At 38.5% G+C, this 104,244-nt stretch overlaps 7 protein-coding genes across 9 annotated transcripts; 3 read left to right on the top strand and 4 right to left on the bottom strand.

Annotated features, from left to right (window-relative positions):
• Positions 1-3,207: 3,207 nt before the first annotated feature.
• LOC130913682 (gastrula zinc finger protein xFG20-1-like) lies at positions 3,208-11,139 on the top strand. Its single transcript, XM_057832471.1, has 3 exons — positions 3,208-3,470; positions 7,553-7,870; positions 10,317-11,139. The coding sequence occupies exons 1-3, from the start codon at positions 3,293-3,295 to the stop codon at positions 11,132-11,134; spliced, it is 1,314 nt and encodes a 437-aa protein (XP_057688454.1). The 5' UTR covers positions 3,208-3,292; the 3' UTR covers positions 11,135-11,139.
• Positions 11,140-14,184: 3,045 nt separating this feature from the next.
• LOC130913683 (zinc finger protein 567-like) lies at positions 14,185-26,877 on the top strand. 2 transcript variants are annotated; one of them, XM_057832473.1, is made up of 4 exons: positions 14,185-14,335; positions 18,034-18,141; positions 19,666-19,798; positions 25,690-26,877. In XM_057832473.1, the coding sequence occupies exons 1-4, from the start codon at positions 14,282-14,284 to the stop codon at positions 26,607-26,609; spliced, it is 1,215 nt and encodes a 404-aa protein (XP_057688456.1). In that variant the 5' UTR covers positions 14,185-14,281; the 3' UTR covers positions 26,610-26,877. The 2 variants fall into 2 exon arrangements, with proteins under 2 accessions (XP_057688456.1, XP_057688455.1); XM_057832472.1 differs by having other exon boundaries at positions 14,187-14,335; positions 18,031-18,141; positions 25,690-26,876.
• A 2,756-nt stretch (positions 26,878-29,633) lies between these two features.
• On the bottom strand, positions 29,634-46,433 carry LOC130913681 (uncharacterized). Its single transcript, XM_057832469.1, has 4 exons — positions 46,289-46,433; positions 42,670-43,161; positions 35,192-35,285; positions 29,634-32,197 (listed from the first exon to the last, which is right to left on the bottom strand). Exons 2-4 carry the CDS (start codon positions 43,098-43,100, stop codon positions 30,317-30,319), a joined length of 2,406 nt encoding a protein of 801 aa, XP_057688452.1. The 5' UTR covers positions 43,101-43,161; positions 46,289-46,433; the 3' UTR covers positions 29,634-30,316.
• Positions 46,434-48,347: 1,914 nt separating this feature from the next.
• Positions 48,348-55,073, bottom strand: LOC130913502 (gastrula zinc finger protein XlCGF8.2DB-like). 2 transcript variants are annotated; one of them, XM_057832171.1, is made up of 3 exons: positions 54,964-55,073; positions 54,731-54,896; positions 48,348-51,746 (listed from the first exon to the last, which is right to left on the bottom strand). In XM_057832171.1, exon 3 carries the CDS (start codon positions 51,730-51,732, stop codon positions 50,638-50,640), a length of 1,095 nt encoding a protein of 364 aa, XP_057688154.1. In that variant the 5' UTR covers positions 51,733-51,746; positions 54,731-54,896; positions 54,964-55,073; the 3' UTR covers positions 48,348-50,637. The 2 variants fall into 2 exon arrangements, with proteins under 2 accessions (XP_057688154.1, XP_057688153.1); XM_057832170.1 differs by having other exon boundaries at positions 54,731-55,023.
• Positions 55,074-55,795: 722 nt separating this feature from the next.
• On the top strand, positions 55,796-63,227 carry fxn (frataxin). Its single transcript, XM_057830902.1, has 6 exons — positions 55,796-55,920; positions 56,008-56,088; positions 56,387-56,478; positions 56,565-56,685; positions 56,818-56,915; positions 62,904-63,227. The coding sequence occupies exons 1-6, from the start codon at positions 55,882-55,884 to the stop codon at positions 63,040-63,042; spliced, it is 570 nt and encodes a 189-aa protein (XP_057686885.1). The 5' UTR covers positions 55,796-55,881; the 3' UTR covers positions 63,043-63,227.
• Positions 63,228-66,238: 3,011 nt separating this feature from the next.
• apba1a (amyloid beta (A4) precursor protein-binding, family A, member 1a) lies at positions 66,239-84,693 on the bottom strand. The gene is made up of 13 exons (XM_057830783.1): positions 84,546-84,693; positions 79,470-81,033; positions 76,000-76,095; positions 75,863-75,902; positions 74,434-74,579; positions 74,306-74,338; positions 74,125-74,211; positions 72,958-73,143; positions 71,790-71,969; positions 71,501-71,713; positions 71,253-71,372; positions 71,038-71,178; positions 66,239-68,444 (listed from the first exon to the last, which is right to left on the bottom strand). Exons 2-13 carry the CDS (start codon positions 80,805-80,807, stop codon positions 68,373-68,375), a joined length of 2,652 nt encoding a protein of 883 aa, XP_057686766.1. The 5' UTR covers positions 80,808-81,033; positions 84,546-84,693; the 3' UTR covers positions 66,239-68,372.
• Positions 84,694-89,440: 4,747 nt separating this feature from the next.
• Positions 89,441-103,845, bottom strand: ptar1 (protein prenyltransferase alpha subunit repeat containing 1). Its single transcript, XM_057832940.1, has 7 exons — positions 103,722-103,845; positions 101,210-101,379; positions 100,955-101,021; positions 98,975-99,079; positions 98,645-98,888; positions 97,180-97,532; positions 89,441-93,950 (listed from the first exon to the last, which is right to left on the bottom strand). Exons 1-7 carry the CDS (start codon positions 103,805-103,807, stop codon positions 93,605-93,607), a joined length of 1,371 nt encoding a protein of 456 aa, XP_057688923.1. The 5' UTR covers positions 103,808-103,845; the 3' UTR covers positions 89,441-93,604.
• Between the last annotated feature and the right edge of the window lie 399 nt (positions 103,846-104,244).

The following is a 104,244-nucleotide window of genomic DNA, read 5'->3' as shown; positions in this document are numbered from 1 at the left end:
AGGCATTTCATGGGGGGGGGGGGCACTTTTCGGCACAACACCGGCCCCAGCAAAAAGTGCACATGCAGGTTATGCTGTTATATCATCCCGCAGGGGTGCCGTATAGGGGTGAAAAGTTATACTGATTCTAAGGACCCATTCCCTCATGGGACCCACAAAGAAAATTAGAAGATTACATAATTGTTTGCAAATTTAAATATTAATCATTACAATTTTAAGAGCAATAAAACGAAGGGTTTCTTTTTCTTGTTTTGTTTTTTCGCACAAAGTAAACACCCAGAGAGCATATGTATTGCCAGCCACCCCTCCAAACCCCTTGTATTTTCATTAAATGGTTTGGTCCGCCCTCCCTTCGATCAGACCAGGAGCAGCAGTGCGCATTTACACTAGTCAATGACTCGGAGTGTGCGTAGTGCAGAAATGTTTTCAAAACAAAAATTGGGTTATCAAAAGAGGAAAGAAAAGAAAGCAAAACAGGAGAGGGGTAGAAAAGGCGAACAGGATGTGACAAAGTACTTCAAAAAGGAAGGTTGGTGTTAGTGTAGTGCTGAAAATTAACCTGTTATCTTAGCCCACTCCAGCCCCATCTGGAACCTCGCGATATGTATTACAAAGCTCCGATGCGAGGTCCCAGCTCACTCCGTAAGAAATACAGGATTTTCCTGGCCTCAATGAGCGATATTCACCTATTCAAAAACATGAATTCCAAATAATGACGGCTTTTTTTGGTATCCTACAGATGTTGAAAGTTGGTGTGCAAATTTTCTTTTTTAAAATCGGCTTGAATCCAGTTTGTCAAGAATTTATTGAATTTAGTTTGTTAACAAGGGACCTCGCTTTGGAGCTGTAGCCTATAGTGGAGATCGCGAGTTTCCAAATGGGGCTAAGCCTACTCCATAATGAAATACTGTAATTGTTTGCTCCACTTTTAGCTTACATTTAATCAGTACAGCAGGCAAACTCCTAGCAAGCTCTTCATACTAAAACAGCTGTCTCTGCCCTTGCCTGTTGTAACAGGCACAACTCCTCTTACTGCGTCTTAGACCACAGTTTGAAAATGAAGTAAGACACCTGAACACTGTGTATACTCCTACTTTCCACCCTAACTTGTCCTCTCTTTGTCTCTTGAATGCAATGTGTAAGATGCAGCTGCAAAGCATTTTTGGAGAAGTGTGCATTGCTTTACGTATATTTTGCACACTCCCTGTAACGGTTGCAGGTGGCGAGAGAGCTTTCAGTAAGCTAAAACTCAGAAGTATTTGAGGTCCACTATATGTCAGGACAGGCTTTCTAGCCTTGCCATGCTGTCTATTGAAAGTCAGTTGGCTAGGAAGCTAGACATATGTGATTTGATCAGTGACTTTGCTAGCAAGAAGGTTCGGCGCTGGGCTCTTGGTGAGTTAGGCTGAGCAAGGGACCATGGATCATGCAGTGACCGCTGTTAAATGTATGGCTACATTAGATCAATACACTTGCTACAGTATGTATTAGAGCTGGGAATCTTTGGGCACCTAACGATTCGATTACGATTCAGAGGCTCCGATTCGATTATAAAACGATTATTGATGCACCCCCCCCTCCTTTATTTATTTATTTATTTATTTTAATGTTTTGTACATTAGTTCCAAAATTGTTCAAAAATCCTCTCAGGCTAAAGCAAACTACTATTTCAGTATCAAGTTAACATATAACAGTAAACAAATATACAAAAATAATAGTAAATAAAAAAACTCCAGTCCCCATTCTGTATCAGCAGCTTTAAACTACATTCAATTAATTTAATGTTGTGAATCAACTGTTACAGTTGTTAAAATTGCTCCCGTTATTCCATAATTTCCCTTCTGTCTACTTTTGTCAAAGTTTTAACACTGTTTCATCATTTAAAGATAGATTCAAGACAAGATTCCGCTAGGAGTATTTAGATAAAAAGTTAATTTGGTACGCTACAACAGAGCCTTCTAGAGAGGTCTACTGCTTTAAGATGGCGGCTGTTTACTTACGCTGTTTACTTACGCCGGAAAGTCTGTCATTTCGCATCTCTGTTCAATAATACATGTTCTAACACCGACGTCGTCTGTCATTTTGCATCTAGTTCTACATGTATATGATATCTACTGTAGCCGTATGTTTGTAGCAACTAGCAACTGGGCGTTGTTTGTTGCGGCTGTCAGCCGCAGTCAGGTGTGATTGTTTTTTTTTCTAGCGGCATGAGTTGAACATGATATTTACTCTCGGTCCGTTCCTCATTGTGTCCCAAAGACCGCTCTGACCGTTTTACTTCCGCTTTACCTGGTATAATTCAATAATCGGAATTTGGATTTTTGTGAATCGTTCTCGAATCTTCCACGGCCGAATCGCGAATAATCTAAGAATCGGAAATTTCGCACGCATCTAGTATGTATACAAGGTCAAAAAAAATCTTCTGTTCGCTTTGTTATATCTTTCTAAAGATGATGTTATTTGAATTGTGGTTAATGTATACTGTAGTATAATTAAAAAAAAACAATTTATTCTAAGTCATATATTATGGTATTTGCTTTGAGAATATTTCTAATAAAAATATATTTATATTGTAAAAGATGGCCTTCAATACATTTCTTATAGATGATATCAGTCTGTTCATTGTTGCTCTATACACTGTATGTTTACATAAATATATTTTCATCTTAATGCAGAAAATATACAAATTAGAGTGTAAACATTTACCAAAATGCAGGAAATTACGTAGTTGATACTCTACATGTGTGTGTGTGGCCCGGCACTGGTGGTGGGGCCCAAAGTGGTATCTTTTCATGGGGCCCAAAATCCCTGGCAGCGCCCCTGCCTACCAATGTTGAGACATGACGTTGACCGCCACCATTTTGCGGCTGGTGGGACCATAACAATCAGCATGAACTTAGAAATAGCAATAAATTGCTCAAGTTTCAACCGAATTTCAAAGGCTTGGTTTTTAATAGGCGTTGGAGATGCAGTAAATTACTGCATAATAATTTTATATTTTTCCTCAACATCCAGCCTGAATCATAGCCACGTTAATAGGTTTGTTATAGAGTTCCAGCATCTCACTCAAAAAGCAATAAATGACTAATTTTATTATTATTTTACATCTTTGTTTAGTTTCCGTTAGTCACTACATACACTGACCCACACTCCAGTGCAGTAGATGGCAGTAATGCTCCCTAAGAAAGAACGATGTGCAACAACGTCTGGAGTTAGCATAGCAGTGCATCTTTTGACAGACGACAGAGAATTTGTGCTCTTGTGTGCTCGTCCAACTCCCCACAGCATCAACATGTTGAAAGAGTTGGTAAGGGAGCGACTCGTTGCCGCTGCCGACGAAATCTTTGGACTGTTCGCTGATACGATAGCGTCGTACGAAGAGAAACTTTGTCGAGCGAGAGAGGAGAGCGAGCGACACCGACGACGACTCGAAGCTGTTTGCAAGGCTCAAGTTGTCATACGCGTCGAAGGTAGTTTTACTAAACATTTGCAAAAATGTATCATTAAAGGACGTCGGCAGTACACAAATGTTGTCTTTTACCAAAAATGCTATCCGAAAGTAGTAGAATTTCTTTTATATCAAGGTTTATTCAGCACATTCTTTGCCCATGCAAGGCAAAGAAACCTCGACGCATGCTGAATGCTTGTACATGTAATTTCAATATTCTATATGTAAATATTATTTTTATCATATAAGTTAGAACTGTCAATCATAACAAACAGACGCCAGCCATTTTGGACGATTCCTACCAACCAATAGGAACGCTGCTTTGACGTCACGTGGATGCAATCTAAGTCTTTTTATGGGTCATTTTCATGTAATTTGACAAATAACAGTTAAAAACTGGTTAATATATTGCCCCGAATTTAGCAATTCGTTTGCTGCCCTAAATTAATATGCTTAAATCATACCTGTCAACCCGAGGCCGTTGGAAATCTTACAAATAGTGACGTATGCCCTTACAAATTGATGACTAATCTTACGTATTATTTAGCGTGCAATATGAAACGAAAATAAAACCCAAATTTTGAAATAATATGAATTTATTGGTAATATTGTCACATATAACCTGGTGCAATCAAAGAACAATATCTTCAGCTACATCATGATTACTAAAATTTAAGTGACTTGTTATAATTGTATGTCTTTTGATGGCTGCACTTCATGGCACTTCAGCTCGCAATTCAGTTTGACTTGAAGGTAGTTGGTTAGTGTGTCCAATTATAAATTAAGTCAATTGATAAAATTAACTTACCGATGCAATTGTTGAGTCAGGGAACATTTCTTTTGCTAATTCTGAGAAGTGATCAGCTATAGTTGCAGGCAAATTTTGTTCGGCAACAAATTTGCAGAATTAAATCTCCGCTTTCGTCACTTTTCATTCTTCAGACTTCATTTTTATGACCAGCATTGTTAATCTTACTTTAAAAAAGTAAATAATTACAGTTACACATTACTTCTCCCAAAAAGTAATTGAGTTAATAACTCAGTTACCTGAATGTAAGAGTAATTAGTTACTCGGCAAAGTAACTAGTGTTACCTTTTATGTTTTTTTTCTTTTCATTTTTTCAAAAAAGAAAAAAAAAATGGTAAACTTTGCTATGTTTGGAAGTCATTTAATATCGTGAATCAACTTTTAACAACAAGTTGTTAAAATTGTTCCCGTTTTTCCACTAGTTCCCTTCTGTCTACTGTCGACATATGAAAGTTTTAAAACTGTTTCATCATATAAAGATAGGTTCAAGTAGAGATTTTGCCGATTTAGGAGTATTTTACATAAAAAGTTACATAGGTTCGATAGGAAGGTTCACTACAACAGAGTCTTTCTGGGAAGTCTATTGCTTTGAAAAGGTGGCTGTTTACTAATGCCGCTGAGTCTGTCATTTCGCATGTAGTTCTACAGTGGGGAGAACAAGTATTTGATACACTGCCGTTTTTGCTGGTTTTCCCACTTGCAAGCCATGTAGAGGTCTGTAATTTGTATCATAAGTTCTCTTTAACTGTGAGGGACGGAATCTAATACAAAAATCCAGAAAATCTTATTGTATAATTTTTAAATCATAAATTTGTATTTAACTGCACTAAATAAGTATTTGATACATTACCAACTAGTAAATATTTCGGCTCTTAGTTCTTTTTTAAGAACCCCCTCCTGTTCTCCACTCATTACCGGAAGTAACTGCACCTGTTTGAACTTGTTACCTGTATAAAAGAAACCTGTTCACATGCTCAAACAAACAAACTCCAACTTCTTCACAATGGCCAAGACCAAAGAGCTGTGTAAGGACATCAGGGATAAAATAAGAGACCTGCACAAGGCTGGGATGGGCTACAGGAGAATAAGCAAGCAGCTCGGTGAGAAGGTAACAACTGTTGGAGCGATTATTAGAAAATGGAAGAAGTTCAAGTTGACGGTCAATCTGCCTCGTTCTGGGGCTCCATGCAAGATCCCACCTCGTGGGGCGTCACTGATCATGAGGAAGGTGAGGGATCAGCCCAGAACTACACGGCAGGACCTGGTCAATGACCTGAAGAGAGCTGGAAACACAGTCTCAAAGAAAACCATCGGAAACACATTATGCCGTCATGGATTAAAATCCTACAGCGCACGCAAGGTCCCGCTGCTGAAGCCAGTGCATGTCCAGACACGTCTGAAGTTTGTCACTGACCATCTGGATGATCCAGAGGAGCAATGGGAGAAGGTCATGTGGTTGGATGAGACCAGAATTGAACTTTTTGGTCTAAACTCTACTCGTCGTGTTTGGGGGGGAAAAAGAAGGATGAGTACAACCCCAAGAACACCATCCCAACAGTGAAACATGGAGGAGGAAACATCATTTTTTGGGGCTGCTTCTCTGCCAAGGGTACAGGACGACTGCACCGTATTGAGGGGAGGATGGATAGGGCTATGTATTGCCAGATCTTGGCTGACAACCTCCTTCCTTTAGTGAGAGCCCTAAAGATGGGTCGTGGCTGGGTCTTCCAGCATGACAACGCCCCAAAGCACACAGCCAAGGCAACTAAAGAGTGGCTCCGTAAGAAAGGTCCTGGAGTGGCCTAGCCAGTCACCAGATCTGAACCCGACAGAAAATCTATGGAGGGAGCTGAAAGTCTGTGTTGCCCGGCAGCAGCCCCGAAACCTGAAGGTTCTGGAGAAGATCTGCATGGAGGAGTGGGCCAAAATCCCTGCTACAGTGTGTGCAAACCTTGTCAAGGACTACAGGAAACGTTTGGTATCTGTAATAGCAAAGAAAGGTTTCTGTACCAAATATTAAGTTCGATTTTTGTGATGTATCATGTATCAAATACTTATTTCATGCAATTAAATGCAAATTTCTTATTTAAAAATCATGCAACGTGATTTTCTGTTTTTTTTTTGTATTAGAGTCCGTCCCTCACAGTTGAAGAGAACTTATGATACAAATTACAGACCTCTACATGCTTTGGAAGTGGGAAAACCAGCAAAATCGGCAGTGTATCAAATACTTACTCTCCCCACTGTATATGCATGAGATATCTAGTGTAGCATCAAGTGGGCATAGATTGTAGGCTATTGGCTACAATCAGGAAATGTTGGAGCCACCTAGCATCGCGTTTGCACTTTGCAACAGCGTCACAACACTCTTCCCTCCTTCCCACTCCTGTTCTTCTCTCTCCGTGTCTCTGACTTGTCTTGCGTCATTCAACCAACGTAGTAACGCATAGTAGCGCACATTGTCTGGTTGCAGAAACGGTGGCAAAATCCGAACGGAGAAAAAAAAAATGTAATGCACGAAAAACGTACAGATTTTGAACGTATGGCGTACACATTCAAAAATCAGTGCTCACTTGAACAAATTACGCCGAAACCGTACAACATGACAGGTATGTCAAATGTCGCTCTTGCTGAAAGCCATGTCGACAGTTGTAGTAGCATTTCGTGGCAGTCCAGTGTGAGTGTAATGCATTCGAGTAGGGATGTCCAGATGACATATTTTTGCAAGTGAGTCCGATTTCCCTGATTTTGAGCATCTGCTGATACGGAGTCCCAATTCGATAACTTTTAAAGTTTTAAAGACTCCCCCACCCCCAATTTGAATAACTCTAATCCATCATTACAGCCTTAAAACAGGGCAAATCAATTGTGCAGCACAAAATAAGGATACAAACAAATTACGTTTAAATATTTTGTTTCACATAAATTTTTGTGAAAAAAATAAAACAACGTGATAAAATTGGACTAACATGGTTGTGATCTAACGATCGCTGTGCCAACTCTCCCAGTCAAAATGGGTTGGATGTCTATTGTCAATAATGGCACCCACTGATTTAATACTTTAAATAAAAAGGTAAATACATTTTTCTTAGACTATCTTTTTCGTCCTATTCCGATCCCCTGAAAATGACGTGATCCAGCCCGATTTCTGATCAGGGACATTCCTACATTGGACTATGACAGGTTACACATCCTGCTAGAGTATGTGAATGCAACAGTATTGCATATCTTAAAAACACTACTTTCATCTGTCTTATTTTCTGCATAGGAGCTAATCTGTGTTTTTTGTCCTGCAGATGTTGAGCACCTGATCGGTCGTCAGGAAGATCTTGCCCCTCAGCCGCAGTGGAGTAGCCCATCTTTAAAGCAGGACCATCCACAGCCACGGCGTGTTAAAGTGGAAGAGGAAGAAGCTGGAGTCTGCAACTTGCCACTGAATGGTTTCTCCGTAGAGAGTAAAGTTAACCAACATGAACCATCAAATTGGTCACAGCGTAATCGTCGTAGTCCAAACGGTGACACTTTTGGAGGACCGCCACCTAACAACTTCTTACCTATGCTGCCAAACAGTGATGACACAGAAGAGCCTTTGAGGAGTGACACAGACTGTGGAGGTAATGACAAACAGTTGAAATGCTCTTAAAAAGAGAGAACCAGACACCCGCCTAAACACTTACCCTCAAACGAAACAGAATTTCTATAGTGGACTTCCAAGTTATTCTTTAGCCTAACTACGCAGTTTGGTTGCCATGATCAAACATAATTGCTATATACCGAAAGCCCTCAGTAACACAGAAGCGTGATAAACTTTGTTGCCATTTTTTGAGTATCAAGTAAGGTTTGAAGACAATAGACTCAATCTGCTTGAATAGAATAATCGCCCTCAGTCCCTGGTGTCATACCGTGCACCCCTCCTGGCCCGGGGGTGGTTTGGAGGGGGGTGCGCTTCCATCCTCTTGGTCTGTCTCCAGCCCCGTCCGCCTCTTTTGACCGCGGCGACTGCCCTCCTGCCGGTGGGGTCGTCGACGGGGCCTGGGGCCTTGGGTGGGGCTTGCTGTCCCTTGCCGGTGGGGTGGACGTCCCCTGGTCTCTGGCGCTTGGCGTAGCGCCTGCTCGGGGTGCGGGGTGGGTGCTCGGGCAGTGTGGGGAGTGGTGGGCGGTTGCGGGTGCGCCGTGGGTGGTCTGGGGTTGATCGGGGCCCTGGTCCTTCTCCCGCCCTGCGGCCAGTGGTTTCGGTGGACGGGCCACGCCCGCAGGAGCCTGCCTCTTCTGAAGACTACACAAGAAAGCCCGCAAACAGTTTGCTGAAGACATGTCAACAAAGCCTATGGATTACTGCAACCATGTCCTATGGTCTGATGAGGCGGGCGGGCTTTCTTGTGTACCGTCGTCAGAAGATTCTTCCTCCTGGGGTGACAGCCATGCACACCAATTTGATGTAGAGTGTGGCGTATGGTCTGAACAGTAACAGGCTGACCCCCCACCTCATCTCTGCAGCAATGCTGACAGCATTCCTGTAACGAGTCACATGACATTTTGGAGGGAAATTGACGAGCAGTACTCAATTTGGACATTTAGGGATGTACATAGTTTCTAAGGGGTGTATTCACTTTTGTTGCCAGGGTTGAGATAATAATGGCTATATTTTGAGTTATTTTGAGGGGAAAATAAATCTATAAATAAATAACTCTATTATATAAGCTGCACACAGACTACTTTTCATTGTGTCAGTGTTGTCCCATGAAAAGATATACTTAAATATCTGCAGAAATGCGAGGTGTGTTGATTAGCAACATTATTTAATGATTTTATTAAATTTTGTCAGTATTAGTATCAAATGGTCAAAAAATGTACCTTGAGTGTATTTTTATTTTTTTTAATTCTTGCGAATGGATGCGCTTTCTTTTCTGTTACAAACAAAACAATATTAATAAACTTAATTAACTACTTAATTGTAAGTTGATCTATATTACTTGTTTTCTTATTTACGTTACAGAAAGTAATTGAGAAGCATTACATTTGTGCGACCTTTTTACTGGTGCACGATAATTATTGGTCCGATAATTATCGGTCCGATAATAGGAATTATGACGTCATCCCGATAAATCCAATAACATTTATAATAGGACCGATAATATGTACTGTTCTGGCTTTACAGTTTACACACGAGTATGGGAAATCAGTTGACCATTTACGGGGCATTGCTCCCACCTGCCGGTCAGAATAATTCACTGCATCTATTTTTTGTTACAGTAGTTTGGTTCAATCACTTACACATTGCGATGTCTAGCGGTAGCATTGACAGTTGTGAATGCTTTCTGTTACGTTTCCGCCTCGGAAATATATGTAAGTATTTTATGTTTACTATTATATATGGATGTGCAATATATGTTTACTTCTGTGGTGAAGGGTCATATGTACAGAATTTCATAAGTTGTGTTATAGAAGCCAGCCAGTGCTTTAGTAGCTCAAGCTAGTGTGCTATGCTATACATATAATAGTTGTGTATATAAGTGTATTGTGCAGTTTGTTGTATATTGAGTATTGAATATGTGTATTTTTCTGTTCTACTTTCACAATATTAAGACGAGTGTCCTCCCATAAAAGCAAGAAAAGACCAAGCCTTGTTTATGGAAGTGCATTCATTCTTAGCTGGCTGTCGGGCAGTGCAGAGGTGAAACGCACTGTTTTGTTCATGTCATTATGAAAAATATGGTGAGATCAAAGGCAAATTTATGTTGAATTCACCAGTTTTTTTTGTTATTTTTTAAAACCTCCAGGTGTTCAAAAACTCAGGTTATACATTTAAAAAATTATATATTTATTATCGGTTATTGATATCGGTATCGGCTTTGAGGAGCAGGAAGTTATCGATATCGGAATGGGTTTAAAAAAATGGATATCGTGCACCCCTAGACCTTTTAAACTTATTTTCCGAATAGCCGCTTACTGTTTTTACTTTGTTGAAAGATGAATGCTTTAGAACAACACAAACCAATCTAAATTGATATCATATTTGACCTGTGTAATCGGAACTGTTTACGTTTCTTCTTCTCTCAGACTTGCAGAAGCTGATTGGTCATCCCGAAGAACTTTCTTCTCAGCAGCTGTGTGGCAGCTCCCATTTTGAGGTGGAAGATCTAAAGCACCCCATCTTTGAAACGGAAGAGGAGACCGATGTCAGTATGTTGCCACAGGCTGGCGTCTCAGTGAAGAGTGAGCATGACCCAGACAAAGTAGCCGATTGGTCGCAGGTTGATCATGGTAGTCCAAGTGGAGGAACACAACAAGCCAACTTCTTAGCTCCACTGTCAGACAGCGACGACATTGTAGAACCTTCGGGAAGCGAAACAGACTGCGAAGGTGGCGACAGTCTGTCAAAACACTCCCGAAAAGATGCAACTCTTAAAAAGAAAACTTCTAAAAAACACAGGAAATTTCCCACACTTAAAGAAAATTTTCGATGCTCAGTTTGTGGGAAATGTTTGACTTCTAAGTCTCATTGGAAGAGACACACGAGAACACACACTGGAGAAAAGTCCTTTTGTTGCTCAGTTTGTGGGAAGACATTCTCTCGAAAGGAACATATGGAATTGCACATGAGAACACACACGGGAGAAAAGCCCTTCTGTTGCACGCTTTGCCGAGCAGCATTTTCTAGGAAAGAAAGTCTTGATAAACACATGAGAGTTCACACCGGAGAAAAACCCTTCAGTTGCTCTTTTTGCCGAGTAACATTCTCTAGGAAAGAAAGTCTTGATAATCACATGAGAGTTCACACAGGAGAAAAACCATTTAGCTGTTCAGTTTGTGGTGGAAGTTTTGCTCAAAGGTCCAATATGGTTAGACACATGCAGATACACAAAAAGTCAGAATAAATGATTTCTCGCAATACACATTATATACAACAGGTGTCAAATTTTTGAGCCCGCATGCCAGATTATGTCCTCAGTGTTAGTTTACATGGCCTGCTTAGGTTTGACGCAATTATTCCAGGACTTCTGTTTGAAACTGTGTTGCCCTCCATAGTAGTGTAAGTACCGGTATAAATTGTTTTTTTTTTTTTTTTTAAATCGGTTATGCGGTGGCAGTAAAGTATTGCTTCTCTTTGAGATGTTGTGTACTTCAGCTAAACATAAAGCAATGGATTTATTTATTGACATTTTGTACTTTAGATCAGGGGTCCCCAACCTTTTTTGCACCATGGACCGGTATGATTTGGGTCTTTTTTTTTTTTTTTTTACATGGACCGGTGTACTGTCAAATTTTACACCCTTATAAAATTTTGCTCCCAAAGCTTTTGTGGCGGTGAAAAAGCCCTCTTTTATATTCAGTTGGACTCTGAATGTTATCCAACGGTGCTCAAAAACTATGTACATCATAGACATACACTCACCGGCCACTTTATTATGTACACCTGTCCAACTGCTCGTTAACACTTAATTTCTAATCAGCCAATCACATGGCGAAAACTCAGTGCATTTAGGCATGTAGACATGGTTTAAGACAATCTCCTGCAGTTCAGACCGAGCATCAGTATGGGGAAGAAAGGTGATTTGAGTGACTTTGAACATGGTATGGTTGTTGGTGCCAGAAGGGCTGGTCTGAGTATTTCAGAAACTGCTGATCTACTGGGATTTTCACGCACAACCATCTCTAGGGTTTACAGAGAATGGTCAGAAAAAGAAAAAATATGCAGTGAGCGGCAGTTCTGTGAGCAGAAATGCCTTGTTGATGCCAGAGGTCAGAGGAGAATGGCCAGACTGGTTCGAGCTGATAGAAAGGCAACAGTGACTCAAATAACCACCCGTTACAACCAAGGTAGGCAGAAGAGCATCTCTGAACGCACAGCACGTCAAACTTTGAGGCAGATGGGCTACAGCAGCAGAAGACCACGCCGGGTGCCACTTCTTTCAGGCAAGAACAGGAAACTGAGGCTACAATTTGCACAAGCTCATCGAAATTGGACAATAGAAGATTGGAAAAACGTTGCCTGGTCTGATAAGTCTCGATTTCTGCTGCGACATTCGGATGGTAAGATCAGAATTTGGTGTCAACAACATGAAAGCATGGATCCATCCTGCCTTGTATCAACGGTACAGGCTGGTGGTGGTGGTGTAATGGTGTTGGAAATATTTTCTTGGCACTCTTTTGGCTCCTTGGTACCAGTTGAGCATCGTTGAAACGCCACAGCCTACCTGAGCATTGTTGCTGACCGTGTCCATCCCATTTATGACCACAATGTACCCAACTTCTGATGGCTACTTTCAGCAGGATAATGCGCCATGTCACAAAGCTGGAATCATCTCAGACTGGTTTCTTGACCATGACGATGAGTTCACTGTACTCAAATGGCCTCCACAGTCACCAGATCTCAATCCAACAGAGCATCTTTTGGATGTGGTGGAACGGGAGATTCGCATCATGGATGTGCAGCCGACAAATCTGCACCAATTGTGTGATGCCATCATGTCAATATGGACCAAACTCTCTGAGGAATGCTTCCAGCGCCTTGTTGAATCTATGCCACTAAGAATTGAGGCAGTTCTGAAGGCAAAAGGGGGTCCAACCCTTTACGAGCACGGTGTACCTAATAAAGTGGCCGGTGAGTGTATATGTGCAACATGAAAATGGCGTAAACTAATGCTTAACGACACGGCAAAGTCATTAAATGAGAGCGCTGCGTGCAGTTGTTGTGTGCAGCTAACACGGCAAATGTAAGTTAATATTCTTTCTTTAAAGAAAGTTTGTAATGTTTACTTTGGAATCGCTGCATTCATGGGCATTTTTAACGTTACACGCATGCAAAATTTGTCAGAACACCGGGAATGTGTGGCAGAAAAATACAGCAAATATAAAATAACATTTGTTTTGAGCCCCGTCGTTTTAAGTGCAGGGGAAATATAACTCACCCGCTGAATCAGTGGGAGGCCTGAGCTTGTTTCGTTGAGACCCGATAGTCCCATCTAGGTGTGATGGGAGAGTGAGAGAAGACCGCTTCACAAATATACGATGTTGGAAATTGTAGCACGGTTTTCAGTGCTCTCCTAGCGATGTCAGGATATTCCGGAATGACTTTAATCCAGAGCCTCGGTAGAGTTGTCTCAAATGTACGTTTAAGGTCGTCGTGATTTGCGATCTCTACAAGCTGATACTCCTGTTGCAGAGACATGCTCGAATCACTGGGTTTATTCACATACGGGTCACAAATCCACTCTTTCGCAGTTCGTGGGTCTTTAGTGATTGGGAAGTAGCATAGATTTGTTTTTTTTCGAGGTTGTAGGCTCATCTTCTGGCTTGATAGATGCCCTTTTCCCCTTAAAAAATCTGTCCAAATATGTCTGTTTTTCAGTAATTCTACAGTAGTGTGGGGGCTAATTATTTACTGGAACAAATGTGATCCGCCCTACATCATACGTTATTATCGAGGACAGGCGCACATACCAGTAGATATACAAAACAAGATGGACTGCTAGCAGTCCAATCAATGGATTTCTATGACGACATTTATCCTGTAGTAGTATATCTAGAGTAGACAGGGATATAGGTGTAAAGTTAATTTGGCCAGAATGTAGTCATTCATTATTATTTCTGTGCGGCCCGGTAGCAAATCCATCGGTTGGGGACCCCTGCTTTAGATCAGTGGTCTCCAACCCGGTCCTCAAAGGCCCGCTGTGGGTCGAGGTTTTTGTTCCTGCCGATCCAGTACAGATAGTTGAACTAATGAGGTTTCTGCTAAAACAAGCAGCACCTGACTGCAACCAACTGATTGCACTCGTAAAACAACAGATGGGTTAAAAAGTGTAGTTATCTTGTTTGGTTGGAATGAAATCCAACACCCACAGTGGGCCTTTGAGGACCGGGTTGGACACCACTGCCTTAGATAGTTTGCTCCTATTAAGTATTAATAGTCAGTTAGCTTTGTGGTTTAATGATACAAAATAACCAGTGGATGGTAGCAATTAACTTTTTCAGATCTGACTTCACACCAGTAACCGACCTAATGGAAGAGGCAAAAAAGAAAAATGGCATACTCACCTGCTGGAAATTTGGAAAAGTTTGACGCCGGACCAGAACATGTATGTGTTTAAATTAAGTATTTTTTGTTTCAATTAGCAGAAATAATAATAATAATAGAAAAATAAAAACGTCCCATGAATTTGACAATATACAGCTAAGATTTAGGATTGTGACAAGGGTCATGCGATTATGCATTGTGAGCAGCATGACTGATGTGCACATGAAAAATACGTGATTATTTTGGGGTCAAACATCACTCACAATTGTTGTGTCACAAAAGCAAAAATGTCAGCATACAAGTCACCGGCTTGATATGTTTTGTTTCACAAAAAGCACATTCTCTCCATTTTGGCAGAGACGCACCTACGGTTTACCCACTAGTGTTAGTGTTTTAATGCTGATGACAATAATGGAGGAAAAAAATGTAGAATCAAAAAGGAGTAGGTTTTATCATTTGATAAATTTGGTCTATATGTAGTAGAACACAATATTGTGGTTTTATTTTTTTTTTAATGGCTGGCATTAAATGTGTTCGTGTTCTCGTGTTAGTGTGTAGTGAGTTTGAACAATTTACTGTAATCAGAAGTCATGTAATTGTTTTTAATCTATATAGTATATTGTATGTAGATCAGAAGTTCTGAAATGTAAATCCTTGAAAAAAAATGCATTTGTCATGAAACCAAATTTATCAAGGTTGATCAAGTCACATAATACTTGGGGGGAAAACCTTTTAAAAACAAAAATATTAACAAATATAATGTCCTTTCCATAAAATTTTAAATGAGTTGAACAACTGTCATGAATCCAAAACACACCCAGAGGGGGTTTGTATTTTCCTTGTATTAATTATTTGTGACTGCAATAAATTGTGGAAAACACTTTCTGGCACATATTTTTTCTAAATAATGTTTGTCATTTTTGTATGTATACAGCTATCTATGTCATGTTGTTCCTGACCCCCTTTCCCTTCTGTGGCCATTCACAGCTGTGTCTTGACACGGTGATACATGCTACATTTTTTGGATCGAAAAGAGTCTAGTACGCGATATCTCGTTAAAATCATGCCGTCTGTAATTCTGCTCTCGCGTGCTCTCACCTCCAGATAGGGTTTTGCTGTTTAATTTTTTTTAAAATGCCCTCTTGTTCAAAAAATTTCTTCCCCCAGAAAATTGAGATTTTAAGCTTTCCAATGATGTATCACACATGCATATTAAATTTGACTTGAAGTTCTGGTCTGAGACCCCCAATTTGGCCAACTTTCAAAATTGTCCGATATGCATGCACTTACCTTGTTTCGATCCAAAAACTCCATGTAGCATGTATCACTGAGTGTCAAAACCCAGCTGTGAATGGCCACAGCTGGAATTTGGGGGATTTTATGGGTGAAACATGGTAATATAACAAGGGTCACGATGCAGAAATCGCAGACATCAAGGAGTGGTTGAGGTTTTCTTTTTCATTTACCCTTTTAAACTTTTTTTTTTTTTTTCAAATTTTGTTTGGATTGATCATTTATCATCTAACATATCGGAGAAAATACGACAGTAACAAAAAAATACAACTAAGCGATGGTTATGAGGTAGATATCCGTGACTTTACAGACGCCCTCTTAATTTTTTGTTTTTAAAAAAATATAACGTAATTTTAAAAATTGTGACGTAATTTTATTTTTCATTTTGACGAATAATTAATTTTTTTTACAAAATATTAGACATCAATTATTATTTTAAGCTAAAAATGACAGACATTTTGAATAATAAATAACCTTTGTTATATGGCTGGTTTGAAACAAGCGGTTGCGCGACGTCTGTAAATGGGGGTTTCCAGGGTAAAACGGACAAATTAAAAATAGTTCGGGGGCTTAATACGCCATGAACCTGCTATGACAGCATGTAGGCATATTGTTCTATCAAAAACAACAGTTGTTTTGGCTTGAAATACAGCAGTTTCAGAGTGCAAGAGCAGAAATGGCTTTTTCAGTCTTGTCTGTGTTTTCCACCATATGTGTAATATATATATATATATGTTAGGGCTGTCAAAATTATCGCGTTAACGGGCGGTAATTAATTTTTTAATCACGTTAAAATATTTGACGCAATTAATGCACATGCCCCGCTCAGATTAAAATGACAGAAATGTAATGTCCGCTTGTTACTTGTTTTTTGTTATTTGGCGCCCTCTGCTGGCGCTTGGGTCTAAATGATTTTATGGGTTGTGGGAGTGAGCATGGTGTAATGACATCAACAATGGCGAGCTACTAGTTTATTTTTTGATTGAAATTTTTACAAATTAAAAAAAAACAAAAACATTAAGAGGGGTTTTAATATAAAATTTCTATAACTTGTAGTAACATTTATCTTTTAAGAACTACAAGTTTTTCTGTTCATGGATTGCTTTAAGAGAATTTTAATGATTATGCCTTTTTGTTTATTTATTGTTATAATAAACAAATACAGTACGTATGTACAGTATGTTGAATGTATATATCCGTCTTGTGTATTTTCATTCCAACAATAATTTACAGGAAAAATACGGCATATTTTATAGATGGTTTGAATTGTGATTAATTACGATTAATTAATTTTTAAGCTGTAGTTAACTCGATTAAAAATTTTAATCGTATATGTATATATATATATATATATATTAGGGCTGTCAAAATTATCGTGTTAACGCACGGTAATTAATTTTTTAATTTAATCACGTTAAAATATTTGACGCAATTAACGCACATGTCCCGCACTGTCCCATGTCAGACAGTATTCTGCCTTTTGGTAAGTTTTCGCAAGGTTTTTTGTGCTGTCTAACAGCGAACTCTTGTGGTCGCTTTGCGACATGGTTTATTGCTTTCTTGCCAGTTCAATATGGCTGCATGACGTCTCGAGCTGACGCCTACGTTGTAATGTTGTGCTTATATGATCCTTGGACAAGATTTGTTCGTAAGTATGGTTGTTGTAAAGAATGTACATATTATGTTAGTAAGCGAAATGTTATATTTTTTGTATGAGATGCTTTTTGTTTATGTTTAGTGAACCTGTATAGCGTGCTAAGCTAACGTTGTTGCTAATGCAATGCTTGTGTACTTTTTTTTTGTCGTTTCACTACGGTCTAAAGAGGACAATAGTTTGAGGCCATTTTATTAATAAATCAGATGAAAAAGGAAGAAGTCTGATTATTAAGGCATCGTTCACTAGCTGTCTAGTGAAAAAGTAGACGCTTCGGAGTGAGGACAGCATAGACAGATTTAAATGACAGTAGAGTGAAATGCCCACTACAGTCCTTATGTACTGTATGTTGAATGTATATATCCATCTTGTGTCTTATCTTTCCATTCCAACAATTTATTTTACAGAATATACATATAATTTACAGAAAAATATGGCATATTTTATAGATGGTTTGAATTGCGATTAATTAATTTTTAAGCTGTAATTAACTCGATTAAAAATTTTAATCGTTTGCCAGCGCTAATATATATATATATATATGTATATAGTATATACTATATGAGATACATGTTGATTCAAAAACAATGTGCCAAAATCCTCACGCATTTATTCATTTTAAAATAACTGAAATATTCTAAATGATTAATTATTTAATTAAATGAATTTGCAGTCTGAGACCCCTTAAAAGGGGGGCCGGGTGGGGTCATAATTTGTGCGCGAAATGGTTAAGATCGGGCGACTTTTTGGGGGTTGCCGATCGACTGGGAACACAGAGGATAAAAACAATACTGTACTGTCCCTTTAAGAAGACTACGGGATCCCAACCGACACTGACTGCCGACGATGCCCAGCAGTCAGACAGCACGGACGGGCAGAATATAACCTCTCACCTTTCCGACAGACCTCAAGACCGCCAGGTAATCACCGCTTGTTGGTTATTTAAAAAGCTTATACGTGATCACACTATAGCAGTTTTTTTGTGAGTTGCAAATCTTTAAATCCGTTTTGAACGCCGCACAAGGCTAGCTACATGCCAACAGGGTCTGTGTAAACATTTTACATTGACAGTTGGATTTAGAATATTTCTAATCATCCATCGGACAGGTGTCTTCTTCTCCTGGTGTTATTATTTACGTTTGCTGTTCGGACTAGAAGAGGTAATCGTTTGGATGTATTGGGCCTACACAAAACCGTAGCAGTCTGGACAAGTGATATGTGAGGGCGCCATATTGTCACCCACCATGACAAAGTTTGTATTTCAACGCAATGATTTCCAAAATGACCTTGTATTAGGTATGTTTCCAGAGAAAACTCACAGTATATATAAGATGACTAATGAAAAGTTCAAACTGAAAAAAAAAAAGTAGCATTTTAAGGGAAAGATGTTGATATTAAAATTCACGATGTCAAAAAAGTTTGGAGAGGTAGCAATAAGAGGCCAGGAAAAGTCATTAGATCCGCTGGCAACAAGATTGAGAATCTGTGTGACAGTGATATATTTTTCCCAGCACAATGTCATCTATAAGAACTGTTATACTGTACTAACCTATATCCTAACATGACTATATTGTGCCCCAAAAAATGCACAAACGATCAAAATGCTGACTAGAAATATCTACAGAAATGAAACACTAATGAGTAGTCACTAAACAATGAAAGTAGATTTGTGTCTTCATTATTCAAATAAATAAAATTCAATATTCATAATATCAATATTAAATTAGAAAAGTCAAAGAACCCTTTTTACATCAATTAAAAAAATATAGTTCAGACTCAAAAAACATTGGAACACCATTTCTCTTTGAAAATCTTCGATAAAGTGAAGGTTTTTTGTTTGAAATACCTTTTTGTGCTTGGGCCAAATTACGAGTAGGGCATTTTTGCCTTAATAATTCAATCAAATAAAGAAGTTGCTTCAAAAAAAACCAAAACAAAACAAAACTTTACCCTAAAAACATAAATTAAAAAAAAAAAAGAAATTCCAGCATAGAAAAGTTTTTGAGTGCAAAAAATGAGTCCAAAAAACTGCATTCTAACCTTTTTTTTAATATGATTATTTAAATGAATGAAGTACAGTAATCTTTTCTCTGCTTGGGCCATATTTGGGGTAGAACATTTGTGTATAAATTATTAAATCACAAAAAGTTGCTTCCATCAAAAATTATTTTCAATCCAAGAAAAAAAACTTGAATTAAAAAAATAACATTTTGAATTGAAGTAAAGGTTATTTTTAATTGAAAATGTATATTTTGATTGAATAATAAAGACACAAATCTATATATAAAGCATGCTAAAGCTCAGCAAATGGATACATGGATTTGTCATTTGAAATGTTGACTTTCTGTATGGTAGATAGCAGCTAACAAATGTTTTCTCAGAAACATGTAAATGATTATCACAGTAGAAATAAAAAATATAATTGGCTTGATACTGCCCTTCAGACATCCAGTGTCCAATTGATCGTCAAGAAGAACTTACCCATCAGTCACGCAGGAGGCCCCAGGCCCTCGTCTCCTTGTTGGTCAGTCAATAACACCATGGAAGAACTTTTGAGGAGCAATGCACAGTGTGAAGGTAAAAACAAAAATTGCAATACAGATTTCTTCTCGAGTTGATTTCTATGTTACTTTCTTACACACTGTTCTCAAATTGTCACTATCATGAAGGGGGGGGATTGGATATAAGAACAATTTAGCTATGATTTCATTTTGGCTAGTAGGAAGAAAAAAAGATTGCAGCAATTTTAATTTTAACAGTCAACCAACTGGAACATGAAGGAAAAAGTCGATTTTTTTTTTTTTTTTTTTTCCTTTTTACAGGTTAATTCTCTTAACGAACAGGAGATTACGACATACAATTCAGGAACAAAAAGAAAATACCGAGTGTACATTTAGAGAGGAAAGAAAAAGAAACCGGCTGGCAGGGACACACGAGGGCCCCAAAGAAGATGTGTCTCCATCTTTAGGCGGAGTTTGACTTTTGGGGCGGGGGGGGGCACAACATGTTGGTGACCCGAAATGCAGTGTCAGCAATAAATATTCTATGTTACTGGTAATTTTATCATAATAAGTTGAAAATTAGCATGAGGGGGGCATTCTAAATCAGGCTGCTTAGGACAGCTTTACTCGTCTCTAAGATCGTCATCAATTGAATATCGTACGCCTGCCGGTGTCGTGCCAGTGTAGTTACTAAGGGTGTAACGGTACATTTATTTGTATTGAACAGTTTCGGTACGTGGTGCTCGGTTCGGAACGGAGGCGTACCTTACGAGTTTCTGACGTAATGTAACCCTTACTTTTCGAGGCTGTGAGTCGATCGGGTTATAGTTTTTTTGTGTAGATTATATTTACTCCGTCTTTGCTACTATAATGTGGACCAACACGGTAGGACAGTATAACCCAGAAACGTCATCGGCGTGACAACATGGCCGGCGCGAGAACGCAGTGAAACGCGGGGCTTAAAGTCAATCAGCCAATGCGCACTAGTCGCAGTGCGGCCACGTGTTAGACGCGTCCCAGAAGCAGCTCAACACGACGCACGCGAAAAGAACGGCAGAGGTTATTATTTGACGCGAGACGCGACCCTCCTGCGTCAGTACTACTACTGGTAGCTAGGATCGGGCAGACCGGAAGTCACTCGTGTAAAAATACGGCGGGTCCGGTCGATTTTCAAACCAATATGCAATCGTAACCCACTTTTTGAGTCCATTAGATCTCTTGAGTGGTAGATTAGGGCACAGTTGACTTGTCTTTGTTGATTTACTGCTGTCTTCTCTGCTATAATAATAACCAACACTGCCCCGTGTTCAATACAAAACCCTCCTACCACAACAAAACAAGTAGGAACTAATATTCACATAGGAACTAAAGTTATACAACATAAAATATACAATATAAATAAATACATCACATTTGTAAAATATAAACACATAATAAAATAAATAATAGCCCATTTAAATAAAATAAATTGAAATGAGCTAAAACACCTGTAATTAAATAATAAGAATGATACACAGATCCTGCTTACACAATTAAATATACTAATTTCTGTGTAGCGCTTTAACTTGAGAAAATCCACCAATAAAGCTTTTGAAAACCGTTCATAAGAGAAAAAAAAAAGATTCATTGAGGCTTTTTATTTGTAAAATACATGTTCAAATCTTTGTCATTGGGATTGCTTTTCTCTTTAGCTAAGAACTTTTTTTCTTCTTTCTTTCAGAAAGAAAGCTAATACACGGGGTCTGAAAGGCAAATTGTTGCTGGATTATCTTTAAATACTCGCTATTCTTTGAGCAGAATTCTAGCTTTGTATAGGCTAATGTTCCTATTGTTGAAAGCACAAAGGTGTGTAATAAACAACTAGCGCATTTATATTTTGCATTTTGTTTTCTTACTGTACTGAAAATGAACCGAACCGTGACCTCAAAACTGAGGTACGTACCGAACTGAGATTTTTGTGTACCGTTACACCCCTAATAGTTACCCCTGTTAAAAATTGTATCCCCTGGGCCGAGCCACTGCGCTGCACTGATTTGCTTGATTTCCGTGTTTTGGTGATGTAGTTATCTACGAGGTTTTAAAACATGGCCCATCCACCAAACAAAAACTATATTTCTTTCTGTCGTATAACATGACATACGTACTAAATGTAAAAAAAAAAAAAAGTCAACGTTTTACTGTTTTACTCATAGGATGACCTATAACTTCAAGTCCTGTATGGAGTTTCTCCAGTTTAATAAACGTTGATGTCCAAAATGTATTACTGCGGTTCTTTTCTGGCTTTAATTAATTGTTGAAGTCGACATAAGTCATAACTAATGTGTGTGTGTGTGCGCGCTCCCGAGGCCAGGGGATAAAATTTTTGACGGGGGTAACTACATTGGCAAGACACCAGTGGTGGCTCTGTTGTACAATTAGCGTCTTTAGTGGGGCAAATTGAAACTCCGCTCACCATTTTAGTGGTGCTCTCTGGTGTTTCATGGTCCACATTTTTAATCCTTGGTTCTTGCTCAGTAGTTGTTGTCGCTTTTGAAAGCTTAGGTTGGAAAAGGCTACTTTTCAAATTACTTGCCTCTTCAGTCCTCGGGTGGTTTTGGCTAAGCAAAGCAAATGACTGTTTCAAGTGCTAGTCACATGATCGGTTTGAAAAATAATTTTGACCCTTAATAAAAATATTTTTGTTGTATTATTGGTTTACAACTTCTATATACAATATTTTATCGGAAAACTCTTAATTTTAAAATCATATATAGCAAAGTCCATTACCAGCAATGACATTTTTCGGCCACCAGCCCCCCCCCCCCCCACGGCCCCTCCTTAAACTCCGTATGGCTTTAGGTCATACTGTTTATATTAGTGTATTTCTCAAACGGTAGCCTAGCGTCAACCCCTTTGATTTAAAAAAAAAAAAAAAAAAAAAAAAAGTGGAAAGCCTTATCAGACCAACCTAGGAAGAGGAGAACTCTCTGCTCACAACCTTGAGCAAGAGTTCTTGTCCTGATAGCAGAAGTTCAAATAAACACACAGTTACAGACAGTGTTGTCACAGATTACTTAAAAAAGTAATTTACTGATTACACCTCAAAAAAATAATCTAGTTACTTTACCGATTACTTTATTATCAAACTAAGTTACTTTAAAAGTAACATACTTTTTACCAAATTTTCTCCTTTTGCGGCCTCAACATAAAAATGACAACAAAAAATGTCATCGCATGTACGTAATTGAATTTTTCACATTAATCTTTGAGTTAGCGGGGGTTTAATTAGTCGAACCACCATTGAGTCGCGCTAGCTTAGCCACCCCGGAGCCTTGAAACTAACAAGTAACTGACAAACTGCACGGAATTTGTTCAAATCAACTCCAACGACTAAATAAACTCCCGCTAACTCCAAGATAAAGCCTAATGTCAAAAATTCTGAACTTCCCCTAAAAATAAAGACCTAGCTGTTAAAATATTGCCTATAAGAGTTGTAAAGCAATAAAACAAAAATTATTGAAATGAGCAAGAATCCTACAACGTATTTCATAATAGGTCAAAATCATTTTTCGAGCAGATCATGTGACTAGCGCCTAAGACACTAGCTTTTGCTTTGCTAAGCCAAAACTACACCTGTGGCGGCAAGATGGGTATTTAGAATTTCTGTAAACCTAAGCTTTCAAACGCAACCAACAACAACTGAACTTGAACTGTTTTATATATATATATATATATATATATATATATATATATATATATATATATATATATATGTATGTATAGTCAGTATTGGCCAAAAGTGGACACTTTGAAGAATGTAGAATATAAAACCTGTTTTCAGTTCACTTTTTTTTTTTGCCATTCCACATGTTCGTTCATAGTTTTGATGTATTCAGAGAGGATTTACAATAGTAGGAAAAATATATAAAACGTAAAAATGTTTAGGTGTGATTTTTTCAGTCATCAACATGCTTTGCCCCCAGCCCTACAAAAGTAAAACTCCGCCTATGGTTACAAACACTGACAATAAAATGTGCCTAAAGGCTGGTTACAAACTGTAGAACTGCTGGCTGTCTTATTACCTGTAGGCTTTTTCGAGTTTTGTCGTGTTGTCCTGTAATTCCAAGTGCTTCCTTGTTGAATTGGATGTAGAGTTTTTAGCAGCCGACAGTCTTTTTCAGCCAGCGTAAAGATATTTTTGTCATCTTTACTGGACAGAAATGTGAAGTAATGGCTGTATTTCCAGTGAGCAAAGGCATCCATTTGCGATATATATCCTGCCTTTCACTGTTAGCCTCGCTGCCTCGTCAGAATGCTATGTTGTTGACCGCCGTGGCAGACAGCCTCAAACAGCATCGTAATACACGTGACTCGTTTTTGTTTTTCCCCGATGAGAAATGCTTTTTGTACAGGACTACAGTACAGTGGTACCTCTACATACGATCACTTCGACACACGATCTTTTCGACATCCGACGTAAAATTTGAGCCGCCATTTGTTTCTACATCCGACGAGTTGCTCGAAATACGACGACATGACAGCACTGCAAACGAACGCACGGTGGATTTTCTTGTGTGAGAAATCAACACAGTTTTCAAAAAAAGTTGATACAGTTGGAGAAACAAGGAAAAAAGTGATGCTTACCTTTGAAATGAAGATGCAAGTTATAGAAAAATATGAGCTTGGGGTGCGTGTCCCTGAACTGGCTCAACAATACAGCTCCGTGGTCCTCTTCCGACCACCGTTCGCCACTATTTATAAGTTAAGGTGAAAATTATCATTGTGGTAACATTGCCAAGGAAATCGCCAGCTTCGTCACGTTTTTATCATTTATTTAAGAACTTATCCAACACAAAACGCCCATTAAGCAGTTGACTGCTCTCAAGAAAACGAAAGTATTATCTCTACCGCACCGACCTATCTCACTTCGCGGTGCGTTTAGGGACAGTAAAAAGCCTGAACTGGCTCAACAATACAGCTCCGTGGTCCTCTTCCGACCACCGTTCGCCACTATTTATAAGTTAAGGTGAAAATTATCATTGTGGTAACATTGCCAAGGAAATCGCCAGCTTCGTCACGTTTTTATCATTAATTTAAGAACTTATCCAACACAAAACGCCCATTGTCTTAAGCAGTTGACTGCTCTCAAGAAAACGAAAGTATTATCTCTACCGCACCGACCTATCTCACTTCGCGGTGCGTTCAGGGACAGTAAAAAGTGTCCGCCATATTAGAATCCGATTCGTTACATTATTTACAGGAATAATTATTAATTATTCTTCTTATTATTATATTATTCTGAATTATTTATTTATAACTTATTTGTTTTTCTATGTTTAATTGCCATTTGTAACAGTGCCAGCAGTATTTATTAAGAATTTAGTATATGTTTTTAGGCTTTGGAACGAATTAATGGAATTATAATGTATTCCTATGGGAAAATCCTGCTCGACATACGACCATTTCGACTTACAAACAAGGTCCTGGAACGAATTAAATTCGTATGTAGAGGTACCACTGTATTCTTCATTCTACATACATTATGAGGCAAAAACAAAATAGTAACGCACAGGCACTAGGGAAACTAACTTTAATCGGATTACTGGCTTGGAAAAATGAACGCGTTAGATTACTCGTTACTGAAAAAAGTAATCAGATTACAGTACCGGGTTACTGACAACACTGGTTACAGAACAAAAGAATGATTATGTGCAATGATGTGAAATGATATACTGTATATGAATAAAAGGAGATATATACACTACCCCAAACACGACCCCAAACTTTTGAACCGTAGTGTAGATGACCCTGAACTTTTGAATGGTAATGTATATCTACAAACACTACGTTTCCTTGGCATCACATTACTCCAGATACAACTTGTCTGAAATCATTTACAATACGTTTGCTGTAGCTGCATTTATATTATACGTATTGTGACAGTTTTGGTGTAAAACTGACAAGTTGTGTGTTTCTTGTATTTTGCAGACTTCAAGCAGCTAACTAGTTGTCAAGGAGAAAATCCCCCTCAGTTACAATGGGGGAGCTCCACTGCACATCACCCTCATGTTAAAAAGGAAGAGGCAGATTGTCAAACTCCCCTTGTTAAAGAGGAAGAGGAGGAAACAGACGTCAGCAAGTTGACAGTGACTGTTGTCTCTGTGAAAAAAGACGACGACAAAGAAAAAACACCCGAGGGGTCCCAGCTTCATCGTCGCAGTTCAACTGCAGACCACCATGAATTACCACTACCAGACAATCTTTTGGCTCCACTTTCAGACGGTGACAACACAGAAGAACCTTTAAGAACCAACGCAGACTGCAAACATCTTGAGAAACATTCCAAAAGCTATGAAACGAAGTCGACTCTTGATAAGGAAATGTCACAAAAGCGCACAAAACGTGTCACCTGCTCAGCTTGTGGCAAAACCTTTGCTACAAAACAAACTTTGATAACGCACATGAGGACCCACTCAGGAGAAAAACCTTTTGGTTGCACATTTTGTGGAAAGGTATTTTCTCAAAAGGGACCGATGCTCAGACACATGAGAGTTCACACAGGAGAAAAACCCTTTAGTTGCCCAGTTTGCAGTAAAACATTCTCTCAAAAAGGAAGTATAGAATTGCACATGAGAACACACACAGGGGAAAAACCCTTTAGCTGCTCAACGTGTGGCAAAACATTCTCTCAAAAAGAAAATATGGTGACGCATAGGAGGAAACACACGGGAGAAAAACCCTTTCGCTGCTCAGACTGCGGTAAAACATTCTCTCGGAAGGAACATGTGACGACACACATGAGAACACACACGGGAGGAATACCCTTTAGTTGCCCAGTGTGCGGTGAAAGCTATGGTCATCGGGCCAGCTTGACTGAACATATGAAAAAACACAATCCAGAGAGCTAATGAGTGCTCTCTTGCTCAGTTCTGTTGGCTTTGACATTAAAGTGATGATGTATCACACAATGGCAGACAATTGCGTGAGTCATTTTGATCTGAGTCACAAGTCCCGACCGAGACTTACCTGTTATGGGCAAGTTGAGTTGAGTCACGAGGTTATGTTGAGTCGAGTCATAAGGTTATGTCGATTCAAGTCTTGAGGTTGAGTCGAGTAACAAGGTTGTAAAGACGAGCCGTGTCAAGTCGAAAGGTTGTCTAGTCTCGTTAAATTTAGGAAAAAAAAAATTTGGGGGCTTTTTTTTTTTTTGGGGTCACCTTGTATTTACTGCATCATACTTCCATCTCTACACCAATGTTTTTCAACCTTTTTGGAGTCGCGGTGGGTTTTTTGATTGGAAAAAATCTTTTGGCACACCACAAACTAATGTTCCAAAATGAATTTCTCTGAAGTATAATTACAATTTCTCAATATTTATACTTACTCAGTGTGATATTCATTGGAACGTGACACATCACAGAGTAGATAGTCTCAACCCCGGTGAAAGTAAAGCCGAACGAAAAATTGCGTTTACTGTATTGCCTTGCCGTTGAGAAGTTGTCCTTTTTAAAAAAGTATACATGACTGCCACCACAACTCCCGTGTGCGTCACACTTGGTCGAGTGCGGCCGAAGTAATTATTGCCATCAGTCACCTTGCTGTCCGCAAAAGCGTGGACCCCAGCACGTCTTCTCTGCATCACTTGATTAAACTCATTAAATGGCGATATACATGAAAGTATTCTCTCCATTTTATCCATATATGACGGCTGTCAATAACCCTCGTGTGTTTTATTCCAACACATTGTCGTGGAAAACAAGGTGGCTGATGGCTGGAAATCTGAGCAGTTCCTGATCGTGACACGAGCAATAACTCCTTTTCTACTGCAACTCCGCCCGACAACGTCCGCGTGCTGTTAACAATGCTGAGTGTCCTTCAAAATGCCGTCAGGGGCCACCCAAATGTTATAAATTGCTGTTGATTGATTGTTGAGATGACAGCGGGTCGCTGTGCGAGCCCAGCCCGAAAACAGGACATCCTCGGTGGCCAGGGGAGACCTAGAGGCAAGGGCGGGTGTCATGTCGCTCCCAAGCTTAAAAGGGGGCTTCTCAGGTGAACACTTGAGAACCAGAGAGTGGAGCGGCCTTCATGACGGTCCCAAGCCGAAAAAGGGGCGCCTCGGGCGCACACATGAGAACTGGAAGTGAGGCTCTGTTGTACAATTAATGTCTTCAGTGGGGAAAACAAACTCACGCACCATTTTGGTGTTGCTCTCTGGCGTTTCATGGTCCGCATCTTCAATCCTTGGTTCTCGCTCAGTAGTTCTTGTTGCTTTTGAAAGCTTAGATTTGAAAAAATTCTGTTTATCCATCTTGCCTCATCAGTCCTTAGGTGTTTTTTTGGGGGTTAAACAAAGCAAATGACCGTCTCTAAGGTGCTATCACATGATCTGTTTGAAAAATAATTTTGACCCATTAGAAAAATATTTTTTTGTTCATTTCATTCTTGTATTGCTTTACAACCTTTATAGACATTTTACCGGCAAAGTCTTCATTTTAAATTCATATATTGGAAAGTCAATAAATACAATGACATTTTATGTCACCGGGGGGGTGCTATGCCTCCCCTTAGTCTCCACGTGTGGAGGGGGGCCATCCCAAGCTGAAAAAGGCCAATATATATATATAAAGGGTGCACGATATCAGTTTTTTGAAACCGATATCGATAACTTCCTGCTCCTCAAGGCCGATACCGATACGATAACAGATAATATATATATAATTTTTCAATGTATATTCACATTGAGTTTTTGAACACCTGTAGGTCAAAAATACTAGCGGTTGATTCAGCATAGATTTGCCTTTGACCGAACCAGAATTTTCATGATGACATGAACATTATTATAATGAACAAAACAAAGACAGTAAAAAAACTTGCATACTGGAAAAACAGGAGTGGAAACAAACACACACATCCCAATCCGACACTGTGCCAAAAATATTATTTATAGGGCCGATAATATATTATGTTATCGGATTTATTGGGATGACGTCATAATTCCTATTATCGAACCGATAATTATCGTGCACCTCTAATATATACGTATATATCTATATAAATAAAAAAAGCGATATTAGATAATTTGCCGCTGCACACCAGTTGAAAGACAATGCTCTATTCATTACTAAGGGAAGAAATTTTCGAATATATATCAAGTGTAGTAACATTAGAAATAACATCTATACTTTATGGATGTACCACAGTAAAAGGTAGAAGTATTCACAATCTTTCATTTTATGAATACAGTAAATAGAAAGTATTGAAAAAGTCTTCTACAAGTGTGAGTAACCCTTTAAAAATGATCACTTAAAGCAATGATTCACTTTTTTTGTAAATAGCATAATTAACTGTGAAATAGTTATATTACCTAGCCAATGTTACATACATGTAACAAGGTAAAACTATAACCCGTGAATGAGAATGATCTGTAAAACAGTTACATGTAGCACTGTAAAACTGTAGTCTTCTGCAAATAAGATTAACAGTTACAAAACATCGCACAAGTTATATAGATATGGCGGAAAACACTCAGGTGACTTGAAGTTCCGAACCCCAATTTGGCCAACTTTCAAAATTCTCCGATATGCATGTGTGATACATCATTGGAAAGCTTAAAATCTCATTTCTCTGGGGGAAGAAAAATTTTGAACAGAGTTAAACAGCAAAACCTTATCAGACGCCATAACAAGATATTATCGCGTACTTACCTTGTTTCGGTCTAAAAACTCCATGTAGCATGTATTACTGAGTGTCAAGACACAGCTGTGAATGGCCACAGCTGGATTTATTTTGGGATTTGATGGGTGAAACATGGCTATATAACAAGGGTCGCGATACAGAAATCGCAGACATCAAGGAGAGGTGGAGATTTACTTTTTCATATATTTACCCTTTTATACGCCCCCCCCCCCCCCAAATTTTCTTTGTTTGGATCAATTATTTATCATCTAACGTATCAGAGAAAATGCGACAGTAACAAAAAAAAAAAAGAAAAATACAATTAAGCGATAGTTATGAGGTAGATATCCGTGACTTTTTTACAGACGCCATTTTTTTCATTGGGACATAATATGTTTAAAAGTTTAAAATATGTGAGTGAATAATTTCTTAATGAATGATTCTAAGCTAAAAACGACAGACATTTTGAATAATAAATATAATTGATTACCTTCGTTTTATGGCTGGGTTGAAACAAAAGCGGTTGTGCGAGGTCTGTAAACGGGGGTTTTCAGGGTAAAATGGACAAATTAAAAATAGTTCGGGGGCTTAATGCGCCATGAATCTGCTATGGCAGCACATACATTGTTCTATCAAACAACATTTTTTGCCTTAAAATACAGCAGTTTCTTTTAAAGAGGAGTGCAAGAGCAGAAACTGCTTTTTCAGTCTTGTCTGTCTTTTCCGCCATATACTGTACACATGTAACAGTAAAACTTCTGTAAATATGGTACTGTAACAGACAACTGTACATTTAACGTAGTAAAACTGAAAACATTTCTATTGAACAACTGTGTTGCTGAATATGTGAATACAGAATTCCTTTCAGTGATTGGTTTTGAAAAGTACAGTTGCACTATTTAGAACTGAAAGGCAACACTTGACGTCAAAATATCGTCTATGCAATATCCATTACCCAGATGTTGCTCTCGAGGATGGAATTGAACTCGCTGCGAAAGTCAGGGAAATGATCATAGGTGTCAGGCAGTTGCAAGATCATAGTACATGTTCGTCCTATTGGCCTTCTGGTGAAAGTAGTTAGAACAATGAACTCAATTTGAATACCAGCAGTTACCAACAAATCAGAACCTGTGCAGAACCTCAAAAATCTCCCAAGCTTTTCCTCATTAAGTTCCCTTACATATCTTTTCAGATGTTGTGCCACCTTTGACTGCTTTTGTGTCATCTCTGTAGGAAACTTTAATATCTCTGCTACTTTCTTTGGGGTTGGTTTGAGGTCACTGTACCTTTTGTTCAGCTCCCCAGAGTTGAAATGAATATGTGGCTGTACGATCTCCCTCCAACAGTCAATGACAAACATTGGTTTCTGTACCAGTTCCTTGTGGGATATTTCTTTCAAGATTTCTGAAAAAGAAGAAGCAGTGACCTTCTTTCTACATTCATAATTGTCAAGCGCTTCTAGAAGGTCATTTTCATCAACAGAACTAAATTCATGCATTGCACGCCTGAGGACATCTTGATCTTGTGAGCCCACAAATTTAAGAAAGCTTGTTTTCAGGTCACTGTACACAGCTCCATAAAAAATTTCCTCAAGGAACGGAGGGGCAAGTTTTATAGGCAAGTATTGGCAGTCCTGAAATCCTTTCAGAAGAATTCTCCCGATCGATTTCCATGTAGCAGCGCTGAAATCATGCCTGACAAAGGGCACTTTCCAAGTTGTTCCAAGGGTACAACGTTCATAAAACTCTGCCCAGAAGCTAGAGTATACATCTCTGACTACACCAGAACCACTACCCATTTCAACAGAATTATGAGGTAGTAGACGTCTGATTTTTATTTTTTTGTTCAAAATTTCAGGGTCTGAAAAGGCCCTAATCATTTCACTGAAGCTGTTGGTATAGTGCAAAAACAAGCACATTTCAGGAATATCAAGAGGGCTTTGAGGTAGCTCATCAGGCTGATGGATCAGCCTGTCATGATTCACTGTGTGTGCTGCAGCAGATGTAATCTCAGGGCCATTTTCTCGAACATCATAGTTGGTATTCGTAGAGAAAGCCAGAGGATCACCAATGACAAGGGTTGTATTTTCCTGGCTTGACCCTCCAGAGTTTTCTGTGGTTGCTGAAGATTCTGCGAGGGCTTCGTTACAAACAACTAACACCTCTGGAAGGGAGTCGTGAGACATTTCTGTCAAATATTCTTTGTCATTTATGTCTATTGACAGTTCATTATCTGGCACCTCAGCAAAGCCAGGGTCTCTATCTGAATCTTCTGTTAGCGCAGATTTGGGATGTGTTGTTATGTAAAAGCGTAGAATTGGGAGTTTAAGAAGTTCATATACCTGTTCAATGGAGAAATCCTTCGGAAAAGGATTTTGTTTGAAATCCCAAATGTCGAATACAAAATCGCGTTCAGGACCTTTTGTTGATTCTCCATCTGGAAAGAAAATTGACTTTCCTTGTTTGAGTATCTCATCATAACCTCCCTCACTTCGAACTGAGATCTTTCTCGTCCCTCCACCTTGTTTTGCTCTGATTTGTTTTGTCAGTTGGCCTTCAGTGTGAATCCACCCTATCTCGATCTTTCTGGTTTTCGGTTTAGGTCTTTTTGTTTTATTGGAGGTGTTTGATTCCTCAGTCCCAGTGTGGTTTTCCTTTCTATGTTTGATCTTCTCCCTTAGCTTTTCAAATAGTCCCTTTCGCTTTGATGACTGTGGTTGGTGCTTGCAGAAGTTGAACAGAGCAATCCTGTCTCCATATGACGGAAGATACTTTGCCAGTTGAGCATCTTCCATTAGTAGGATGACCTCACTGTCAATCTGTAAATAAAACAGACACATCATCTCAATTAAGAAAAACAGAGGACATTTCATCCAGAATTTCATTTCACTACACTATGAAGTCCACTCTTTTCCAGAACTTTTCCAAAATTTCCCACTTTTTCTTAATTTTTGTGTAAAATGGGTGTACATTACTCATAGCTAACTATAATGTGCAAAGGGTAATGAGGAGAAAATTAGTAGGAGAAGAGAATGCACAGTATCCCACGAAACTGCAGATTTGTTTCTGCAGGTATTTGATTATAGAATTTTCACGACTATAAGGCGCACTTCATTCTACGGCGCACCTTCAATGAATGGCCTATTTTCATAAATAGGGCAAGTCGCATTGTTAGCCACAGTTCCGTTACGCCTCCTCTAGATCAGTGTTTTTCAACCTTTTCTGAGTCACGACACGGTTTTACATCGGAAAAAATCCTCTGGCACATCACAAACTAAAAATGTTCCAAAATGACTTTCTGTACAAAATATTTAATAATAATAATACAATTTCTCAATATTTATACTTGGTGTGACATTTAATGGAACGCGTAATATCATGGAGTAGGTTTTATCTCATCCCCGGTGAAAGTAAATTTGAACGAAACATAGCTTTAAAACATAACTGTATTGCCTTGCCTTTGAGCACTCCGGCTTCGATTTTTAAATGTATTTTTTATTTTTTAACCACGAATAATACTATGGCCTTCATCTGGGTCAGAATCTTGTTCAGGGCTCAGTTTGGATTTTGAAGCTGTCTTTTTTAAAAACCTATCCATGACTGGCACCACGCCTTCCGTGTGCGTCATACGGAAGGTTCTCAATCGCGTGCGGGCAATGTGGACCCCAGCACGTCTACTGTACATCATATGATTAGACTTGTCAAGTGTCGATATACATGAATGTCTCCTTTCTATGTATATGTAACAACTGCCTATCCCCCCTGTGTGTTTTATTTTAACACATTATCGTGGACAGCAAGGTGCCCAGGGTTTCCCCTACGATTTTTTGAAGCTGTGGTGGTGGACCGCATCGGAGCCGGACAGCCTGTTGTGCCACGGCAAAATTGCGTCATATCATGACAAATGAGATTTTTTTTTCACGCCCCCCCCCCCCAAGAAGAACCATAACAAAGATATATTTAAATATTCCATTAGCCAGGCTAATGTCGTAGCTGTCAGCTACGGTAAAATGCATAGCTGATTAAAGCTACATTACCCAACGTAATAATATTTTTTAAAAAATTTTCTTTCGTAGCAATAGTACGACTTACATCTCGTAGTTCAGGGGTCGGCAACCCAAAATGTTGAAAGAGCCATATTTGACTGAAAAAACAAACTGATACAATATGTATATTCGATATATTAGCCTACTATCAAAATGACTAATTGGCTACAAATACATAATTAGCCTTCATAATTAAATGTTTATTTTCCCTGCAGTGGATCCTATTGAGAATGACGCACCATGTGACTACTCTGTTGTACGATGCCACGATGCGTTGTTGACGTTAGCGCGGCGGCGCTCTGAAAGTAGAGCAAAGCTCTATTTTGGGCCCTGCCTCTCGACGCAAATTCATTCAAACTTGGCCTTCCGTCAAAGACGGCCACCCACCACTCACTTTCGTCGAAAAGTCCGATCCAAACTACTGTAATGCCCCGGAATGATGAAGAAGGAGATGAGTTGGCACTGGCTTAACCACTTTATTGTGGCAACAAAAATAAAGAAAAACAACAACAAAATAACAGCGGGCTACCGCGACATGCGACCGCTATCTCTCGCCATCTCGCCCGTTCTCCCATTCCTTCATACTCGCTTTCCTCCTACGTATCAGCTTCCCAGTCCGATTGTCTAGTCATAGTTACAGACATTACAATACACAATGAATAGGTTGCCACCGAACCATTTTCACTAGGCTGTTGCTAGTTTGAAACGACCTAAAAAAAAAAAAAAAATCATTTGCAAGGCGTGGCAGCTTTTATTTTGGTGTGGCGGTTCGCCACAATATTTCATATGTAGGGGAAACCCTGGTGGCTGATGGCTAGAAATCCGAGTAGTTCTTGAACACGACACGAGCAATTAACGTAACGCTACTTTTTTCCATTCATTTCATGGTTTTCACTATGTTTCAAAGTGCATGCACGGTGCTATTTTATATAATTACCTTGAATCCTAGACCAAATCACTCGAGACACTCCTGCCTGCTTGCATGCACTAAAACTTTCGTCCTGTTTCCACCTAAATCCGGCGTTAGAACGCAGCGTGTTTGAGTATCGCAGTGAAAGCATCCATGACGCTCTGCCTGGCCCAGCCCCCTACAGGAAGCCGTGGCGCAATGTCTGTAGGTGCTGTCTGGTCAACTGATAGTGAAGTCTATGATCTTTTCATGGGACAACACTGAAGATATGACTCTGACAAAATGAAAATTACCCATTGCACAGCTATTATAACAGTGTAAATTGAATGCCTCCTCCTAGAATACCTCAAAACACAGCAATTAATTTTGAATAAGAGAAGAGCCCTAATACCAAATTTAACACTCTTGTTCCCCATTCTCACCTAAGCTCATGAACTACTAATGATCCACGTTAGACTGGGGAGGGAAAATGACCCACCGAGCTAATTTGGGGAAGTTAATTTGGGTGTACTCAACTTTGTTGCCAGTGGTTTAGAGATTAATGGCTGCATTTTGAGGGAACAATACATCTACACTGTTATGTTAGATGTACACCAACTACTTCTCAAAAAGCCATAGCTTCAGTGTTGTCCCATGAAAGAACAAATACTGCAAAAAAAATGCGAGGGGTGTGCTCACTTATGTGAGATACTGTAGAAGTGTGAGAAGATAGGGATGGTAAGAGAAAAGCATATAGAATAAAAGGCTGATGAGGAAATTAGCAAGAGACGAAGAACTAGTCAAAACAAGTGCATAGTGAAACATTGTTAATCACACATGACATGGACTGATGAAAAAGTTAAAACAAACATTTATACTTTTTGCTGTTCAATCCAATTGATTGTTTCCTCTGATACACCCCGACCTCTGAGGAAAGTCACAATTTCCAACAAGTTCTTTGTCATCTTGGATCTGTGGAGTTGAATAAACAAGAAAAATAATTTCAGTGAACTCAGGAGACAAAAATGAGAAGAAGCAAAATATGTAAGAGCTAGGGAAGAACTATGAAAAAACACCTTGTAGAGGAATTATGAAGGCTGACGATATATACATTATTACGTTTTAATTGTTTTCCAAAATAAAAAAAGATATTTTTTCATGTCCTACTTTGACTTAGCAAAAATATAATGAAGTCTGATCTATAACTCATAAGTTATACATACTGTAAGTTATAATTTCAAGAATTTAGACAAGTTTAAGGTGAAGAAGGTCCTAAACAATTAGTCTTATCAAAATAGTGGTCAATTAATTTGCTAGTATATTAATTCTTGCACCTCTAAATTAGATCTATCCTAAGATCCTAAGTGTGTCCAAGACTGAAAGCCTGAAATTACATTTATCAAAGTCAACCAATGTCCAGATATTGAACATTTGCCTTAAGACAAACTAAATATACAACTTTAATTTGATAACATTATTTTTTTGTGGTGCTGTGAATTAAAATATCTAGATTCGTTGTTGGGAATGTTTGACCATAAATGAACAACTAAAAAGGTCTACTTCTGTGGTTTCATGTGCTTTGCCATATTACGTTGCAAGTCATTTTTTTCCCCTATAAAATGAACAACTACATGGTTTTTATCCTGTTTGTCTTTTCGTGTGCTATATGAAATTGAGCTTTTGAGAGGATGGTTGACCACAAACTGAGCAACAAAATGTTTTTTTCTCATCTGTAAGCTTAAGTCAGATTTCACAGTGCTTTCAGAATATTTTGAGCAACTGAAGGGTTGTGTGCCTTCTCATACGTTTACCCATAGGTTATTCGTTTAACCAGAGGTGGGTAGAGTAGCCAATTTTTTAAGAAATGTACTCAAGTATAATGATACTGTACAATATCTCATTACATAATCACATTAAGCCAAAGAAATCATTTAATTCCGGCAAGGGGGGATGAAGCATTTTTCGTCCAAAGAGCATTAGGGGCCCTGCCCTCTAGTGGAGAAAATAGTTCTTAGTTTGAAAAGAGAATACTCTGGTTCCTTCTTAGTTACTATTAAGAAATTAAAAGGCCCATATCTCTGGTTTTCCATGGTCAATCAGTGCCAAATAAAAACTGGGAGAGGTTTAAATCTGTGCTTTCAATTCATTTTGGGGGCAGCGCTCTATGTCAAATACTTCATTTTTTACGTAGCTTTAAAGACGCCAAGTGATTGAACAGGCTGGCAAGATCATTGAACGGCAAGCTTGCGTCTGATTGGTGTAATGGAGTCGTGATTATTGTTGCGACGTCTCATTGGTGAAATGAGTAGCGCTACTCTCTGGCAATGGCACAGCTAGCAAAAAAAAATAAAAATAAAATATATATATAATATGCAGAATAAAGAGGGTAAAATGTAATGACTCGAGTAGCCCAAAGTAGCGGAGTAAAGCATGGTTCACACCGGCCGCGAAATATCACACGACAACGCGTGACGAGTGGGATGCAGTCGCCAAAAGCGGTTTTGTGTTCACACAGACGTCGCAAGAAGTCAAAGCCAGTGAAACTGAACAACTTCCGGTTCATCCCTTGTTGTGTATGAGGTGAAACCATTCAGACGCATAGGTAAAATAGCATAGAAAAGATGCTGAGGATCTTGAGACTTGCTGCTCCATATTTGCTGTTAAAACTTTGCCGAAGGAGAAGGCAACGAGGCGCAGGATGTGGGTTCACAGCACAATTCGACAGCACCGCCAGCTTGGTGAATACCTCCGGCTCTTCATCGAATTGCGCCTGAATGAAAGCTGCTTTAAAACTGTGTTGTGTTCTTCACAATTACATAAAGAAATCCACACCACAAACAGCTGAAACACTGAATGCCAAAGCTAATGTTGATTGCCATCCTCTCCCTGATGTTGACAGACTTTCAGCCAACAACGCAACACGAGAGGCCATTGCAGTACGGAAAGCATTTACCGCCTATTTCACAAATGAAAGTGCATTACAGTAGCAAGACTGTACAATCTTTATAAAGTTTTTATCAATATCCCGCATTGACTACATTTACCATTCCTGCAATTTCTGTAATGGCGTGCCCTTTTATTAAAATTCACTTGTAATGGCAACTCTTGTTCTGTTCTTTGTGTGCAGTAATTAGAGCCTTGAAAAGAAAACGGTGTTTGGCAATTGTATGATATTAATTTCAAAATACAAGTTAATGATGTGATGTTAGATAAAGTGTTTGACTGTAAATTTCTTGGTGTATTAATCTAAAAAAGACCTGCTGGAACCCCCCATTAGCTATGTCCGCGCCAAACTATCACGAAGTATTTCAATTCTTGCTAAGGCCCGTCATATCTTGAACACAAAATCATTACAAACTCTACAAAATTCCTCAATATTACCACATTTAACTTGAATATTGAATTGAAGCCGTGTCAAAGCATAATTTATTTTAAAAGAAAGTATAAATTTGACGGTATTATATAATTGAATATATAATTGAACTAACAAATGTATTGTGTTTAACCACCTGTTAGAATACAAAGATGTGAACTACATAAAAATGTTTGTGGGAATAAATACTATTATAATCAAGTATTTATATGTGCTTATGACAGTTATCAGCTTGTTGATGCAGGGGGGTCGGATTTTCTAAGTTTACATTTAATCCTACTCCTTTATTCATTTTTTAGTTGATGCCTGATGTTTTAATGCTCAAATAAATGGAAATAGAAATTATGGTATAAAAAATAGAAACCTAAGTTGTAACTAACTATGAGATTAGCTGTACAAAACCTAAGTAGGTAACAAATGAAGTAGAAATGAATACAATTTTGAAAAGTTTTTTTAAACAAACCTCTGACAATGTAATTGTCAATATGTACATAGAACAATGAAAAAACCTCCTCCAAACTTTAATTCCCCAATGCAAAACACACACAGTACAATAGTTGTAAAATTCACAGTAAAAAACTTCAAAAGAAAATATCGACTACTCAGAGCTCCTATGTGCCTTCACAAACTCAAATGCAACCTGATGCAACTTAAATTTAAGATCTTGTTGCTTCATCTTTGGAAGTGTGTTGATAAGGTCTTGTATTGCCAGAAGAAATGGGATTATTTTGTGGGTTGGTGAATTGTTTCCATGGAATTTGATGGATTGGAGAATCTCATTCCCCGGGTCTCCCACGGAGTCTCCCGCCTTTCGCTTTTTACCTGTATTAAAAAAGGTGGTTGATGTTATTACAACACAATCATAGCATGTCCAACACCAACATCGTTTGTGTCGATTCATAAAATTTATACATACCACGCGGCCTTTGTGGTGTGACTGCCGGGGTGAAAGAGGAGGGGTCCTCAACTAACTGTTGAAGGGGAGTAGCACAGAGCTCAACGGCTGGCATTTCTGCAATGTGACCCATGGCTGGTGTGCAGTCTGTCAGTTTGATTTCTGTGCTTCCAAAGGCTGGTGTTCCAGGAGGCCAGTCCATTGAAGGTGTAGTTGCAGGACAGATAGGCTCTATGCCGGGAGTGGAATCCCCCATCAAACTCTGATGTTCGTCTTGGCTCATGTCTAAAAAAAACATTAAATTAAATAAATATAAGTAAATAATACAAAATAAAATAAACCAAAACATAGTAACAATGCTGCATTAGTTACAGTGTCAAACAGGGGTCATGGCATTCCTATGAGCAGATATGAAAAGTTTTTTGTTACTGAAATTTGCTTCCGTACCGCACAGAAACTTTATATGCACACGCAATTGAAACTTTATGCACATGCAAACTCACCGAAATTGGTAGAGGCCTTTCTCGATGCTACAAATTTATCAAGGAACCCCATCACTGTCGTGTATTTCCACGTTGGCGCCGAACCAGCCGCTGCTCCGCTCCTTTCTCCCTCACTCTTTAATCTTTTGTTCCTGAGGTACGTGTCCCGCAGGTTCTTCCATTTTTGCCGACACGTATCCGCTGACGCAACAGGAAGAGAAAAATATTGATTAGGCATAGGCATTGCAAATACACAAATAGCCAAGAAGCCCTTTTTGTGTACAAACTGTGGAAGCCCAAAACTCAATTAAAGACTGTGTAAGCCTGTAGAAAGTAGCTAAATAGCTTGGCATTGTAACCTGCTAGCCATTTACAGTAGCTACACGTGGTAACAGACTTTGTTGCTTGCTTGAATGTTGCTGATATTACCATTGTTTGTTGCGGTTCTCTTTCAATCGATTATTGTAAACAAATGAAGCATAGCCGTTTTCCCGTTTTGTCCGAGTTGTAGTAGTCAAGAACTTAAGCAAAGACGGTACAAGTCAGCAGAAAGTAACTACATCGCTGGGCTTTAAGTACTGTAGCCCGTTTACAACTTTTTTGCTTCAGCTACGGCGTCAAGTACTTACCAGAAACATTGAGCGCATCGCTTATTTCCCTCCAGGCAGCGTCTGTCTTGTTCCGGTCTTTATAGGTTGGCAACGTCGTGTTGTAAATGACAGGATGGTTACTCACAGCAATAATCAAAGAGGCTTCCATTTTTCTGAGTTGTTCAAAATGTTTGGACTTGTGTTCACTGGATGTAGCGGCAGGTTTCCGGCTACGGCAGCAAAAGTCATGTGAATGAGAAAAAGTATTCGATTGGCTCCTTCCTCCTCAACGCTAAACTTGAACCGGTCGCGCGACAAGCAAATGCGGCCAGTGTGAACGTAGCTTGAGGATAGAATTTTTTTCTTCACAAATTTACTCAAATAAAAGTAAAAAGTATGGCTCAGTAAAACTACTCTCAGAAGTACATTTTTCTCACAAAGTTACTGAAATAAATTTAATGGCGCACAGGTAACGAGTTACTACCCACCTTTGGTTGCAACACAAATTAAGCAGGTAAAATCTTTTCTATGTAGGTGCGTGACAACCCTTATGTACCGTAATTTCCGGACTACAAGCCGGTACTTTTTCCCCCTCATTTTGGATCCTGCGGCGTATGCAGGCATGACAATGGTTCGGGGGTTAAAAAGGTGAGAAGGGTGTGGAGAAAATATGTTCCGGTAGGGCTGTCCCAAACGACTAATTTTCTCCCGATTAGACAACAGACTATTTTTTCGATTAGTCAACTAATCAAAAAAAAAAAAAAAAAAAAATAATAATAATAATAATAATAATTTAGGATTTTTTTTTTTTTTGGACACTAATTCACAAAAACATTTTGGAACACTTAAATTCTTTATAAAGTACAAATAAACATGTAAATAACATTAATCACATGTAAACAATGAGGTCAAATGTTGATAGCATTTACTAGTGCAAAAGAATGGAAAGTAAACAGATTCAGAACACCCACTTCACGTTTCCAGCATTATTCAAAACAATTCTTAAAATAATATCTAGCATTATAGTATACTATTATATATATAATTTTATGATAATTATAATATTCATTGCCAATCATATTTTTCAAATAAGGGTGTCATTTTAAAGCAATTCTTAGTGTAAAATCGGAATTCTGTAGTATTATAGTATTTACATATTATAGTATTAATTCTGAAGTATGGGGGATTAACTCCAGAAATCGTTATTTGGACATGACGTGCCTTTATTTTGAAATGTTCACCGGAGGTACGCTCGCTAAACCGCTAACAGCTTTACACTCCGCAAAAAGCACTCTTCATCATTGCTTGTGGTGAAACTCAAGATTTTTTTTTTCTTTTCATTTTTTCGTTTGCAAATACTGTTGACCAGCAATTTTAATGTTTAAGGTGTCACCTTTTAACCACAAGTTTGCCAAGACTGCCAATGTTTTGTAGCAGGCTAAAGTAGGTTGTTGTCCCCCCCCATTCGTGTCAATGTAGCAATGGTAGCGTTTATAGGGTTTAATAATGTGTTTCCTTATTTTCCATGTCTGAACTGTAATTTTACGGCGTGTTGATTACCAATAAACATCTGTAAAATGAACTGGAGTCTCATATTTCATCTACACCAGGGGTGCCCAAGTCTGGTCCTCGAGAGCCCCTATCCAGCTTGTTTTCCATGTCTCCCTCATTGAAAACACCTGAATCCAATGATCAGTTCATCAGCAAGCTCTGCAGGAGCATGAAAATGATCCTGATTATTTGAGTCAGGTGTGTTGGAGGAGGGAGACATGGAAAACAAGCTGGATAGGGGCTCTCGAGGACTGGACTTGAGCACCCCTGACCTACACGCACGCATAAATGTATGCACGCACGCGGTGATAAAATGAAACAGTGAAATTCATCACCCTCATTTTTATTTACCTAGCGACAAATGGACTCATTGTATATCGCGACAGGCTTAGCAACTTCAGTAAAGCATGTCGTTAGATAGATAGATGGAATTACGACCCCCCCCCTTAAAAATGTTCTCCTCGGATCTACACGATTCACGTAGGTCACCCTTTTTGACTTCAAAATGCCGAATTTCGCCGAAAGGTGAGTGATTTTCATGCCTGCGTATGCTGTGATGCTCAAATTTGTGCATTTTTCTGACGCCCGCCAGGGGCGCTCGAGCATGGAATGTGGGAGTGAGACACGTAGAATATATGTGTCGAGGGAGACGCTAGTTTGCACTATTACCGGTGGTTTAACTTTGTGCGTTGTGAATGAATAGAGGTGGTGAACCATCGTCTTTGTGCATGAGTAGAATTGGGACACCAATATCATGAAAAATGCTAGAAGAAATTAAATTGGCCATCCGAGCTGTATGGGAAGCTTGGATGAATGATCGTTTGCCAAGACTCGCCGCATGCGAAGAGCAGCTTTTGCACAGGCATGCCTGGGGAGCCAGGCAGCGTGAAGCGGCGTGAAAGAAGTCCGCCATCAAAAACGGGTTTCGAGGGGCCAGTCTGTTGCGTGACGAGGAGGACGGCACGGGCTCAGGAGTGAATTTGCCTCATTATGGGAGATATTGAAGGCGACAGCGAAGGAGAGACTGAGTAGGTGCGTGGCGAAGTGTATCTGAGCGTCTTCATTTCCGACACTGAGGGTGAAGACTTCCCTGGTTTGAGTGCACATGAGGAAGCTGAAGGATGCTAACAAAGACTTTTATGTTTTTAAAAACCAGCCCAGTTAGTGCTGTACCGCTGTGTTGATGCTATGTAACTTCCGTGCCGCTGCTATATAACAGCCATGTTTGCTGCCGCTGTTTGGAACGAAAAGTTAAGGTGTGTTATGAAAATTTTGAAAACTATTTCGTTGTCAATATCTCATGTTACTAAGTTGGCACACGCGGCTTATAGACAGGAGAGGCTTATGTATGTACAAAATGTTTTTTCCTTTAAAAATGTTCTGGGTGAGGCTTGTATTCAGGGGTGCCTAATAGTCCAGAAATGACGGTATTTGAAAAGGTTTTGTGTCACCAGTTGTCTCTTACCGTTTTTCATCACCACCACAGTCTGCGTTGCTTCTCCAAGGTCCTTCTATTTTGTAGCTATCCGAGATCACTCCTAAAAGGTTGTCTGGTGGTCCTCCGCGGTTGTCTCCACTTGAACTGTCACGATGAAGCTGTGACCACTCGGCTGGTTTGTTCAGATTGTTCTCACTTTTCACAAAAACACCAGGCAGTGATGACTTGCAGATTTTAGCCTCTGACTCTTCATCCATAATGTACAGGGGTTGTGGATCATCTTCCTCCTTTATGTTGAGGGGTTGTGGATTGTCATCCTCCTCTTTAACATAGGGATGTTTCAGATCTCCAGCTTCCACTTTAGTGTTAAGAAATGTCAGTTCTTGGTGTTCCTGTTGAATAGGATGCTGCTGTGGATCCCCCTCTTCCTGTTTAACATCTTGCTCCAAACTGAACATCTCCCCCGTCTGCGGAGTTTTTTGAAAGTTTTTCCCTGATTATTCACCAGCCACTTGACCCCTGCAGAACGCAAGTCAATTTTGTTACTACAACCCTAGAACCTACAATATTTTTTTCAACTGAAAGAACACCCCTGCATAATAAAGTAAACCTTAGGATATATTAGTGGCGAATCTTGTCAGCTACTCGTCCCATTTGACACAAAAACAAAGTGAAAATGGAAAGCGTGAACTGGACACTTGTGAGAAACATGGTTGATGGAACGGCCCACATGCTTGGCATTTATGAAGATAATTTTAAAAGCAAATTCTAAGTAGATAGCTGGAAGTACTAGGTAGATAGCAAACATTTAGTTTAGTTCTTGTAGATATACTACTGTACATTTAAAGTTATTCACACAAATACATATCTGTTCATTTCACATGGTTGTACATGATCTTCTCATAGCTGTGTGTTATCTACAGTACATGGAGTTTCGCTTCTAACTATGGGCGGCACTAGGCTGCTGGGTTCGTTCCACAGTTCGTGGAAGACAGCAAATAAAAACTGTATGCTCTCTGAGATTCGGGGCAATTTTTCTGGGGTCACCTTGTGGTGTTTTGGGCGATGTGTCCTGATCGATCAGCTTTAAAATACTTTTTCCTTAATAAGTGTACAGTACATATCTTAGGTGATTAATGATTTTTTATTGTTCCTGAATTGCGTGTCGTCCTCTCCGGTTCATTAAGAGAATTAAAGAACCTGTAAAAAGGAAAAATAAAAAATCCTTCATTGTCTATTAATTGAAGGTGGAATAACTGATGAAATCGACAACTAATGGATTGGCAAATTAATCGCCAACTATTGATAACCAATTAATCTTTTAGGACTTTCTTCACCTTAAACTTGTCTAAATTCTTGAAATTATAAAATACATATAACTTCTTGTATTGTTGTAAATATTAAGTCAAAAAAGGACATGAACAAAAAACTGCTTTTAATGTGGAAAACAACTCACTTTTGCAAGTTTTCGGACATCTTACTGTCTAAACTAGCTTCTTAATAATAAGGCTGCAACAGCTAATCGATTAAATCGATTAATATCAATTAATAAATTAGTTGCCAATGAATCTGATCAGATACAGTTGTAGACTGCAGTTAAGTCAGGAAGCTGTAATAAAATATTTTTGAAGGAAATAGTCATCCATTTTGTCTTCATTGTTACTTACAACATGCCTAAAACAACTTCATGCAAAATTGTGAAGGTAATTGAAAAAAGTGACATTCATCCGATTCATCGATTATGAAAATAATTGTTAGTTGCAACACTACTATAGATTTTCTAATTCAAATTTATAGAACTGAGTTGTGATGCCGTTGCAAAAGCGATGCTAGGTGGCTCCAATAATACCTGACTGTAGCTGATAGCCTACAAAGTACAAACTATGCCCAAATGATGCTATGGTAGATATAACATGTATATAGAACTAGATGCGAAATGACAGCCTCGGTGGTGGTAGCACATGTATAGAAAACCAGATGTGACGGCTAGGTAAACAGCCGCCATCTTAAAGCAGTAGACTTCTCAGGAAGGCTCTGTTGTAGCAAACCTTCCTTGCGAAACTAAGTATTTTTTTTAATCTAAAATACTCCTAAAGCGGCAAAATCTTGACTTGAAATCATCTTTAAATGATTAAACAGTTTTAAAATGTTTACATGTCAAAAGCAGACTGAAGGGAACTAATGCAATAAACGGGTGCAATTTTAATGGTTGATTCACAAAATTAAACGACTTCTGGCTTTGTCAGACAGCGGACCGCTCAGGCAGGCAATCGGGTGGACAACCTTTTTACATCTTCCAAAAGCTGCAGTATGCCTATGCAAGGGACAGTGTAATAAAAAACAAAACAAAACAAAACATTTTTTATGTGGTGACATGAGACCTCGTCCTTTTCCCGGGGCTAGGTGTTGGAGGTTGTTGCCGAAGCAAGTTTTACTTCTGCGCCTTCTTTACGCCTATATGAGAGTGAGCCAATTCCTTTGCAAGACCCACCAAGAAGCCCACCCCGTCTCTTGCCTTCTGGTGCATGCCTGATACAACACATAAGCATTCAGTGCAACCATGTCAATCATATTGTAGAACATGGCGACTGTCCATCTCCGTGTTCCTCCATGTTTGACGAAGCAAAGGGAGCCCTGGATTTGCAAATATTCAAGATGCTGATTGCAGCTATCCAGAGTGAACCCCCCTTCATACCTAGGCAGCGACTCCACAGGAGTTTATAGGAGGGTTGTATGCTTGATTGCTTGTTTGAGTGGTTTACTGTTTGACAAAGCCAAGTAGTCAGTTTGGTATCAGGGTTATTTGAATCCTTTCTGGTCTTTCTTTACAGCAAAAAACATTCCAGTCTTAATAGTACAGCAGTTGACAAGGGAGGAATTGTGCTTATGCTGCAGCGCCATCTGATGGATAAAAATGTTCACGTCAGCCATTTTGTTTTGCCAAGGCCTCCCAAGTGGTTTACGCTTCAGCGGCGGACCTACGCCATCAAGTGGCTCTCTGTGATCTCCGCAGCAGACTAAAGATGAGAGCCAAACGGCGCTCTTCTCCATAGATTTTCCACAGACTGTAGTTTTCTCAAGATTGATTTCAATCGAAACTCTGCGACTGCTTGTAAAAGCAGAGCGTGAGCGTTCATCACGTGCCATGCATTCAAATACGTTCACGAAAGAAACCATGCTCACGAAAAGGTTTCGGGCAAGCTGGCAACAGAACATAGAATATACACACACACGCGCGCGCGCGCGCACACACCGTATGGCGCTCGTAGAATCAGATTTTAAAATATGTTGTTGGGTGTTTTGGCTTTCTCGGTCAAAAACTGTACACATACTTATTTTTTGTCATGAATGGGCCACTCCGCATCCACGTTACAGGGGCTCCCTAAAAAAATCCCCATGTTAACCTAATTTGTAAGCAGTATACTTACTGGTTGATGCTAAAACTGATATAAAATAAAATACAGATTCATAAATGTGTAACTTTATGCATTTGTTAAGTATTTTTGGGTTAAACAGTGAAATTTGAGGAAAACTTAGCATGCGGAGTTAGTATTCGCCCCTGAATTTTCTGCTTGCGCCCTTAAAATTTAAAGTTAGGGGCCACTAGTCTGGAGCCCTGAATGAAGAAAGGTAGTCGCAAGCATACCTTTGAGGCAGATGGCAAGTTGTCGTCAATGTAACTCGTTCCCTTCTCTCGCTTGATGCCGACTCTTCCAGCGTTGAGGTGTTTTTGTCCAGCTTCACAAGCACGCGGTGGGTGGAATGGTGAGGGAAAAACAAGTTGTGCTTGGCTTTTGTTTCTCGCGGGAGCCACTTCTTCTTCTTCTTCTAATCATTTCCGCCAAGCTATGCTGCCCCCTTGTGTTCATGATAGTACTCAACGTTATATGGTTGCTCTAACAATCCAACAATATACAGTATATACTGTATGCAAATCACAAATTTCTTAGATCTAAGATTACAGAAAATAAAACACTAAAAAGAATAATACATTTTATTTGAAGGCGCCTTTCTGGCACTCAAGGTCGCCGTACAATCATTTGAAAAACATTTAAACAAATTAAAGATTGAGAACACTAAACCAAATAAAGTTTAACGTTTAAGGCAAATTTAAAATACTAAAAGATGCAAAGGCAATAAAAATTACTAATAGAATAAATAATTAATAACTAAATAAATGAATACATAAATGAATAAGTAAATAAATAAATAAAAACACATGAAATTAGGGATTATTATGGATAGGCAAGTCTGAACAGGTGAGTTTTGCTTAAAACATCCCAGATAGCAGACCGACATTGACTATACGTTGATTTTCCACCAAAATCATCAGTATGGTTGATATCAAAATTTTCGATGTCAAGCGACGTTGAAACAACGTTGCTCTATGGTATGTCCGACTATGGTTGGGTTAACTTTGCTTGATAGTTTATGAACTAATGTTGACAAACAGTTGATTTATGATTGACTGGGAAATATGATTGAAAAGTCATTGAATTATGGATAAGCGGGTTTTTTGGTCAGAACATAACATTGATTCAGTGTTGTTCCAATATTATTAATAATCAAAATGACGCTTAGGTTTTGTAAGGATTTCAACGTTGAAACAACATTAATTGAGGGTGCAAAAGTGACGTTGATTCAACGATATAAGATCGACAGCGGAATGTTGATCCAACATCTTTTCAACGTCGGTCTGCTATCTGGGATATAATTAGAAGCACACTCACCTTTGCTGAGTTTAGTATGGATTCTATTAACTTCAAACCATGTTTTTTTCCAGACTCTGAATCCATAGAACTGTCGGTAAAAATATTATGTGCATCACTGCTCTTGTGTGTCCTATTCAGATACAATTGAATTTGAAGTTCAAGTTAGGAGGTACAGACCATACTGATCAACGTTTTCAGCCTCTAGGCCTCCCTTATTAGCCATCTGACAAATATCCCCCGCCAAAAAAATTGCATGTTACTTTTTTTTTTTAGTATATATCAAATAAAGTGGTAAAGTGTGACATCTAAACTTGGTTTGAAATATAACGACTAGACGATTGAAATAGGTATGAAAATGTTCTAAACATCAGGGGCGGAGCTTAAGGGGGGTGATGGGGGTGTGGCCGCACCTGGTCCTTCAGGGGGCCAGGGTTACAGGCGTAAGATAATGTGGTGAACTATTATACAGTGCTTAAGTGTTAAAATATTTCTGCTAACCCCAACCCCCTTCGGTCAATCGGTCGTCTGGAGGGGCCTGCAAGTGATGAGCTACTAACCCTACACCCCACCCCCCTCACCAGCCCCCGCTCGGCCGGTCAACTGGAGGGTCCAGCGAGTGAAAAACCACCACCGCTTAGCTAGTTGGTGACTCATCGAACCCTGGGCCCTGTTCACATTTGTTCCGCCACTGCTAGATATCAATTATGTGCATTGCTCGGTCGGAGGTTATCATAAACCAAACTGCTTGTAAATCCGGTCAGATTCATTTTTCCTCTTCCGAATAAATAAAAACATTCAGCCAAGGAAACAAAAGAGCAAATCAAGGTCATACAACACCTTAGTGAACACACGCACACAAACAATAATCATTTAGATAACTTTCAAAATCAGCAATGGATCAAATACTTATATCCTCCACTGTGTGTATACAGTATGTATTTAAAGTGTTTTTGCAGGATCAAATAAAGCAAACACATTGTTGGGTATAAACACATCTTTACTTCTAGACTAACAACATAAGAGAATAAATTAAAAAGCGATATACATGAAAGTCAACGGTCACTCAAATCTGCCTCCACTTCCTGGGTGAGGCATTATGGTCCTAGTGTCCACCATTATAAAGTCAATAAGTTAATATCAAAGCTGATGAATGACAACATCAATACCAAATCTGAAATAATACACAGGGCTTCCTGCAGACATGCATTTATTTTTTTTTAATCCATTTACTCTCTTCAGAAACATTCCTCAGCTCTACATGGATTTGCACCTTCAACACTCAGGCATTCATTCATCTTTTTGTGCCAGAGGGTCTCTAGCCTATTAGAGGTGGGTAGTAACACGTAACTTTTTAGTAAAATATACTTCTAAGAGTTGTTTTACAAAGCCATACTTTTTACTTTTACGTGAGTAGATTTGTGAAGAAAAAACAGTACTCTTACTCCGCCACTTTGGGCTACACAAGAGTCGTTACATTTTTCCTACTTATTCTTCATATTAGATTTATTTTTTGCCAGCGATGCCAAAAGTAGCTCTACCGATTTCACCAATGAGACATCGCAACAATAATCACGTGACTCCATTACCCAACACCAATACCAATCAGACACAAGCTTGCTGTTCTATGATCACACCAGCCTGTTCAATCACGTGGCGTCTTTAAAGCACTGTAAAAAGTGAAGTACAGTGGTACCTCTACAAACGAAGTTAATTCGTTCCAGGACATTGTAAATCGAAATGGCCGTATGTGGAGCAGGATTTCCCCATAAGAATACATTATAATTCCATTAATTGGTTCCACTGCCCGAAAACCTACACTAAATCCCTAGGAAATACTGCCGTTACTATTGCAAATATCAATTAAAAGAGAAAAATAAATAAATAAATAAATAAATGAATACAAATCAGAATAATAATATCACAATAATAATAATAATAATATCTGTAATTATGTAACAAACCGGGTTCCAATGTGGCGAATGTGTTTGCGTGGTTACCTGAACGCATCGCTTGGCTGACTTGACAGAATGAGGCCTTTTTAGTTTCACTTTCTTTACTTGCTGCAGGGGACACTAGGTGTGTTGTGTTGCTCAAGTTGATGGAATAAATTATTAGAAACCTGAGGAAGCTGGCGATGTTACCACAATAATTGCCACCTTAACTTATAAAGACTGGCGAACGGAGGAGGACCGTCATAGACCGTCTACGGCTGTATTGTTGAGCGAGCCATATCACGGATGCGCACCCCACGCTCATATTTTGCTATCATATCTATCTTCAAGTCAATGATAACGGTAAGCATCACTTTTTTCCCTTTTTTTCACCACCTGCACTAACATTGTTGGAACCCATGTTGATTTCTCTCACAACAAAATCTGCCGTGCATCCGTGTTGCGGTAAAACAAAGAAACTGCAGTGCTGTCATAGATCGTCGTATTTAGAGTATGTTGTTGGATGTAGAAACAAATGTCGAGTCAAATTTTATGTCGGATGTCGAAAAGATCGTGTGTCGAAGCGATCGTATGTCAAGGTACCATTGTATTTGACAGAGCGCTGCCCTCTACATGACTTGGCACCGATTGACCATGGAAAACCAGAGACGTGATCCTTTTAATTTCGTAATACTAACTATGAAGGAACTATTCACTATTCAAACTAGGAACTATTTTCTCCACTAGAGGGCACTCATGCTCTATGGACGAATATTGCTTCATTTCTGTCATTTTTCTCTCTTGACGGAAATCAATTATTTTTTTTTCCTTTGGCTTCATGTGGTTATGTAATTGGTTATTGCACAGTATCATTGTAGCAACAGTTCATAGAAATAACTTTTACGCTGTGAAAAAAAAAAAAAATTTGTAAGTAGTTAATCACAATGTTACTCATTCCTTGAGTATTCTTTTCAACAAATACTTTTTTACTTGTACTTGAGTACATTTTTTGGATGACTACTTTTACTTGAGTAAAATTATTTTGAAGTAACGCTACTCTTACTTGAGTACAATTTTTGGCTACTCTACCCACCTCTGGAGCCTATCCCAGCTAACTATTGGCAGGACGGAGGTGAGGTTTACTCTGACCAGGTTGCCAACTTGTAGGGCACATATAGACAAACAAGCTATCACACTCACAATCGCACAGGCGGATAATTTGGTGTGTCCAATCTACCTAACGTGCATGTTTTTTGGGATAAGGGAGAAACCGGAGTTAAAACACACATGCAAGGAGAGGAACAACAACTTTTATTTAAAGTGCCTAGAATGTTATTTTGGCAAACTTGAGGCTATTCTCCTTTGTGTGTCCTCACGTGTAATATCAAATCGTTCTTTTGAGAGAATTTTTGACCACAAACAAAGCAACAAGATGTTTTGTCTTGTGTGTGTGTTTTCATATGTGATTTCACATGGTCCTTTCGAGAGAATGTTTTACCACAAGTTGAACAATTAAACGGGTTTTCTCCTGTGTGCGTTCTCGTGTGTAATTTTAGGGTTTCCTTTCGGGAGAATGTTTTACCACAAGTTGAGCAACTAAAGGGTTTTTCTCCCGTGTGTTTTCTCATATGTTTAATCATATTTTCTTTTTGAGAGAATGTATTGCCGCAGAATGAGCAAGTAAAGGGTTTTTCTCCAGTGTGTGTCCTCATGTGGGATTTCAGGCTTTCCTTTCGGGAGAATGTTTTACTGCAAGTTGAACAACTAAAAGGTTTTTCTCCTGTATGTCTTCTCATATGTAATATTACACTTTTTCTTTGAGAAAAAGTTTGACCGCAAGTTGAGCAACTAAAAGGTTTTTCCTCTGTGTGTGTTCTCATGTGGCCGATCAAATTTCCTTTGTAAGCTAATATTTTACCACAAATTGAGCAGCTGAAACCTTTTTTATGTGCGTGATATCTCTTAACAGTTTGAAAAGGGTTTTTGTCAAGAGATGTCTCTAACCCATGGTCATCACCATCACAGTCTGTGTTGTTCCTCAAAGGTTCTTCCATGTCATAGCTGTCTGTCAACGGCGGTAAAAGGTTGTCTGGTGGTGGTCCTCCACAGTTCTCTCCACTTGGACTGTGTTGAAGAAGCTGTAACCACTCGGAGGGTTCGTTTGCATTGTTTTCACTCTTCACACAAACACTAAGCAGTGGAAACTTGCTAACGTCAGCCTCTGCCTCTTCTTCCTTAATGTAGGAGGGCTCGGGATCATCTTCCTCTATCATGTTGGGTGACTGTGGATTATCCACTGTAAAATAGGAGTGCTGTGGATCTTCTGCTTCCTCTTGAATGTGGGGTTGCTGTGTATCTTCTTCCTTTACATTTTGGGGGAGCAGAGTAACGTCTTGCTCCAAACTAGCGTAGTCCCCCTGCTGCTGAGGTTTTTCATGCTTACTCATCAACCGCTGAACATCTGCAGAGCACAAGTCAATTTTATTCCAATAACCACAGAGTCGAAAATATTTTTTCAACAGACACAATATCCGTGCACAATTAAGTAAACTTAGACATAACGGCGGACAGTCTTGTTTGTGTTGTTGGTCGCTAGTTCCATCAGCCACAAAAATGGAAAGTAACATTGGGACATGTAAGGTTGATTAAGAGTGGCACATGTGAGTTCAGAGTAGTGCTGCAACAACTTATCGATTAACTTGAGTAATTTGATTAGAAAAACGCTTGGAATAAAATTTTGCTGCTTCGAGGATTTGTTTAATTAGAGTGATGTTGTAATGGTTTGTTTTGAAAGTGTTGCATTTCGTAGATTTATTCATTTGGGTGGATACACTGCCTTCTAGTGGCAAAAGTGGATATTGCATAACACATCTAACATGGCTGAATCCAGCTGCTCCCTGTTAAGACCAACAGAAGGTATGGTTTTGTTTCAGCTAATATGTTTGTTTATGCATTCATTATTTAGTTTAGAAGTATATTTAGCAGTTTTTTTGTGGGGCTATACGATGGAGCGATTTGTTAAGCGGTTTGTTAAAAAATTAAAAAAACGTTAGCATTTTATAGCATTAACGCTAGCAGACATTTGCTATGTAAGTTAGCCAATTGTTCTTTTGTACAATGTTGTACTTAGATCCTCATTCATTTAAAATTTCATCCTGTTTGAGGCTAAGCTCAGGTGCAATTTTGCAGTTTGAAGAAAAACTTAGGAATTTTATTTTGTATTCACATTTAATGCTCTTTTGAAAGCGCAATCTTACCAATTTAAAATAAATGTTATTGCAGGCATAAACACTTGTTGTTTTACATCTCCGAAAATTTATTCTGCAATGCATTAAATGTTCGTCATCCAATTACTTGATTATTCAAACCAACTACCCGATAAACTAATCGATTACCTTTATAATCGATAGTTGCAGCTATAGCTGAAACGAATACTCGAGCAACTTGAGTTTAAAAACTGATCCAAGTAATTTTATTTACCTCGAGGAATCGTTTTATTTTGCCAGCTCTAAACATCACGTTTTGCCCGGACTACTTTTAATGCGGGACAACGCACTGACGTCACGTGCGTAGAGGAAGAAGCAATAAAAAAAAAGTACCTCACTGCAGCCGACAGCCGCTACAAACAATTCCGACGTTGCTAAAAACTACGCCCGCATGATGCTACGGGAGTAGCAGGTAGTGTCTGATGCGTTTCATAGATATCACATGTATGTAGAACTAGATGCGAAATGACAGACTGGGCGGCGTTAGTAAACAGCCGCCATCTTAAAGCAGTAGACTTCTCAGCGCTAACAAATAAGATTAACGTTACTGTCACTCGCTCACGTAACGTTAGCCCAGCGGAGGGCTAGGTTTTGTATTTATCATGACCACTGTCGATGCGTGGCTCACGTGTTTTACATACAGGCTTTATTTAATCTCTGAAAAGATAGCACTGTAGAGTGGTGGGGTGTAAAATAAAAAATAATACTAACTGTCAATTTTAACTCAGTAGTCATTGCTGGATAAAACACCAAGTAGCACTGGTCACTAATGTGCTCAAATACAGCAGGTATCATACATTTATTTTGAACACTGCAAAAACTCAAAATCCAATCAGGACTTACAGTTTAGACTAACTTAAAACTTGACTAGAACTCAAAAATAGCTTGACATAAATGGAAATTCAATTGAAACATGTGGGAAAAACACCTAGCTTTTAAGTAATGTGTGTTATCAAACGTAATGACATTTTAGGTAAGAAATATATATATATTTTTAATATCTATTTAAGATCTAGAAGTTTTTTAAGTGAAAGCAGTGATCTTTTTTTCTAGTCACATCTGAGATGCAATTGTTGGCTGTTTTCAACAATGTATATCGAAAATAAAGACAGTGATTGACTGAAAATGGTTCAATATTAGATGAAATGTCTTGTTTTCTAATGTATATTTATAATTGCTTTTTATCTTAAAAAAAAAAAAAAAAAAAGATGTTTCATCCGATTGCTCGATTAATCGATATAATTATCAGTCGATTACTCGATTACTAAAATATTCGATAGATGCAGCCCTAGTTGCAGCCTGAGTTCAGAGTCTTGCCCAAGGACACTTGGACAGTGGGGATTTGGATCATTGGGCATTCGATCACTGGACGAACTGCCACTGCCCCATTTATGTCATACTCTTTGCTAAATTGTTGAAATGCTAAATTTACATTTATTTGAGAAGAGGACTTTGGAGCATTGAGAAAATGTTCAGTTCTTTTTCTTCTTAGCTCAAGTAGGACACTTCTGACGTCCCTGGAGCAGGAGTAGCTTGAGAATAGGAATGCAATATAATTGAAATTTTATGAATGGCATGACCCCCCCCCCAACTTTATTAATCAAATATTGGTTTACAAACTACTAAAGATGATCAGGCTCAGTGTGACAGACCCACACACTAAAAGTATAGCCGGCGAAGTGGGACACTCCTTGTAAGCCAAATGAACTAGTACAACATATCACAAAGTGCTTGAATGGGGAATGTGCACCCTTTGTACTGGAATTGAATGAATTGAATGAAGTGAACAAAAATACGAAAAAAAAAATGTAAGAATGTCTCCATTGTGTACTAATACATTTTCTGTGCAAATAAGATAATTTATTTTTTGACAGAATAGTTTGCTTAACATTTAATTAGTCTTCGTCTGAGCCAGTTCCCAACTGATACAGACTATAAACATAGGAATAGATATCTTGTATAATGTTTGATAGCTGACATTCTGGATATACAGTAGATGTACTACTAATTAGATAGATTGCTATTTTGTAATTTCGTGAGGAAATTGTTCCCAAAACAATTTCAGGTATTGCCCATTCATGGTTTTACTAGTCCACCCTGCCATGATGAGCAACGACGAGAAGGAATAGGAAAGGACCGGCGGCTAGAAGAAATGAGTTTCATTCATGCCTGAGCATACCTTCGATGCGTCTGTCAATTTGAGTCTTGCGAACAGCTTCCAATTCTCGTCGGTGTCGCTCGCTCTCCTCTTTCGCTCTACAAACTTGCTCCTTGTACAACGCTATCGTTCCTTCAAACAGCTGGAAGATTTCGTCAGCGGCCACAATGAGTCGCTCCCTTACCAGCTGTTTCAACATTGTGATGAAATTGATTGTTTAATGAGTCCAGACAAAAAAATAAGTTCTACTTCACCTTTGTTTGGTCATTTGTTTAGAGGCTCACTTCCGGCGTTTTCTTCTTCGATGGTTTTTAAAGATGGTAAACCATGAAGTGGCTCAGCTGTCATCTTGTGGCGGTATACTAGTGGTAGAAAAATACTGTACGAGCAAAATGTTTCATGTTAAATATTTAACGAAAATTTGTATATACAAACAATAACAGGCATACACGCCAATGATTCTGATCCATTCCAAGTCTCGAGAGAACTTTCGGTCTTTTACAATAACGTACACTACCTTTAAAACGAACATATTCCAGTACATTAGATGGCAGTATTCCCTATTATCTTTGGCCTACGAGAGTTTGGGAAGACGAAGAAGACATGAAGTTGAGGGAAGGAGAAGATGCCATAGATGCCAAAAAGCCTGAATTGTCAGCGTTCCTAACCAGCGGCCATCTTTAAGCAGTACATTTCTCTGGTGGTCTGTTGCAGCGAACCTGATTATCTCCACTAAAATACTTGGCAAAATCTTGACAGATTTTCACCCAGTTTGGTTTATTACAAACTATATTAACGTGATTTTGATGTTAAAAAAAATGTACATTATTATTTTGAAGTAGATTGTTAAATTACAGAATCTTTTTATGTTCATGAAAAAAATCAAACCGTTTGAAAATTGCTTTAGAATTTAGCATTTATAGCTATTTCGAAGTGCATGCTCCATACACAATATATAAAGAATAGATAATGGTGATAATAATAATAAATACATAATGTAATGTTTAGATAGTAGCACTGACACAAAATGGCCGACAAGTGATGACGGCCATCTCAGTTGGTTCACAACGCGCAATCCGCATCTAGAGTTATATAAATGTGTAATCTATGGAAGAAGTAACCGAAAGTAAAACATTTCTCCCATAAATGTCAGATTCGAAACACACCAGAATATGGCGACTTTGCTGAGGGTCACCAATTTTTCCAAGCAGGTATTTGATAAAACTCTCTGCCTAGTTCATGTTTGACAATTTGAACAAATTACACACCGCATGAGTTAACTGTCGCACTTTTTTCAGCTCCGTGCCTTTGGTGTTGCGTGGGTTCACTCATTGCCGAGACAAACGCAGTATTCTAGCGTCAGTCATACAACAAATAAGGTACACATATTATTTCGGGTGTTTCAGAAAACATAAAACGAAAGTGACCTATGAAAAAATGTCACTTGGAATAGTATGTGCGTGTGTAAATATTCCTTATTTGTAAGGTCATGGACATTTTCTGTGGGCAATATTTGGGAAGTGTAATATATACATTGGGTAACATGCCCACTTTGTGTATTTTCTTGCCTAAGAACCTAAATTAATCTCAGCCTATTTTGGAGGAATTTGTTAATAAGTACATGTTGTGATGCTTTACTAAAACCAATTCACCTGTCAACCTTCCCTTATGTTCCAGTGGTTTGCGGTAACAGTTGACAACGTAAAGTGTAGGAGAATTATCCATCGGTCAGCTTCAAGGCTGGAAGAGCACCCGTCGCAAGACAGAAAGTAACCCCAAGTCAAATGCAGGCCTATAATCCGTGACAGTGGTCATCAATGCTGTTGTTGAAATATCTTGTGACTGTGTTTCCTAGTGAGTTATCAGACATAACCTATGAGAAGCTGGCTGATGAAACGCTAGATGCGCTTGCTGATTACTTTGAAGACTTAATGGATGAACCTTTCACTGGACCCGACTACGATGTTGTGCTCTCTGTAAGTCAGCAGGACCTAAGATGATTCTCACTTCATTTTCACACAACTTCCTGAGAAAGTGACAAATAATTTCTCACACCACTGAATGTGGTGGTTTCTCCGTTCCAGTAAGATGTGTCTTTTTCTTGACAGAGTGGTGTGCTAACAATAAAAGTGGGTGGTGACCATGGAACCTATGTGATCAACAAACAAACACCAAACAAACAGCTTTGGTTGGCCTCTCCGACAAGGTGAGAGCAGAGCCGTTACAATATAAACATAATACTGTATAAATATAAACTTAATCTAGTGAGATGTAATCAAAGGATTGTACACCAGCAGAGTAGTATCATTCATTATTTATTTTTAGCAATGTTGTTTACAATGTGGTAGAACTGTGTTACACACATTACTGTTTCAGGTATTTTGACAGTTTGCTGAACAAGACAACTAAAATACTATTATACAATATTGACTTAAATTGTTAACCCACTTTGTAAGCAGTTGTTCCATTTGGAAGTCCTTTTTATGGTCAAGCTTATACCTCGTGGCTCATGTCTTAAGATGTTGCCTCAACATATTGTAATGTTCTCTTGTCATGATGCCAACTATTTTGTGAAGTGCACCAGTCCCTCCTGAAGCAAAGCAACCCCACGTGAGGCTACCACCTAGATTTACAAATAGCGATATAGACAGTTGACTGTTTGACCAAGCACAAGACACAAACAAGCAGCAATTTAAGCATCAGTTATAGTGCTCACAACCTGAAAAAATCCAAGCACACAACTCATTCAATCAATGTACAGTTGTGGTCAAAAGTTTACATACACTTGTAAAGAACATAATGTCATGGCTCTCTTGAGTTTCCAGTTATTTCTACAACTCTGATTTTTCTCCGATAGAGTGATTGGAACAGATACTTCTTTGTCACAAAAAACATTCATGAAGTTTGGTTCTTTTATGACTTTATTATGGGTTAACAGAAAAAGTGATCAAATCTGCTGGGTCAAAAATATACATACATGGATCTGAAAAAGCGAATCATTGACTTGAACAAGTCAGGAAAGTCACTTGGAGCCATTTCAAAGCAGCTGCAGGTCCCAAGAACAACAGTGCTAACAATTGTTTGTAAGTATAAAGTGTATGGCACTGTTCTGTCACTGCCACGATCAGGAAGAAAACGCAAGCTATCACCTGCTGCTGAGAGAAAATTGGTCAGGAGGGTGAAGATTCAACCGAGAATCACCAAAAAGCATATCTGCCAAGAATTAGAAGCTGCTGGAACACAGGTGTCAGTGTCCACAGTCAAGCGTGTTTTGCATCTCCATGGACTGAGAGGCTGCCGTGCAAGAAGGAAGCCCTTGCTCCAAAAGCGGCACCTTAAAGCTCGACTGAAGTTTGCTGCTGATCACATGGACAAAGATAAGACCTTCTGGAGGAAAGTTCTGTGGTCAGACGAAACAAAAATCGAGCTGTTTGGCCACAATGCCCAGCAATATGTTTGGAGGAGAAAAGGTGAGGCCTTTAGCCCCAAGTACACCATGCCTACCGTCAAGCACAGCGGTGGTAGTATTATGCTGTGGGGCTGTTTTGCTGCCAATGGAACTGGTGCTTTACAGAGAGTAAATGGGATAATGAAGAAGGAGGATTACCTTCAAATTCTTCAAGATAACCTAACGCCATCAGCCCGAAGATTGGGTCTTGGGCGCAGTTGGGTGTTCCAACAGGACAATGACCCCAAACACACATCAAAAGTCGTAATGGAATGGCTAAATCAGGCTAGAATTAAGGTTTTCGAATGGCCTTCCCAAAGTCCTGACTTAAACCCCATCGAGAACTTGTGGACAATGCTGAAGAAACAAGTCCATGTCGGAAAGCCATCAAATTTAACTGAACTGCACCAATTCTGTCAAGAGGAGTGATCAAAGATTCAACCAGAAGCTTGCCAGAAGCTTGTGGATGGCTATCAAAAGCGCCTAATTGAAGTGAAAATGACCAAGGGACATGTTACCAAATATTGGCGCTGCTGTATGTATATTTTTGACCCAGCAAATTTGATCACTTTTTTCTGTTCACCCATAATAAAGTCATAAAAAACCAAAACTTCATGAATGTTTTTTGTGACAAAGAAGTATCTGTTCCAATCACTCTATCAGAGAAAAATCAGAGTTGTAGAAATAACCGGAAACTCAAGAGAGTCATGACATTATGTTCTTCACAAGTGTATGTAAACTTTTGACCACAACTGTATTATATTAGTAACATAACTAATTGGGGTGTCAGAAAAACAAAGCTATTCTGAGATATATCTCGATATCACGTCACGCAATTCTCATATTGATTTAAAATCCATTTGTATCGAACCTTGAAGCTGTGTTTCTGGCGGAAATAAATAATTCAATGGCTGCACTTCTACTTCTGTCCAGTAGTTCGCAGCGTGCAGCAGCATGCCTTGCAGTCTGCTGAAGTAACAACATTATAATAATCAGAGTAGAGATTTGTATACGTCGCCCTCTATTGTTTGCTCAAATTAGTCCTTTTATAAGTCTGAAATTTGGGCTCATTTTGGGTTTGACTGCAAAAACGGAGGCATGGAATATTTAGAATCCTCTATTTAAGCAGGTGGACTAAAGCAGGTTTGCACTAAAAAAGAGAACACGTTATAGTGAAAGCCATATTTTGTTCAAACATAAAACAAAAAAATTTTTGTGTGCTGGATGAGGTTTCAGGAATAAATTGATAAAAATATACTTATGTCCATTTTGATTAGTTTTTTCGAATTTGATATACAAATATCGCAATAATAGTCTGTATAGTGATGTGACTCGTATCGCCAGATAAAATGGGTTTATATTAGGGCTGTCAAACGATTACAATTTTTAATCGAGTTAATCAAAGCTTAAAATTAAATTAATCGTAATTAATCGCAATTCAAACCATCTATAAAATATGCCATATTTTTCTGTAAATTATTGTTGGAATGGAAAGATAAGACACAAGACGGATAGATACATTCAACATACTGTACATAAGTACTGTATTTGATTATTATAACAATAAATCAACAAGATGGCATTAACATTATTAACATTCTGTTAAAGCAGGGGTGGGCAAACCGGTCCTCGAGGGCCGCAGTGGGTCCTGGTCTTTGTTCGAACTGACCCAGCACAGATAGTTTAACCAATGCGGTTTCAGCAGAAATGAGAAGCACCTGACTACAATCGACTGATTGCACTTGTAAAACAGCAGATTGGTGAAAAGGTGTCCTCTTAATGGGTTGCAACAAAAACCCGCACCCACTGCGGCCCTTTGTGGAATTAATTGCCCACCCCTGTTTAAAGCGATCCATGGATAGAAAGACTTGTAGTTCTTAAAAGAAAAATGTTAGTACAAGTTATAGAAATTTTATATTAAAACCCCTCTTAATGTTTTCGTTTTAATAAAGTTTGTAAAATTTTCAATCAAAAAATAAACTAGTAGCTCGCCATTGTTGATGTCAGTAATAATTATGGTGCTGAAACCCATGAAATCAGTCGCACCCAAGCGCCAGCAGAGGGCGGCAAAACACCAAAAAACACAAGTAACAAGTGGAAATAACACTTTGCTGTCATTTTAATCTGAGCAGGGCATGTGCGCTAAATGCGTCAAATATTTTAACGTGATTAATTAAAAAAATTAACGCCTGTCAACGTGGTAATTTTGACAGCCCTAGTTAATATATATATTAGGGCTGTCAAGCGATTAAAATTTTTAATCGAGTTAATTACAGCTTAAAAATTAATTAATCGTAATTAATCGCAATTAATCGCAATTCAAACCATCTATAAAATATACCATATTTTTCTGTAAATTATATATATATATTCTGTAAAATAAATTGTTGGAATGGAAAGATAAGACACAAGATGGATATATATACATTCAACATACGGTACATAAGGACTGTAGTGGGCATTTCACTCTACTGTCATTTAAATCTGTCTATTCTGTCCTCACTCCGAAACGTCTTTTTCCAAAGCTAGACAGCTAGTGAACGACGCCTTAATAATTAGACTTCTTCCTTTTTCATCTGATTTATTAATAAAATGGCCTCAAACCATTGTCCACTTTAGACCGTCGTAAAACTACAAAAAAAAGTACACAAGCATTGCATTAGCAACAACGTTAGCTTAGCACGCTATTCAGGTTCACTAAACATAAACAAAAAGCGTCTCATACAAAAAATATAACATTTCGCTTACTAACATAATATGTTCATTCTTTACAACAACCATACTTACGGACAAATCTTGTCCAAGGATTATATAAGCACAACATTATCAGCCCGAGACGTCGTGCAGCCATAATGAACTGGCAAGAAAACAATAAACCATGTCGCAAAGCGACCACAAGAGTTCGCTGTTAGACAGCACAAAAAGCCTTGCTGTAAAACTTACCAAAAGGCAGAATACTTTCTGAGCGGGACATGTGCGTTAATTGCGTCAAATATTTTAACGTGATTAATTAAAAAAAAAAATTACCGCGCTTTAACGCGATAATTTTGACAGCCCTAATATATATATATATAAGGCCTGAACGATATTGGAAAAAACTATTGTTGCGATTTTTTTTAGGTTTGCAATATATTGCGATATTATATTGCGATATTAAAAAAAAAAAGATCTATCTTTTTTAAAGAAATTTTTACTAAATGACTTGAATAGCTGTTTGGAAATACTTTACATAACACACCGTGACCACAGTGTATTCATATAATACCGTTTAATTTGTGAATGATGAAGATTTCTGTATGAAGGTATCCAGGAAGTCATGTCTGCACAAAATAGATCATTTATTGAATACAATATTTTACACTTCAACAGCAGCAAATACATTAAATGATAAATAAAAGAGCAGGTGCATTAGTCCCCTAAGTTTTTGACAAAATATAACAATAAATAAAAACTTCTGTAAAATAACAACAATGTTGTCAACATATTTGAACAAAAATATTAAATATGACAAATAAAAGAGTTGTTCACAAACTATAAAATTAAATAAAAACCTCAGTAAAACAACAAAGTTGTCAACATATTTGAACAAAATTATTAAATATGACAAAAGAGTTCACAAACTATAACAATAAATAAAAACCTCAGGTAAACAACAAAGTTGTCAACATATTTGAACTTAAATATTAAATCTGACTAATAAAAGTGCAAGTGCATTAGTCCCCTGAGTTGTTTACACAAAATATAACAATATAAAACTGCAAAACGGCAACAAAGTTGTAAAAATATTTCAACAAAAATATTAAGTATCAAAACTTTATGTGCAGCTGTACTATATATAGTTATTTGAAAAATACGGTTTACAATAAATTTAAATATAAAAGAAACAAACTCAATTGAACTTGTAAATAATTGAACTGAATAACTGCAAATAACTGTGATGAATAAAAGAACCATTTTAACTCCCAAATTTCCTGCCTTCCTGATAGCTGTCACATGAATAAAAAGAAGAAAAGACATTCCTTCAGCTGTGTTATGTATTTGTCTGCATATCGTCCACCTTCCTTGCTCAGCAATTCTCAACTGGGTCTCATAGGTTTTTGGCCAAGACTATTAGTTTATCCACTATAGCAGGCTTGAGACAAGAACGTTGGCACGTAACAATGTTCCCACCTGTGCTAAAAAGCCTCTGATGGGGAGCTCGTAGCAGGAATGCATAGATACCTGCGTTTTAAATGGTCCCACATGTTTGACAGATTACTTCTTGTTGAGGCAACCATGGCGAGGCACTGTCGACAGGGCTGTTTTTTGTCCCTTATAGTCTTGTTCTTGCCAAAATACTTCCAAAACTCCTTTTGGATACAGTCTTCCTTGCTCCTCCAACGTGTTGATTGCTTGCTTTCACTTTGAGAACGGGCCCTCCTCCCTCCGCTCTGCTGTTCGGCCCCTCCTCCCTCCACTCCGCTGTTGCAGGGGGAGGGGAGGAGCCGATGACTTGCTGGAGGGAAAGAGAAGCTGTGCGCTTTTTTTTCCCTCTCCTTCCTCAAAACAAACGTTTGTGGATTAAAAAAAATGAAATTAAAAAACTATCGCACGTCCTTGCGATGGGACTATTGCACATGCGCACATCGCGATGGCGATGTTTAAACGATATATCGTTCAGGCCTAATATATATATATATATATATGATAATTGATATTGATCTTATCATTCTTAATTTCAAACCTTCCTTGATTCTTGTGTTTCAGCGGTCCAAAACGCTACGATTGGACAGGTAGCGCCTGGGTTTACAGACATGATGGCATCAGTCTGCACCAACTCCTCTCTAACGAGTTTTCTGCCATCTTCAAAAAGAACATGGACATCTTTAATCTGCCCAATTCCTGATAAGATAACCCTGTTTATGCTAGAGTTCAAAGGACAACAGAATGAGCAACATAAACTTATGAGTATTTGTAATTACAGTCAACAGTATTCAGGAGATTTGCTGTTGAGGTATGTTGAAGCTGTTTTATAAATATAGCACATGAATAATAACATAATATGGTGTAAATAAATGGAAACTCTGTATAGTTGGCATGCTCTGAATTTTCTTGTGGGAGGTAGCTGTGGACTAATTTTATTAAGAGTCACAGAAAAATTAAGCATGCCAAGATTGTGACCTCAATTCAAGATGAAAAGAGATAAGCAGAATGGAACATTTTACCAGCCGAGTACAAGAAGAAAAAAAAAGACATAAAATGGTACCCATCTGTACAAGCCATCACCACGTTAAAGTATAGACCCTACCCACGTGACGTCACAACTCCGCTCTCCTGACTGGTGCCGCCCAATTGTCCGTCAACACATCGTGTTTACCTGTTACGGCTACGTACATTCCTCCTATTTACGGCGTGTTTTTCTGCTCGTTAACATTAATAATCAAAATGGTGAAGGCGTGTGTGGCGGTCGGTTGCAATAACAGAGAAGATAGACGGAGAGACTTGAAGTTCTACCGGATTCCGAGAGACACGGAGAGGAGAGAGCGAGATGGGCTGCTGCAATTCGACGAGAAAACTGGGCTCCAAACGATTACCACAGATTATGTAGTAGTCATTTTATATCTGGTAAGATGCATTTAATATATATTTAGAGGGTTTTGGGCTGACAACCACAATTAAGATCATTGCTAGGCTAATCGCCGACAACATACACGTAGGTATGTAGTGAGAGTGCTATCGCTAAACCATATAAACATTAAAAGCCCTAGCTCCATTGACAAATGACATGAAATACATTAGACTTGACAGTGGATGTTAGCAAGAACAAAGATTTTGAATTGAAAATTTCGTAACTCACCTTTCCAAGCACAAGATAGATTCCTGCCGAATTTTCGTGGACGAGGACCTGTTTCACCCAACCAGCAACGAAGTATTTATAAGCCTTCAAGCTCTTAAAGTTTTTCAAACTTTTGTGAGAATAGGCTGATTTTGTTTGGACAAGATAGTTGTACATATCAGGGTAGCTAGCAGATGTCAGGCAAATACGGCGGAGACAGCGGGTCGAAAAACATCGATTTAGGCATCAAATATGGATCTGGCGAATGGATAAACTGAAGCTTTTCCACATAACGCCTTTTATGCAACGCATCAAGTGAGTTTACGGTATCCGAAAGCACCGGGTCTTCCATGAAATGCATTATAAATTGCTCGATCAATTGAGACCATTGATAATACAGACACATACAGCGAGCACGTGATTTTGTGACGTCGGTGGGTAGGGTCTATAGGTGTTAGCGGTGTTCTGCCAAAGATAAAAATCAATAAGCAGAACCAGAAGTCCATCTCCCAAGTTATTTATTGTTGTAAATATGGTTACAAATATTCCGGCGAGCTTCAATCACAAAAAGCTTGCACATAAAAAAAAAAACAAAAGCTTTATCAATAGTTTTTATTTCCACTCTCTTAAGACACTTTAACATTTCAGTTACATTCAAAATGGGTGCACTTGTAAATAGCAATAGTCAGCTGCCACCAGGTCTGAGCACTTGTTTTTCAAAGTTTGCGTCACTGTCACATAAGCCTACAACCCCTGACAGAGCACTTACTAAAAGGTGCACACAATTTCAATGAGTGTGTACACAAGAATGATACTAACGTTGTTTCAGTCAAATCCTGTCTGTCAGCTTAGGCATGTTCACACGCTGGCTATTTCATAAATACCTGTATATATTTACAATATATTCTATTGCGTGTAATTTCTGTTTCTACTTGCACACCACACACACTAAAAGCAGGCATGACACAGCATAATTCACAAGGACAGAAAAGTGACTGCAGGTTTTTAATGTGAATATTCAGTGGCGGTAATCATAAGGCCAGAAGCATTTGGTCGATGTGATTTGTGAACAAAAATTTGTAGCTTGGCATCCACATGCAACACGTCCATAATTCATGTGAAACAGCTGTTTTGTTTTGAACACATTAAATTTTGTCTCACAGCCATGTGTTGTTCCTGCAGTTTCTCTTACGAGGGAGGGATAAATTAAGAAACATTTTGTATTTCAGCTATCCACAGATAATTTTTTTTTTTTTAGTATTTTAAAGTTGTATTTAGGCTTTAATTGTTGAATTATGTAAATCTATTAAAGCATAATTGACCGGCACCGTTCATGCCGATTCATTTTGTACTTTTTGGAGAAAATACTTAGCAAGACACAACACTAATAAATGCACTCTATAAGGAATTGTAACATGTAGGTTTTGATTTTTTGGAAGAAATAAATTTAAAATTACTGTAAATGCATACTAGTATTTGATTCTAGTCAATACTAATTGCTTACAAGTCGATATAATCAAAGTACGAGCAGTTCTCATGCTCACTGTTGTGATGTTTTAGGTCCTAAAATCCAGTTTAAGAGTTGAGAAAATAAAATACGTTTTTGTAATGTCAAGAATGTAAATTGCATGTGATTAATAAATAGCAAATGCAGTTTACAGAGTACCATTTTTGATTTCACAGTGTATTTTTTGTCACTTTAAAGAAAAAAACATTAATCGTAAGTGTTTTTATGGAACTGTGAGCTCAATGCAAATGGGAACATTCCAAATTGAACCAAATTACTATTTTTTAAAGAACATTGTTTACGGTACTCGTATATATACTTCTAAATTAATCATTTTAACAGGCCATACAGTGAGCAAAATGAGACATCTTTATTTTACATTACATATGCGTCTTACCATTCAACTGAAATGATTATTACCATACGTCCGATATGATTACATTGGAGGAGTTACATATAAATAGTCAATTCATTCAGATTAACCACTGGGACCTACAAGGCAAAATTCCCCCAGCATATCCTACAGTGGTACGAAAAAGTATCTGAACTTTTTGGAATTTCTCACATTTCTGCATATAATCACCATCAAATGTGGTCTGATCTTTGTCAAAATCACACAGATGAAAAAACAATGTCTGCTTTAACTAAAACCACCCAAACATTTATAGGTTTTCATCTTTTAATGAGGATAGTATGCAAACAATGACAGAAGGGGGAAAAAGAAGTAGGTGAACGATCACATTTAATATTTTGTCTTGGCCCATTCTCCTCTACAAAACTGCTGTAGTTCAGTCAGATTTCTGGGATGTCTGGCATGAATTGCTGTCTTTAGGTCATGCCACAGCATCACAATGGAGTTTAAGTCTGGACTTTGACTTGACCAATTCTAGAACTTATATTTTGTTCTTTTAAAACCATACTGAAGTTGATTTCCTCTGTGTTTTGGATCATTGTCTTGTTGCAGCATCCATCCTCTTTTTAGCTTCAACTGTCTGAAAGACGGCCTCAGGTTTTCCTACAAAACATCCTGATAATTTTTTGAATTCATTCTTCAATTAATTATTGGAAGTTGTCCAGGCCCTGAGGCACCTAAACAGCCCGAAATTATGATGCTCCCTCCACCATGCTTCACAGTGGGGATGAGGTATTGATGTTGGTGAGCTGTTCCATTTTTCCTCCACACGTGACGTTGTGTGCTACTCCCAAACAATTTGGTTTGGTTTGGTTCGGTCCACAAAATATTTTGCCAAAACTTCTGCGGCGTGTCCTAGTGCCTTTTTGCAAACATCAAATGAGCAAAAATGTTTTTTTTTAGACATGAGTGGCTTCCTTCGTGGAGTTCTCCCATGAACACTGTTCTTGGCCATAGTTTTACATTAAGTTGATGTGTGCACCGAGATATTGGACTGAGCCAGAGATTTCTTTAAGTCCTTAGCATACACTCTAGGGTTCGGGTTTACCTGAGTATTCTTTGCTAATCTTTGGTGGATGGCCACTCCTTGGGAAAGAAGCAACAGTGCCAAACTCTCTCCATTTGCAGTTCTCTGACTGTCGATTGATGAAAATCCAGACTTTTCGAGACTTTTCAACTATCCTTGGTTGCAGGTCTTCAGACAGCTCTTTTGCTCGAGCCATGATTTACATCAAACAATACTTCTCATTAAGACGTTTCTTACCAGGTGTGTGTTTTATAGGGGGCAGGGCAGCTTTAAACCACTCATCAGTGATTGGGCACACACCTGACTTAAAAATTAAAATGTTTGGTAAAAACTGGTTTCAATTGCTCTTTAAGTCTCCTTAGGCAGAGGGTTCACTTATTTTTCTCCCTTCAGTCATTGTTTGCATGAAATCCTCATTAAAATATGTAAACCTATAAATATTTGGGTGGTTTTAGTTAAAGCAGACACTGTATTACCATCTGTGTGATTTTGACAAAGATCCGATCACATTTGATGGTGATTTTATGCAGAAATGTGAGATATTTCAGGTTCAGACACTTTTTCATACCACTGTATATAGTAGGCCCGTCACTGTGAATCTGCTATGAGTCTGTTGAAAGATTCCTTACTGTCTTAACCAGATGTACTGCCCCTTTTTTTTTTGAAGCTATGAGAGATATTTCTGCCATGTATGTATATGTTTGTTGACAGTAAATATTGTTTATGGGTTTACATATTTAAAGTTTCTAATATAAGGTGAGCAACTAGGCACAAGGTTTGAGTCAACATTCCATGCCATGTGGCGTGAGTAAAAGCTTTAAAATGTGCTCCACACACATCAGCAGAACAAGTAAACTTAGGGGAGTGAACACGGTACAGCAGTGACTCTTGAACAGTAGCGCTAGCATGTGGAATGTGACGAGTCCTCACATTCTCATTGTGTTGTGCAAAGACCTGCAACATCCCAGCTAAAAAGAGAATCTATGCATGTTTTGTTGCGTTTTTGTCACACGTGAACACAACAAAAACAGCATTAGTGGCTACAAGTTTAGCAGATAATTGGTCTGGTGAAATTAAGCTAATACATTTTCATGCGAAATGCACATAAAAAGCAAATGACTACATACTGACAGTGAAAAAGCAGCAGCAATAGAACAGATAGTACTGGATGAACATTCAAGGAAAAACATTGTTTCTCAAACTGAAAAGTGATCCAGGAAAAAAAAAAACTTCAGTAAAGTGCTGATTACTGATCCAGTCAAACATTTTAAGCAAATGTTCATGTGATAACATATTATGGTTTTCCAATTAACAGAAAACACTTAAACTCACTTTGGTACGTCACCGGTTGATTTACAGTATGTTCTTGGATGTGTGCTGGTCAGAGTGGAGAGGCAGATTAGGAAGAGACGGTGGAAATTCAAAGGGTGCGAGGTCAGATGTGAGTAAATTATTTAAATGTAAACTGGCTGCTCCTGAGCCGTTAGCAGGCGGTACATGGCTGCAGGCATCGTCTTCATGTGGATCTGAGACACAGACATCACAATTGATCGTTATTTTTCTTATACTAGTCCTTCTAAAAAAATTAGCATATTGTGATAAAGTTCATTATTTTCTGTAATGTACTGATAAACATTACACTTTCATATATTTTGGATTAATTACACACAACTGAAGTAGTTCAAGCCTTTTATTGTTTTAATATTGATGATTTTGGCAAAAAGTCAAGAAAAACCAAAAATCCCCATCTCAAAAAATTTGCATATTTTATCCGACCAATACAAAAAGTGTTTTTTTAATTAAAAAAAAGTCAACCTTCAATTAATTATATCAGCTATGCACTCAGTACTTGGTCGGGAATCCTTTTGCAGAAATGACTGCTTCAATGCGGCGTGGCATGGAGGCAATCAGCCTGTGGAACTGCTGTTATGGAGGCCCAGATGCTTCAATAGCGGCCTTAAGCTCATCCACAGTGTTGGGTCTGGTGTCTCTCAACTTCTCCTTCACAATAGCCCACAGATTCTCTATAGGGTTCAGGTCAGGAGAGTTGGCAGGCCAATTGAGCACAGTAATGCCATGGTCAGTAAACCATTTACCAGTGTTTTTGGCACTGTGAGAAAGTGCCAGTTCGTGCTGAAAAATGAAATCTTCATCTCCATAGAGCTTTTCAGCAGATGGAAGCATGAAGTGCTCCAAAATCTCCTGATAGCTAGCTGCATTGACCCTGTCCTTGATAAAACACAGTAGACCAACACCAGCAGCTGACATGGTACCCCAGACCATCACTGACTGTGGGTACGTGACACTGGACTTCAGGCATTTTGGCATTTCCTTCTCCCCAGTCTTCCTCCAAACTCTGGCACCTTGATTTCCGAATGACATGCAAAATTTCATCTGAAAAAAGTACTTTGGACCACTGAGCAACAGTCCAGTGCTGCTTCTCTGTAGCCCAGGTCAGGTGCTTCTTCCGCTGTTTGAGTTCAAAAGTGGCTTGACCTGGGGAATGCGGCACCTGTAGCCCATTTCCAGCACACGCCTGTGCACGGTGGCTCTGGATGTTTCTACTCCAGACTCAGTCCACTGTTTCTGCAGGTCCCCCAAGGTCTGGAATCGGCCCTTCTCCACAATCTTTCTCAGGGTGCGGTCACCTCTTCTGGTTGTGCAGCGTTTCCTGCCACACTTTTTCCTTCCCACAGATTTCCAACTGAGGTGCCTTGATACAGCACTCTGGGAACAGCCTATTCGCTCAGAAATTTCTTTCTGTGTCTTAGCCTCTTGCTTGAGGGTGTCAATGATGGCCTTGTGGACAGCAGTCAGGTCGGCAGTCTTGCCCATGATTGCGGTTTGGAGTAATGAACCAGGCTGGGAGTTTTTAAAAGACTCAGGAATCTTTCGCAGGGGTTTTGAGTTAATGCGTTGATTCAGATGATTAGGTTAGTAGCTTCTTTAGAGTACCTTTTCATGATATGCTAATTTTTTGAGATGGGGATTTTTGGTTTTTCTTGACTTTTTTGCCAAAATCATCAATATCAAAACAATAAAAGGCTTGAACTACTTCAGTTGTGTGTAATGAATCTAAAATATATGAAAGTGTAATGTCTATCAGTACATTACAGAAAATAATGAACTTTATCGCAATATGCTAATTTTTTGAGAAGGACATATATTAGTACACTTAACCCATTCATGCACCAATTAGGTGCCACTGACAGAGCTAGAATGAACGTTCATTCATTCGATCCTACCAGTCAAAATGTAATGGACGTCTAGTGCCGTCAACAGCACTGAAACATCAGCATTCACAACTAGTCTTCCTGGTTTGAATGATTTGGATGTTTATTGCCTCAAATTGCATGCAATGAGTTAAATACTGTAAAAAAAATCAACTTGTTTCTAGGGGCCATAACCTGTGTGTACAGTGGTACCTCTACTTAAGAACGTCTCTACATACAGAATTTTCAGGTTAAGACACATCTTAATGGAAAAATATTGCCTCTTGTTATGAATGAATGAACGAACGTAACATACTTATCGCTACTCTGCAATTGGCTATTGCCTAACATCTTCCTGTCATCCAATTGGCTAAGAGGGACCTCTACTGTATGTGTTTATCCCAGCATCTTCATTCGCCACTCGTGTTTCAACAGCTGTACGTGAGTGTATTAACTTTTATTCTTACTCTATTCTTTGTTTGTTTTTAACATGATGGACAACTCTCATTTAATGTTTAATATGCAATAACCTAATTTCAACATGTATTTGTTACATGTTGTGATGCATTTTTATGCATTATAAAAGATTAATGTCTGAATTTTGGGAGTCTTGGAACCGATTGTAGCATTTACATGGAAAACGTGTCTCAACAGAATTTTCAGGTTAAGAAACTATTTCCAGAACCAATTAATTTTGTAAGTAGAGGTACCACTGAAGGATTAAACATCTTAAGCCACAACTTTTGAATAGCTGTCCACTGTCCCTGAGGGGTTAAGCATGGAAGTAGCACTTGAGTGTCGCACCCACTTTTTCCATCAGTGTGACCGAGCACAAAATTGGATCACCCTCTTCTGTATGCATGTACACCAACAGCAGTACAGTCAAAATTTATAGCATGAAGCTCACCTCTCCCACAGCATTGGAAAGGAGTTGGACAATTTTTTCATGGGGTGTGGCGACCACACTCTGGCTGTTGATCTCAATGATGCGGTGACCAACTCTCACTCCACCCCTTTCAGCAATTCCACCACGCATGAGACTACATATCTATTAAGAAGAGAATGGTATTTCAACAAATATTCAAGGGGAATCGGAATGTTCAGAAAGAATACTGTACCCACAATGCCATTCTGGACACTGAAGCCAAGTTGGTAGCGGAGGTCTGGACGTCTGATGAGTACAGTGGTCACTGGTGGACATCGCACTATGTTCATCTTTATGCGTGACTGATTTTTGAGACCCTAACAAGGAAATGTATGGTGTTTACTGTAAGGTTTACTATTGTGTTTAAACACTCTGAAATGGAGTTCAAGCCTCTGAAAGCCACATACTTTTTTTTTTTTATTAAGAACGATAATAGTCGACATACCTTGATGATACTCTGACAGGTGGACAGTGGCAAGCCCACCAGACTGGTACCACTAATGGACATGATCTGATCACCTATGTTTAGTCTGCCTGACCTCTCTGCCGGCCCAGCATGCATCATGTTGGCAATAATAACTGTGGGCAGGATGGAGCCCCACCCACTCTCCACAATGACCACGCCAAGCATCTCTCCTTTTGCTTTCTCTATCAACACCTGAAATGCAGAAATATGTTTCCATCTATAATTCGGATTAAAAATACAATGTTTTTTAAAGTATAAGTAGTCTTACTTCTTTGCAGTTTTCCGACTTGGAAAAATGGATGAGGTCATCGTTGTACATGTCCTGAGTGTCAAGAAGGTCGCTGTATTCCTTTTGGCTCAGGTCCTCTGGGTTAATGCCATTGGCTCTCAAGAATTCCTGGTAAGCCACACTGAAGGCTTGCCCAATGGACTGAGCAATGAGCTGGGCCTAAATGTTGATGTATAACAGGGGAAGACCACTAGTTTTATACTCAACTCACAAGATGAATCCAAAGATTTGGACGACACCAAGAAGTAAGAGTTGTCCAATATTATCAGGTAGCCGATATTATTGGCCGGTTAAAGCATTTTAAAATGATATTGGATAATATCCACATCCGTTTTTCATTATTTGTTTTGGGCCAATATGGATTGTGCCTTTAAAGTGAATATAGAAGCCTTCTGTCTTTGTGCAAAGGCTGGTCAGAGTTTAACACAACAATCATATTTATTGACAATTGGATGTCCCCAAACTAAGATACTTGAGATTTGTTATATGAACAGACCATTTGGAGCCACGGTGCAAAAATTAAAAGAACAATAGATGATCGAAAAATAATGAATTATGAACTCAATACATATAACTACTGTGTTACCAGAAAGAAACAGTCACTAAGAAAAGTAGTAAAATACAAATATCTGTGCAGAAGCCCAGCAAAATCCATTTTGGGAATAACTCATTGACAATACATTGTCTGGACTAGTCTGTGCCTTTGGCCTACCTGTATTTGTAATGCTTTGTCATCCGCCAGTGGCGTGTCGGGGTTTATTTGTGAATTATTCCTTTTATATAATTACGGACATTTTGGCTCATTTTAAAAAATTTAATATAGGACAGTATTTATTTTAATAATAATATATTATAATGTTTAAAGGCACAAGTTGTTCTCTTATTTTTCATAGAATGTTTATTTGGAAAACCTTGAAGTTGTTACATTAGTCATAATTAAAGCATCCAGTGCGGCATCACAATACAATAAGCCATAATATGTTAAGCCCATGACCGCATACATCGCTATCAGTTTGATATTGGTAACAAATTTTTGGAGTTGGTTATCGGTTAAAAAGTCATTATGAGACAACTCTTCCAAGAAGTACACTGCTGTGAAAAAGTATTTGCCCCCTTCTCAACCAATATAAACTTGCTATTTACTTACATCGTCGGATTCAAAAACATGACATATCATCTTGTACTGGCACTTGCTTTCTGCTTCTGGGTCTGAGGTATCAACATTTTCTTGAGAATCCTGTCGAGGCATTCGGCGCCTGGCCATCAAAACCACAATGTTGCCTATGTCTGCAATGTAGGAGATGGTGCGCAGAGGATGGTCCATCATTGTATCCTGTAAGGCAAGGCAAGGCAAGGCCAGTTTATTTATATAGCACAATTCAACACAAGGCAATTCAAAGTGCTTTACATCACATGAAGATCATAAAAATCACATTTAAATCAATACAACGTAAAAACCAAGACAATCAAAATAGGAAACAAAATTATACATAAAAATTGCATTTAATCACAAACAGAATAAAATAAATAAATAAAAATAAAACAAAAACTACTACTACTAATAATAATTGAAATCAGCAATGGAGATAAGCACAAGAGGAATAGAAAGCAAGTAGATTGAAATATATAGACTGTTATGGATATGCGGTGCTAAACAAAAGCGTTTTTAGCCCTGATTTAAAGGAGCTAACAGTTTGAGCATACTTCAGACGAGGTAACTTGTTCCAGAGGTGAGGAGCATAATAACTAAATGCTGCCTCACCCTGCTTGGTTCTTGTTCTTGGAACATGCAGGAGACCGGTTCCAGACGACCTTAGGGGTCGAGATGTCTCATAGGAATCTAACAAATCAAGCATGAATTTTGGTCCAAGGACATTAAGTGTTTTGTAGACGAGCAGTAGTATTTTATAGTCTATCCTTTGACTCACTGGAAGCCAGTGTAGCGATTTCATAACCGGTGTAATGTGGTCCAGCTTCCTTGTATTTGTGAGGACTCTGGCTGCAGCATTCTGTACTAGCTGCAGCTTCCTGGCTGATTTTTTATCAAGACCCGTAAATATACCGTTGCAATAGTCCAATTTGCTGAAAATGAATGCATGCATAAGTTTCTCCATGTCTTGTTGAGTCAGAAGCCCCCCTAATTCTGGCTATATTTTTTAGGTGGTATTAAGCAGATTGAGTGACGGACTTTAGATGGCTATCAAATTTTTAGGTCTGAGTCAATAATTACTGTAGATCTAACAGCCACAACAGTCCTTGAATGATTAAAATGAACAATGATGCTCTGTCATCAATAAACAATACGTTTTTGTACCTGTGAATCTGCATTGAGCACTTTTATTCTCTGAGTAGAGATGAAGAGATCAACCTCTGTCATGGGCTGGGCATCTTCCTCTGGGGCCTACAAAAAAGTGTAAAGAACATTGTGGGAAAAAAAAAATGCTAAAAAGGCAAGTGAACATAGATGATTTGTATGTGCATGTTAAGTACTGCACCTTTTTCTTGTTCTGGGCTAATTTCTGAGCTGTCTGCCAGGTATAAAATAGAAGAGTTCGACGGTTTAAGTTAAGGCGCTATATTTATATAAAGGTGACGCTAAAACTGTGAAAATTCAATGTTTCACCTTAATGCGGGTGACAGCTTCCTGTGCTTGCATCATTCGAATATTCTTAGTTGGCGTCTTGACTGACAGCAGCTGAGTAGAGCCCAAGTAGTTGGCTGCAAAGATGATTCCATCAATAAGATCCTCTGGGTCACAGGGGCCTGGAACTGGACAATAGAGATAAGATGGTATGAATAAATAATGTAGGCTTTACTCACATGACCGGCTGGCAGCAGGTATGGGTGCACAATTTTGTCGTTCGAAGGCAAAAGTTTGAGGCAAACTAGAGAAGAGAGGCAATTAAACTTTTCTTGTTGTGTTAACATCGACAAAAAAACACACACTACAGGTATCTTTGTTGTTAATAAATAATATGACGGATACGGTACAAGTTCTAGGGTTGTTCCGATCATGTTTTTTTGCTCCCGATCTGATCCCGATCGTTTTGGTTTGAGTATCTGCCGATCCCGATATTTCCCGATCCGATTGCTTTTTTTTCTCCCGATTCAATTCCAATCATTCCTGATAATTTTTCCCAATCATATACATTTTGGCAATGCATTAAGAAAAAAATGAATAAAACTCGGACTAATATATACATTTAACATACAGTACATAAGTACTGTATTTGTTTATTATGACAATAAATCCTCAAGATGGCATTTACATTATTAACATTCTTTCTGTGAGCGGGATCCATGGATAGAAAGACTTGTGACTTTGTATATTGTGACTACATATTGCCATCTAGTGTGTTTGTTGAGCTCTCAGTAAATGATACTGTAGCCATGCCCAAATGCATGATGGGAAGTGGAACCATGACTGTGCGTAGTGCTACCAATTGATATATCTTCTCTGTGTTGGGAAATAACATAAGGTGTTAAGAAAAAGATCAATTGCTACCTTGCTTCCCCACATTGCTTCCCATGATATTTCTAATCATAGGGAGAGGGATTGTAAGGCTTTAGCCAATTAAAAAAAGGCTCCAAAGGCTGCCAAAATTCACTCTACTCATTTTACGCTGCCTTTTATCTCTCTATATAGGTAAGACGGCGCCATTACGGATTGAGCGCGACAATGCGTGGGTGGGTCGTGCAGCGCATGCATTAATTGCGTTAAATATTTTAACGTGATACATTTTTTGAAAAATTAATTACCGCCGTTATCAGGATAAATTTGATAACCCTACCTTAAGCCTAAACTAAAGACTCTGGATGAGTGTAACATATTATGTTTGTAACGTTAAATACAATTAGAAAACGATTTAATTAAAAAAAAATATATATATATATATATTAAAAAAAAAGGCATGGCCGATATTTTTTTGCCGATTCCGATACTTTGAAAATGACGTGATCGGGATGCCGATCAATCTGCTTCATCTCTAGGTACAACCTATTTTAGTGCTTAACATCAATGTTGCTTCCAAATATAAGAAGATGATACTTACCTTCAACATATGTAGGAAAGGATGCAAGACTTCTTCTGGACTATTAGTAGAAATAAGAGAGAAAATTAGGTGCTCCATGGTGCATTTATTAAATATATGACATTCTATATTATATAAGAAAATAAAACTGAGCACACCTCTTTACTGGAGGGAGATGATTCAAAGTCATCCTGTGGAAGAAGTCTGCTCGCTGATTCAGCACCAGGAAGAGAAGGAGAGCCGGAATCTGGGCACTTGCAGAGGTAGAACAGAGAAAGCATTGAACATTCAGTGCATTTCAATTTTGATATCTGTGTTAACTGGCTTTAAAATGCATTAAAAAGTTTGGAGGAATCATTGACTCTTTTACACTCTGCTTTAACACCAAAGAAATCCATATATTGAAATGACAACATGTGGCAGAATATTGAACAAATTTTAAACACCCTGTATGCTAAATGGCATGTAAATGGCAATGTAAAGGGGGTATTTTACATTTTAAATTGACAATTTACATATTTATGATCCTATTTTTTTGTAATGATTGTCTTGCATTTGGCTGAAAGCACAGACAAGACTGAAAAAGCAGTTTCTGCTCCTGCAGTCCTCTTTAAAAGAAACTGCTGTATTTTAAGCCAAAACAGCTGTTGTGTTTGATAGAACAATATGTCTATATGATTCATGGCGCATTAAGCCCCTGAACTATTCTTAATTTGCCCGTTTTACCCAGGAAACCCCCGTATACAGACGTCGCGCAACCGTTTTGTTTCAATCCAGCCATGAAAACCAGGTAAGTAATTTATTATTCAAAATGTCTGTCATTTTTAGCTTAGAATCATTAATTGATGTGTGATATTTTGTAAAAAAAAAAAAAAAACGACTTAAAAAAATTATTCACTCACATATTTTAAACTTTTAAACAAATTACGTCTGTAAAAAAGTCAAGGATATCTACCTCATAACTATTGCTAAGTTGTATTTTATGTTACTGTCGCATTTCCCCCGATATGTTAGATGATAAGTAATCGATCCAAACAAAGTAAAAGTGGAGAAGAAGAAAAAAAAAACGTTTAAAAGGGTAAATATATGAAAAAGAAAATCTCGACCACTCCTTGATGTCTGCGATTTCTGCATCGCAACCCTTGTTGTATTACAATGTTTCACCCATAAAATCGCAAAAAAATCCAGCTGTGGTCATTCACAGCTGTCTCTTGACACTCAGTGATAATTGAGACATGGAGTTTTTGGATCGAAACAAGGTAAGTACGCAATAATATCTCGTCAAAGTCATGGCGTCTGTAATTCTGCTCTCGCGTGCTCTCACCTCCAGATAGGGTTTTGCTGTTTAAAAAAACTTTTTTTTTTTCTTTCAAAAAGGCCGTCCTGTCCAAAATTTTTCTTCCACCAGAAAATTGGGATTTTAAGCTTTCCAATGATGTATCACACATGCATATCGGAAAATTTGGCGTCTTAGAGCGGAACTTCAAGTCACCTGAGTGTTTTCCGCCATATGTATTATGCGTAAGGCACTTTGAACAGCTGCAGCGGTTACCAAAGTACAATTAAAAAAACGTTGAGTTAAATTGAGATGCCTGGGTCATCTTGTTTGGCTTCTCGATGTAGGGAAACAGCAGCTTTATACTGGAAAAAATACACTAGAGGGGGTTTGATCATCAAAGTAGAAACGTGACACCGCCAAGGCCTTTGACATTGATGGGCTCATTTTCCAAAACGGTTAAGTGTACGGTTAAAATTATAAAAGCTTTGAAAAAATGTAAAATTATTCTGGCTGGAAAATGACACTAAGAAGAAAAAATATGAAATTATCAATAGAGGAGTAAATCAACTCAGTTACTTCAACTCAAATAAAAGGTACAAATGTATCGTTGGGGTAAAGTACTTGCTCAGTATATGACCTATAATAAGCCATAATACTGTACGTATAAACGACTAAGCAGCTGCTTAGCACTAAGAAGAGCATCTACTGCTCAGTAACATTAAGAGGCTTATAATTTTACATGACTGAATATAAAAGTACCCTGAGAAATTATCCCAACCTCTTTTTCATCATATCGCTGAGACTGCTGCTGCATGGCCTGGTCCTCTTCAAGCTTCTCAACTTGGTACATCCAAAAGTTTTCCATGACTGTCAGTAATTGTCCGAACCACACCGAACTTCAGCAGGTGTACCAGATGAATGAACATCTACATTCAACAGCAGCGTCAACAGACTTGAGTGTGTCCTACTCAGGTGACAATCGGGTATCGCTTTCGTCATGGAATCTATTCTTTGTACTAGAGGTCTTGTCCCCTTCAAATTACTTTTTTAATGAGTTTAATTTCCATTTCATTTATAAATCTGAAGTTAGTCTGCAACATGTAATGTGACGATTAACTGAAATTGTACAGATGCTTCATTTAAATTTGTTTGGCTGCCACTGTATCGTCTTGCGATTTGGAATTGTCTCACTTATCCAGTAACGAGAGCAGTAATGAATAATTCAATTCATTATATCTTTGTACCCCTCACCCTTTCACCCATATGAACAAATCATTGTGATGTATGGGATCGTTGTGTGCATGTGTGTGCTGTGGGGTTGCGGATCGAGGCATATACAGTAAGCGAGGTCATACGTATAGCTTCTAAAGTCTGGAAAAGACACTGTACTTTGAGCCACACATTTTTAAAATTTTGCCTAAAATAAAGATATAAATTACAGTGATCCCTCGTTTTTCGCGGTTAATGGGGAACGCTCCCCTGCGATAATCGAAAATCTGCGAAGTAGAGGCGGCGCTTAGATTAAAAAATGTTTTTTTTGTGTGTGTTCAATGTATTTATTCAGATTTCGCATTGGAAAGAGATACATATAAGAAGACATGTTGCCCCCCCCCACACCAAAGTACAATTATATTAAAAAAAACAACCTTTTATGAACTCACCTCACCTCTTTTGAGTACTGCTTTAACATTAACAGGAAAGGGCATTTAAGGTACTTTTACTTGTAGATTAAAATCTAACGTAATAAGAATGCATGCGAATAAATGCAGTTATATATGGCACAATTTTCCTAACACTAACAATACTTCAAATGTAATAATAAACAAAGAATAATGTAAAAAATGCTTGTTTTTATTAAATGCTTCATTGAGTGAGACCACTCAAATCTGCTCACTTACACACACACAATGAGTTGGCAAAGCACACTAACGCTAGTGTTTAACAAGCTAAATGACTCAGCCCCTTTGAAGGTAGCCCAAGCTTCTCTGGCAAGATCAAAGCTTCAACGTCTTTAAATCATCGTTAACTTTCACAACAACAGCTGCCTGCTGTGCAAAAAAAAGCAGCAGGAGGGCTAGTGAGAGGCTGTATGTGATCGGATCGGGATATCTATAAAAAATACTGTAATTATGTATTTATTTATATTAGTTGAAAACAAAACCTGCGATGGACTGAGGGCGTGAAGTTTGAAGCGCCAAGTATCTCTGTATTGATCATTACTCTGATAGGGAATTTTAAAAAACGTTCACTCTATCATTATTATCATTATATTAATTGAACAGGAATGTAGTTTCATGCCTATTTATTCAAACACAGAAGAATTTAAATGACTGTGAAGTTTATACTCACTTCCCCGCCAAAAGATGTTTGCTGATCACACTCTGAGGTGTGGCCAAGGTCTTGCCTCATTACCCAAATAGGCTCCTTTGGTTCATCTGGAGTGTAAGGAGATCTCACTGTTCTAGTCTTCACCTCCTCTATGGCCTCTTTGATGTCCTTAATTGCCAGAGATATATCAGTCTCCTGACTGTTTCTCACACTTGTCATTTGCTCAGTTGATCTTGAAGTCTGTGTTTTGACTTGTTGCCCCAAGTTGACAATTTTGACATTTTTATCGGAATCTCTTGGGTAATTAGTTTGGTGTTCTTCACCTTGCTCGAGTTCATTATCAACTGCAATCATGTCCTCGGTTATACATTGAAGAATTGTAGGTCTTGGGCCTTCTCTCACCTCAGTCACAAGACTATCAATGTCCTCTTCCTGCTCACAGCTGTCAGCTCGTGGGTAAGGGGCAAATTCAGCCTCCTTCTCTGGACTGTCAGACTCCCCGTCTGAGCGTTCATCATAGTGCCTCAGACGGAAACCAACAGCCTCTTGCTGGTGGTAGTCTTCACTTCCTGTCTGACCCTCCAACAAACGAAGGTTATCCTTTCTTTTCTGGAGAGACTCTCTGTCCTCCGCTCTGTCATCTGCACAGTAAGCCAATGAGGGAGCATCTTGGATTTCCTCATAAACATGTTCGGAGAGTGAGTAAATGTCATAAGGCTCAGAATATGTTTCTTCTGCAGCTCCTGCATTTGAAGTATCCAACACTGCACCAGCAGACAAATCAGTCCTTCCTGGAGGGAAGGTGGGAGATGTGCTGTAGACACAATTTGAGTAGTCAGAGGTCAACATTGGCAAGGCTTCCTCTTCTCTCTGAGGGTCAGACTGTTGCTCACATGGTAGAAATGGGGTTTGTGCAGAATAGTATGAATGCGGATTGAGAAGTTGTCGTTCAGATTCAGCACTCTCAATGTATCCCTCTGCCTCGGCGCGGAGCTGAACTCCGTAGTTACTTGTCTTGTCCTCTACCCCGGGCTCCAGTGACATCATGACCAGGCTGTCATCCCCCTCGGCTCGGTCCGTATGGGTGTGAAAACCGCTCTCTGTGCTTGCAGAGCGGGCCAACGCTGAATCGTCCCTCTCTCGGTCATCTTCTCGGATCATATCTCTGTGTTGCTTTTCCTGGTGGTGCAGTTGTGCTATCTCTGCCTCTCTCTCTTGCCTCTGTTTGCGTCTCTGCTGTTGGGCTCTGATCCGGGCCTCATTGTCGTCCTGTCTGCGGTAACGTGTCACAGCAGGTCGGGGAATGGGTTGTTGGAGCTGTTGTGGTGGCAGATGCTTAGCTCCATGTTGCATCTCCATGTCTTGCTGTCGTGCTCTGCTGTGAAGGTACACCGGATTTGCAGCTTCATTCAGTTGGTGCGTCACAATGCCAAGTGTCTATCTTGATTGGCGTGATCGTGAGATCTGCTTTGGTGGTGATGGTCGGGTGTAATGTCAGATTCTATCTCAAGAAGACGGTCAAACTCTGCTTGTTGGTCCAGCAATTCCAAAGAAGTGTTTCAACATTCAATTGTTAGCATAAATGCTGTTGGAAGAGGAAAACAAAACGTGTAAGCAATTATTATTATTGCCTTTTCCAGACACTAAACTTGAAAGTTAAACAAATTAAGGGGACACAACATTATGGAAAATATACTTTTTGTTTGTATACAAATACATATATCTCTACAGTTCTCCGTCATGAAGTTTGAAATGCCAAAGCCACTTCATATGATATCAGCCATCTTCCCAGTATAATGTAAGAGCCAATAGGCAAACTGTGCTTAATATTATTAAACTAGCCAGTGGTGGCAAGGACCATTCATTTTCAGTCAGAGCATGGAAAGACACATTATCAGGTCAACACTAAAACATAAGTGGAGTTGCACACAGTTTTGATGAATGCAGATTGGCAGTACCTTATGAAAAACGTTGCTTGCTCAATTACTTAGTGAATTTTTAAAACAGAGTGGACGGGAATTTGGTAATGTATCTATTGACAGTTACAGTAAATGCTTTATACAGTAATTTACCAGTCTAATTTGGGAGTTTGACACTCCCTCCCTTAAACAAATTTGTGGAAGAATGTATAATGTCTCCATTACTTCTACCTCTTAGTTCTTCGACAAGTCAAGACATTTCAGACAGAGTCCCAAACAAGCAGTGTTGGCAAGATTATTTCGGAAATGTAATTGGTTATTATTATATAATTGGTTATTATTACCGTAAAATTTTCACTATAAGCCGCTACTCATTTTCCTCATTTTGAATCTTGCAGCTTATAGTCCAGTGCTTCTTATCTGTTGATTATTTGGGTTAATAGGTAACACTTTGTTTGACAGCAGCGTCATAAGACTGTTATAAGACCGTCATAATTATGACATGACACTATCGTGGGCATTCATGTTTATGACCGATGTCTTGAAGTGGCATCTGGCAAATTATGTCACTAACTCCATTTATGTCCAGCATTTTGCATCCAATAAAAAGAATTTGCAGGATGACACAAAATGACATCTGCCATAAGCATTCACTAGTACTCATGGCAGTGTCATGTCAAAATTATGATGTCTTATGACAGTCTTATGGTACCAGTGTCAAATAAAGTGTTTCCAAATACCATAACTAGAAATTAATGAAACAACTGGAAAAGTAAATGAAGAAATAATTAACACAGAACATGAATTTTAATTGTAATTTACATCTGTATCGCTGCAATTCATACTAGGAGACATGTTGGACGACAACAGTGTTTACAGCAGGTGGCAGCAGAGTTTGACTATCTCCTCCAAGGGAGCAGGGATCGCCAAATGAAGCTTCTTGAAGCAATGAATGGTGATTCATTTGGTCTTATGACAGTCTTGTGATGCTGCTGTCAAATAAAGTGTTACCAGTTATCTTTTGGTGTAAACATCCCATAATAGAGTGAGGACAGCTGCGGCTTATAGTCCAGCGCGGCTTATCTATGAACAAATGCTTTTTTTTCGTGTCAAATTTGGTGGGTGGCGGCTTATAGTCAGGTTCGCCTTATAGTCTGAAAATTACTGTATGTTTTTGTGTGGTTTGTTTATCGATTCCTTTTTACATTTATTTTTTAATAAATGCTCTCAAATGAGATAAAAATGGTGTGCATTATGTGGGAAACAGGATTTCGTGGTAATTTCAGCATTATGTGGCATAGGTGGAGTTTAACTTTTGGGGCAGGGGGGGCACAACATGTTGATGACCCCGAAACGCAGTGTCAGCAATAAAATTGACTTACAAGAATATTTATAATAATTAGTTGATAATGAGTTGTTTTTTGTTTCCCATCATTCTTGAGGGGAATTCTAAATCAGACTGCTTAGGCAATACTTTTTGCCAAGATCGTCATCCATTGAATATGGTGTGCCCACCGGTGTCGTGCCAAAGTAGTTACCCCAGTCAAAAATTGTATCCCCTGAGCGGAGCCATATGGAAGTAGATTTGTGTCTTTATTATTCAATCCAAAAAAAAAGTTGCTTCAATCAAAACATATATTTTCAACCCAAAAAAAGTAGCTTCAATAAAAAAAAAAAAAAAAGTGTTTGAATGCAAAAATAAATTTGAAATTTAAAAAAAAAAATGCACGCGAAATCTATTTTTCTTTGATTTTTTACTTTTGTTTTTTTGAATGAAGTCGTTTTTGTTTTTTTTTTGATTGAAGTAATGTTAATTTGTGTTTGGGACACATTTTTGCTAGGACTTTTTTGTCATTATTCAATCAAAAAATAAGTTGCTTCAAAAAAAAAAAAAAATTTCAAAAAGAAAAATCACTTAGGTCAAAAAAAGAAAAAATTCAATGATGGTAAAATTTTTAGAATGCGAAAAAATATTTGAGATTGAAAAATTTGCGTTCGAACACTTAATTTTTCATCGAAAAAGTTTTCTTTGATTAAAGCAATCCTTTTTGTGTTTGGGCCATATTATGGGTAGGACATTTGTGTCCAAATCATTTAATCCCCCCAAAAGTTGCTTCAATAAAAAAACAAACAAACAAACAAAAAATTCAAAGAAAAAAAATGATTTGAAAAAATATATATATATTTTTTCCGTCTAACTTGCTAAACATATGATCTGTTCAAAAAATAATTTTGACCTATTATAAAAATATATTTTTTGTTCATTTCATTCATTTTTGTTGCAGTTTTACTGCTTTACAACTTATATATATATCGGAAAGTCAATTACATGCAATGACACTTTTCGTCCACCGGGGGGGGCCAGCCCCCCCCTTAAAATCCGCTTATGTTATGTGGATAACAGGATATGATGGTAATTTCATTTAGGGGCAATTGAAATTAAAACAACAACAAAGAGACAGGCAGGTTAGGTTCTACTTGGTATGGAACAGGTTACAGCAATAGCGGAAATTTCCATTGTGATAAATCGGCAGTTTGTCGAACCAGGACGCTCACATTTTAAACTGTTAAGGTTCTGGCAAAATCTACTTTCTTTCATACCGCGTAGTCAAAGCTTAGACTTTGCAGATCGCTCGTGCTTCGGGAAAACTGAAATGTCATGATAAATATTCAAAAGCTCCCCCAACATGTTCACGCAGCCAGGTGCTCTCTGTATGTTTTTTCTTTCATTGCCTCTTGGTAAACCTTGTGGATGCTTCAGACTACAAGGAATGAATTCAACAACGTAACAATTACAAATATCAGCACTGCGTAGACAGACAAGCATAAAAAAATCTAATCTAATCCGGGCGTTTGCACCATTCATCAAGTACGTATGGACGGAATAAAAAGATAACGGTACGGTATGTATAGCGGGCCTTGTTAGAAAACGGCCTATATAGGCCGTTTCATTCGTCAAACGCAGTGGGGGGTCTGACAGACCCTCACACAGAGCACGATCTCTTATTTCGCTACGGCACATCATCTAAACGCAATCTTTACTCTCTATGCACGCGCACACAGCTGGCCACAACAGAGGCAGCTGCTAAACACGGTGTTTACGAGGATTCTATTCAAAATTAAAAGTCTCGCAGCAATCAACATATTCGAATTAAATGAGCAGCTTGGCTCAGCTCACCTGCTTCCAGCTACGATGATTTTGCGGGTCGAAGAACTCTCGAGCCGCCGCCTACCTCATCACCGTCCTCCATCATCCATGGAACAGTGTTGACGAGCCACCCAACTCCTCCCTCCGCCCGCTCATTTGATCGTAGCGCTCAAACAACGTATAACGTGGATGATTTTTTTTTTTAGGAGCAAGTAAATATGGAAATTTGAATTTCAATTTAAAAACTCAATTATCCATCTCGTGGAGACCAATGAAAAATATATTAATGTCAAATATAAATATATATAAATATACATAGTACACATGATATTTAGGTACACACATTTTATAAATACATATAACCTGTTATAGATGCCTTTTAAAAGTGGGTCACTAGGTGACCTAATGTTGTACCACTGTAGTTTACCTCCTTTTATTGTTTTATTCTATTGTTGTATCACCGTAGTTTAACTCATTTTGTTTTTATTTTTGTTTAAACCTTTCCTTGTATTTTATGGTTGTAACTTGGACCTTGAGTCTGTTAATAAATCTAATCTATCTATCTATCTATCTATCTATCTATCTATCTATCTATCTATCTATTATTCACACACACGTTTGTGTCATCTTTGTTAAGCTGACACAGCTGGTAACATATTGTTAACAATGACTAACATACAAATCGGATTCCCAAAAAGTTGGGACACTATATATTAGGAATAAAAACTGAATGCAATTATGTAGAAGTGCCGATTTACGGTCTTTTATTCAGAATGGAACAGAAACATGTCAAAAGTTTAAACAGAGAAAATAAATCATTTTAAGGGAAAATATGTCAATTTTATATTCCATGTCGCCGGGTGCTGAGGACCAGTGTTGTTAATCTTACTTTAAAAAAGTAATTAATTACAGTTACAAATGACTTCTCCCAAAAAGTAATTGCGTTAGTAACTCGGTTACCTGAATGTAAGAAAAAAAAAAAAAAAAAAAAACACACACACAATGTGAAGTTTAAAGGGTTTTTGGGACAACTGGCCCTAGCCCAATTCTTTACCCTAAACTTAACTAGACACAGGGGTATTGCGGATATTGCGATAACTAGATTGACCTTTGCTATGTGTGGAAGTCATTTAATGTTGTGAATCAACCGTTAAAGTTGTTAAAATTGCTCCCGTTATTGCATTAGTTCCCTTCTGTTTATTTTCAACATGTGTAAATTTTACAACTGTTTCATCATTTAAAGATAGATTTAAGTCAAGATTTTGCCGATTTAGGAGCATTTTAGATTAAAAGTTACTTAGGTTCACTAGGAAGGTTATCTACAACAGAGCCCTCCTGAGAAGGCTACTGCTTTAAGATGGCGGCTGTTTACAAACGCATCTAGTTCTTTATTATACATGTTGGTAATGCCGCCGTGTCTGTCATTTGCATCTAATTCTGTATGTATGTGATATCTACCGAAGCATCATGTGGGGGTAGTTTGTAGGTTATCGGCGACAGTCAGGTATTATTGGAGCCACCTAGCATAGTAGCATCACGTTTGCAACGGCGTCACACTCCCTTGCCTCCTTACTCCTGCTCTGCTCTCTCATCTCCGTGAGTCCGTCTTTTTCAGACTTTTCTCGCGTCAGTCAACCAACATCGTAACGCATAGTAATGCACGCCTTTCCCGCCTCAGTAACGGTAACGGCGTTGCCAAGATGAGAAAAGTAACTAATTTGATTACTCACTACTGAAGAAAATAACGCTGTTAGTAACGCCAAGATGGGAAAAGTAATTAATTTGATTACTCACTACTGAAGAAAATAACACCGTTATATTCTAACGCCGTTATTAACAACACTGCTGAGGATCTTATTTTGTTTTTCCCCATCCAAAAACAGTCATTTTGGTCCAAATTTGTCACGCTGGCGCTTTTCCTTCATAAAAGGCATACGCAATGGTAGTACACACGAATGCTCGATGGATAGTTTATGCACTACTACTAGGCTGCTACAACAAGGAAAGTATTCTTTTTCACCTACAGTGTGTATTATTCTGTGTATTATAATGCAAATTCCCGCAGCTAGACGGCGCAATGACACACGAACACATTTAAAACCTAAAAGGTCAAATAAGCCTTGGTTTAATGCCCACTTTTCAAGACACTCAAATAAATTGCACGCGATTATCCAACAGCGTTCTGCCCGGCGGCAGCTCGACAGCAACAACAAACAATAATATGGCTACAATGCAAGCGTGTCCTACCTATTTGAAGTTCTCCTTGAGGTCTAAATCTGCAGCTAACTTTTCTTCGCTGGGCACCAAACTATCATAATAGTTTTCATTTTCGACACAGACTTGAGTTTTAGAAAATGTGGCTGTTTTTGTAAAAAAATAAATTAAAAAAAATCACTAATTCGTTTTTGCGCCATGTTAACGCTTCCTGTCAAGTTAACTTTTTCCTTCCTATACCGCCTTATTCAACATGACTCTATAGCAAGCACGGTGTAGGGTAGTTACCATGTTATTTCAACATATATATTTAATCCCCAAAATTGCATTACACTATTGTTTTAATGTTTTATTTATTGATTTATTTTTAACAACAACAAAAGAATATCAAGACTTTTCTCTCCACCACCAGGGGGTGCTAAAGCACCTTCAGCACACCACTACTCGTGCCACTTCCATAGAGTCAACAAATCTCTGGGACAAGGCCATTTTATTGCAACAGTCTGCAAACATCTGGCGACTGACTAGGCAAGTTTATATAGTTTAGAAATTGGAAAAATGTCCCATTCTTTTCTAAATCAGGCCTCTAACTGTTTAACTGTCTTGCGCCTTTTTCTTTGCCACACCTTACTCTTTATGATACGCCAAATATTCTCTATAGGTAAAAGAGCTGGACTACAGGCTCGCCATTTCAATACCTGGATAGTCTCCCTAAATTCCTACTCAGCTATGATGTTGTAATTAATGCTGCGTGTGCTCTGGCTTTATCATGTTGAAAAATCTAAGGTCTTTTCTGAAAAAGAAAACATCTGGATGGGAACAAAAGTTGTCCTCGAATCTGAATATGTCTTTGAGTATTGCTGGTGCCTTTCCAGAAGTGCAAGCTGCCAATTTCACACCAACACACACAACCCCATACCATTAAAGACGCAGGATTCTGAGCTTACAACTTGCTGTAAAGAATTTCGAATTATGATTTTCCTGACCACAAAACAGCTTCTCACTTTGCTTTACCCTGGCTTAGAGAAAACTCCTGTTTAGAAATCGCTTTTTCTTTGCAGTTGAGTTTCAGATGGCATCAGCTTCACTGACAATGGTTTCTGTGTAGTGCTGAGCCCATTCAGTGATTTCCTTTACGATAACATTCCTGTTTGTGGTGCAGCCCCATTTAAAAGATCACGGAACTTCAGTATGGTTTTTCGGCCTTGACCTTTATGTGTGAATTTTTCCAAGTTTCTCTAAATCTTTGGATGATATTAGAGCTGTCCCGACTAGTTGACATCATCGATGACGTAAATGCGTCCACGAGCACACCATGCCGTCAGCGGTTAATGAAGGGTTAAAAAAAAAAATACATGGAAAGTTGAGAATGGCGGACGCTCGGGATTCAAGCGGGGAAAGCGGCACATAGCCAAAAAAGCGCACCAGAGTGATCAAAGCATGGACTTATTTCAACGAAACAAAGGAGGGTACACTGTCGTGTGCAGTCCTTTCAATGCCAAGCGTGTATACCACGGCAGAAAGTCGGCCGTGAATGAACACCTGAAGCGCCGTCACCCAGGTATAATTTTGGAAGACGACAGGAGAAAATAAGCTGGCGGATCGTAAGTCCATATAACGGCCTTTTTTTTATTGAAGTTGCCTTTATATGGGTCGTACGACAGAGTATTAGGGGCTAATGTCGGGCTAATGTAGCTGAATAAGCAGCTACGTACTTTACATAGCGCGTTGCCACCTCCGTTAAAATCAACAATATTGAAAGCATCTTGTGTTTTAGGAGTGGTTTTACAAATCGTCGTATCAACGTGCATCATTATTATTATTTTTTTTTTTGCGTACTTCACTCCAGTGATACTTGACATTTATTTATCTACTCTTCTGGTGCTCACTCGAATGCTGAGAACAATATAGGCATACAAAAAAAATATATTTTTTTGGAATCCTGTTGGTGAGGTCACAGTGTTCTGAATCAGTTTACATTCCATTCTTTTGCACTAGTTAATGCCATCAGCATTTGACCTCATTGTTTATATGTGATTTATTATTATTTATGTGTTTATTTGTACTTTAAGAATTTGAGTGCTCCAAAGGTTTTTATGAATTAATAATTGTCAACAAAAATTTAATTGCAAGATTAGCAAAAAAAAAAAAGTTCATTAAAAAATTATTAGACTAGTCGACTAATCGTTAAAAAAAGTCTGCAGACTAATTGGGTTAAAAATAATCGTTTGGGACAGCCCTAGATGATATTATGCACTGTAGATGATAATATTAAACTTTTTGGAATTATTTGATGGGAAACAAATTCCTGAATATTGCTCCACTATCTTTCTGCCAACAATGGGGGATATTGGGCATCCTCTACCAATCAGACTTCTGAGAGACACTGCCACTCTGGGAAGCACTTTTTAAAATCAGTCCTGTTGTTAAAATCAGGTGTCTAATTACAGGTCATTTTTCTTCTTGCTGTCCATTGTATGTGCAATTGGCTTTTCCAGCTTCTTATTGCTACCTCTCCTTACCTTTTTAAGATTGACACCATGAAATTTAAATCAACATTTTCCTCCCTAAAATGATATTTTCTCAGTGTAAACTTCTGAGCTGTCATCAATGTTCTATTTTGAGGAATAAAAATTGTAATGTGGCACTTTCACATTGCCTTCAGTTTTTCTTCACAATTTTAATTGTGTCCTATCATTTCAAAAAAAAAAAAAAAAAATCAGATTTGCATATTTTATGTAGAAGCCAAAAGTTACTGTAGAATGCAGCAGAAGAAATACCGCTAAGTTAGAATAAAAATAAAACAAATTACACCAAAAGTGAAGACAAAAATGCTTTAATTCTAGAAATAAATAGAAAACTAACGGTGAGATTATTAAGTACCCACTCCACTGGTTGCCTATATAGAATAAATTATTTAAAAATAAAATAAAATAAAAGGCTACATTATTGTTTTTAAAAGCTTATTGAACCATTAGAAAACACTTTAAGATCGTCTTGAGTGAAAAAAAATCATGTGTCTGTAAGTTGTTTAAGTGTGATATGGCTACATTAGTTCATTAAGAACAAACAAAAATACACAGCAAAATACTCAGAATGTAATTAGAACGCTAACCCTGTACTGTACTTTTTTCCCATAGGTGCACACAAAGTAAACTCAATGTTACATGGAAGCACATTATAACTTGAAAACACATCACCTAACAAATGTTGCCTTCACGTCACTATCAATCTTGTCTCACACTGGGTACATCTTTTGTACCTTAAGCATACTTCACATTCGTTCTGAAACTAATATTTGTGAATAGGGGATACTGTAATTGTTCAATAAGATTTATTGGTTTAGACACTTTCTAAAAGGGTTGCTTTAAAAGGCCAATTTATAATTTAGAAAGAAGACAAATAAAATGGATATAAAAAGTTACCCCACTCATGTTTAAATACCAGGCATTTAAAACATAAAAAGGTAGATAAGTGACCCGTTTTCTACCAATACTCAACAGAGGTTAGGAAAAAAAGACACTTTGGAGGAGTTCTGGGACTATCGACATATGGGGCTCTGTCTGCATCAAGTCAAGGTAAGGATGATTGTATTTTTATTCTCCATAGTTGCAGCAACTTGGTTGCTTAATTAGGGTTGTAGTGATTTCAGACTGGCTGTGAATCGACCAGAGGGATTTGTGGTGCTTTTTGGGTGAGTGCCAGCAGGCCAGCCAAGTATAAATGAGTTGAGAAGCCCTTTTTGTTGATGTTACTGGTTAGTAAAGATATTTTTGATCAATCAAATCTGGTTGTGTAAAATCTTTCTGTGTAAATATGCCACGAGATGAGACATTGTGGACACATGCAGTTAACTGACTAGGGTCTGGTGTGAATGAAGTCCGAAAAGTATGGTGTGTCTTTTTTTTTTTCAATGGAAATTACTAAAATCTGGCATTTGAGATGGGATGTTACTTTTTATATCCACTTACCCGAGTTCTATGTGCAAAGTCCCCAATGGTCTCAAAATCCACTATATACACTCACTTCCACTTTATTAGGTACACCATGCTAGTAACTGGTTGGACCCCCTTTTGCCTTCAGAACTGCCTCAATTCTTTGTGGCATAGATTCAACAAGGTGCTGGAAGCATTCCTCAGAGAGTTTGGTCCATATTGACATGATGGCATCACACAGTTGGTGCAGATTTGTCGGCTGCACATCCATGATGCGAATCTCTCGTTCCACCAAAGATGCTCTATTGGATTGAGATCTGGTGACTGTGGAGGCCATTTGAGTACAGTGAACTCATTGTCATGTTCAAGAAACCAGTCTGAGATGATCCCAGCTTTATGACATGGCGCATTATCCTGCTGAAAGTAGCCATCAGAAGTTGAGTACATTGTGGTCATAAAGGGATGGACATGGTCAGCAACAATACTCAGGTAGGCTGTGGCGTTCCAACGATGCTCAATTGGTACCAAGGGGCCCAAAGAGTGCCAAGAAAATATTCCCCACACCATTACACCACCACCACTAGCCTGAACTGTTGATACAAGGCAGGATGAATCCATGCTTTCATGTTGTTAAGGCCAAATTCTGACCGTACCATCCGAATGTCGCTGTAGAAATCGAGACTCATCAGACCAGGCAACGTTTTTCCAATCTTCTATTGTCCAATTTCGATGAACTTGTGCAAATTGTAGCCTCAGTTTCCTGTTCTTAGCTGAAAGGAGTGGCACCCGGCGTGGTCTTCTGCTGCTGTAGCCCATCTGCCTCAAAGTTTGACGTAATGTGCGTTCAGAGATGCTCTTCTGCCTACCTTGGTTGTAACGGGTGGTTATTTGAGTCACTGTTGCCTTTCTATCAGCTCGAACCAGTCTGGCCATTTTCCTCTGACCTCTGGCATCAACAAGGCATTTCCGCCCAAAGAACTGCCGCTCACTGGATATTTTTTCTTTTTCGGACCATTCTCTGTAAACCATGGAGATGGTTGTGCGTGAAAATCCCAGTAGATCAGCTGTTTCTGAAATACTCAGACCAGCCCTTCTGGCACCAACAACCATGCCATGTTCAAAGTCACTCAAATCACCCCATACTGATGCTCGGTTTGAACTGCAGGAGATTGTCTTAAACCATGTCTACATGCCTAAATGCCCTGAGTTGCCGTAATGTGATTGGCTGATTGGAAATTAAGGGTTAACGAGCTGTTGGACAGGTGTACCTAATAAAGTGGCCGGTGAGTGTATAGCTATGGTCTTAAAATAAAACTCACTATTGATCATGCATTGCTTCAACAACTCACCCTTGGACTTTTTTTCAAATAATATAAATATCAAGTTGGTATTTTACACAAAAATGACTTGTGTATACCCAATGTGTGTGTTTTTGTTTTACACAATTTACATAAGGTATAATCTTTTTTGCAAACAAACAAAACTGTAGTGTCTTTTAAAACCAACAGCAGCGTTGTGCAACTAAATACATTTCTGACGACCAAAACTCTGAACCCAAATGTGATTATATAACATTGAGCTACCACAGCTCTTGTGAGAAATTACTTGTATGAAAAACTGATTTTTATCCTAAACATAATGTAACAATCTTATTTCAGCGAAATCAAATGCATGTAGGTTTCATTCTACTTATATATAAACATTTGATTGAGATGACCTATGAAGACAGAGCAGACACCTGCCACCTGGTAATGCAGTTTTATGCCACCAGTTGTAGAATAAAAAACAAACAAAAAAAAAAACCATAAAATTGTAACAAAACAAACAAACATACGAACAAAGAAAAAGCTAAAGCTACATTGTTGCCCAAGTGCGGTACCTCCAAAACAATGACAATTTAGGAATTGTTCAAAATAATCAATTCAGTGTTACACAGTACGTACAAACCTGAAACAACAGCTGTAGTAATATCTTATATGGTGAAGTGGGCTTCGCCTCGTACTTCACTGATGTGCTATCCTTCAGCAAGGCATTTGAACTCTAAACCTCCCTTGGGCGATAAACAAGTTACCCCCCGCTCTCGTGTCACTCAAGGTGTTGTATGCTGTGCTCAAAATGGTGACGCTTTAAAGCAAAAGTAAAAATGATTGTTCATACCTTACTCCATTATAGGAGAGATTGCACAATAGAGCTGCAAGACTCCACAATTAGTCTCACAGAAGTCCAAAACAGAAATGTGACAATACTGTCAATCTTTAAATGGATTGAGTCCCTTCTGCAAAAAACCAGAGGAACTTCACAGTCGCAACTTCAAATTAAACGGTTCAACTGTAATGAGTTAAATGTCAGAATGAAGCAAAAATGTCATTATTAGATGTAACTACACTTTTAGTCATGTATACTTTTCAAATGATGCATTAACAGCACTGAAATGAATGTGAGTGAAAGGTAGTGAAACAACAAAGCATGCATCGGGTGTGAAATTTCCAATATTGAAGTGTTACGACTAAAGACACGAAGGACATAAGAGACAAAGTGGATGCTATTGATTAATAAAATATGGAATGATGGCACAAAAAAGAACCACATTCTCTTTTGTGACTGTTGATTTAAAAAAAAAAAAAAAACGAGAAATCTGACAAACTATGTCTTACTATGCTTGGTTCCTAATGGCAGCACTGCATCAGAATATTAGTTAGACAGCACTAAAAGGCAAATTTAAAGACCCTGTAATGTGATTTCAGTGATTGGTTCCTAAATATATCTGTTAAACCTCCACAATTTTGGAGCCTTATTTTATATACTAGGAAATTTTTTCAAAACTATTTTATATTTGAGATTAACACCTTTTTTGTGTTGTGTCAAATTTATGAGATGTGTTTTCACTTTACAGGGTCTCTAATGTTACTATTCAAAAGAATGGATCTATTAACATTTTTCTCAAAGCTCCTTACCAATTACTGAGTCTAACCACTTTTTGTATGCCAGGCCAAAGTGTCTCTGCTCTGGGTTACATTGCCTGTCCAGGATAGCGCTAAGAAATGTGGACTCTGAGGACAGGCTGGGGAGGCTTGACAGACGGAGACCCCTTTTCAGACGCTTGCTGTCACGAGGCAAAGCTATGCCATCTACCTCCATAGTGCCTGCTCCCCAATCTTCACGGCTTTGAGCACCTGGCTTCAGTTGGGCTGTGTCACCATTATGGAGGACAGCCTCTCCATTACTGTCGAAGTAGTACAGCTGGTGTTCCCACCTCCATTGGTGCCACAAATAGAAGACATGCCGCCTGGAGTACAGGGGTAGGGGTGTGACAAAATATGGAAATGGTGATATATCATGATACTTTGTATCCCAAAAGGTTATCGATATGCTCCTGTCAAGAATCGAGATATCGTTTTAAAAAGGTGTCAATTAAATTTTATTTTAAAAAAGGCTGCCATTGACGGTACTTGAAGCCCAATCCATTTAGACTGGGAACGTTTGTTCATTCAAAACCAGAGCATTCACAGTCATTCGGTCCAATTTTCGGGGCATTAACAGGTCACTTGCTTTTCATTTTAGGGCATTTACAGGTCATTTCCTGTTGAGTGTGAGTCACTGCCTATTCAGTACTGCCTGTAACGCAAAATAAACAGCAAGTGACCCATAAAATACCCCAAAATTAACAGGAAGTAAGTGAAAATCAACAGGTAAATGACCTTAAATGGCCCAAAATTACTCATTGCCTGGCATTGGCTGCCACCGACGGCCATAGACGTTCAATCCATTTGAAGTGGGAGGGTGGCAGCGAATGAACGAATGTTCTTTCGCTGCCATCCTCCCAGTTCAAATGGATTGGATGTCTACTAGTGATAAACTCATTCCAATTCAAAGCAGAAGCTTGTTTTTCTGTTAATTAGTTTTTTTGTAGAATATCCTAGAATGATTTCCTGACCAACGTATCGAAAATTGTTGTATCGCTATATCGTCAGATCATCGTTATCGTGAGCTTTGTATCGCAAATCGTATCAAGAAGTTCCCCCTCCTATACAGGGGTGTATACATATATATTAAGGGTATAACGGTACATGTAGTTGTATTGAACCGTTTCGGTACGTGATGCTCGGTTCGGAGCGGTGGCGTACCGAAAGAGTTTCTGACGTAAAGTAACCCTTACTTTTCGAGGCTGTGAGTTGATCGGGTTACAGTTTCTTTGTGTAGATTATATTTACTCCGTCTTCTTTATTATAATGAGGACCAACACGGTAGGTCAGTATAACCCAGAAACGTCGACGGCGCGACAACGTGGCCGCCGCGAGAACGCAGTGAAACGCGGGCGTTAAAGTCAATCAGCCAATGCAAACCAGTCGCAGTGCGGCCGCGTGTTAGACGCGTCCCAGAAGCGGCTCAACACGGCAAAGTTTATTATTTGACACGAGACGCGACCGTCCTGCGTCAATATTACTACCGGTAGCTAGGATCGGGCAGACCGGAAGTCACTCGTGTAAAAATACGGTGGATCCGGTCGATTTTCAAACTAACATGCAATCGTAACCCACTTTTTGAGTCCACTAGATCTCTTGAGTGGTAGATCGGGGCACAGTTGACTTGTCTTTGTTGATTTACTGCTGTCTTCTCTGCTATAATAATAACCAACACGGCCCCGTGTTCAATACAAAACCTTCCTACCACAACAAAACAAGTAGGAACTAATATTCACATAGGAACTAACGTTATACAACATAAAATATACAATATAAATGAATACTACATCACATTTGTAAAATATAAACACATAATAAATAATAGCCCATATAAGTAAAATAAACTGAAATGAGCTAAAACACCAGTAATTAAATAATAAGAATTATACACAGATCCTGCTTACACAATTAAATTTATTAATTTCTGTGTGGCGCTTTAACTTGAGAAAATCCACCAATAAAGTTTTTGAAAACCGTTCATAGGAGAAAAAAAATGATACATTGAGGTATTTCATTTGTAAAATACATGTTAAAATCTTTGTCATTGGGATTGTTTTTCTCTTTCGCACAGGACTTCTTTTTTCTTCTTTCTTTCAGAAAGAAAGCTGACCAATACGCGGGGTCTGAAGGGCAAATTGTTGTTGGATTATCTTTAAATACCTGCTACTTTTTGAGCCGAACTCTAGCTTTGTATAGGCCAGTACTTCTCAAATCGTGGGGCGCAGAGCGATGCCAGGGGTGGCGCGAGTGACCTCGGGGAACATGCTTTTTTTTTTTTTTTTTTTTGCCGTACTAGAATAAAGTGTACTTGCACATCCACTCCGTGGGTGGCAGTGGCGCTCTCATTGTCATAGTGCGTGCAGTATTTCTGAAGTAAGCAAGAGCACACGGAAGAGACTCATGCAGAGCTGGACTCACGCAGCGATCCACTGCCTTCTCCAGTTCTCACGTGTCCGGCTGAGAAGTGCCGTTTTTGGCTTGGGATCGTCACGACCACCGCCCTCACCTACGGTTCTCCCTCGGCTGCCGAGAATGCGCTTTTTTTCGGGCCGTTTGCCTTTTGGCTTTGACTTTTAATACAGTGGGAAATGAGGAAAGACCACTGTTTACTGAGTCTAAAAATGATTATAGCGGAGAGTCTGAAGCCAAATCAGTTAAGACGCCACTTAAAGACATTAGACCTCAATCTCATTGATAAGCCGCTTGATTGTTTTTCAGCGAAAACGTGCCGAATATTGCCAATTGTCACAATCGTCCTGCTTTGTCAGTGTTATATCAGTAAACCAGTTAGCACTGTGGTGAATCAGCGAAAATAAAAACTTTCCTTCTGTCCAAAGACACTTCCCCCCCACCCCCTTCTATTCAGTTTTGTTTTTTTCGGTCAAATTTTTTGGCATGTTGTCGTGAAGAGTAAATGTTTCTAATCAATTTGAATTTGTTATTATTTACTGATTTTATTACATTTTATTTTTCAGTATCAAATGGTCAAAAATGTACCTTGAGTGTATTTTTACAGTTTGGATGTGACTTTTTTTTTTTTTTTACTTCAGGCAAATTCGTGCGCGTTACGTCTTTTCTGTTACAAGCAAAACAATGTTAATAAAGTTATACTTTATTATAAGTTGTTCTATGTTACTTTTTTTAATAGAAAAAAAGGACACAATGTTAGGCTGAGGCGTACTTATAATCGTAATATTATAGACAAATGATACTATTTACAGTGGCGGCAGAGAGTTGGGGGGGCGCGAAACATTTACGTCTTCCTTGGGGGGGGCGTAACAGAAAATAATTGAGAAGCACTGGTATAGGCTAATGTTCCTATTGTTGAAAGCACAAAGGTGTGTAATAAACAACTAGCATTTATATTTTGCATTTTGTTTTCTTACTGTACCGAAAATGAACCGAACCATGACCTCAAAACCGAGGTACGTACCGAACCGGGATTTTTGTGTACCATTACACCCCAAATATACATTTATCAAATTGGTTTAGTAAATGATGTACTGTGTTTTATTATAGACAATAAAAACAGTGGTCACCTAGGTTACTCACCTGTGACTCCACAGGGTCTCGTGGCCCGGGAAGGACCGGATCAGGTCTGAGCAAAGTTCCATTTCCTGATAGAAGAGCTCAAACAGTTTTGCTAATTCAAGCTCCTTATCTTCATCCATTGTCTCTATTCCCAACTGTTCACCATTAGCCAGAACATTGATGGAGCGTAAGAGGCAGTTGTTGGGCACTGTCCTGGAATGATGCTGGGGTGAACATTTTCTGCTGGGAGCTGGTGTCAGAGAAAACTCTTCGATCAACTCCTTGAGCAGATATTGGCGGTAGTGAAAGCCGCTGTGGTCTGATACATGCATTGACACCCATTGACGCATGGTGGAAAGCTCATCATGGAAAACCTATGAAGGAACAAAGCACAGGCCGGCCCTTATGAAGAACTGATGATAATCTTTAGATCGGAGGTTTTGCTGGGACAAAAGAGCTGAGGCTTTGAAGTGTGTCCAGAAATGCTGAAAATAATTTATGAATCTCATTTCGTCATATCTCGTTTCCAGAATATATGAATATGAGTGAAAACTAAGCTGATGAATAGTCGTACCTTAGAATTCTATACATCATTTTCACTACTCACCCCAAATCAGAGAGCATTGAGAATGCCACCTGCTATCATACTGAAGTGTCTTCCAAGTGGATATTCTCAAACGCTTACGTTTAAAAAAGCTTATTGTCCTGTAATGCCTGAAAATCATCATCAATTTTCACCAAATTGCGGACATTAAGATGGACTGAAACTCAATTTTAGTCAGCGAGCTGTGTTTACTAACAAGCTCCAAAATGATGCTATGTTCTGAACATGATTATTATGCAAATACCATAGTGCTGCAACGATTAATCAATTAATTCGAGTAAAAAAAGATTTGAATTAAATTTTGCTGCTTCGAGAAATCGTTTATATAAAGTGGCGTTGTAATGGTTTGTTTTGAAAGTGTTTACATTTAGTTTTATTGATTTGGGTGGATACACAGCCCTCTAGCCTCGTTCACATGGCTGAATACAGCTGCTCCCAGTTAAGACCAACATAAGCTAGGTTTTTCTTTGAGCTAATGCTTTTTTTAATGCATTCATAATTTAGTTTAAAGGTATATTTAGCCAATTTTTGTGGGAATAGGCTATGTGTCTGAACCATTTGTTAAGAGCATTGTAAAGAAGAAAAAAAAAGTTTGTATTTTATAGCATTTAAGTTAGTGGAGTTTTGCTATTAAGTTAGCCAATTATGTTATACACTGATCCTTATTTATTTTCTTTTATACGCTTTGAAGTTTAGCACAGGTATTTTAATTTTTTATGTTCCTTATCAGATTACTCGATTATTCAAACTAACTAGTTCATCGATTAATCGACTACTAAAATAATTCATAGCTGCAGCCCTAAAATACCACCAGGCTTACCATTTGTTTGGTGCATAGTACTTTGGATAATTAAACAAGACTGATAAGTGGGCCCTACCTACCTTGATATTGCCTTTGGCCATGTGTTGCAGCACCCAAATGCGGTGGGACCATGCATTGTAGTTGCTGGGATAACTACATGCAGCATCGGAGCAGACCTTTAGCTCTTGGTGAAGCATTTGAGCAAGTTGGTAACTTGATTGCTGGTTCCTTTCTACATCTGCCTGCTCGGTTTCACCCTCCGACTGCTTTCCACTACCATCTGCAGCTGAGTAACGCATCAGGATTTGCTGCAATACCCAGCGTCTGCAAGGAGGGATCAGTTACTAATTAGTATGCAGCAAGTAAATTTTTGGTAAACTCCCATTTACTCATTAATAAGGTAGCCTTACCGATGTATCCAGGTCTCCGGACTCTTCGGGAATTTAGTAAGCGCCAACTTGCCAAGGTATAGATCCTTTTCTGCATTAAGAACTCCACTCTGAATCAACTCCTTCCTGTAAGTAATACATCACAATAGACTTACACCACGCAAGTTCCACTTATCACACAAACCTATACAGTGGTACGATTAAGTATCTGAACCTTTTGGAATTTCTCACATTTCTGCATAAAAATACCATCAAATGTGATCCGATCTTTTTCAAAATCACACAGATGAAAATACTGTGTCTGCTAAAACCACCTAAACATTTATAGGTTTTCATATTTTAATGAGGATGGCATGTAAACAATGGCAGAAGGGGGAAAAAATAAGTGAACCCGCTGCCTAAGGAGACTAAAAGAGTAACTGAAACAATTTTTTACCAAACATTTTAAGTCAGGTGTGTGCCCAATCACTGATGAGTGGTTTAAAGCTGACCTGCCCACTATAAAACACACCTGCTAAGAAATATGTTGATGAGAAGCATTGTCTGATGTGCATCATGGGTCGGTCAAAAGAGCTTACTGAAGACCTGCGATCAAGGATTGTTGATTTGTATGAAGCCGGGAAAGGACACAAAACCATCTCTAAAAGTCTGGATGTTCATCATTCGACAGCCACAGAAGTTGTCGACAAATGGAGAGAGATTGGCACTGTTGCTTCTCTCCCAAGGAGTGGCCATCCACCAAAGATAACACCAAAAGTTCAGCGCAGAATACTCAGACAGGTAAAAAAGAACCCTAGAGTTATGCTGAAGACTTACAGAAATCACTGGTACAGTCCAATTTCTCCGTGCACACATTAACTATATGTAACACTATGGCCAAGAATGGTGTTCATGGGAGGACTCCACAGAGGAAGCCACTGCTGTCTAAAAACATTGTTGCTCGTTTAATGTTCGCAAAAAGGCACTTGGACATTCCACAGAGGTTTTGGCAAAATATTTTGTGGACTGATGAAACCAAAGTTGAACTGTTTGGGAGTAACGCACAACGTCAAGTGTGGAGGAAAAATGGAACAGCTCACCAACATCAACGCCTCATTCCAACCATGAAGTTTGGTGGCTGTTTTGCTTCCTCAAGGCCTGGACAACTTGCAATCATTAAATAAAGCATGAACTCAATGTTTATCAGGATGTTTTGCAGGAAAACCTGAGGCCGTCTGTCAAACAGTTGAAGCTAAGAAGAGGATGGATGCTGCAACAAGACAATGATCCAAAACACAGAAGGAAATCAACTTCAGAATGGTTTCAATAGAACAAAATACACGTTCTGGAGTGGCCAAGTCAAAGTCCAGACTTGAACCCCATTGAGATGCTGTGGCATGACCTAAAGACAACGATTCATGCCAGACATCCCAGGAATCTAACTGAACTACAGCAGTTTTGTAGAGAAGAATGGACCAGGATTAGTCCAGCTTGATGTGCCAGACTGATCTGCAGATACAGGAAGCATCTGTTTAAAGTTATTGCTGCTTATTTTCCTCCTTCTGTTCCTCATTTAAATATGAAAACCTATAAATGTTTGGGTGGTTTTAGTAAAGCAGACACTATTTTTATTAGTGTTATTTTGACAAATAGAGATCACATTTGATGGTGATTTCATGCAGAAATGTGAGAAATTCCAAAAGGTTAAGATACTTTTTCATACCACTGTAGCTGGGCACGTATAACTTGTAGTAGACTTGTGGGATATACATTTTGAAGGGATGTATTTTTTTTCTTGTGTCAACCACCAATCTACTACATTTTATGGGTTAGATAGCAATAATGCAGGTGTGTGCGCGTTCATACAAAAAATGTATTTAAATTTTTTTTTTGCTGTGTCAACATTATACAATTAACATCATAAATGTGGCTCATACAATATAATCGCTTAAAAATGACATCACAAACACAAAACATGAATGTTGTATGCTGTTTTATCTTGACGATGGTGTATTTCCATACCTGACATTCCATGCAGTGGTGAAGTCAGGATTAAGCAACAACAGGGTGGATGTTATATCCACTAGAGCTGAGGGGAAAACAAATATTATCCTTAATACCATATTTCTTCTTTAACAGTGTTTTCGAGCCTTTAGAGTCAAGGCACACATTGGTTTAAATACAGCTTCATGATTTTTTAAAATTTTAATTTCTTCTTCTTTAAATCTGTTCTAGAAAAAAACTATTCTTGACTGAACATTAACTGGGATCAGTTACCTTCCTTATCCAGCCTGTGCTTCCTCTGGCGGTAGAGTAACAGCTTGTTGTGTACATATGGCAGCAAAAATTTGACACACCAGCTTTCAACACCCAATTTGTTCTCCACCACCACGATGGGGCTGCGATTGTATCGTCCCTCCGGGCACGGAATCACACCAAACTCATCACTGGGAAGAAGACAGTAGATTTAGGGCTGTACCTGTTTAATTTGTGGTACTAACACAGGAAACGATCTTTGTATGGTATAATTGTTCTTCTCTATGCCAACTGAAGATGACATATTACATTAAGTGAACAAGTGGCTTGTGTGAACTATTTTAATCGGTAAGAGGCCTGTGGTGCCGAGCATGTGACCAGTGTAAAAATTAACTATTCAGGATGAGTGAAATATTCATACTAACAAGATGCACCATCACATGCATAACGCTGGCCAACAACATTTTTCCCATTTGCATGAGTTTTAACTAATTCCCTACAATTTTTGGTTGTTGATTTCAAATCTGTCGTCAGTTTATGTCTGCATACTATAGTACTAATTCAATCAGCTTTACTGATAATAGTGTTTTTGTTTGTTTGTTTTTAAAACTGATTACGTATTCATATATTTTCATCCAAGAGTCGTTTGATTAAGTATATATTTTTTTTCCTGAGCCGTTGTCAACATTAGCATGTCACAGTTGAGTGATTTTTATATAGACCCTACTCACCTACGTCACAAAATGACGTGTCGCTGTATCCGGCCGCCATATTGTCCGTATTTTTTAGACTTATTCTCATTGTTTTCAATTAGTCGTGCAAGTTATAGAGCAATTCATGGGAGCCCCGGTGTTATCTGACGCTATAAACTCATTGGATGCGTTGCATAAAAGGCGTTATGTGGAAAAGCTTCAGTTTATCCATTCGCCAGATCCATATTTGATGCCTAAATCGATGTTTTTCGACCCGCTGTCTTCGCCGTCTTTGCCTGACATCTGCTAGCTACCCTGATATTTACAACTATCTTGTCCACACAAAATCAGCCTATTCTCACGAAAGTTTGAAAAACTTAAAGAGCTTGGAGGCTTATAAATACTTCGTTGCTGGTTGGGTGAAACAGGTCCTCGTCCACGAAAATTCGGCAGGAATCTATCTTGTGCTCGGGAAGGTGAGTTACGAAATTTTCAATTCAAAATCTTTTGTTCTTGCTAACATCCACTGTCAAGGCTAATGTATTTCATGTAATTTGTCAATGGAGCTAGGGCTTTTAATGTTTATATGGTTTAGCGATAGCACTCTCACTACATACATATGTAATATGTAATAAATATGAAGTGCGATAGCACTACTCCAGATTGTCCCTAGTTGAATTTATTTTTTGGCTTTTGACCTCAATAGTGAAATTGTAGATTAATTGTATGACAACTGTCTTATCATCCCCTTATAATTATATATTTTCAGGTAGTTCATTCACAACGTCTGAGTGTATGTTGTCGGCGATTAGCCTAGCAATGATCTTAATTGTGGTTGTCAGCCCAAAACCCTCTAAATATATATTAAATGCATCTTACCAGATATAAAATGACTACTACATAATCTGTGGTAGTCGTTTGGAGCCCAGTTTTCTCGTCGAATTGCAGCAGTCAATCTCGCTCTCCTCTTCGGGTCTCTCGGAATACGGTAAAACTTCAAGTCTCTCCGTCTATCTTCTCTGTTTTTGCAATCGACCGCCACACACGACTTCACCATTTTGATTATTAATGTTAACGAGCAGAAAAACACGCCATAATAGGAGGAATTTACGAAGCGCTAATGCATTAACATGACGAGTATACGGACAAAATGGCGCGGGGGCGTGGCTGTGACGTCACGTGAGTAGGGTCTATATTGGAGCACTTTGGCAGCAGTGCAGTACAGGACGTCACATTGTCCCTATTGCTGGTCTCTACAGTTGTCTTAAACATGGCTTTTCGTGGTTATTTTTTGCAACATACTGTTTTTAAGTGCAAGCTAAATACCACTTTGTTAAAAACAGTTTTGCAATAATTTTGCATTGCATGAGAAAATCTAATCTTGATTTGTACACACACATACAAAAAAACAACAGGGTTTACAGAGGAAACAACTTAAGGCCAAATTTTAATACAGAACTCCAAAATAAATGATACTTTACATATAATTCATTTTTGATTTAACCACAATGTTAGGGAGGTTAGTCCTATAAGGAACATACATCAAAGTCTTTCAGTGTTTTGGAGCAAGATTTATAAAGACGATGTGATGATTTGTTTGGGCAAGTCATGTACTTTTTCAAAAGCATAAACTCCCAAAGCGTACTTGGTCTCAAACGTAGGAAATTACGTACAATAAAGCCAGATACAGCCTAAGAAAAATACTAAACTTTGCTTGATACGCTCTAACATTCCAGGTTATAGTCCAAGCCCACACAACTGCTTGTTATCAGCGAACATTGAGTCTTAGAACGAAACCGGCACAACTTAAGTCATTAAATATCACAGATAGAAACACTTACATATTAGGGTTCCTCTTAAATGCATTAGTAATGTCTTTAACTACTCTTTGGACCAAGACATCCACCTCTGACTGCGAATCCGCCATTTTAGGTCACTGAATGACGTTGTATGGACTAATGTTTCCGGGTCAAAAATTTAATGACGTCATTTTACGTCGCCTAAACAACTTTAACAAAACAAAAAAGTGGTTCAGTCCAAAAGAAATTTAATCTTTGGCTACAGAGGGATTTATCTATAACTGGTAGATCATTAGTCTCTTAAGTCGAATGTATTTCAAGATTTATATATGCAGCGATGGCGCTTGATGTGTCAAAAGATATTTGTATCAAAATTGACAGAATTTTATTCAACTTTATTTGGAAAAACAAAATACATAAAAAAGAATGTTATGATAAATAGGAGGCTTTGACGCTTTAGATTTTACTTCTTTGAATGCATCGTTTAAAATTAAATGGATTAAATTATATTTGAATAATCCCAACTCAATTTGGAATTTTATCATTACTCATATCTTTAAATCTG

The sequence above is a fragment of the Corythoichthys intestinalis genome, chromosome 3 (genome assembly GCF_030265065.1).
Source record: "Corythoichthys intestinalis isolate RoL2023-P3 chromosome 3, ASM3026506v1, whole genome shotgun sequence".
Taxonomy (NCBI): domain Eukaryota; kingdom Metazoa; phylum Chordata; class Actinopteri; order Syngnathiformes; family Syngnathidae; genus Corythoichthys; species Corythoichthys intestinalis.
This window is presented reverse-complemented; position numbering and strand designations above follow the sequence as displayed.

Bases quoted from the DNA above. Each gene is read 5' to 3' on its own strand.
- LOC130913502 (XM_057832170.1), bottom strand. From the start codon at position 54,908: ATGTTGAAACAGCTGGTAAGGGAGCGACTCATTGTGGCCGCTGACGAA. The intron at 51,747-54,730 runs GTATGCTCAGGC...TGTGCTCTGCAG, and splicing joins AATTGACAGACGCATCGAAG to ATGTTCAGCGGTTGATGAGT.
- apba1a (XM_057830783.1), bottom strand. From the start codon at position 80,807: ATGGAGATGCAACATGGAGCTAAGCATCTGCCACCACAACAGCTCCAA. The intron at 74,212-74,305 runs GTGCAGTACTTA...ACTTTTTTGTAG, and splicing joins TAGCCCAGAACAAGAAAAAG to GCCCCAGAGGAAGATGCCCA. The intron at 73,144-74,124 runs GTACAAAAACGT...CTTGCCTTACAG, and splicing joins TGCTCAATGCAGATTCACAG to GATACAATGATGGACCATCC.
- LOC130913682 (XM_057832471.1), top strand. From the start codon at position 3,293: ATGTTGAAAGAGTTGGTAAGGGAGCGACTCGTTGCCGCTGCCGACGAA. The intron at 3,471-7,552 runs GTAGTTTTACTA...TTTGTCCTGCAG, and splicing joins AGTTGTCATACGCGTCGAAG to ATGTTGAGCACCTGATCGGT. The intron at 7,871-10,316 runs GTAATGACAAAC...TTCTTCTCTCAG, and splicing joins GAGTGACACAGACTGTGGAG to ACTTGCAGAAGCTGATTGGT.
- fxn (XM_057830902.1), top strand. From the start codon at position 55,882: ATGGCGACTTTGCTGAGGGTCACCAATTTTTCCAAGCAG. The intron at 55,921-56,007 runs GTATTTGATAAA...CACTTTTTTCAG, and splicing joins TCACCAATTTTTCCAAGCAG to CTCCGTGCCTTTGGTGTTGC. The intron at 56,089-56,386 runs GTACACATATTA...CTTATGTTCCAG, and splicing joins TCAGTCATACAACAAATAAG to TGGTTTGCGGTAACAGTTGA.
- LOC130913681 (XM_057832469.1), bottom strand. From the start codon at position 43,100: ATGTTCAGTTTGGAGCAAGATGTTAAACAGGAAGAGGGGGATCCACAG. The intron at 35,286-42,669 runs GTAAGAGACAAC...TCAACTCCACAG, and splicing joins TGTGGTGGTGATGAAAAACG to ATCCAAGATGACAAAGAACT. The intron at 32,198-35,191 runs GTATAAATGTTT...TTTTATTTACAG, and splicing joins ATTGGATTGAACAGCAAAAA to ATTGACAGTGAGGTCATCCT.
- ptar1 (XM_057832940.1), bottom strand. From the start codon at position 103,807: ATGGCGGATTCGCAGTCAGAGGTGGATGTCTTGGTCCAAAGAGTAGTT. The intron at 99,080-100,954 runs GTATGGAAATAC...TATTACTTACAG, and splicing joins ACCACTGCATGGAATGTCAG to GAAGGAGTTGATTCAGAGTG. The intron at 93,951-97,179 runs GTGAGTAACCTA...CCTGTACTCCAG, and splicing joins GAGACCCTGTGGAGTCACAG to GCGGCATGTCTTCTATTTGT.
- LOC130913683 (XM_057832472.1), top strand. From the start codon at position 14,282: ATGGCATACTCACCTGCTGGAAATTTGGAAAAGTTTGACGCCGGACCA. The intron at 14,336-18,030 runs GTATGTGTTTAA...TGTCCCTTTAAG, and splicing joins TTGACGCCGGACCAGAACAT to AAGACTACGGGATCCCAACC. The intron at 18,142-19,665 runs GTAATCACCGCT...ACTGCCCTTCAG, and splicing joins ACAGACCTCAAGACCGCCAG to ACATCCAGTGTCCAATTGAT.